Source organism: Epinephelus fuscoguttatus, linkage group LG17 (assembly GCF_011397635.1).
Source record: "Epinephelus fuscoguttatus linkage group LG17, E.fuscoguttatus.final_Chr_v1".
Lineage (NCBI taxonomy): Eukaryota > Metazoa > Chordata > Actinopteri > Perciformes > Serranidae > Epinephelus > Epinephelus fuscoguttatus.
The window spans coordinates 11,443,382-11,564,865 of record NC_064768.1 but is presented as its reverse complement, the minus strand read 5'-3'; the positions used below and the strand labels follow the sequence as shown (position 1 = coordinate 11,564,865).

Here is a 121,484-nt window from a genome sequence, read left to right as displayed (position 1 = left end):
ATGCCCTTAAAAAGGCTATGGCAAGCCCTGCCTGCAACTCTAACAACAGAAAACAAATACTTCAATTTAATCAGCATTTTCCTAGTGAACAAGCAGTGTGGTGCAGAGGGGCTGTGCTCTGCTTTTAAAGGGCTACATTTTAAAAGCTCAATGCCTCTTTAAATTTACCTTATTTTACAGCTGACATAGGTGGCTGCCACTTTGATGACTTGGTCTTAGTGGCATAGCTGATTTTTTTGGACTAATCCCTCACTGAAAAAATGAGAGCTGCTTTAACTATCTGTGTCTGAAAGGTACCACGTCTTCAGAACTAAAAGCTTATTGAATTCCCCACACATCCAGTTTATCATAGGAGTCTCAGACTGTCATGTGAATGTAACAGTTCTTCAATGCCATCTTGTGGTGTGTCACTGATTAAACACACAAGTAACAGTTGAAAGATCTTATAGGATATTTCTAAAGCTGTGACTTGAACCTGTGTGCAAGCTTCTGAAAAACAGAGACGACAGATGGCTAAAAGATGACATGTTTAGTTGAGACTGAAGGTGGGAAACAGCTAAATTACAATGGCATGGATCCTATTTCTATTTAATTTTGGAACTGAAATTAAAACATAACTGAACACCAGTGAAGAACCAAATTTAATCATCTTCTATCCTGTCAGATATAAAATGCTGGATGTATCAAAATCTTCTCAACCTAAATGAAGACAAATTGGAAATAATGCTCTTCGGTTCATCAAAGTCCATCCCTATTTTACACAACCATCTTAGTCTCTTAACTACAAATGTCAACCTGCAGTCAAAAACTTCAGTCAGTATGTTTACATGCACAGTTTAATTCCACTTTTAATCGGAATGAATGGCCATTCCGATTAAAAGTGGTCATGTAAACGGTCATTCCGATTGAAAATTAAATCCTATTAAAAGGGGTGGTTTATTCCGTTTGTCATTCCGAATGAAAGAATTTTGTGTGCATGTATACACTCATTCCTCTTTAAGTTCATTCCGGTCTTTCTGCGCATGCTCGTTTCCTTGCCATTCTGGCGCAATGACGTATATAGCGCGCATAGCAACGGGCTGCATAGCAACAGGCTGAGATAGAGCAGACTTGTTGCACTCACCGGTTTCCATTTGCCACAGCACGGTCTTCCATCTCCCTTCTTCGACCTTCTACCTCCCTTCTCCTCCTCAACAGACGAAGCATTAGCAGAACAAGGTTGTTGTCGTACTGCTGCTTCAAGAATATAAGCAAAACAAGCCCGAAAAATGCACTAAGAACGGCATCGTCAAACATCTTGTTATCCGGAGCGAGGACTATACAATGTTTTCTTCCGGTAAATGTAAACACGTAACATCCACTCCGCCCCCTATCCAATCAGAAACCTTCCCTGCCCCAAACCTTGCGTGGACCTGAACAAAGGCGATTGAACTGATCTCCTGTGTAAACCCTCATTCGGAATGAATATTTCCCATGTAAACTACCTGGAAAGTCTTTAATTCCGAATGATTTCATTCAGATTTATTTCATTCCGAATGAGAAGCTATCATGTAACCGTAGCCAGTGTGATATTTGACAGTGACCTTTTCATTGAAAAACAAATTACAGACGGTGCCAAGTCATGCCTCTATCAATTAAGGAGCATCTCAAAGATCAAGTCTTCTCTCTCTTGGCCTGATCTTGAGGTGATCATCTATGCCTTTGTTTCTTCTCAGTTAGATTACTGCAACTCATTGTATTCAGAGTTGAGCCAAAAAGCTATCTTGTGCCTTCAGCCGTTGCAAAATGCAGCTGCTTTGCTTTTCACACATACTAGAAAGCATGCACTGTTTTATTTTCAACACATTTCATTTGATTATTATGATTGTTACTATCTTATATTGTCTTTGGGTATTCCATTCTTTTATGTTTGTATTATTTCAATTGTTTGATTTTATTTCCCTCAGCACAGTCCTCAGGGCAATTAATTGCCAACATCACTTATATGTTTGATTGTTAGTATTTATCTTTATTTTTGGGGCTCTTCTTTCTTTTATGTCATTTACTTTCTCTTTTTCTTAAATTGCCTAGTTTTATTTGCATAAGTCCTGAAATGCTTTTAACCATGAAAAGGTGGTGGAGGTGGTTCACATTGGTTCAACCATGTAAAGATTTTATGCATGAATCTTTGTAGTTTTCTAACCGGTAGGAAGGTGTTGAAAGGTTTTCTGAGGACAGAAATGTTGGGCAAGGTTTATGGGAAGGGGAGAGGTTGTCTGAGTTGTGTAGGCCTTTATTATATTGCGACTTGTAGTCTGTATAATTATAGTAGATCATAAATCATGACGTAATTGAAGTAAATTAAAGTAGGTGTAAAGTTCAAAGAGATTTTCAGTGAACACTTCCACTGTTATCGTCAAGAGCTGGGACCTGATATGATGTAGAAAAAAAGAGTAATCCTTTGCCATTTTGTTTTAATTATTTGTGTATTTAGTGTCTGTCTCACAACAAGATCCATATTCCAGCTGTTGTGGAGATTTCTATTGCATTACATAACCTTCCTTTTTGGATGAAGTGTGCCCTGTTTCCTAAGATTAACAGAGGCTCTAATTTCCTTACTTCTGCTCCTGAAGGACATATGGATGGATATGGAATCTATCATGACAGCAGCCCCGGACATGGAGAGAACTCTGCTCTGCACTTTGCAGGCGACACCACCATCAGGAGGACGGTGCGCAGAAAACAACCTACTACTAAACTTCAGCGAAGCCAACGAGCTGATCAAAAAACGAGGCAAAGACACACACCCTTGTCTACAACAGTGAACAGTTCCAGTTTTTTAGGAATCTGCATCACTGAAAAACACTGTTTCAGAGCTTGGGTGTTAGCCTAGCCGCTGCTAATGTGTGCTCCCCTTGAGTTATCCGCAGAGGTCTCTTCCTCTCCAAAACACACAGACCAGGTGATTAAAACAGTAAAAACACTACATAAAGCAGTTTCACATTACAGAGGGGCTGATAACTAAGGTGGGTGACGTGAAAATGCCAATGAACCTATCTAGAGCCAGTGTTTGGTTAATCTGTTATGCGCTACTGTGGAAACATGGTGCAACATGGTGACCTCTGTAGACAAGGACCTGCTGTATGTAGATAAACGGTTCATTCCAAGGTAACGAAAACACAACAATTCTTATTTTCTGGTAATGATACTATAAAGAAAACTTATTATATCATATTCAATTTCTGCCAATATATCCCCCTAAATCCTACACACTGGACATTTAACCTCCTGAGACCTCAGCTCCTGTTTGGTATGCATTTTAATGTCTTCTAGCTATCTGGGATCAGTAGAACCTGATAAGTATAAAAAACTAAACATTGTCTTTGAACAGGAAGTAGCTTTGTAGAACAAAAAGATGGCCTCATACTGCATGGGGACGATGAGTTTATCTTAATAGTCACAAGTGTGTAATAAAGTATACAACTGTTCACCTGAACAACTAAATTACAAATAATGCAACAAAACTAAAAATCTTGTGAATTATTCATTTAGAAAACACGGCATGAATTTCCCTCGATCCATACTCCAAGTGAGGAATGTCCTGTTGTCCATCTGTCACACCTGATTGGTCCCAATGTCCTTAAAGGAGACGATTATATAAGTTTGTTACTGTTGCTAAAATTGGTCAAATTGGTTGTCATATCAAACTACAAACATTATTAATCATAAATAAACACTTATTTGGCAGAGATGGCCGCCATCTTGTTTTTACATGGATTAGTTAATGTGATTTTGCTACCAAGAGATAGCACAAAAAGTGTCCACGAACGAGGACAACAGTTCTAAGTAGAGTGAAGTATAAGGTGCAGAAAACCCGAAATGTGATGTCCCCATATGAGGACGTGAGGTCTCAGGAGGTTAAAACATGAAAAATGGTGTTTGAATCTTAACCAGGTAGTCACATTGTTAGCTGCCTCATTATGTCACTTTAATGCCCAGCAGTCAGAGGCCTGAAAAAACATATTTTTTGAGTTACAATCTGCCTTTAAAAACTTACAACATGACCTGAACGTATCCTGAAAGACTTAGAACAGTTGTGTACTTACTAAGTGTGAGTGTGCTAGTTCTTTTAGGGTTAACTCTTGTTTTGCAGTAAGGTTAGGGGCTGTGCATGTAGTTAAGTTATAATTAAGATCTGAGGGTGTGGGATAAGTCACACGCTGAAATGACTGTGATACCTTTAATTAAGATATTTGCATCTTGGAAATGCTCCATGGGTGTAGAGGTACAAGACAACACCTTCCAGTTGAGTTATATGCTGTTTATTTGTTCAGTAAAGTTAGAGAATGCTGCTCACACGCACAGGCTTCAGATCTTTTTAAATTAGCTTATGTATCTCGTGAAAATATTTAATAGAGCACAACGCCTCAGTTTGGCCTCAGCTTACAGGGTGCGGCTTACCAGCTTGTTGTTGTTACCAGCTTTGTGGGTTTTTTAATGGCACTATAATGCTTCCAGAGTTATTCTGTGTTATCTAATGAAACAACAGCTCATTGAACTAAAAAACCCAGGAAGTGAGCAGGAACATTTTGTTATCGGACTCTTCTTTGGTCCAGAGGCTGCACTGCTTTTCATGATGCAGTGAATTAGGGGACAGGGATAGGCAGACAGGATTGAAGGTATATATATACATTGAACACAAATTTACACACATGATTTTTGCGTCCATTTTCTGGACGTATTTTCTGGAGGTTAAAGATTTTTGTATGCACACAGAAGACTCCTTTCTCTCAGATTTTGGTTGTATTTGACAAGATCTGTTAGTGAGTGCCTCCCCTTTTCCAAGATAATCCATCCACCTGACAGGTGTGACATCAAGATGCTGACAGCATCACTACTACACAGGTGTGCCCTAACATGGTCACAATAAAAGGCCACCCTAAAAGATGCAGTTTGATCATACAGCACAATGCCACAGGTGTTGCTAATTTTCAGGGAGCGTTTACAGTACTTGGCATGCTGACTGCAGGAACGTCCACCAGAGCTGTTGCCTGTGAATTGAATGTTCATTTCACAACCATAAGGCGTCTACAGTGCATTTTGCCATTTTCCACCCATCCACCAGATCCACTCAGACTTTCCTTCCTTCCCCCCTCACCTGACTGCCACATCCATCTACACACCTGTTCCCCCTCTCCTCACCAGTCCTGCAGTCACTTGACCTTCCCTGCTCCCTGCATCTCATTCCCTCATCAACTGGCCCAGTGTCATTCCCTGCCACTTTGTCAGAGTTGCCATGTTCTTATATGCTTTTGTTTTGAAGCCACAAGAACCAGTCTACAGCTTGACATATCTGTGCTTTTGTATATCATCAAATGTATTATTTAATCTGGGCAGCTGTCCAAATTAAAGGACCAACTCTTTGGTCAAGAGGCCGCACAGTTTGTTAGCATACGGTGGATACAGGAAACAGGGACAGAACCCTAATGCAGATGCAGCAGGCAGACAGGATCATGTCCATGATATATTGAAGGTATACAGTATACTGTAGTTACAGGCAGACAGGTCCAGTTACTGGGTCTGAGTAGGGCTAGGTTCTAGTTTTAAAAATACTAGAAAATACTGTGAATTTTTATTAAGGAAAGTTAGTGTCAAGCAGGAGCAGCTCACCATTGGCGCCATGTAGACAGACTGATCCGCTATATATATATATATCTATCTAGATAGATAGATAGATATACATTAATATAATATAACATTATATTAAAATATATGTTCTTTATTAATCCCCAAGGGGGAAATTCAATGTTTTCACTCCGTTTGTCATATACATATACACACAGGCCCGAAATACACACACACACACACACACACACACACACACACGCACAAACAGGACATTTTACATGCATTAAACGGAGAGAAGACAGCAGGGCCAGACTGGGAGAATTTTTGAGGCCAGGAGTCACACATTTAAACAAGCCACCCAGCCCGCACACGCACGTTCACGCACACACATACATGCACATGCACACACACAGTTGTACATGTTAGCTGAGGCAAAACAAATATGCACCCCAATATAGGCATAATAGTCACCACAACACTCATTTCAGTGTCACAGGGACACTCCGTAGTTACAGCATTATTCCATTTCACATATGGGTATTCACCATATAACTAATCACCACAATCACACTGAAACTTCTCACCAAAATGTGCCCCTCAGTACAACCGTCACAACATGACTCCTGAAATAATGCTAAGGTATTATGTTATTAAGTGAAAAACGATTATATTATTTTGTCAGCAAACCATTTAGAAGCCAGCTTATATTGCCAGTCAGTATAATATGCCAATACCGTATTCAGTGCAACAGTGAAGAGTAAAAATATAGGCCAACAGCAACTTCAACATATGTGAACTTATTTCAATAACATTCATTGACAAAGTCAAGTCAACTTAGACAGATAAGAGACGTATCCTACCTTAACAGGGCTTCCAACATTTTTCAGGTCATGACCCACCAAATATTTTGAAGTAAAATATGAACTAGATTGTCATTACCATGTAAAAGAGGTAAATAATTAACACCCCTCTATGTCTATTGGCAAATGGTCAATGCAGTATATTCCTTTTTTCAGTCTTCATACATTATCATACCAGGGAACCCTAATGAACCCCAACCTAAATCCAGGGTTGGAATATACAACAGCTTTTATGTTTATGGCTGGGATATAACAATAACGCAACAGACAGCAAAATTCACTTACATTTTATAGAATAAAGCTGTAGTGCCAAGAAGGCTATTATTACAACTACATGAAAGAGCTATTTATGTCAGCTGCTAGCGCCTGGTGTTCATGTGTCTGCAACTTGCTACAGGCTGGTGACTAATAATAATAATGAATAAATAGCATTCTTGTAATGTAATCCCAAGGAATATGCAAATAACTACTACAGTCTGAAGTGCAAAGGTTGAGTAATAATGGATAGTTAAAAAAAATAAAATAAAATGATCCTATGTACATGATGCACTGTAAAATATGACAGTTGAGAGGGCTTTTATTCTGAAATGCTACGTCAGATTGACGTGATGTTTCCTGGGTGACACCCTGAGGTCGTTTTGGAAGCTTGCTTTTACTTTGAAATCAGCCCTTTCTCACTCTTGCCATAATGTGTAGTATATGCGTGCACCACAAAACAACTTGAGGGCTGGCTTGACCAAATGTTTCAAAGTGAGGGCTGGCTTGACCTCAGTAAATAACTCTAGCTTATGTAGCACCAATGACATGCCCTACTGTAGATATTTTTCTGTACCTTCTGCCAACTGCCCTGCACTGGCCTCTCCTTCTGAAGCATCAGCAGGACTGGTACCAACACCACCTCCACCTTTACATAGCAAACATAGAATTATAGTTGTTTTGCATACACTATAGTTTATACTTTATGCAGTATAACAGTGGATTTCTTACTTGATTTGCCCTTGTATTCATATAGGATAATAAAATGTCCAGCGGACTCTACACAGACACACGCGACGCGAGTTGACAAACCCCCTCCTCACCATGCTGGCTGTGTTTACAACGTAGGACTGTTGGGGCGGGTGTAAATCCAAGCAAACCAATCACGTCTTGTCTTTTGACAACTGACAAGTGGTTCAACCTCACACACCTCATCCCTCTCCTCGCATCACTCACTGCGCCGCTGTGATTGCATTGGTCTGGCCTACCTGTTGGGAAAAAAATGACAAGCAGGCCAGCAGGCCAATCACAGGCCTGCTCGCCATTTAACAGGCCAGGCCAGGCCAGGCCAGGCCAGTCCACCGGGAAAACTCCCGGTTTCGCCCGACAGAGTGTACCTTGCTTGGTCAGGCATTTTTAAAGTGACATAATGCATAAGCTGACTTTGTCATTATGAGGTGGAGGTGATGGTGTATCACGGAGACTCCTGCCAAGCTGCAGACAACTAGTATTATTATAGACTAATATTTGAGACCAACAAACAACAAAAGCAGTTGTTTTTTTTTTTTAAAGATAATTTTGGGGGCATTTTTTAGCCTTTATTTGATAGGACAGACAAGTGTGAAAGGGGGAGAGAGTGAGGGAGTGACATGCAGCAAAGGGCCACAGGCTGGAGTCAAACCTGGGCCGCTGCGGCAACAGCCTTGTACATGGGGCACCTGCTCTACCACTAAGCCACGGACGCCCCAACAGTTGTTTTTTAGTGGGTCATTCAGGGGCGTAAATATAGACAGTGCAGGTAGTGTGATTGCACTGGGGCCCCTGGGGTGGAGGGGCCTATAGAGAGAGCGGGCCCTTGCAAGTGTTTCAGATTGCAACCTTGGAAATATAGATAAATGACCAAAAAAAAGAAAGAATATCACTTCACTTCTATCAATTGTTAATTTGAAAACAGTACCATTTACTATATATTTCCTCAAAAAGGCAAACTCATCTGCGTCATAGTTTTCTTTTTTCCTTTTATTTTTTAAATAGTCAGCAGCTGGTTAAAACACAATTATATGCTTTTTTTTAATATAAGCTATAAAATCTTTAAATACACCATAAAAACTTTTTAATTAAATAAGATTAATTTCTTACTGCTATGATGATTGCTGGTTAATATGTATGTGGATCTTGTCCACTGTCAAGTCTCTATTTGTGTCAAGACAATACATGGAAGATAGCAAGCACTGGGGCCCATCATAACTTCCTTACACCACTGCGTCCACCACACATCATCATCATTGGCATGTTTTTGTTTTGTTTTTTCTGCCAGAGTGCCATGAAAAGTGGTTGTTTTTTACTGAGACATTGCTGTGTTTCCTGTGGGATTGTGCCCCCAAAACTGGGTATTTTAAACCAAAAAATGATATTTTCCTAAACGTTTTTTGTACCTTAATAAACCTAACCACATGGTAACCACAGTGTTTAACATACAACCATTGTTTGCAGAAATTTACAGTGCCAACACTCTTTTCTGCCAACTGAGTTGCTGTTAAAAGTGTGGATTTATTTCTTCATTTTTTCTTGATTAATGATTACACACAGTGTTAGATGCAGGTATACAAGGTTGGGAGAATATTTTGAAGTCAGTTCATGTCTTGTAAATCATTGATTTTCCCGTGAAAACATTTAGACGGAGAAAAAAATGCAACAAAATGTTTTAGTACACTATTTACACAATGTGTATTTAAGATATGGAGCTGAATAACTGAACTTCCAAAGATACACACATGAATGTCATTTGCATACAGGCTCACACATCTGCCACTAGAGAGCAGCAACAGCACATCAGAGACACTATGTGTTTCACATGTCTAAAAGCTCTCACTGTACGTTACAGCCACACACAAATGAGTGACACTCACACTGATGCATATCAGTGTCTTAAAAAATCCAAAAAGACATTTCTGGTTTGATGCACTGATTCATCAATATACTACACACAAAAACTGAAGGGGCCTCAGGTTGTTAGTTCCTGCCAAAATAAAATTTTCAGACTTTTTATCATTATGGTATCACAACAAATAAAGGATATGCAAGAGAGAGACTGTGTGTCATTGGAACATGAACAGAGCTTGCTGAGTTACTATAGACTGAATCAACTCCAGCTTCCAGAAAAAGATCACTGCAAACCTGTATGTCAAAGGATTTAAACTTTATTTAAGGCAATAAATGGTTTAGAGGTGAATCACATCTCTGATCTACTCAATTTGAGGCTCAGTGTGAGACTGATGCAGTTAGGGTCTTAGGGCTGCTGTGAAACTGTGCTGACTTAGGGCAACAAAAAAGTTTATCTTGGGTGCGTCGGTCCACCAAGAAAGGACGGCCAGTGCAACTGGGCTGGACAGCCACAAAAGAGGTTCACAGGTTCACAATGCAAAAAAAATGTAAATTTACTTCAGACATCCGTGCACAAACAGAAGGGTGCTCAAAGCGCAAAAAAATCATTAAAAAAGCAGATGAAAACAGCTGAAACATTTGCTGCTGTTTGCTTTCAACTAGTAAGGGAACAAATGTGAAAGGTTGATTCAATAAGTCTATACGTAACTTCTCTCATACACAACATATTTTTAATATAAATACATATGTCTTCCTCTTACCTGTGGTGCCACTCATCAGTCTTAATTAACTTGACTGCTTTGGTGTGAGGCCATAGAGATGTCTGCCTTCTCTCAACAGCAATGTCCAGAAATTTTACTAAAGATAATCCACAGACCTTGTTGTGAGCAGTTTCATGTCACAGCTATTTTCTTTCTTCTGAACTACACCCCCCAACCATATCACAGTGCAGAAGGGACTCTAGAAAGTGTCTTATTCTTAATGTATACACACACACACACACACACACACACACATATATATGTGTGTGTATATATATATAGTATATATATATATAGAGAGAGAGAGAGAGAGAGAGAGAGTTCTCAAGTAATACTTTACACTATATAATTTGGGACATTGTGAGTTCAGAATTAAGTACACTATGTATGTGTGTTGTGTGTTTATTAATAATGTGACTGAACAATTCTCCGCAACAACGAAATGAAATAAATGTTTTTCCTATGTCACTTCAAACACTTCACATCACACCATTGCATCATTTGACCGTAACAACTGTTTCAGCAGTGTGATATTAAAAAAATAATTCAACCCTGCAAGTGGTCATATATCTAAACTGTACCATCAATCATAGTTCATCTGGAAGAAAATCTTACAGTCCTTTATAATTTTGAATTGCTTGTTATGTATTCTCCAAACCCACTGGCGATGGCAATAAGTTCACTGAGGCCAACCCTTGATGCCTGAATCACACACCACTCTGTGTAGTCAGACGGAAATGAAACAATACAATAAGATATATGAGATACACTGTACAATTACGTTTGGAATGTTCCGACGTCGGACAATAGCAGGGTGTTGAACAGCAGAGAGTTCAGTATGTGACACTAAAGAGAATGAATGAAGAATGTTGAAGTGACTCATAAACAACTTAAGATAAAGGAAATTATTTTGTTCTCAAATGTCACGAGGAATCCATATCTCTTTGTATCAAGCTTGCTGAGCAGGGTGTTTTATATCAGTTTACAGACATGTTAAATTAGATGTGCACACTGTTTACATTATGGTTTTAAGGTTCACAATGATCAACTTGTGCACAGTATTGTATTTCTTCCAAAGCATGTTTGCTATTGTACACAATGTATGAACAACATTGCGTACACGCAAAATAATGCCTTAAAGAGGCATTATGTCACAACGGGGTGTTTATTTATAATGGTATATTCGACGAAGCCAACACACATGTTGTCACCATCGACAACTAATTTAAAGCTGGCCCAAACCTCTGACTTCCCTTGAGATTGGGCCAATTCAAACTCTCCTGAGGTTATTTTTTTCTTGACATCCGAAGGCTCCATTTCGCTCGTTAGGCCTAAGCGCAGCAGGTCAAGTGTGATGTGTGCGAAGGGAGGAACTCACATGTGAAACAACAACATTTTGCTTTTCGTTTTTTACAGTTGGGTTTTCAATTGGGTCTGGGCCCAAAACTGCTGCTGGGGTTCGGCCTTTGGTTCAGGCTTGGACAGAAACTGTGCAGTTTCATGTATGGTTGGACTGAAAATTTTGGACCCGGTCAAAGATCTATAAAAAAAGAACAAGACTTTCTCCCATCAGGCTGGTGTTCGTGGGCCGAAATCAACACTGACTACTGACTAACTATAGCATACACTACAGATCAAAATTATTGGTGTGTTAAATTAAGAAGCACTTTCATTAAAAAAGGGCCATTTAAACAAAATATGTTTCATGATTATTATTATTATTAGTAGTAGTAGTAGTAGTAGTAGTAGTAAGTAAGTATTTAATGAGCTTCCAATCCTGCCTTTTAATTGACTTAAGTTTTTATTTACTTCCCATTCATTTACTCAGCTGGTTAATTCAAGCAGATGCCTATCTTTGTCTTCTCATTGTTCTCACTGCATCTATGTGACACATTAATAGAGTGTAACCCTTATTACGTGAATCATAGCTTGATGTACGCATCTCTGTATTAATCAACACATGACTCACATTCGAGTACATATCTGGGTGTGTTTCCATTTTTATTGTTTGTGTTTCTTACAGCTTTTATAATTTTCTGTCAGACGTCAGCTTCTAAAATAGACTTGACTGGAGAACTGAAACAAAATCCTCCAACCTTTAAACCTCTCCTCTATAAGCTGGAGACAGTTGAGGTCTCCTTGAACATTTTTATTTACGCCTTTAAAGGCATTCAAAACTGTACTATGATTTTTTTTTTCACATACTCTACTATGATTTTTTTTTCACATAATATACTATGACTTTTGCAACAGTTTTTTTGACATGCTGTACAATTCGTGTTTTTCAATATACAATACTACGACTACGACAACACTATGACAATAGTATACTAGGAGTTCTTTTTTCAAAACTGTACAAAGACTTTTTTGAGTTTATTTTTGACATAATACCCTGCTATGACTTTTTGTATCATTTTTTTTCCAAAAGAGAAAAGACAAAAAAAAGGTAAACTGAACAAACTCAAAAGGTGCATGAGAGGGACAGGGATGAAGAAAGGAAGGGCAGGGGCGCCACAGAGACTGCTTATGTACAGGGCCCAGAATTTGGTGCTACGCATCTGCTCACAGGTCATCCCTTCCTGGTGAAAGCGGTGTTGTTACAACCATCCCATTATATTGCCTCTTCTCCAGAAAAGGTACTGGCCTGATTTTTGTGAGGGTTATGGGCCAAGGAAGAACCCATTATATTTTGGAGTGGATCAGAAAGAAGATGCGGATGGTGTCTGTGCTTTCCGAGTGCATTTCTAGTTCATTATGCCTTTGTCATTCACTGATAAAGCAATCACCAGGTTCTTGTCAACTCAAAGTTTGGTCATTAGCGGGTGTGGTAATTTATTTGGTTTCGAATTACTGGTAAATGTCAGTTTGACTTAAGGTATGGAAAAGCCACACTGTTATGTGCCATGCCACTCAAGAAAAGCCCAGCCATTACATAATATTCTTTCTTAAGGCATTATGTTCGCACTTTGCATGCTACAAAACCTGCGCGCAACACAAATATGTATATGTATATGTATATGTTGTTGTTACAAAATGCCTTGGTCACAAAACACATGTCAAATGCCAAATGACCAAATTGTTGTTTAGCTGTTGCATTGGATTAAAGTCTCAATAGATCTGAAATTGCAAAACCTCATGTAATAGGTGGAGTGCTCTCAGCCTGAGGATGCTCATTTTATTCCTTAAAAAATTCTGATTGGTGTTAGTCTTTTTATTTTAACATGGCAGAATGGGCCCCTGCCTTGAACTCCAGACTTACGGTTAACTACATATCAGCTGGTAATTTGTTTGATAGCTAATTTATGATGACATTAGCACAATTTGTTTTGTTAATCTGTACTCATATGATGCAAATGTCTAACAAAAAAATAAAGTACTGTATGTCTTTAATCTGATTACCATAAACAACACTTTTTTGGTCATATTGTTAATTCCAGCGTCAAGAATGAACCTTTAAGAAATTGATTTTGTACATGTGTAAAATATGTAAAAACCACATGTACCCTTCATTTATCACAATAAGAGGATGTTCCATGTGATGAATATGCAAATGTTAATGTTTTGTGGACTATAATTATGCATAAAAGTGTCCTGTGTGTATTTTTTGAATTACACTCACCCATCAAAACAGGCACACTTTTTTATAGAGGGCATACCTGCCATTATAAAAGCAGAAATATGTCCCAGAATATGTTTCAAAGTCTGACTCAATGGAACTTAATCCATATTATGCTGTTATTATGTCTGTAGTTTTTGGAAACATGTTTGCTTTGAGTTTCACATTTCTTAAAATGCAAGTGAGGAGTTTTTGTCACTAATTAATGTGACTAATCACTGTGGTAAAAACCATAAGTAGGCTTACTGTCTTGTACACTGTATGTGTTAACCCATTGAAGCCAGAGTATTCATTGTATAAACAGTTTAAAATGATAAAGCTGCTTCTAGCCACAAGTTAAAAAAAATAAAAAATCTAAAGAAAAATCTAAATCTAAAAATTACAATTTTAATTTTTGCAAGAAAACAATAGGAGTCAGTGTTTCAGGTTAAAGAGTGCCATATGCCCTCAGGTGTTATAGGAATACCTGGCTCAGCCTGGTTTCCGTTTTCCTTGTTTGGCTTTTCACCTGCAGCAACCTGCATGTTGGGGGTGTTACCATTTACTGATTTACCAAACATGATCGTGCTTCTGTTGGCATGTTGATGACATCTGGATGCAGACAAAAAACATGATGCTCAGTAGAGTGTTACACGGATAGGAACTGTCAAGGGAAGTGTTCACATTAATCAGAAACATGGATGACGACAGGAGCTTACCCAAGTGAGTAGAGACTTTATTAATTAAAGCTGACATATCTCTATTATTTTATATAACTGTTTTTACCAATATAAATCACTTATTAGTTAATAACTCAAGCCAGGAATCAATTATGAATGTTTTTACTTACTTTATTACCAATATTTAACTTCTTCATTCTGAAAATTACTAAAAGTGTCTGAAGTCATTGTTGTTCCATACGGTGATTAATTAAAAAACACAACAACTCTATTCTGATAATATTATTGCTGGAATGGAAGGAACATTTATCATTAAGCTTAAATCAATCAAGTTTGATTGAACTCTGACAATTTTATCCAAAGCAATTCTGTCTTTTAAACAATTATTTAACCAGTGAGTTTAATGTCTGTGACACATTATGATGTTCAGTTGATATGTGCATATCCAGGTTCACTAGGTTCACTTTATTTGTCATTCTTATGCAGGTACATAAAAACGAAATACTGTTTCGGAAGTTAAAACACTTAAAAGAGAACAGTGCAATGCAATAAATAAATATACCCTAAATAATTTAATAATACTTTAATAAATACAAAGGGCTAAAAGTTAGTTTTAAATTAAGTGCATAGTGGGCAGACAGCCAGTGATTATTGTGCATTCAGCAGTCTAACTGAGGATGCTCACGATGGTCCTGCGGTAGAACACAGTCAGAGCTGTCTTGGAGAGGCCTGTTCTCTTCAGCCTCCGGTTGTGTGAATTGCACCAAGTCATCAGGGTCTCCACCTCATCCCTGTATGCTGATTCATCTCCATTTGTGATGAGGCCCACAACAGTCGTGTCATCAGCAAATTTAATTATGTGGTTGGTGTTATGATTGGCAGTACAGTCATGTGTCAGCAGGGTAAAGAGTAGTGGGCTCAGAACACATCCCTGTGGTGATCCGGTACTCACTGTGATGGTGCTGGATGTCCTGCTGTTGATTTTGACAGTCTGCTTTCTCTCTGTGAGGAAGTCCAGGACCCAGTTGCAGGTGTAAGTGCTCACTCTCAGCAGCTGCAGTTTCAGATGGTATTAAATGCCAAGCTAAAATCAATTAGCAGGATCCTGGCGTAGGTGTTCTTGTCTTCCAGATGAGTGAGGGTGAGGTGGAGCAGGGTGGATATGGCATCCCATGGTCATAGTCATCTTTTTTGACACTAATTGTTATTCAGTGGAAAAGTCACTTTTTTATGCTTCACTTTTTGGCTTTGCTGGATTGGATTGTAGTCAGTGGTTCATGCTATTGAACTGACTAAAGACACATTTATGTTAAAATGTTTTTTGACAGAACAGTTCCTTTATCTACAAACAGAGCGGCATTAAATAAATAAATAAATAAGCAAATAACACAAAAATGTAGCATGCTATACCTTGATGATATCCAAATAAATAAATAAATAAAAAAGTGACATATTTATCAAGCTATAGATATATCTATCTGTACATCTATTGCCCTCTTTCTTTGTTTCAGTATATGTATATATTATATGAGATAAAAAATAACAAATAAAAAAAGCAACTTATGTGTTACCTACCAACATATCTAGTTACGAAACCTGCTTCATACCTCGCTACTTACCCAACAAGTCATTGTCCTTTAAAAGTGCAGAACTAAAGTACTCAGTTGGACGGAGTCTTACATTTTGGTGTGTTCTTTTAAGGAGGCCGTGGGATTCCTGCCGAGAGATCCCCATCATTGAAGATGAACAGACGCCATGGAAAATGATCAAACTATTGAAGTGCATTTCTCTCTGTGTGGTCGCTGTGATTGTGTTTGGGTTGGCTCTGTGTAGCAAGGTTTGTTCTTTGTTCTATTTACTGACCTGCTGTGCACAAAAACACATATTCACTTATACTGACTTGTATAGGGGAAATTATCTGAATTGAATCTTGATTTAGTGGGACGGCAGACAGCAGCCCTCCAAAGCTATCAATATTTTGCTTGGGCCTCCCTGAGTGACTGGCAGAAAATACATGACCCTTCCTCCACCATTTACCTTACCTCCCTTCACCACCTTCACCATAAAAGTTACCCTTTAATGTTTGAAAGTTGAATATGAAATCCTGAAGTTAAAGAAAAGCCTCGGTTTTTCACTCTTGTCATGCATGCTGGTCATGCACACCATTTATTTTTGGCCAAAGTTAAAATGAGACATAGAATAACATGATTTTGATAAGATAAAACTATTTTTACCTCAAATTCCCTTATGTTTTGAATTTTTTTCCTGATGGAAGTGTTCATTGCACATACGGTGTCCAAGGACCATTGGAAATTTGAAAATCCACGGGTTAAGAAGGCATGTTTTCTTTAAAACTTTTCTTCGGTGGTAAAATAAATACAATATATCACCATTTAAAGCTGTATGCCCCTCCCCTTAGCCAAAATTAAAAACCTTAAAAAAAAGTCCTAGTGCTTAAAAAATTATTTGACATGCCTTCCCTTTTTGCACCACCCCTTCCCCCTCATAAGTAACAAACAGTCCCTTATCAAGACTATTAATCTGGTCATCATAAATCCACTGGTGTAAAGTAGTGGTTAAAGTTTCCAGATTATCTCAAATAAAAGTATGTTATTTCACTGTATTGACTCCCTTTTACATTCTATAAAGCACTTATATCTTTCTGTCTTGCCTTGACTTCCTTCTCTGTTTCAGACGTCTTTCCTCCTCCTCATCACTTTGTCCAATGAAGGCACCAAGACCCTCCCAGATGAGCAGAAACCTGTTGCTCTGCTGTGTATTGCCTGTGCTCTCATCGCTTCCAGTGTGCTTCTCTTACTAAAGAGCCTCTGGAAGGCATGTTTCAAAACCTCAAAGCTGCCGGCCAAAAAAACTGCAGCTTTGGTGAGAAAGATTTCTAAACTGCTCTTCTTTTTTTTTTTTTTTGGGGGCAGCTAAAAAGGTATAAGTTTACGATGATGACCCTTTTAATGTAAAACTGAGCTAATGCTTGAGGAGAATATGTGCACCTAGAAAAGCTCAAACAACAAAGTATTTTTCTTCAATATATTCAATGATCTAATTCTGCTTCTTCTTCAGGTTCTGTTCTTCGAGTTCGTGGTGGCTATGGGTGCAGCGATCCTCACCATTGTGGCAATGCCACACTTGGACATTGTGACCAATGTGACAATACTGAGTGGTGTAGCCGTTCTCTCTGCACTCCTACAGGTTATCACTCAATGCACTGCCAAAGAAAGGAACCGCTTCTTGGTGCCATCCATCACTGCCTTCCTCCTCCTTTTGCTCGGATATGTCCTCTTTCTCTTCTTATACATTACGAAGGATCCTACTGATACCAAGATGGCCATTTGGGTGGGTCTGGCTGTTGGCGGGTGCTTCTTGGTGTCTTTCAACTGGTGGGAAAACTACTTGAGACTAATCAGTGAGAATAGCAGCTCTGTTTCACTCAAAGAGCTGTATAGAGACACAAGAAAGTGCCAGAACATTCTGAACATTCTCTCCAGCCTGCTCAGGATCGCGGTGACTGCCTGTGTGGTTGGCGCTTATGTGCCTCTGGCCCAAATGGACTGGGACGTTGTGACCTCCATACCGAGGCGTGAAACAAAAATTATAGCCATTATCATTGGGGTCCAGCTGATCTCTTCTGCACTCTGCCACTGGTTCTCTTTGGCTGCCTGCAAGATGCACGCCCTGCGACGGTCCTTCATCCTCCCTTTGCACCTGGCTTCTCTGGGTGTCATGGTTCTGTTCATCGTCCCCGTTATTGTTTACTATCAAGACTACAGAATAAGTCTGAATGGGACTGAGAGCACCAACTTTACAAACTACTGCAGTGTAGTTGTGGATGGAAGAAACCTAAGCTTGAACGGCAGTGTGTTCCCTGAGCTGGTTTTGGATGTTACACACACCCTGTGCTTCCTGGACATGTCCAGTATAGCTGACATTGGCTTACTGACAGGTAAGAAATGTTTTACAAGTTGTACAGTTTTCATCCACTTGAATTGCATGTATGATAAGTTATAGAGGGTTCAAATTTAGGTCACTATGTCCTTTTCTGGCTTCAAAAATATTGAGAGGATTTAAAGTCCCTTTTCTTTTTTTAAAGAAACATTGCTGACATTAAACATTTACCTATTTTGGTTGCTGCCTTTTCTCTTGTGGCCTAATGGAAAATAAATGGATTAACTAAGAGAATCAGTGGCTAGTGTGACAAGAAAAGTGGACGAAAGTAAATTTCAGCATTTTATTGTACCATAAAACAATGTTTCCTCATGCAATGGTCTGTAACGTTAAGTTACATACTTAAAGCAGAGATATGTAGGTTAGGTTTAGGAAAAGACACATGGCCACAACATACTTTAAAACAACCCAGAGTTAACTTGTTCTGTCACCCATTCACTACCCAACCTGTCTCCTTCTGTGCATTGGTCACATGGTCCCAGCCTTTCCAAATGGGATAAACACAAATTACTGGCTCATGATAGCATGGGATATATACGAATGTTGGTGCATTACTTTTTGTAGGTATATCTACAAACAGTGTATGAGAACAACCTGCATATAAACTCTGACTGTCACAGATTAAATGACTGCCTGAGGATTAGAAAGTATAGTTTTCCTTAAATCTTGTCATCCATCTTTCCTCAGGCTCAGCCGTGTCCTGGTGGCTCGGCCTTGTGTTGGCCACTCTTCACCTCTGGTACCTCAGTCTGTATCGTATCCAGAGGACTCAGAACCTTTTCATCAGGAGGCTGTATGAAGGAGGATTTTTAGAGCAGTCCCTGCTTCTAAACACTCGATTCGACATCCAGACGACTGCAAAACGGAAACAGTAAGTGTGGGTTCTGTGTGTGTGTGTGTGTGTGTGTGTGTGTGTGTGTGTGTAGGGAAGATCAGGAATACCCTACACGTCACATAAAGACAGATGAACAGAAAACATGTCAGAAAAATCCCTCTGAACATACTTAAGTCACTTTTTCATGGTGGAGTTACATAAGTGTCAGGGTTAGGATTGGCTATGTGTTGTTTGGTTGGTGTGAGGTATCAAAAATGCCAATCTTATCTTTTCCAGATTCCAATCACTAGACCCAGTGAAGGTGTTCTTATGTGCAACTATGTGGCATGAAACCTACGATGAGATGATGAAGATCATCATTTCAATATTCCGGTAAGGTAACAGAGACAAGAAATGATCAGTGACTAATGTCTTCCTGGAAAACATGAGCTGTTATTTAGTAAAATATCTCTATTGCAGTGTGACAACCTCCAGTTTGATTGGAATAGAATTCCCATTTGATTCTTTAAGCCTCAATTTAACATCATCACATTAGCTTCACGTGATTTTTGTAACTCTGCAGACTGGATGAATACAGGCCGAAGACTGAAGGAGAAACAAATGATGTGAATTTTGAAGCCCATATCTACTTCGACGATGCCTTCAGAGATGTTCCCGGTAGTCAGGGGCGCCACGTGAACACATACGCAGAGATGCTTGTGGGAATTATCAGAGAAGTCTACGGGTAAAAACTGTGAAACTCAAGCTTGATTTTATGAAAAAATAAAGAAATGAGACATCACAGTAATTAGACTGCAACTGTAATTTTACAGATTGTCATGTTAAATGCAACTTAAGTATGTTTTTTTTTTGTCCTCTGTCACTAGCATCTTCTTAAACATAGATAAAAGCCTCTTCAAAAATCAGCAGCAGATCCCTGATCAGAAGGTCATCAGGACGCCGTACGGAGGGCGTCTGGCGGTCACCATGCCTCATGGAAACAGTTTGGTGGTCCACTTTAAGGACAAGCAACTCATTCGTCACAAGAAGAGATGGTCTCAGGTGGGGGAAAATGATGCAACACAGCGTAAATATTTGTAACATTTAAAGTGTCAAATCATATAAGGTCATTGCCGTTCCTTTACTGCGTCTGCTTGCTGATTACTATTTGATATTTTACAGGTTATGTACTTGTACTCTCTCCTGGGCTGGAAAGTTGGAGCCAAGTATTATAAAAGGTGGACGAAAGGAGAGGACGAGGTTGAGCTGAAAAAAGAGCTTCAGGTGAGATTAGGGAAAACACGTGGATGCACACACATGAACCAGTGCACACATTACATCATCTTACTATATAATGAATGACAAAAACTCTGTCTGTCTGTCTGTCTGTCTGTGTGTGTCTGTTCCACGTTTTTCTCCTCACTGACTTGGTCAATCCATGTGAAATTTGGCACAGTGGTAGAGGGTCATGGGAGGATGCGAATGAAGCAATATTACATCAATTGGCCAAAGGGGGGCGCTATAACAACCGATTGAAATTGCACACTTTGAATGGGTATATCTCATGCCCTGTATGTCGTAGAGACATGAAACTTTGCACAGAGATGCCTCTCCTCATGAGGAACGAATTTGCCTCAAGAACCCATAACTTCTGATTATATAGATTTTCCGCCATTTTGAATTTTTTGAAAAACACTTAAAATCAATCTCTTCCTAGGAAGTTTGACCGATCTGCATGAAAATGGGTGAACATAATCTAGGGACCAATATCTAAAGTTCCCTCTTGGCAAAAGTTGGAAAACTTACTAAAACTGAGCTTCTATAAGGCAATGAATATTGCAGAGGGCGTGGCTCATCACATAAAGGTGTATAACATCTCAAGGGTTTCACCGATCACCACGCAACTTTGTAGGCATATGACCACACATAATCTGAGGGGAACCCTCCATTATTGACCCCATCAAACAAAATGGGGGCGCTAGAGAGATAATTTCTTATCTAGGCCTAACTGCCATATAGATTTTTACTAAACTTGGTAGATATGTAGAACAGGACACCTCAAGGTGACTGGAGAAATTTAACTCTAATTGGCACCTGGGTGGCGCTATAACAACAGAAAAATGCTCTGTGGCCGAATTTTTTTTTTTTTCCTAATTTTTGGTATGGTATGCTGTACATAATCACGGAAGCTGTCAGTGTGTCATTCTGTCAGTCAGTCAGTCAGTCATTCTACCAGTGCGCCCCACTTTTAAGTCAATACAACATATAAACACTTTAACTATCTGTCTTTCAACGTGCTACCTCAACTACTGATGTACAGTTTTAGCCCACTAACTATCCCACTATTGGCAATGGTACTACTGTACTTTCAATAAAGCAATCGTACTATCAAATTCACTAAAACTCTGTCTGAATACATTGCTCTTCTTAATGGGTTCAGTTGACTATTTAATCTGCAATTTCCTATTACCTGTATCCCAAACAAACACCATGTGAAACTGTACGTGGACAACTGTACACTCAATGGGTATGGACTAGTTATTTATTAATATGTGAAAAGTAGCTTAATGCTTCTGTTTGCATCTGCTCCTTCAGAAAGAGAAGCACAACACCTACCTCCTGGCTTTAGATGGTGACACAGATTTCCAGCCGGCTGCTGTGATGCTGCTCATTGATCGTTTGAAACTGTACCCACGTGTTGGGGCAGCGTGTGGCAGGATTCATCCCACTGGATCAGGTTGGTCAAACACTCTAGAAGGAGAGGGATCATTAATAACCAGACCAATCAGCAAACATTTGAAAGAATTTGAGGACCTGAAATGTATTTATGCCAAAAATTGATCTTGGTCAATAGTTGGTATTAGACGGGATGCTATTGTCAACTGCATGTTAGAGGGTTTTATGTTGTTTGGTTTTAAAAGGCAACTACAAAATGTACTTGACAATGTAAAGTTAAAGGAACTCTATACAATATTCAGAGCACTCATTCAGCAGTAAACCATTATATGCTATGTAAAGATATAGGGAGTAAGGATGCCCTGAGCAGAGAATGAAGTCACGCTACCTTTGTTTTTGTTGTAATCTGAGCTTCTCTGTTCTTTGTTATCAATCAGTCTTTGTCACATGGAATTATGCAATTTACAACTCCAGTGAAATGGGATTCTGTCAGCTCCTTTAACTTGTGCACTGTAATTTAGTTATTTTTTGCATCTTCTGACATTGTAGGTTGATGCCTTATATTTGTCCATGTTTTTGGATGGTTCTGGTAATCCATGTTTTCTGGCTTTGGCATAATTTAACTGTTCAGACCTTGACCTGGCTAGCTAGCATTTAGCTAGCTAGAAGTCAAAGGAAGGAGAATTTACAGACAGGTGAGTTGATTTCCGATGAGTGACTTGACCCCCACAGTCCAAGCCAACCACAAAGAGCACCATCAAGACATGCAAAATACTAAAGAAATATGAGCATAAATTTAGCACATATTTAGCAGGGCTGACAGAGAAGCGACTGAAGTGTCTACGCCTACTAATGCCTGTAAACGTATGTGTGGTAGATGGTCGGACTGCACGTGTATGTTGGTGCCTGTAAGTCCCTGTGTGTGTATCCCACAAGCTAGCTCATTGCAGGTGTTCTGCACTGCACTGATTTGGTTGTAACCACTGATAACGGGATGGGGGAATTGTGGAATTCCCAGCCCTGGTTAACACTGATTATGTTCTTAGCATCATTAACTGCTAGCTGCCAGCTCAGCCACGTCCATGTTGAGAGCCATATGCAAACAACCTCTAAATCATAGACCCACTCTGAATATTGTTTACAGCTCCTTCAAAGTAAGAGATGTCCAAAGCTAATTCATGCATTACAATGCCAGACCATGCCACGTGCATCCATGTGTTGCCCCTTTTTGCCAATAAACTGCTGTTATTTGGCTAATGACCAATCTGTCCACAAAGTGATGGGTAGGTATCGCAGCTTTTTTAGCGTTTTTTTTTTTTTTTTTTTTTGGGGTGTATTTTGATCCTCTTTCTACTTTACACTAATTCACTTTAACACATTTTGTAGAAGGCTCTTCAAAACAAAGACCTGTCTTAGATAGATACACAGTAGCAGCTAATGTAGTAACAGCTTTGTATTTCCCTGACAGGTCCCATGGTATGGTACCAGAAGTTTGAATATGCAGTGGGCCACTGGCTCCACAAGGCAGCAGAGCATGTGTTTGGCTGCGTGCTGTGCAGCCCTGGCTGCTTCAGTCTGTTCAGAGCAGCAGCGTTGATGGACGACAATGTGATGAAGAAATACACCATCAAATCCTCAGCGGCTCGACACTACATCCAGTTTGACCAAGGTATCTGAAAAATCCAAGGAGCAGTCAGCTGACTACAACTGGCTGTGCACAAATTATGGATAAAGATAAAAGTCTCACCAAAACCAGAAGTAGTTTACCTGATAAAAACTTTAGTAATGTGGATTTAAATAAAAGTTAATGGTGTTGTGGTAGATTTGACACTGTTGAGCTCTAATGGTCCTTGCAGGTGAGGACCGCTGGCTGTGTACTCTGCTGCTGAAGCAGGGATGGAGAGTGGAGTACAATGCGGCCTCTGATGCCTACACCAACGCCCCAGAGGAGTTCAAAGAATTTTACAACCAGGTAGGAGCCACTCAGATTTGTCAGCAGCTGCACTCTGGTCAGCACATGTTGCCAACATGCGAAAAACGTTAATAAAATTGTTTGTGCAACACTCTTTGGGCCAGATTCAAGTGCCAAACCAGTTTTGGCTTTTAAAGGAACTTTGCTCTATTGTGTACCGTCATAATCACTAAGGAGATAATTACCAGGTGTATGTCAACATGAAAAGGTCAAATACAATTATTTCAGCAACTAGAAGATTAATATTGTCTCAATTATGTAGATGTGAAGTAAGATGTAAAATGAAACTAAAATGGATGTCAGCCATTACTTTGAAAAGATGTCCTTAAATAACACAGCTGGTTAAAGGGGCAAAAAGCGAAATCGTTTCACCGCTAGGTTTGCTGTTGTGCACTGCCTGTAGACCAAAACAAAGTGTGTCATGAGCCACACCTCCCTCTACCTCTGCTCTCCAACTCCATCCCCCCACCCCACCACTCGCCTCGTCTAAACTTAGTTTAGCAGTTAGCAATGTCTTTCACTCACTCTCGGTCTCTGCTGTGTTTAGCTATTCCCCTGCCCACTTCAATGATGATGGTCCCTGTAATAAATGTAATATATTTGCTGAGATGGAGGCAAGGCTCAGTGACTAGAGGAGCTGGTAGAAGCGCTCCATAGCTGTAAGTTACTCCACTAGACGGTGGCATCCGACTTGGCTAGAACCATCGCCGGATCCCGGCTAGTTCTAGCACCGTGGGCTAACACTAACATTCCTACTCTTCTCCGTGAGTGAGAGCGATGTTTTAGCCTGGCTTTATTTTACAATGCTAATTGCAAATGTTAGCTGGGCTGCCGGGCTACTCACCTAACACAACCGTAATGCCTGACCCATTGCTGGGACCAAGCCGCTAATAACTCAAACTCCGGACATTAACCCATGCTGCGATTGTAAAATTAAATTTAATTGAATCAACATAGTGACATGTGCTTAACGTTACTGTAACACTAATTAAAACAGACATTTGACTTTATGTTGTTACCTGTCCAGGAGAAGAAGAGCTAGCTCCAAGTCAAATTGTAGCCCCTTTAGCTCTCGCAGTGCTCTCCACCTTGGAAATGCAAGGCCAATGTTATTTATCCGACAAGTTCTTCGCCAACGACCGTGGTTTGTTTAGAGGTAATGTCGGATCCTGGTCGTCTTCAGGTGGACGTTTCGTTCCGCTCTCCACCATTTCGCTCTGAAAATACGCGCTGCCGTTGCTCACTGGCTGTGCCTTTTATAGGGAGGGAGGGCCAAGGGCTCCAGGAGGAGGGAGGAGGCGGCGATTCACTTGAACGTACATGAACGCGCGGCCGGACAGGCTTGTAAACAATGGGCTGGAGATCAACACAGAGAGAGGGTGTGTGACGTCATGCTATACTCCAGATGAAATTACACCTCTAGTTCTTCACATAGCAATTTTTTAATTCCTTCAATCTAGAAATGATGAATTTCGCTTATTGCCCCTTTAAGTTATTTAAACGACTGCAACAACAAAACATCGCTTTCCACACATTTGAATGAACAAATTAATGTGGGTCCATATCACACCTACATGGCATAAAATGGATTTTGTCTTGTGTTTGTTGTCAGTTTATGTAAAAATAACAGAAATATCAAGAAACATAGCCAGCTTTTTTTATATTTTTGCCCTATCCGTAGTGATTGCAAATATTTTTTTACAGGAAGAGAAATAATAGAAATAGTTTTGGTACTGTGCAAAGGTTAGTTCAGAAAATTAGCTTATTGTGGTTATATACACCTTGACCAAGCAGCAACCCCCGGGCTGAAGCCAACACGAAAGTGCCAAAAACTGCACTCCCTCTAATAGCTATGTGAGGCTGAGCTCTATGTTACAATGCACAACTTTACAGCAGAAATAAAGATGTATACAGCCTAGGGACTGCTTTGTGTGACAGGTGGGTGCTGTCCGTTGACAAGTTGCTACCATGGCATCAAGGGTGGTTTGGTAATGTAATTAAGGCGTGACCCCAGATTCACAGATTAAAGGCGTTGCCGTATCCGTTGCTATTTCAGTTTGTTTTAAGTTCATCAATTTAACTGTTACATTTTGGTCACCTAAAAAAGTCTTGTTCAGTGTTTGGTTGTACTAAAAGATCCTCTAGGGAGTCCAGTTTTTCCAGTAAGTACATTTTGTACAAATATTTTTAATTATGTGTTCACTAGCAAAAATTAGCATTTGCATTATCACTATCACTGTTAACTACAGCTGTAAATGCACCATGCTACCCAAGCTGCTAGCTGAGGTTAGGGTTACCTCCACTCTCTCACCCATATATGGTCACTTCTGGCTCAAAAATCAAAGACGGTGATGGCGGAAATGCCAAACTCAAGCCTTCAGAATTGGAATCTACAAACCAATGGGTTACGTCAAGGCTATGTGGCTACTTGAGCATATTTTTCCCAGGTAGTCTACAAAATGTGATGATTCACTGGCTTCTTTTACCTAACTAGAAACAAGCTGGTTGTTCAACTGAAACTACAGCCAGCTACAAATAACTTGATAATGCCGTCATCTTGTCTGACATTTTTCTATATAAGTCACACTACTGTTGCCATTTTCAGCGTCGGCGATGGGGACCATCCACCATGGCCAACATTGCGGACTTGCTGGGCTCTGCCAACCTGATTTCCAAGAGGAACCCATCCATGTCCAAACCCTACATGTTCTACCAGCTCTTCAACTTGGCGTCGTCTATCCTGGCGCCTTCCACTGTCGTCCTTATTATTGCAGGTCAGGCTTGCTTTAGAGTTATGTCATTTTCTTTCTGCCAAAAAAAAAAAAAAAAAGATGCATTCATTAATGTTCAGAAGTTCATTTGGTTATGAAACAAAGTTAAAATCAAGTCATCATTTAATAACCTACATCTGAATCAATCATTTCAGTGACATTATAATAAATGGAAATTCTAGCATTTATCACTATAGTGATTAAAGGTTAATGCTAATGTATGGATGTGGTTAAGTAGCCTAAATTAGATCATCATAACTTAAAGGGATAGTTCTGATTTTTCAAAGTGGGGTTGTATGAGGTGCTTATGTCCATAGTCAGGGTATTACCTACAGTAGATTGTAGTCATCATGCCCACAGTTTGGGGAAGCAGACAGGAGCACTGACATGGAAGCTAAGCCATGTCAGTACTGTTTTGGACAGGGGTCAGCAACAAAATGTATTTTAGCCAACTAAAAAAATATCAGTTTAAGTGTACACTGTGTTCAGAATATTTTCACTGCTTTACCTTGCCATCAGACAGCCCTTTCTAACAGGGAGCTGAAGTGATTATCTACACTCATACATTCATTTCTGTGGCTGCTTATTCTCTTGAGGGTCGCTGGGGGGGCTGGAGCCTATCCCAGCTGACAGGCGAGAGGCAGGGAACACCCCGGACAGGTTGCCGGACTATTGCAGGGCTATCACATAGAGACAGACAACCATTCACACTCATATTCAGGGCTCCCTCCTGGGATCGAACCACTGATGGCGACAGTGCTAGCCACTACACCACCGTGCCATACACTCTTTTTTAGTGAGTTTACTTTGCAGGACACTGAAGTTGCTGGTTTTCCACTGCCTTGATTTGTGTTATTTTGTGATGAAGCAACATAAGTTATAATAACATAAACAAACTTACTGAATGAGGCAGCGGATGTTCAGCAACTCCCGTGTTCTGTGGGGTAAAATTACTTTTTTTGTCAAAGGACTGAAGTTGATTTTTTTTAGTTGGCCAGAATACATTTTGCTGCTGCCCCTGTCCACAGCATTAAATTACTTTGCTTCCGTGAAGGTACTCCTGCCTGCTTCTACAAATTGGGTGTGTGCCAATCACCGTCTACTCTATGTATATAATAACTATGAATAAGTGTCTCAAACGATCCCTCTTAAAAACAATCTCAACCATCCCTTTAACGGTGTGGTTGTTAAACCTGTTCTTTTGTTTGTCTCTATGAATCATTCAGGTAGTTTGACTGTGCTGCTAGACGTTCACCCCAGTGGTGCTCTGATCATGGCAATCATACCTCCGGCTGTCTTCCTCGGCATCAGCTTCAAGATCAAGTCAGACACTCAGATTCAAATTGCAGCAGTCATGAGCATCCTGTACGCCTTCCTCATGATGATAGCAGCGATTGTCATAATAGGTACATAAACATTCAACTATCAACAAAGCCTGTTCACACTCCTGCCTTCTAAGCCTCATTTTCCATCTGTTTTTCTCCCATCAGGCAACATGGTGCGGGACCAAACCATCATGAATCCAAGCAGTCTCTTCATCATTGCCCTTGCCAGCTTTTACCTCTTTACTGCACTTTTGCATCCTCAGGAGATTGGCCTGGTGATCTATGGCTTGCTTTACATTCTGTGCATCCCCAGCGCCTACCTGCTGCTGGCTATTTACTCCATGGTTAACATGAACAACGTGTCCTGGGGCACCAGGGAGACAGCTCCTGCTGCTGGAGCCGCCAAATCTGCAGCCACCACTCCACAAACCAAAGCCCAAAAAGGTAGATAGTAGTTGTAACCTGAAAAATGATTAGAATATATATTGTGCAAGCATCAACCTTCAAAGCAATAAAACACCCAAATATTATAGCCAGTTATAACTCTTTTCATGTTTGAGTAAACTTTCATACATGTGTAATACCATTAATCATGTCTTTATGAAATTTATTCACCTTGATTTTAGTAGAAAAAGCATCAAATTAAAGTCAGTTCTTGATAAACTGCATACGTTTTAGGGGACTGGTTGATAAGAGTTCTAAAAGGGGCAAAAAAATGACCATTACATGTTTTATTACATCTACTACACAATATTGTTACACAACCATTACATGGTTGCACTGTCAGTACTAAAGGTTTGGACGAAGGCCATTATTTTTTAAAAGCTGCTTCACTGTATGTTTGACTTGAGCTGATACTGACTGTTACTCTTTCAGCCAAAAGCGCCTTTATACGGTTTTTCTCACGGGCCAAATGCTGTAGAAAGCTCTGCTGTAGAGGCAGTGAAGATCAAGAACGCATCCTCAGCCAGGAGAATCTGAGCATGGAGGCAATGGAGCCTGAACCTCAACCCCAGAACACTATTGTGGATGATGTGAGCATGCCTGTGGAGGAACAGAGGTGAGAAAAGTAAAATAAAAGTATGTATATGCAGCATGTTTAGGATACATTTACACTGTCAATTTGCATTGTGCAAATTATATGAACTAACTGGTTTGTTTCTTATATTTCTTGTTTTGTTTAAGGCGAGAGGAGCCTGCATTCACCTGCCCTAACCAAAGTAAGTCCTCGTATGAGGCAATTTAGCAAAAATAAGTTGTAAAAATTGATGAGTCGCATGCGTTCATGTTGTATACTATTTTCCCATCTTCCTCTTTTCTCCAGATTGGGTCGAACAACTGCAGAGTTTGTCTGCTGACATGCGTCTACATGAGGATACCCTCAATGAGGTGCAAATATCTCAATTTATCACTCAGTGTAATTGTCTATTTGAAACTGTAGCCCTTTTAACACAGAGATCGTGCTATATGAAAGCTACAAGGTCCCTTTTTTACACCGCCTTAGCCACCCCGTGAGTGATTTTAAATAGCATGCTGGCATCGTGCAAGCAAATGAGGCATTATGGGCGTGATGTTTACCACAACATCCTCAGCCCCAAGTATGAACTGTATATGTGACATGTGTGTTGACAGTGCTTTATAAATAATAACAATAACATTACATGAAAATAACAATCATTTATTCTCATCCTATGGTCAAAAGATCAGGAGCTTCCAGACCTCATTGTCTCCCCAGTTTGCAGACATTTTTGACAGCTGTTATTCTTCTTTGAGTTAGCTGCTAACTGCTGTTAGCTGCTTTTTAAATCTGCAGAAATACCCTGAACAATTTTGTGTTATGTGTGGGTGACATACATTATACGTTGTCAAAATGTCACACCCCTCCCATCTATTGTCCCGTCCTGCTGGCTGTCCCTTTTACACAGACATTAATTTGGAGCTGTTACCACCTTTGCTGTTGGCTTAAAGGCAAGACAACTCCATCCCTCCCATTCAGTGATTGTACCTTTGATAAAGAACAGCGAGGTGGAATAACAGCACAACATTCCCTCCTTGAAAGGGACTTGTGTCTCTTTACTACCACTGCTAAAGACTGGTATGATCACACATGTCTGTCCATTTGTTAATAAGGTAACAGCCATATTGGCAAGAAATTCATTGCAAAAGTAAGACACCGTTAAAGTTTGTCATCCTGTGATTGTCTGGGCCATATTTAATGTTTTTAATCTAGTGATATTTAATCCAGCACTGCAAACAGGCCAAAGTGGAATGTTGCATTAACATCTTTGCAGGTGGTCAGAACACTCAAGTTTTAAATGTTTATTTCATTTAAAACTTAGCCGGAGGTTGCATGTGGATGCTGGGTAGAGGTGGGGCTGAAAGAGCAAGCAGCAGAACTGATGCAGGGCAGCAGCGGCATTGACAAGGGGAAGGAAGAGCTGGGAAGATTTTGCAGCTTGAATAGACTGCCAAATTGGGAGGCTCTGTTTTGTAGATGACATATATTGAGAGTGATGTATGACGTTTATTGTCCATATTTGATGTTTTTTGGGAAGTAAAAATAATCTTACCTCATGAGGACTTTGGCATGCACCATTAAATACAGAAAGAAACAGCATAATACACACATGAGGTGTAGCACTTTTTAAAATACTTTCTGTATTTCTCTGCAGGAGGAGGCTCAGTTCTTCAGAGAGCTGATGGCCAGATACCTGGAGCCTATTCCTGAGAACAAAAAGAAACAGAAAGAAATGGCTGAGAACCTCAAGGAGCTGAGAAACAAGGTGACTATCAGAGTAATGTTTTGAACTGCATGTTGGTGATATGTTAAGATTATGCTGTTTGGTGTTTTAATGCTATCAAACGAATAACAATATAAAATTAATCTTTTCCCCTTTTTCCATAGATTACCTTCGTCTACTTCATTTGCAACGCCTTCTGGCTCATAGCGACCTTCACTCTCCAGGTCATAGATGCGGCCATCTTCATCCAGGTGCCAGAACTCGACATCAACCTGGAGTTCACCGGAGACTATATCTTCATCGACCCTCTGGGCTTCATGTTCATCCTGGCCTTTGCCTTGCTGGTGGTAGTCCAGTTCTTGGCCATGCTGTACCACAGGTCAGCTGAAATCAAAGGAGTGACTTCTTTTAAGACAGAGGTTGAAGTTTATGATAAATAAAGATCAGTTATTCCTTTCTAACTTTTTTGTTCTGTTCTTTTTTTGTTTGTTTGTTTGTTATATTGTTTCAGAATAAACACCCTGATCCATTATGTGGCCTACCTGGATACAGAGTCTCCGACTGAAAAACAAATACAACAACAGCCACTCATAGAGGTACATACAACAGCTATACTACTATTCCTTCTACTTCTACAGTTACTACTGCTGCTACTGCCATTGATGACTTTAAACTTGATGTATTTAAACAGTATACTTAATGAATGCATTTCAGTATACTGAAAATGTCCCATAATGAAGGAATGAAGGAAATTTTGGGCAAGGCAAAGTGAGATGAAATTTATTGATTACCGAGAGACAGTTGTAATATACCAACAGTATAAAGGCTTCAGCAAATCAGGACCAAACATAAAAATATAATCCAACTTGTTATTGTATCATTTGAAGGAATTATGTTGCTTTAAATACAAGTAAATGCAGGTTGAATCAAGTGCATTTATATGTAACGTATTTCCCTCGCTGAGAACTGTATCACTCACATATCGACTTTTGACTACAGAGTGACACTATGTCCAAAGGAGCTATGAAAGGCACCGTTTTTTTTTTTTTCCTGAATTCCACGACCAGGTTAGTTATGTAGCATTAGTTACCATGGCGATCTAGCCCGGTTAAAAGAGATGCATTTCTGTGACATGGAAAACTCTGGCTTTAGACCAAGCAGCAACCTACGAGGCTGAAAAATAAAGCCAATATGGAAGTGTCAAAAATTGCAGTTCCTCTAATGGCCACTTGGGGCTGGTTTGAGAAGCCAGTCAATTGTTAATGGGTTCGATGACGAATCGCATTGCTGATTTATTGCATCACATGATCTGGATATTGTAACGTGGACCAAGAATAGACTTCACAGATATAAAGTTTGGTGTAGCCATAGCAACGCCCTTTATAAACAACAAGCCTGTCAATTAGTGATGTGATGTTGGCAAACGAGCCGAGTCTTTGAACTGGCTCTTTGAAGTGAACGAGTGAGTGGCTGCACTGTCTTTCTCCCTCACAAACTAGTCTCTCTCAACTTGTTCCGGATCAAATAATCTGAAATTAATGTATACAGAGTAAACTAAAGCAAAAAACAAAGAAATTCTGGTATAAAAAACAGTTTTGGTCTCTTTAGCTAATTTCCCCCCTTCATGACAACTGTACAGGGGGTGCATTACTATATAATTCACCCGTTTATATTTAATCAAGGCTTAAAGCAGGGGTAGACAACCTGCAGCTCTGGAGCCATATGCAGCTCTTTAGCCCCTCTCCAGTGGCTCTCTGTGGCTTTGACTAAAGATATCACATGAAAATGATTTTTTTTGGTAACATTTTCATTTCTATTTAACACTGTTGTAGGCCTAAAGACAGTCTCACTTACTTCTTACTTACTGTAACCTATGCACTAGACTTGTTAAAAAAAAAAGTTTTCACATTTCATCAACTAAAATGTGCATCATACGTCTACAGCCTGTTACTTTTCCTCTACATTTTGCCAGACCTCAACAGTGGTGGCTAGACTCAGAGGAAAAAACAGAATTTGATAGTGCATGTTTGCTTTAACCGCCAATGTTACAGTACCAAATAGTCATAAATAGCCCAATGCAGAGGATTCATCTTATGGTAAAACATATTTTTGTATGCTCATTTTAGATTACTTTAGATTTGATATGCAGTGTTACCAGAAGGCTCAAAAAGTTTTGGACCTCCGGGCAGAATTATATTTGAATTATATTTGGTCAAAGATGGCTCTTTGATAGTAAAGGTTGCTGACTCCTGGCTTAATGTTACACATGATTAAGGGCATGGCTGTTTTGGATGACAGGCTGTCTGCAAGGCCTCACCACTGTCTATGAGTCACCTCCACCCCTCACTCCACCACAGTGCCAAAATGTTCACTTCTGCTTCCAAAAAGACATGACAGCGACGGCCAAAATGCTAGACTCGAAGCCTCAAAATGTGATTCCCCAAACCAATGGGTGGCATCACAGCAGCTATGCCAAAGCCCGAGACTTTGTCAAAAATTTATGTGAAAGTACAGATTTTACAATATTATCAATATTAGATGAAAAAGCAGCATTGAGACCAACCTATAACCTCAGATAAACTCAGGAAAACACATTTCATGCCCAGCAATAAATCGCCAGGTTTCACCAGAAATTCTATAAACACGTTTGGCAACTCATATCCCCTCTGTTTAATAGAGTGGTCAGTCATTTCAAAGCCCTTGGAAAGTGTTGGCGCTGTGATTCAGTCTTAATGTGCATGTTCTGAACATACTGTACAGTCTCTCCTTAATTATATGCATCTCCTGAGTGACAAAGCCAAGTGACCAATTAATGTGTCAGTCACTGATAGGTTCATAAGCTTTAAGTTGACAGCTAAGATTGATGGCAACGTATTCTATTATACCCCACCCTTCTAATACCACGGTTAGACTGGAAAAATTGTTGGCAGGTCATGTGTGCAAAGTTCTAGGTGTGGTAGCATTCATGTGATCATTTGAATTCCTGGCAGGTCAACGATGATGAAGACGAAAGCAGTGATTACCCGATCTTCCAAAGAAACCCTGACGGTGGAACTCTGGTGTAAACAAGGAAGAATTAACCTGTTTTTAGCACTTTGGAACAATAAGTACTGTATCTATGATTTAAAAGAAGCTACATGTAACTTATTTAAATTGTTTTCATTGAGTTGATTGATATTTTTAACAATCCAGTGCCTCTCATAAGAATAATGATAATGATTCCACCAAAACTGTAGAACCAGAACGCCACAACCTCAGTTTGTGTGCATCTTGTGTGTTTGTGTGTAAATCACCATGGCAACATCAAGGTCGTACATTAAATGCTGCTAATGACTGACAGCTAAGGCTCATTATTTTCAGTTTTTAATTAACGAAACATCTGGGTTGGTATTTGATTTGCATATAAAACATAGATGAATAAAGAGAAAGTTGTTTTGATATAAAAGTTGAGAGAACATTGGCCCCTTACAGAAAGAGTCAAAGACTGAAACTGAAAAAAAAAATGAGCCTTACAGGTGACGCAGTGAATCACTGTCACTTTATATGAAGGATGTGACTGATATTTTACATATACATATAAATATCTTTTGCTGTGATGATTCTGCATTGACACTTGATTGTCATTTCGATGCAACATGAAGAATGAAAAAGGACCAACTTTCAGCCCACTCCCAACTCTTAATTAAATACAGGTGCTTTGTCAGTGGACATCACTATCAGACACCAATGCACATAGGCACTCTTTGCGGCAGTATAAAACACACTGGCCAACTGGCAACGACCATAGTATACACAATAAGAAAGTCTGGACTTTCACCCGGAACCCTATTTGTTTGCTGCGTGAAACCAAAAGTCAGTGGAGTAATTTTAATAACAATGTAGTGTGCTAGTATGTGTAGCATGCAGTGATGTATGTCGTGTGACGTTACACGATGTAAGCAACAACTCTACATATTTAATGCCAAGCTATGTCTATTTGCAAATCTCACCAGTGCAGAGGATCAAAAAGGAGAGGCCAGAATTCCTTTTATTGAGGACAGGCAGGTTACAAGCTTGAGGTAACCAACCAGCACTCTGCATTAAGTGGGAAGTAATCAGGTTGTTGGCACCTGGAGAGAAAACAGTGGAGGGCGAGAGAGAGAAAGAAAAACAGGGAGGAAGAAAACACAGCACAAAAATGCCCTTTTCCCCTGTCTGGCATGCAACAGTGTTTTTGTTGCCTAAATTTAAGGAAATATACCAAAAATTAAGTGTTTAACGTACGCTGTAAGTTTTTCCAAAAAAGACTCAGAACAGTACATTGATGCTGGTCAGTGAGATGAACAGCAACAAATATTTAAATTGTGCTTTGATTTGTAACCAATAATGATGGTGTGTGAAGTTATAAATTATATATAATATTTAAAAACTTTTAAATTTAAACTTGATTATTGTCCTTACTTCTCAATAAAGCACTTTGATTAACGTCTCTGATCTCATATTGTCTTGAATATTTAGATATATTATTTTATCATCTACAATTTCAACATGACATTGATAGAAATGTAGTGACATTACTCAAAATATGAATACAGTGAAAAACTAGAAAAGCACTCAGAGACTACAGACCTCCTTCAAGTAAATGATATTCCCTCCCCCTCTGCATCAGATTTTGCAGCCTGCATAACAATTAGGTTATCTGTATAACTATCATTATTAGGTTATATATGCCTTCACCATGGAGACACTGTGGTGTATTTATTTCGTTTTTATTTTGTACCAACACAGAATATAATGTTTTTTTGTATTTTTCACTTTCTTTTTTTCCAACACAGAACATTAATTTCAACTTTAGAATTACGACAATATTTAGCAAGTAGAACGAGATGTGCTTTATGGCCACCAGATGGCGCTATTTTCACCATCTTAATTGCTGCTGAGGCTGTCAGACCATAGACTTTATTTATTATTTTATCCACTTTGCTTCAACCGATCATCACCAAAATATTATCATCTGTTCCTTTTCCCATTATCCACCTTTCCTGAAAATTTCATCAAAATCCGTTCATAACTTTTTGAGTTATTTTGCAGACAAACAAACAAACAGGCAAATGAACAAACAGACAAACAGACCAACGCTCGTGAAAACATAACCTCCTTGGTGGAGGTAAATATATACATATTTTGGACCAGATTAAAAAAAAAAAAAAAAAAAAAAAAAAAAAACTCAAATTTGTTACAGTTGAATTTATTAATTTTTCCTCACATAATATTTAAGATTTTGTTGAAACCTTCAATTTTGATTTTAAAACCTACATTCACACAAGGTAAAAATATGATTACTGTAAAGATTACACATCATCTTTTACTTTGTTACAACTTAGATTTTTTTCATTTAAAAAACAATTAATATTTAAACTGACATCTAAGAATAGTTTTTACTTTGAAATACACACTCTGATTTTGTTACAGTCAAGTTAAAGAACTGATTCACTACAAACTTTAATTTCTATTTACACCTTAATTGGTAGATGCTATTAGTCATTAGCCAAAACGTTACTTAATGTAGATCAAGTTACATTTTTTGAGCTTGAATTTTACGAAAAAAAAAAAAGAAAGAAAGGAAAGTTGCTTTAAAATTTAAAATTAGTTCAGCAGACCAGGGGAGATTGAATAAATATTGTTTAATTTCTTTCTAGGGCAAAACAGAAAAAATAAGTATAATTTGGTATTAATTATGAGGAAAATAAGAATTTCCCAGAATGAAAAGCCAAATGAAAAGCCATATTTAACCTTTACCTGGTTATACTGTGGCAATTATTTGGCATTTTATTATCTAAAAGAAATTTAATATTATAAACTAATGAAACTGTACAAAAAGAAATGTACAGTTGAAATGTATAGATGTATTTTGGAACAGATGGCTTTCACAGATCATCAGATCTTGTCATTTTTAGTCAGACACAAAACACACACTCTCACTTGTCAAGTTGTGTTGGTGCAGCTGGAGATATGGCTGTCAGCAGATTTCAACATGTCTCCTGCCATAAGGCAAAGTTTTACATATTACACACAGATAAACTGAAAATGAAAATAATCAGTAGTTGCAGCCCTAGTTTGTACACAGCCTTGTTCTTTTCTGTTCATGAGCTTGGAATGTTCAACCAGATTTAAAAAAAAACAAACACAAGGTTGAAAAAACAAGGAGGACTTCCTGAACCCTGGCAGCCTGATAAAACCTCTCCTCTGTACGTAGCTCCATTGTTGATCTTTAATTGTTATATTTAAAATGTCACTGAGTTCACTGTAAAGTTGCGTAACAGTCTGTTGGTGTGTGTGTTTACTGTGTAGACCTACAGACAGAATCACTGCCACTGTTTTTGTTACGTAACAAGACATCAGTGTTTTGGCGTTGTTTTGTTTTGTCATAATGAAGATATCTAAAAAAGTGTTTAGCTTTGAGCCAAAGAATGTGAGTATTTTGATTCCAATCCAGATGCAGCTGAACATTTTCTTAATAATTTTGTCATTATACCCCATTTTTAGTGGATGGTGCAGCCTTAGCTAGAGTTGTGCTGTGAGTTGTCTCAAGTTATGTTTGAATTTAGCCATAGATTTGAGGTGTGAATGTCGGTCTGAAAACTGTAATCTACTCCTTCATACATAGGTGGCAGTGTATCTCAAAAGGAGAAGGACTGCCAGACACTGTCAAACATCAGTCTAGTCTGTTATGTCTGTTTTAATGGAAGATGAAAATCAAAAATACCCAAACCAATCCACTGTGGTAAAATAGACAAGGAGGCCTCTGAGACCCTCCTGTGTGATTTAGAAATTATTCTCATGTTTCAACAACTATCAGTGTGTCAACAATGAATGGTTGTGATTATTGTCTTTGCGCTTCCTAGAAAATGAAAATAACTATAATCAAATGTCTCCCCTTCTGTTCATGGGTAATGATGTTAAATAATGGCCAGAAAAGTGTTTCTACAGAACATTATGATGTCACAGTGAAGCTGACCCTTGACCTTTTAGACATAAAGGGCTCTAGTTTCGCAGACCGGGCGAGGCAGGGGCGCAGCGCACCTGCACTTCGCGAACTGGGTGTGGCCAGGCGAATTTTGCAAGTTTGGCACACCGTGTGCCTGGCGCAGCTTCTCCTCTTTCCCACCTCCGTCCCTCCTACCTGCGCAAGTCAGAAAGAGGGAGGAGAGAAGGCGTGGAGTGGGTTTTACACACATCACACCAATCAAATGAGCCCCTCTCCTCACCCTTAAATGCCCCGCACGAAGGCGTAATGAGAGTTTACTCAATTCGCCATGGCAGAAGAGAGCAGCAGCGTCAAACGGCCAAACTTCTCCCAGGAAGAAACTGATGTTTTGGTTCAACAGGTCCAAGCTCGCAGTGTCCGAATATACGGAACTGTGAGCAGCCCTCCACAGGCTGATGATGCAAAGGTAGCCTGGGAGGAGGTCACCACAATTGTAAATCAATGTTGCGTTTCTCTCGTGTGCGCACGCGCTCTCTCTTTCTCTCTCGCAGTCTCGCTCTGTTTCTTTTCTTTTGACTTTTCTAAGATGACAGATGCTGAATATATACTCCCTATCTGATGCTGTGGCTGTTTGTGGTTGGCTGAGAGGGATGTGAACTCATTAGTTTGCTGTGTTAATCAAATCAAGTTGGGTTTCCATTACGCGTGCCAAACGTGCCAAACGGTGCCAATCCCCTTTGATCTGACATCAGATGTGACGGGGCTTACACCTGCTGCACTCCGCCTGCGCTGACAGTAGACCTGGTTTCAGCTGGCGAGCTTCTAGCACACCTTTGGCGAAGCCTTTTGGCACGAAACTGTCACTGCGCCAAGCTGGATCTATCGACACCTCCCCCTGCTGCGCCGCCACACCCATCTCAGCGCACCTCGGTCGGCCATACTACCAAACGCGCACCTTGGGTTGCGCTGCTCGAAACTAGCTCTGCGCGGGGTTTGCCACCCTGCGCCACCCTGCGCCACCCTGCGCTGCGCTGGGAAACTAGAGCCCAAAATGTCCTCACTTTATAATTTTATCCTATGAGACATTTGTTTAACATTTTGTCATAATTAGTGTATGAATTGTTAGGTTATGGCCAAAAACATGTTTTGTAAGGTCATATTGACCTTGACTTTCAACCACCAAATTCTAATTCTAAGAAATTTCCACAAGGTGTTCTTGAAATATTCACAAGAATGAGATGGACATGGTCACAGTGACCTTGACCTTTGACCTATGACCACTCGTCAGTTCATCGTTGTGTCCAACTGGACGTTTTTGTCAAATTTGAGGAAATTCCCTCAAGGTGTTGTTGAGTTATCACATTCACAAGATTGAGACAGACGCAAAGTCACAGTGACTTTAACCTTTGACCACCAAAATCTGATCAGTTCATCGTTAAGTCAAAGTGGATGCGCCAAATTTGAAGAAATATTCCCTCATGGTCTTCTTGAAATACCTTTAGCCCAGTTCACACCAATGACCAATGATTCGGGCGAAACAAAACCGTTTTAGAACGTTGCAGAGAAAAGTTGCAGTGGTGTTAACTGGCCGTCTGAGCTAGACTCAAGCCGGCTGATGGTGTCACCTGCAACACAGCTGGGCTTTATTCACAAAAAATATGACAGACCGGTCACAATGACCTTGACCTTTGACACCCATAATTTAATCAGTTCATCCTTGAGTCCTTGAGTGTTGTGCCAATTTTTAGGAAAATCCCTCAATGTGTTCTTGAGATATTGCATTCAGAAGAATGTGACAGATGGATGGATGGACGGACAGACGGACAAGCCAAGAACATTATAAACTTGAAATATAATGCTTTATTTTTTGTAATATAATGACCTTGCACCTTATGATCTTGGATGACTGAAGCCAACTTTACTTTACATTTCTAACAACTTTAAAAGCTTTTATTTTCACATTACAGTTTTTCTCTATGATCTTAAAGCAGTATTTACAAAGTCATATTATCGTGTCTTAAAGAAATTTACAACAAAACAGTAGGACTGAGCTTAATATCTATTGTTGCAGTGAAATTTAAATCAAAGTGTTAACATTGTGTTCTTCATAACATTCAGTATGATACTGCAGCTACTTTACACAGCAGGACAAAAATACCATAAAACCTAAAGAGCACTGAGTTCAAGATACACAGTCTGATTGCACAGACATGTATCTTAGTGATGTGTCGGTAATATACAGAGCAAGTGCAGGTGTATTTTATGAGCCATTTGCAAAGGACTGATGTTCATTGTGCTGCCTCTTGGTTAAATTTTTATTACTATCTGTATGTATGTTGTCCCATAAAAGCCATAAATGCTCTGCCCACTCCTGTACTTGGCATCCAGGTTCGATCATGAAAGCCCTTTTAGCAAATCTGGTGACAGATAACAAAAACATGAATAGAAACCAAGTGACCGACTGTACAGTTTCAGTCCACCAACCCTTCAGTTTAACCTCTAAACACAACACAAGTTATTGCTGGCTTTCCTTTAAATAGTCTCACTTCCTTCCCCCTTTTCTTTCCTATTCCTCTAGACTCACCACAGTTCCACTTTTAATCTGTGACTTTAATCACATGAATCCCCGCACAACTTTACAGGAAAATGTGAATCTGACCTGCGTGTATCAACATCTGTCACACCAGTGTCTTTACTGTATGGTCAGTAGTTTGGACATATTTCCAAAAGCCTCTTAGAACCTCAGCTCATCTTTTTGATAATTGCATTTTTATCAAATGCACCTACAACAATTTACTGCAGTCTGAGAAAGAAGTAATACAGTGGTCTAAGATACAGTAAAAATGATAGTCTCAGGACTTAAAGGACCATACAAGTGGTTTTTACATGTATTGGCCATTATGTACAAAATTCGCCAACTTCTTTATTTTTGTGAAATGCACATTTTTCTTTTCTTGGATGGGGGCTGCAACAAAATGTATTTTAGCCACCTTTTTAGGTAAATAACAGTTTAAGTGTATGCAACATTGGGAACATTTTCACCCCTTTATCTTGCCATCAGAAATCCCGTCTGCCCAGTCAGGAAGCTGATAAGGGCTTCAGTTCTTGTATCAATGCTCTCATCAAAGCCACAAGATTCCATTAAGAAAATATGAGAGTCGCTGGTCTACCTCTGCAACAATGACTTGGTTAGTTTGTGTTATTGTGTGACTTTGGTAAATCTGAGTTACTCCTTTTAAATGCCAGAGTCACACAATAACACAAAAGTCATATAATGGCTTAACTTTCTTCATCTGAAATCACTGTCTGATGGTAAAGCAGTGAAAATATTCTAAATATTGTGCGAACTTAACAACTCAGGTGATGAAGGTGAAGGTAGAGGCCAACAGTTCTCTACATCTCCCCGTCACTCTGTATTTGTTAAGTATTGCACACTTATGAGCTGTCCAATCATATCCGAGGGATTTGATCTAATCACATGCAGCAAGAGAGGCTCTAACTGGTGTTTCACTGTGACCTTAAAAATGTGAAAAACCCCAGTATAGCCCTTTAATGCTCAAAGATGTGTTCAGGAAACTCTTGGGCAGACTCAGACTTTAGCTACATCCACTGATGTCTGACTCCTTGCTGCCACCACCACAGTACTGTGTTTGGATGCGCTGCTGTCATCCAGAGAGCGTTCATTGGACTGGGTTGTCTGTCCATCCACGTCGTCCGCCAGAGCTCTCCTGTACACCCCTGCCAGACTCTGCCTGAACCGCCCCCTCACGTCCAGCCCCATGCAGAAGTACAACAGCGGGTTCACACAGCTGTTAAAGTATGCAACACCTTTCGCCACAGGGTGCCAGATCTTCACCACGGCGTTCTTACTGTCCACCATCTTCACCAGCAGGAGGCAGTGGTACGGCGCCCAGCACAGAAAGAACGCAACTACTAATGATGCTAATATACGCAGGGGGCGGGACTTCCCCGACAGACGGGTGCGTCGGATGCCAATTCCTGCCAGGATGTAACAAATGAGGATGACCATGAAGGGCAACATGAAGCCACACAGGAAGCGGATGGAGTAGAGAGCCAGTTTGGCACTGTTGTTAATATCCTTCTCCTTCACATCGAATGAGCACTTGCTCAGGTTGTTCTTCAGGTACACTTGGCGGTAGACAAAGTATGGAGTGCTTAAGATGATCGCAGCAATCCAAATGCAGACGGCGATCACCCTCGCGGCCCACAGGGTGCGCCGTCGCTTAGTGAAGACGGGCTGCCAGATGCAGAGCGCTCGGTCCAGACTGATCACAGCCAGCAGGAAGACAGAGCAGAACATGTTGGCGTATTTGAAGAAGCCGTTGAACTTGCAGAGGAAGACGCCAAAGGGCCAGTGGTCGAAAAAGAGCTTCTTAGTGAGGGAGAAGATTCGTGTGAAGCAGAAGATCAGGTCGGCTATCGCCAGATTCACCAGCCACACGTTAGTGACCTTTGGCTGAGCAGAAAGAAGAAGAGAAAAAGAGAGAAAACAAGAAAACGAGGAAAGGGGGGAGAATTACAGGGAAAAGTTTAGTATTTTTAGCTTACATTACAGTTTTTATCATTTATAAAAATAACTTCTTGACATATTTGCTTTAAGAGTAGTAGATGAAATACGTCAACACACCTCAACTCGTCATATACCACCATTTTTCCAGTGGACTTGAACATCAAAACATGATAACTAACTAACTATCCTCCTGCTTTATTTTTGAATGTTCTGGGGTGACGTCAATTAACGCTTGTTACACTCATTGTGTCTTTTCAAATTACACTTCCATTGTCACAGGAAATGTACAGTTTTTGCTCATTATATGGATACAGTCTTTAAAATAAACGTGGGTAAAAGACTTTATTTTTAGGCAACAAAAGCTCATGGTTAGGTTAAAAAAAAACAAGTTTGGCTTAAAATAAACAGTTTGTTATTAATGTCATGTATCATCACGTCACATAAGTCATGTTGACGTAGGATATAGGTCACTACCGTAGCATGTTACACATACTAGTACACTATTTTGTTATTAAAATAACTCCACAGAACTTTGTTCACACGAGAAACAAACAGCGAGCTCCCAGGTGAAAGTCCAGTACTCCCACCCTTTAGAGACTTCTTTATTTATAGTGCAGTAATTGCTGGTGGCATTACAAACTGCTGCCAAAGGTGCCTTTGTGCATCATATCTGACATGGACGTCTACTGACAAAATGGTGGTATTTGAGAAGTTCGGTTGTTGACCACTGCGTCACCATCTGTTGCTGTTCAGTGCATATCATATTGCCATGAAGTAGAATTGTGAATGAGAACAAAACAACCAATCAGAGTCAAAAAGTCTGTAATGCAGCTGTCAATCGCTGCTCCATGAACTGCAGTCAAACTCTTAAGCTAGGCAGCACTGATCAGATATGAAGTAAGATTCTAGTGCTGCATCAGCTCAGCACCAGCCACTGGCAGTGGCAAACTTTGTCAAGACAAAACTCAGTTTCTTCATCGTTCCAGGAGTGAGACCATTGTTTGTAGTTCTTTTACATAACTTAGCTGCACCAGGACAAGATATATACATGCAAAACGATCCCAATTTATCTTGGAGTGCCCCACCTGGCATATTAGGGCTTTTGATAAACGGTATGAGGTCTTAACAGGGTTACTGAAAGCAAGACATGGTGTTTACATGCTCAAACACATAAACTGATTACTCACGATTATAAATAGATTATTCATGTCCATGTTAATGCACTAACTGTAAACTGCATATGTGCAGCCGCAGGATGGAACAGACATAGCAACAGTAGCTAGGAACTTATGAACAGTTTCTACAAAAACTTTTTCCCCAAAACATCTAAAACAGTGTAAGAATACTTTTAGCAGCAGCATACATCTAAAACTTATTTTTTTAATAAACATACTGGATGCTCTGGATATCACAAGTATTGAGTTAGTTTTCAAATGAAGAAATGAACTAGGTCTATTTTTCATTTTGAATATCATACTTTTCAATATCACTTTTCTGCTCCTCTTTTTGTCTTACTGAACTGTTTTTAAAGCAGCACATTAACAGTATTTCTATTGATGGTAATATCTTATGGAGATTAATAAAACAGTAACAGGACAACGAGCACCAGTGCATAATTTCTTTTTTCTAAGAAAATATTTGTAACTCATTAAATCCACCTTGAGCTTGAATCCAGCCACCCAGATCACCACAGAGTTCCCTGTGATGCCAAACACGACAGTCAGTGTGTAGAGGACAATAGAGACCATGTCCATGATGGCGTCAACGTCCACAGTTGTCGCCTGGTCATTCTTGATAGACTTGGGAGGAGGCAGAGTCGTGTTGGAAAACATTGTGAGGCTGTAAAATACAAAAGAAAGTTACCCATCATATAACTCCTGTTTCTATTAGACAGCGAGGAGGAAAACATCACAAGGTGGCTTGAGATATCGACCCGTTCTCGTTCCAATGTTGTGAACACCCATTGTTTTGTCATGCCCCTTGGTGTCTCATAGAGATGCACATGGTGCCCTTTAGTGTCTCTTTGTGGCGCACAAATAAAACACATTGTGATTGTTGTTTAGGCAACAAAACTATTTCGTTAGGTTTTTTTTAAAAAAAAGTGCAGTACACCAAATTCAATGAAATGTGCTCATTTACATCTAGTGCTTCATTTAGAGACAATAAGAGATGGAGAATTTTTTTACTCTCACTTTATGGAACAAAGTGCCGTTTAACAGTTTTCAGTGTGAAGATGTGCAGATCTGCTGTCATTATGTCAATGTGGAGTGCCACCGTTGTGAAGCCAGGACGACACATGGCCATGACTTTGTTGTGCGGTACAGTCAACCCCCTGTCTTGGTGAGGGAGCTAAGCAAGCTGCTTGGCAGTAGTCGTGGACAAGCCGGGTGTATGGTTTGACCATGTCCTGGATGTAGGATGGGCCTGAGCTGTTCACAGCAGGGTAATTTGTGCATGACACAAACTTTTTTTCTGTACATGTAGTGGTAGGAGAGTTTTGAAAGGATTTAGATCAGATTTTTATTCCGAGCATGAACAAAATACGCCAGTTCAGGTTGCTCTCATGCACTGTTTGTGTGTTTTCCTACAAAAAGTAATGCACCAAAATTTGTCAATATCTATGTGGGTAAAGAAAAAAGAAGGAAACGGGAGTGCAAGGTGGGAGGTTGGAGTGGTTAATGGGTCACACAACACAGGATCACTTCCACCAGATCCTTCCCACTGGGAGACAGATGTTCGAAATTTTGTGTAATTAAGTAATTGTCTGAACTGAGCAGGACAGTGCCCAATTGTGTGACTTTTATCAGCTGAAACCACCGATTTACAACTTCTTCTGTCATATACCACAAAACTTATTTTCCAAGTTTGTCCTTGAGTTACATCTGACTCATTTTATTTGAAGTGAATTTAATTTAACACCAGCTCGCAGTACAGTGCTGGTCAGCTTATCCTGCTCTATCAGACAGATCATACAGGATATCCCTGTGTGGTTAAATATTGAATGGCTTCATTGTTTCCTTCTTGTTTTTCTCTCACCATGCAGCACACCAGTGAAAAGACTAAATACAGGTTCATGGTCAACCAAACATGGTCACTATTATAGAAGCAGGTTTAACAGCTCTCGAATGCAGTGTGAGTTTTAGCTACTTCCTCTTTTGCTTTCATGTTAAAATGCCCCACCAAAGAAGTCTTACCACAAACAACAAGCAACCCGTCTCTGAAAGGAGTAAACTTTTCTGATCACAAGCCTTAATCTTCATATGATGCAATAAAAATAGACGCAGACGGTGTGTATGAAGTGTGTGTATGTGGACAAGTCAGATGTACCCAGTTGACTCACTGTGCTTCAGTGTCTGAGAATGTGCCAAGGTGTCTGTATATGTATTTGCGTGTGTGTGTGTGTGTGTGTGTGCTGGCTCTACTTCTACTGCAACTGAAACAACTGAGGAACCTCTTGCATAATTGTTGTCTAGTATCTCAAAGACACTGGCAATAAATTACCACCACAAGAGCTTCTGTAACATCCCAGGTCTGTAATCAGCTGATTTGAGTTCTTACCCAGAGTTAGGTCAAAACATAAACACCACTTTCATCACTGTGTGTCCAATAGACATAGCTTTATATTTTTATCTTTGACATTTTTTTGTGGTTTTGATGTGTTTTAATTATAATATATAGTATTTGTTGCATGTTCAAACCTGTCAGTGGACCTTGTGGTGAGATTGCTTTGTCAAGTGCTGCTTCTAGGGTCAAGAATTTACTTTGAAAGTCATCTTATAAGCCAACATGGACAAGAAGTCCTTCAAGTGCTCAGAAAACAAAAGGAAATCTGAACAATGTACACACTTCTGAGCAAACTTTATCTGCTGATGAATATCATGTAATATTATCAAAAGCTCCATAAAAGCCACAGAATGACTGTTGTGGTGATCAAGCTTGCTTCCTCAAATTAGTACTTCAGCTTAGCACAAACCATGGAAGCAAAGGGAAGAGCCACACTTTAAGGTGCATTCTAACTCTGTCTTCATTCAGCCCAGTCTCCAGAAGAAAATGTTAAGTTTTGCAAACCACACGTGTTATATTTATACATTTCAATCATATATCAACATTTCTGAAGTGACTTAGTATATGAGCTGACCTCAGTGGGAGATGGAGGGCACACCACTGTTCGAGACCAATAAGCAACACAACCAATAACAACACCAGTTGTTTTTGGAGAGTCAGTGCTGCATTTTTAAGGGCCATTTTAGCCACCAAATGTGAGTCTTTTATAGCCATCTGACACTGCATTTCCACTAGGGATACTGATGTTTTTGGGGTGCCAAGTAGCTCACCTGGTAGGGCAGGCGCCCTGTGTGTAAGCACTACATCCTTGCCATAGTGGCCACAAGTTCAATTGCGGCCTGCAGCCCTTTGTTGCATGTCATCCCCTCTCTCTCATCTCATCTCTCATTTGATGTGCTTTCATGCTACCACTGTGCTATCAAAAAAAGAAGCCAAACAAATAATCTTTAAAAAAAATATACCCTTACAGAGACATTGCTGCATTGCATAGACATTGCTATGCATATAAACTGCATAGCAACATGTTGCTATGCAGTTTATCTGTCTTTAAAAATACTTATTTTAGATCTCGTTTTTAGACAGAGGCGCCTCTTATTATAGTTCGTAGTTTATGATGGCTCTGTAGCTTGATTATGCCTTACTCCAATATAGAGGAGGTCCAGATGTTGTAAATTTGTAAAATATGTTATGTAATTTCAGTTGTGTCCACATATTGTCTACATGTGGATTTATATTACTTTGGTATTTAGGTACCTTCTATGTACTTCTTAATGTACCTTGCTATATTTTTCATATGTATTTTCAAATGCATTTGCTTAATATTTTTCTATATATTCTTCTAAGTATTTTTCCAAACTAATTGATACCAATTGACACCAGGTGTGTTAAATCACATGTCTTGTATGGGCGGGTATCTTCTTAAGCTACCAAGTCTCTGTCTACCCATGTAACAACAGTTTGAGAACGAGCCTTGTGCTCGAAACGTCACAGCGCAAATAAAAAAGCCTTCAATGGGAGCTGGCACTTGGTGTGCGGTACACTTTCTCCGTTTTTCATGACTTTTATATACAGTACAGGCCAAAAGTTTGGACACACCTTCTCATTCAATGCATTTTCTTTATTTTCATGACTATTTACATTGTAGATTCTCACTGAAGGCATCAAAACTATGAATGAACACATGTGGAGTTATGTACTTAACAAAAAAAGGTAAAATAACTGAAAACATGTTTTATATTCTAGTTTCTTCAAAATAGCCACCCTTTGCTCTGATTACTGCTTTGCACACTCTTGGCATTCTCTCCATGAGCTTCAAGAGGTAGTCACCTGAAATGGTTTCCACTTCACAGGTGTACCTTATCAGGGTTAATTAGTGGAATTTCTTGCTTTATCAATGGGGTTGGGACCATCAGTTGTGTTGTGCAGAAGTCAGGTTAATACACAGCCGACAGCCCTATTGGACAACTGTTAAAATTCATATTATGGCAAGAACCAATCAGCTAACTAAAGAAAAACGAGTGGCCATCATTACTTTAAGAAATGAAGGTCAGTCAGTCCGAAAAATTGCAAAAACTTTAAATGTGTCCCCAAGTGGAGTCGCAAAAACCATCAAGCACTACAACGAAACTGGCACACATGAGGACCGACCCAGGAAAGGAAGACCAAGAGTCACCTCTGCTTCTGAGGATAAGTTCATCCGAGTCACCAGCCTCAGAAATCGCAAGTTAACAGCAGCTCAGATCAGAGACCAGATGAATGCCACACAGAGTTCTAACAGCAGACCCATCTCTAGAACAACTGTTAAGAGGAGACTGCGCGAATCAGGCCTTCATGGTCAAATAGCTGCTAGGAAACCACTGCTAAGGAGAGGCAACAAGCAGAAGAGATTTGTTTGGGCCAAGAAACACAAGGAATGGACATTAGACCAGTGGAAATCTGTGCTTTGGTCTGATGAGTCCAGATTTGAGATCTTTGGTTCCAACCGCCGTGTCTTTGTGAGACGCAGAAAAGGTGAACAGATGGATTCCACATGCCTGGTTCCCACTGTGAAGCATGGAGGAGGAGGTGTGATGGTGTGGGGGTGTTTTGCTGGTGACACTGTTGGGGATTTATTCAAAATTGAAGGCACACTGAACCAGCATGGCTACCACAGCATCCTGCAGCGACATGCCATCCCATCCAGTTTGCGTTTAGTTGGATGATCATTTATTTTTCAACAGGACAATGACCCCAAACACACCTCCAGGCTGTGTAAGGGCTATTTGACCAAGAAGGAGAGTGATGGAGTGCTGCGGCAGATGACCTGGCCTCCACAGTCACCAGACCTGAACCCAGTCGAGATGGTTTGGGGTGAGCTGGACCGCAGAGTGAAGGCAAAGGGGCCAACAAGTGCTAAACACCTCTGGGAACTCCTTCAAGACTGTTGGAAAACCATTTCAGGTGACTACCTCTTGAAGCTCATGGAGAGAATGCCAAGAGTGTGCAAAGCAGTAATCAGAGCAAAGGGTGGCTATTTTGAAGAAACTAGAATATAAAACATGTTTTCAGTTATTTCACCTTTTTTTGTTAAGTACATAACTCCACATGTGTTCATTCATAGTTTTGATGCCTTCAGTGAGAATCTACAATGTAAATAGTCATGAAAATAAAGAAAACGCATTGAATGAGAAGGTGTGTCCAAACTTTTGGCCTGTACTGTATATGTATCCATCCAGCACCCACTCCAAATGGACCTTGGGATGTGCGTGTTTTTTGACTATTTTTCCTCATGAGGAGAGGCATCTCTGTGCAAAGTTTCATGTCTCTACGACATATGGGTCATGAGATATGCCCATTCAAAGTTTGCAATTTTAATCGGTTGCTATAGCGCCCCCCTTTGGCTAACTGATGTAACATTGCTTCATTCGCATCCTCCCATGAGCCTCTACCACTGTGCCAAATTTCACATGGATTGACCAAGTCAGTGAGGAGAAAAACGTGGAACAGACACACCCATGTAGAGATTTAAGACATGTAGAGATTAAAAATAAATAATTAAACATCATATTTAACATGCTGTAAGCTTACCTAACACACCCTCCAAACTCTGAACAAACCCCAGATGATCCCTGCATGTACAGTGCAACAGGGTTAGATTCACTGGAAGGTGTTTTCTCAACAGATTTGCCGGAATTCAGGATCGATTTTAAGGTTCTTTTATTAGTTTTTAAATGTCTTAACGGTCTTGAGCCTTCTTATTTATCTGACCTGCTTTTACCATACCAACCCTCACGGACCCTGAGGTCCTCTGGCACCGGCCTTTTAACCGTACCACACGTTAGGACTAAAACACACGGGGAGGCGGCATTTCATTATTAGCCTACAGGCTTTAGTTTTGATGCATTTTATGTCTCTGTTTTAGATCATTCTTACCTAGTTACTAACTCAATTTTATGAGCTAGATAGCTTTTTGTTGGGTGGGAGGGTTCGGTTTTCTCTTTTCTTTTTGTTTTCTGTTTGGATCTTTGTTGTTTTTAACCTCTGTGAGGGACTTTGTGTTACTGTTTTATGAAAAGTGCCATATAAATAAAGTTGATTTGATTTGATTTGATTTGAATTAACATGTGGTTAGGGTTAGACACAAAAAAACCTCTTGGTTATGATTAGGAAAAGATAATGTGGCAGGAAATACCGTCAATGTTTCTGTAAAAAAAACAGTTCAGTTATGATAACAATGGTCTCCAGCTTGGCAGCCGTCTGGCCTGGATCTCACATGATCCACCATCTCTTCCAACTCCATATGACGAACTCAGCTCATATACATGTAATCGCAACTCTGTCACTTTAGAAACATTGATACAATACGCATGAAATGTACAAAAGTAATGTAGGCATGGTTTGCAGAACCTTACAATGCCAGCTTTTTTTTTCTGGGGACTTTGCTGGTATTCATATTTATGTACTTTTTAAAACTTTACAGTGACTAACAGATCAAACTACCTCGAGCCAAGTCTCTGAAGGTACAGAGATTAAATGGATGAACTTACATTCACTGGGAAAAGATGATTCAATTTTTAATAATTCAGACAACCATTACCAAAATTCTCTAAAATAATGACAAAAAGCTTAATTAGCTAAATTAATAAAATAAATGTTAGTCAGGTAAAGGTCAGCTGACATCTGCAACTGTGTCATCAGGTTTAGTAGCTGCCGTGTTTCTGCACAGAACTGAATGGCACAAAAGTCCCCACAATGACGTGTGACCTAGAAGCATCTATAACCTCACACCCAACAGTTCATACTGAAATCTTGAGACACATAGTGACATCCAACATGAAAACATCAAGCTGTTGTGGCCAAGACCAACAATACCACAGTGAAGTGTGTTGTGGAGAATGAAGATGGTACTAAAATACTACTGAGATAGAAATTCTGTTAAAGGAGGCTGAGAACAAGCAGATGATACTTCATAAATAAAAATGACCTTACCAGTGGGAGTAAACGCAGTTGAGCTTGAAAGTAAAAGAAAACTGACCAACACAGAACTTGTTTCTGCAGATTACAGAAGGAAGCTGCTGCCCTCAAAGGGGAAACAGAGAAGAAGATGCAGCGACTGCACAGCTTCCTTCAAACTCAGAAGAAGTTAAAGAATTGAAAATAGAAGAACATCCTCTGCACTGTAGCAGCTGGCGCTGTTATTGAGGGTATCAGTGTCACTATCTATTGCCTTATACTGATGAACCCAAGAGACTGTGTGACTAGCAAAAGGTGAGTGCATGACGTGAACTTCCTCTCTCAACCCTGTGCAGTTGTGGCCACTAGTAGCACAATGGAGTAATATTTTTATGAGTGGGTATCCGTTTTGTTTGGGTTCCTGCACACATTTTCTGCCAGTGGTTTTACATTACAGTATTCCACTGATCTACAGGTGCATAAAATGTGTCAGGAAAGATGTACCAGCAAACGAGGGGAAGAACAAGACTGCAAGCAAGTAAACATGGATGTCAACAATGCAAGTTTTAAAATTCAACAAAACATCAGGTTTGGGTTTACAAAACATAAAATGAATTCAACATGTGTTTTATGAGCCACCAGCCAGAAGAAAATGTTACTATTGTACGTTATATTTGCACATGTCATATGACCTGTGACTGTCACTGGGCAACCTGGTCTCTCCTCAAAATCACGAAGTATCAATGCTTGGTCAGTGACCCTCAGCATCAGATACCATCACATCGAGGCTCTCTTTAGCAGCAGTATGAGACACATGGGCTGAGAAAACCCACAAAAAAAAAAAAAAACTCCAGACACCTAGACAAGAAGCGTGCCAAGCTGCAGACCACTATTTAAGACCATCTCACAACAAAACCAGGTGTTTTTTAGCGAGCCATCACTGAAAAGCATTTGTTGTTTTTACAGAGACATTGCTATGTTTCTAGTCAGGATAGTGCTACCAAATGCATACATAAATGCAACATAAATTAGCAATGACCATTACAAGTAAAACTTCACTTAATTAAAAGTATAGAAGTATTAGCATCCAAATGTACTGAAAGTATCAACATTCAAAGTACTCATTTTCCAGACTGACCGTGTCAGTGTTACTTTATTTTACTTATTGATGCATTAATATACAGTAGCTTTACTGTTGGGTAGTTTCATCTATAACTGGGCATCACATTTTATAAACTAATCATATGTTTAAAGATTAATCTAAAAAAGTAGCCAGTAACTATATATGGTTAAATAAATAAGTACAATATTGAATCAAAAATATTTCCATTTGATAAAGAGTATTTGGCTTGAATATTTCTCTCTATGTGAAAATCAAAAATATAATAGCAAAAAAGTTGGAACATGCTGAGACAGAATATAAATGTGTCGCTGTCAAAAAGTCTGGATTTGCAATAAGATGAATTTTCCAGGTTTTAAGCAGCTTAATGTAGAAAAGCAGGGGTAAAGAATAAAACAGTTCTCGCTAAATAGTAGATCAATCCCACATGATAAGTGGTTTCACACGAAAGAATTATTATTCATAAAATTCAGTATGACGTGAGTCACGTGACGCACATCTCTTTTGTTAATCATATACTGGAGCTCTCTGACATTTTTCTAAGTAGTCTAATTCAATCTTGAGTGAGTGATACTGATCAGTTTCAGGTGGGTAAACTGACACAGTTTCTCTTGCAAATCTGATAAAAATACTGCATAACACTAGCTGCAGGTCCAACATCTAAAAACCAGGACATGTGACGTCTACCAGTTTACCAGTGGGAAAGTAAACACTCAACCACAAGCTCGACTTCTCATGAGATGACAAGAAAAGAAACTCTGTGAAGCTCGTTGAGCTCAGCTGACATTTCCTTCACCTTTGATTAGCCACAGGTGTTTCCCAGTCTAGTACCAAATGTGACAGACAAAGGAACACATCTGTAAAAATCTCCACCTCTGTCCCAGATCAGTTCAAACTATTAGCTGTTACCATTAAACCGAGTCCGCATGGCTGCCCTCTGGTTATTGTAGGTGTATACCGTCCACCCTCCCAGATCTTTTTATCCCTCTGATAAGTTCTGAAACACTTATTTTAGGAGATTTTAATCTAGATTGGATGTCCCATGCAGCTGATGATTTGAAAGACATTTGCACAGAATTAAATCTCACGTAAATGATCACAGAGCCAACTTGACCACATATGAAAATTCACAGTCATTCCTCCTTGCTGGATCTCATTCTTACCAATAGGCCACATCATTACACACATAGTTGTGTGTTCCCTATTGATTTTAGCAACCCAGTGGGCTGCATTAGAAATCGTAAAACAAAAAGAACGGGACCACAGTATATCCATAAGAGGTCATTTAAAAACTTTGTTGAACAGGCTTTCTTACATGACCTACATGTCAGTGGCCTCTCTCTTGTAAGTCTTATCCCAGATGCTGACCTGGCACTGCAATGCTTTCTGTCCGTTTTTAACTCCTTAGCAGATAAACATGCACCAGTTAAGAGACTGAGCATTAAAAACAGATGTAACCCTTGGTTTTGAGTTTATTTTACTAGAAATAAAGCTTGGGCGCAGGCTACATCCACTGGTAGTGATGAGAACTGGCAAACTTTCAGACATTTCAGGAACAAATGTGCTGACATGGTTAAAAAGGCTAAATCAACGTACTATTTAAAAAATCTGTCTGACTGTGGTAACAACTCATAAAAATTCTAGAAAGTTGTTAAATCACTTAAGGGCTAGGGTCGTGAATGACAAAATGGAAATTTGTAATGCATTTAATGATCATTTTATCAAATCTGGCTCTCTGTGTGAACAACTTGAACTCAGTAGCATATATGACAAACCAAAGACTCGTGATAATGTCTCTACCCTGCCAGGGAAAGAGAGGGTCTTATTTTCAGGTAATGTTTCTTTCTCATTTAGACCTCTTAACCATTTTGAAGTCTATCGTTCTTTGTGTGATTCCAAGTGCATGAAAAGCTCTTTGGGCGCAAACCAGTTAGACCCCTGTCTTTTAAAGGTTGCTGCCGCCATCATTGCTGTGCCTTTGACGCACATTTTTAATTTAACACTCAGCTCTGGTTCAGTTCCAAAAGTCTGGAGGTCAGCCCTAGTGAAGGGAGGAGACACTAATGATCTAAATAGTTATAGGCCTCTCTCAAAACTATCTTGCCTAGCTAAAGTGTTGGAATCTTTTGTAAATTAACAGCTTTGTATTTTTCTGTCTGCAAATGCTATTTTAAGTCCCTGTTAATCTGGGTTTAGATCCGGCCATAGCACCATTACAGCAGCAACTGTGGTTCTAAATGATATAGCTTTAGCCCTAGATCTTAGGAGGCACTGTGCAGCCTTATTTATAGACTTGTCAAAGGCTTTTGATACTGTTGATCACATACTGCCTCTGCACAAATTGGCCTTGCTGGGTTTTGATGAAGCATCCTCTAAATGATTTCAGGATTGCCTCACTGATAGAACCCAGTGTATAAATGCTGCAGGAGTGAATTCAGAGTTTTTAAGATTAAAAAATGGTGTGCCACAAGGGTCAATTTTAGGTCCATTGTTGTTCACTTTGTATATAAATGATATCTGTGCCTCTGTAGAAAACTGTAAAGCACATTTTTATGCAGATGACACAATTCTTTATGCTTGTGCACCATCGCTAGAGGAAGCTGTATCAAACCTTCAGTGAGCATTTGACTGCATGCAGAAATCCCTAAAAAAAAACTTAGACTGATTTTAAATGAAACCAAAACTAAATTCATGTTATTCCCAAGGTCAAGGAAGTGTGATCTTGATGCCTTTTCCATCCGTTCACTTAATGGCACCATAATTGAACGTGTTACAGATCACAAATACCTTGGCATCTGGCTAGATGACGAGCTTTCATTTAAAACACACGTGGTTGAGCTCACAAAGAAGGTGAGAATTAAACTGGATGTATTGTACAGATTGAGGTCATGTTTCTCTTTAGACAACAGAAGGACAATTATTCAATCAACTGTAACGTCAGTCTTAGATTATGTCAATATTTTTGCATGCAGCTCAATCCACACTGAAATCCCTTGATACAGTCTACCACAGTTGTCTCCGTTTTATTACTGGAGGTGGTTTTAGAGCTCACCACTGTAAGCTGTACCAAAATGTGGGATGGTGTTCACTCACTGATAGAAGTGAGTCTCCTTTTTGTTTGTAAGGCATTGCTTGGAAAGCTACCCTTCTACATCACTTCTCTTTAAAAATCAAATCCATCTCTCATCACACATGAGCACAGGAATTTTTATCCCTCGAAACTCCTCTAATCAGTACAGAGCTCGGTAAATTACCTTTTAGTGTTTTCGCCCCATATAAATGGAACAAGTTTCAAGATGTATTGAAATTGGACAGGTATGTATCGTAGATCATTTCAAGTGTATGCTAGATTATATGGTTGTTTTACAATATGCTTTGGTTAACTGACAGACATTATTTTCTACATATTATTGTTTTTATTGTTAGTATTGTTGTTGTTATGTATCTGTCCTTTATGGCAGACTCTGTTCTTAATTATTTAACTTTTTCATCTTTTTACTGTTTTTTTATTGCTGTTTATAATACTTGATAGACATTGCTGCTACTTTTTTGTTTTATATACGTTTTGTCATCACTTTATTGCAATTATATATTTGTATCCTTCCAGCCCATTGAATGTGAACTCAGGGCATTGCTGTAAAAGAGCTTAATGCTCTGAATAAACAACGGTTGATGACATCCAAAATGTTAAATTGTAATAATGCAATAAAATAATGTGTGTGTCCAAAACTGCAGGAAATAGTTAGATTATTCAGAGCAATGTCCTGTTTTAAATATTATATTAAATATAACATTTTTTTGAAAATAAGATGGTCAAGTTTGGTTCCAACCTGTGTGATTGTCTGACTTGGGGCTTGCATTGGAACAAAAAAGTGTCAGCACTCTGAAGCAGCAGCTGCCGCTCAGACATGGAATATGTAACATTGCTGGCTTCATCTGTAAAGTGATTGCTTTTCGTCCTTCAGACATAGATGGTTTCTATGTTCATGTTCCTTATGGCTTGATTCAGACATGTCAGGACAGCTACAGAACGAGCCACGATGCTTGCGCAATATTTGGCATTTGTGATTATGACAACAAGGAAGAAGACTGTTTTCAGTTCATCTTTCAAGTCTTCTGCACACCATTTACAGGGAAGCAGTCTGTGGCAATAAAAATCTTAGATTTCACACCCTCCAACAATACTCATCGAATACGTAGAAAAAACGAGAACCTCTTGTGGAAGTTAAAATATAGGGATACATTATAACATACATAAAAAATTCTTATATTTCTTTGATTTCTTCCCTGCATCACTGAGGATTTTAAAACATATTTTGGTGTTAAAACCAGGAAACGCTGAACCCCACTTCTTACAATGAATCCACTGGTACAATTTAACGTCATTCAAAAGCAAATTCTGCTGCCTCTTTTACAATGTCCTTAGGTCACTTCATTTACACATGCACTCATATTCCACTGTTATTCCAAATATGACAGTATTCTTAGAAGCATTTTTTGGACATATATACAGTGCATTCACTTGGGTTTTTACCACAGTTTGCGACTCTTGCCTGTCTGCAGACAGCTCTGTGTATTGCCTCAGCCTGTTCTCATTCCGAACACATTAGATACCATTGCTTTGTCAGTGATCTGGGTGTTAGATACAGATGCACAAAGGCACCTTTCGAGGTGGTATAATACACATCAGGTTGACAGAGTTGTTGCCAAATACTGGCGCTATGTCAGTGGACAATATTATCATATTAAACTCATTGTTCCGAAATCCCAGGGCCTTGTTTTTGCTTCTCGAATGCAAAACCAAGATGTTTTTTCTAACCAAATCACGTGCTTTTGTTGCCTGAACCCAACCACATGCTTTTGTTGACATCCCAGTGTAGGTAGCAGCATCCTGGAACCTCAATAGCAGATACAGAAGGACACCTAGTGCCAATATGTAGACGTGAAAGACCACTGACAAAGCAGGAATATTTGACAACTTGGGACGAAAACATGTTGACTGACCCCTACTGCGTCAAGATACAGCACAGAGGCTGCCCCTTGCGCTGTATTAGCAATGCCTGAGGCTTCTGCCCATGCGTCAAAATATGAGAAGTAGGTTGGTTTCACAGATGAAATAAATAAATAAATAAGGAAGTTGGAAAGATAATCCTTGCATCAAAAAGAATTTAGATGACACTAGGAAAATGGATCACCTGAATTTGTTTTCAGGGGCTTCCGTAGCTTACAGCTGCACTCATCAATCTGTTTGTATAGGGTAGGATTAGTTAACTGGCTCTCACACTTCCCGCTTCTGTGAGACAAATTGCTATTAAATCAGTGATAATGCATCATTTCCTGTCAACCACAGAATGTTTCCCATAAAGAACGCATTAATGACTTTATTCGAGCAGATGTGAAAGTTTCAATGAACTGGATAGAGGAACTAGACTGAGTCATCCTTGTTGTTAGCATCAGATTGTAGCAAAGTGGACATTTGGTAATGTGAAGCAGATGTTTGAATATGGCACAGAGTTACAGAGACGAACTGCAGCGTTTGTGAACAGCACTGCTCTTGGCACATGCAGAGGAAGCACAACAAAATACCACAGAAGAAAAACATTTATGAGCCCGCTGCTGCTCATTAAACAGCAGTTCACCACAAACACTGTTTCAATATGAGCCCTGCTCTGTCTCAAACAACCACAAACCTCCAAGCCCTGTGTGAGCTACATCAACCCCTCATGTATAACAGGAGATAAGTAACACTATGGAGAATGTTACATGCCAAAAATGACTGAAGAAAACACAACCAAATTTGAAATAATGACATAAAGACATATCATTATCTCTAAATCAGATTAGTCCAACAAAACACAGCAGCTTCAGTCTAAAAACAGAAGAAATAACTCGAGACCAATAAAGATTTCCTGTTTCAAGTTTGTTTATGGCATCAAAAAGCCACAGACTTCACTCTGAGCTACTTCCAGAAAAACCTTCAGCTACACAGAGCTGCAAACTGCTGTTTGTATTTTCTAGTAATTATTGGCTTGACTTTGGTTGAAAAACAGATGTTTTTAGGGAGTCTGGGTTACATATACCTGTTTTTTTTTTTTTTTAAGAAGCTCTCTGCTACATGATGAAAATAAAATCACCTGAATGCTCCTGACACAGTAACATGTGACCTCCAAATCAACAAATTAGTGCCAATTAAGTTGTAAAGTAGATGACATAAATCTGAGATAGAAACAACAGAGAAGAAGAAAAACGTCTCTCACATCAGCAACAACAGCTTTTTTCTTTGTTTTTTTCTTGCCCGAAATGCAGAAGAGGCCACTGAAAACTACTACAATTAAAGAATCTGAAAAAGAGAAGAACCTTATATTTTCTGCATTTTCTAATAAAGAAAAATACAACAATAAACTTGTATATATCACAAATGCTTTGACATTTCCTTGTCAGTATTTTACATTCCATTTATCTTTTCAGCTAAATGCAGCAGCTCTTCAGTGATGTGTTTGACTTCCTTTAATTATAATTTTAGAAATCGCGCACAGTCCTTTTTAAGTGATTACATGAACTTTAAAAGTGGACTATTGCTGCACACAGTACAAACAAATAACCTTAGTCTGAAAACACATTTGGTGCAAAACTTTTTCCAGCTCAGTCGTCAACGGAAAATGTTGGCATTGTATATGGGGCAGCTGTGGCTCAGAGGTAGAGCGGGGCGTCCACCAATCAGAAGCTTAACGGCTCCTCCTGTCTGCATGTCGAAGTATCCTTGAGCAAGATACTGAACGCCAAATTGCTCCCGATGATGCTTTCATCGGTGTGTGAGTTAAAAACGAGTAGCAGGTGGCACCTTGTATGGTAGCCTTGGCCACCAGTGTATGAATGTGTGTGAATGGGTGAATTTGAGTGGTCGCATGACTAGAAAGGCGCTATACAAATGCAGGTCCATTTATCAAAAAAAATGCAGGTCCTTTTCTCCAAATCACAGATACCTTACATTATATATTTATTCATATTATATCAATGTTTCTAAAGTAATGTTGTATATGTACTGAATATGTCATCAAGAGGTGGAGGGGATGGTGAATGGCGTGACATGTAAGCACCTGCCAAGCTGCAGACCACTGCGCAAAAACCAACAAACAACAAAAATGATTTTTTTGTGACTTTTGTGTGTTTTCAGCAGCTTTTGCTAACAAATGTGAGTGTTTTTAATGACCCCTTGTTGTGTTTCCAGCAGGCTTAGTGCCACAAAAAAATGTTAGTTTTTTTTGCTAATAATGTCGGGTTTCCAACTGGGATAGTGCCACAAATAAAGCATCTGTTTTTTAAGAAGACATCAACAGCTTCTCCAGCCGTGTTTGTACTGCCAAAACCATGTATTTTAAGCCTAGACATGATCTTTTCCTAACCATAACCATAACCACAAAATAACCATTTTGTGCCTAGTCTTACCATATGTTAACCACAGCGCAGTTTAAAGGTAAAGAAACATAACGTTACGTTACTGCTGAAAACATACAAATTCAACCTATCCCTGGTTTGCAGAAATGTACAATAACAACATTTATTTTTTAGTTTGGTTTCTCTTCTCCTACATGCCGCTCTACATTTATTAGTTTCATTTTCTGGGTGGAAAACCAACAATGTTTGATAGCTGTCCCCAACTGAGGAGTCAATAATGACATACAGGATACAAACAGTGGAGTGACCTACGTCACATACGAACAATGGCCCTTTTCCCCTCAAATTACAAAGTATCAAAATGTTGCTGTGACATATTCAGACATAAATGTGACACATTAAGCAACAAAAGTGCTTAAAATTTCTCTAAATGAGACACAAAACACATGTGTGAAATCAGACGATCAGACTCAGAAAATGTCCTGATTTCTTACCTGCAGATGTTTCACTGATACCACAGCTCTGAGATCAGCTGCTTCAGTCTCAGTGGTCAGAGGCAGAAATGAAGACACATCTTCATGAGCTCTGTGTGTTTGTGTGTTTGTGTGTGTTTGTGTTTGTGTGTGTGTGTGTGTGTGTGTGTGTGTGTGTGTGTGTGTGTGTGTGTGGGTGTGTGTGTGCGCATGTGCGTGCCTGCATGCGTGTGTGTGTACATGCAGAGTGAAGTTCCCCTGTATCACTCTTGGTTGTAATGGGTTTATTGCCAAAACACACACACACACATACACCCACACACACACCCACACACACACACACACACACACACACACACACATATCCACATACACAAATAGACCCTTCCTCTTTCTCTCTCTCGTTTTATGTCATGTGTGTCTGGCCTCGTCTTCCTGTCTCACTGCTTCTCTTTTTCTCACACAGTCGCACTCACTTTGTATGTCCTTGCATTTAACACACACACACACACACACACACACACACACACACACACACGCATGTATAAACACACACAGTGGATGACCGTCTTCTGTTAATCAGAAAAGAGTTTATTCAGTGCCCTCGGCCAATCAGATCCCTCTAAACAGGGCCGATGACCTTGTGTTATTACAACTGAAAACTCGAGATAATCCTCATTATTCCACAAGGGAAAAAAATGATCCATCCCCATTGAGTTATACAAACAGTTTTTCCAATGAATTCTCACTGTCATGGACACACACAGACACACACACACAGATGCAAAAATATGTAGTCATTTGTCAGTAAATATGCTTATGTTCCCACAGAATAAGACTTTCCTTTGCTGTTTATGGTAAACAGGGTCACAGAAGGCTTCCAGTAATAGAAAGTAAAAAAGAAAAAAAAAAGAAGAAAGAAGCCACAAAAGAGCAGCTGAGCTGCTGATGTAACTTTGAAGTTAAAATCTTTGAAAAGACAAATAAATGGTTAAAAATAAAGATTTTTGCTCTGTAGATACTTTCAAACTAGTTTTTTAGTCATTTGTTATCCCATTTTCAGCTGGTTGCATTATTCAGCAGAAATGCAGTTAAATTCCTGGAAGTTTCTTTGAAAAACAAATAAAAACAACTCTTACAGTGCACAACATGAAACCCAAATTTCAGCCAGTTTAGGAAACATAAGGAGTCACTGCACCCTCAGTAGGTCATTAACTTTTCTCATTTACATGAAATGAACCACTTCAATGTTTTCTTCCCTCTTACTTTCCTCCGAGAAATGTTTCAGTGCATAACCACTTCCTTCTTTCGTTGTCCCCTCGGCCAATCAGGTCACTCTGAACAGGGCTCACGACCTCCTGATGTTGCAAAAGGTCACGACAGAAATATCCTCATCACACGGAAAGTTATCCAAAAGAAACAAAAACTCCAGGATTTCCACACATACTGACGAGCGCAGAACCCCATGTGTGTATGCTTGGTGCACATTTCCCATTCAGGTATTATTTGTCATAACTTTGCTAAATGATACATTTTGGGTGCATTTTTATATTTATAATATATAGATATGTGAATTATATGAGAGTGTTTGTGTGTTCTCTTGTGCTCCTATATTTGGGAGGACCAACTAGAGTTTTAGACCTTTAGAGTGAGGATATTCTATCACGTCTTCAATAGACTGTTTGAGGGTTAAAATCTGCTCAGACTTAAGTTAAAATCACAGTATTTCTTGATTGCAAGACACCCTTAACCCATTCATGCCCAAAGACTGTATTTAGTATGACAAGAAAAACGCCACAGTATTTGTTCTGATTGGTGTAATGTGTCAAAATCTAAAGTAGACACACTTTGGACAAGTTTCTAACTGTCCAGCTTTGAAAATTGTAGATCACATTAAAGATCATACTTTACCAATGGTTAACGTAAGGATTTAAAAAAAATAAGTAAATTGTTTGTTAGTTTTTCACGCTCCACAAAACTGGGACCCACCTGATTTTCTTTATCACCTTCTTCTCTTGCAAATTTGTTCACACATTTTCAGTGGTTTCACACACTTTTTCACCATTTTTCAAAACAGCTATCACAGATCACAAAGAAAGACCCCAAACTCTGTTGGATTAACCATGTTAAACAAAACTAAACCATCTATTTACAGCTAATAAAGATTACCTGCTTAATACTGAATCTCTAATGAAGCTCAACGTAAGTTCAATCAGGAAGACCATCCTGTGCTCATTCAGTCACAATTTTCCCTCTCCCACTTCCACTGCTTCCTCCAATCAGCTGCCTCTGGGCGTTCACTCTTCCAGCTGTCCTATCGTAATTAGCCACGACCTCCATCAGCTAATCAGGTTGTCACTACGAGATTTAAATCTGTTCTCTCCTCTGCCGCTTTCAGCTGTCATTCTAGGCAGAACCGCCACCCTTCCTCCACCCCGTTCACCCCCAGCCATCATATCCAAGGTCAAAGACAAGCCTGAAGACTCATTCTCTACTCATCCGGATCATCAGCACCCATCCATCTAATCCTCATCTCTTCTTCACTTCCTCTACCACCACCAGCGTCTAGACCCCGGGGGGGTTACCTAATTGGCTACAGATCCATCACCATCCTTAAAGCTCACCATCTCAAAGGGGTCTAATCGCCAAAGACTTTTCACATTTTCACATTTTCATTCTCATGTGCACTTGTTATTAAAAATTTTCTTTTCCATAACTAAAAACGAGTCTCTCCTTATTGAAATGCACCTGTGTAAAACTCGTTTGCTCAACTCTTCAATTAGTAATCAGTCTTAAATCATCTTTACCACCTCCATGTTGCTATTTGCAAGTATGGTATTAAAACTATTAATGTATTTAAGTATTAAAAGTAGGGTTGTCGGGCGGCACGGTGGTGTGGTGGTTAGCACCCTCGCCTCACAGCAAGAGGGTTGCCGGTTCGATCCTGTGCAGAGTTTGCATGTTCTCCCCGTGTCAGCGTGGGTTCTCTCCGGGCACTCCGGCTTCCTCCCACAGTCCGAAGACATGCAGATTGGGGACTAGGTTAATTGATAACTCTAAATTGTCCATAGGTGTGAATGTGAGCGTGAATGGTTGTCTGTCTCTATGTGTCAGCCCTGTGATAGTCTGGCGACCTGTCCAGGGTGTACCCTGCCTCTCGCCCGATGTCAGCTGGGATAGGCTCCAGCCCTCAAGAGGATGAAGCGGTTAGAAGATGAATGAATGAATGAAAGTAGGGTTGTCGAGCGATTAAAAAAATGATTCTAATTACGTGCACTCTGGTTAATTAATCTAAATTAATCTCATACATCATTTTTTGCTGTAAAAGTATTTTAAAAATTTCAGTTCAAATGAATTTTGTCAGATGTGTCGTAAGCTGCTGCTGGATTTTGGACACAGTTGTCCCCCTGTCTTCTACCAGTCGGTTAACATGGGCGCCGAAAGGAAACAGCCTTCTCTTTTTGGCGCTTCGAGGCTATTCGCGGCGCTTCCGCGGGCGTTGTGGCCCTAGCGTAAGACTTGAAGTACTATGATGGTCTGAGAAATCCTTTCTGCACAAATTGCAGCGAACGGTGCTCCTATTAACAGTTCCATCTGAGCGTGTTTTAGACGTAAATGTTCCATTCATTGTGCCAAGCAGGGTTGTCTTGTCTGCCTCCATCACGTGACAAAGCAACTGTGGCATTCAATGACACACCGGGCCAAAGGGCACCACAGAAGGTGATTAAGCAGTGTCAGTTTTTTTCAATGCATCTTTTTTTGTGATTAATCTTTAAAATTAACATGTTATTTTGACAGCCCTAATTAAAAGTATAGACAGTATTTTAACAGGACAGCACAAAAAAAAGTGTTAAAAGTGCAAATGCAGATTGCAGCAGCAAATTATCTTTAGAGAAAAGACATACAGTTCATGATATGATGTGCTCACTTATCTTTTCTGGCACCCACTATAACTATGTAAAGTATCAACAATTTAAGGTTGAAGTGGTTCATACTGATAGCTTTACTTTATATTCTGTTGTCCATTGTCCAGTGATTGATTGAAAGAACACATTATTTAGACTGCAAGTATTTTGCTGACAAAATGTATTATTTTAGCCCAGTGACTTAAAGTAAAGCCTGTGTGTGAGCTGATTTGAAAATGTAACTTCTGAATGGACAAATGTGTTCAAGCAAACAGGAAAAACTGTAAGATTGCTGCACTCTGGTGGCTCAAATATGTGTGTGCAAACACAAAATTCTCCCGCTTTCTCTGCCCTCTGGTGGCGGATAATGAAGTTGTTTCGTTGTGATTCCCCAGACCTTGAAGCCTTGCTATATCTTTTCCTGGGTGCAGAATAGTTGTACTGCTTCAGGTCAGGTTCTGTGAGGTTTAATTAAACTTAAGTAGGTATTTTTCAGAAACTTGAATTTTTTTTTTCAGCTGCATTGTGTTAAGTCTAGGGGAACCTACAGTAGACATAACATGCTGTGACTCCCCACTCCTCCCACAAGAAAAGCCAGTTACACAGCTTTTTAAACAACAAAGAAAGCACTTTATTTGTCTTCAGAGGTGAGCAGTGCCCAATAAAACAAATAAACATATTCCAATGGATCCAATGGAAACTTACCTAGCAAAAAGAAATGTGAAACAAAAGACAATTTTCTAACCTAAATTAATGCCATTTAAAAACAAGACAATAGAACATGGCAATGCCAAACAAAGAGGGGCTTCTCACTCATACTGATAATGCTTAAACTGCTCTATTTGCAGTGCTCAACAAAAGAATACAAGTAAACCCACTAATAATTCTAAAAAATAAACTGTAAAACAAAACTCAGCTTGCCTACTCAAAACTGACCAACTACCTTTCCTAGATGCTGAAGTTATCCAAATATTCACGCTAGTTCACCTAAATCATAAGGTTTTGGGTCTACAGATTGTCATAACAATTTCACAAACACAGACTATGTTCTGGCTCTGTTGGTAGAGGAAGATTGAGAAGGGAGGGAAGAGCTTCTGTCAGCTGATGGTTTAAAAATGCTCTGTCTAGTAGCGGATCAATCCGGTGACAGCAATGTCTTCGGACAGCCCATCAGCACACACCACCTGCCTTGCCACATCCAATCACACTTCACTACATGCATCCACTCTGATTGATTCCTGCACCACATATAGCCTAATGACCTGGGTCATTGCTGATTTGCAATAGAGTCAAATACAGAGTTTTGTTGTTCTCTTCATTTTTGTAGTTTTGTTAGCAGCATGGCAGTGTTGGTCTGTCAGTCAGTCCAGCATTTTGGTCCAGACCAAGGGGTTATTTTTAGGTCTGAAAAGTGAAGCCAATGCAGATGAGACTGAAACCTGCATTCTTTCTGATCGCCAGCAGGGGGCGACTTCACTGCCAAAAGAAATCCAGTTATCATTATCTGATGCATTGTCACGTCCCTCTGCATCTGATGGCGACTCATAGGGTGCCTCTTCACATATCACTGTGACACACAGCTAAAGCACATTGTAATGTGGTTAGTGTTGTGAAACTGTCACAGTTCGGTTTAGGCAATAAAACCACTGGGTTAGGTTGATGTAGATATTTTACATGAGAGACGCCAGTGTGCTATGATTGTACATAAGCTGTGTAATATTACATTTAAATTACAGATTTTTTTTGGTTTCACATGGGACACAAACTGTGTTCTCCTGGGTGAAAGTCCCATTTTGCTATTTATTCAGTTGCTGTCAGCATTAAGTATGATGTAGCTGAAAGCCCGGTGCATCTCACAAAGACTTTAAAAGTGCCCTCTACATTAGTATCACATGTTGAGGGGTGTCACAAAGTGTCGTTATTTGACGACCTGCAAATGAGAACAGGCTGTTTTATCCAATACTTTTCTTTATGACCACAATCCTGCAAAACTTGGCTATCCATGTTTTGCATCATCTTCAGCTTGACTTTGTGTTTAGTTGCCAAATATTTGCATGCTAACCTGCTAAACGAACAAAGGTCATGAACGATATACCCGTTAAAACATCAACATGCCAGGAGTGTTATTGTGAGCATTTTAGCACTCTTAAGCTAGCATTTAGCTCAGCGGGCTATAACTTTATAAATACATATTTACAGTGTTTTTAAAAAAAAAACAAAAACAAAAAAAAAAAAAACACTTATAGATAAAATAGATTTCGAACATTTTAAAATCTTTTCCTTTGTGAAAGTTTGGCCTCGCCAATATGCCTCCTCCTGACGACTTTACACCAGTGGGATACTTTACAGTGTTAAACCTCAAAGTTTAAAGTAAGATCAACTGTCTCCCTGCGGATATCTCAAATTCGGGTAAACCTATGCTTTAAAGAAAAAAGCATATGAAAGAAAAAAGCTTAGATATGCAGACTTAGGAGCAGAAGCTGAGCAGCGAGGATGGAAGACTAGGATTTGTCCAGTGGAAGTGGGGTGTAGGGGATTCATAGCAAGATCAGCTGTCTCACTCCTGGGGGAACTCGGAGTGCAGGGACAGAGTTTGAGGAAGACAGTGAGGGAAATGTCAGATGAAGCAATTAAATGCAGCCAGTTTATCTATTACAGAAGAAATAATGTCAGCTGGGGGCCAGCAGGGGGAACTACTAAGCAGGGCACATAACTCCTTGAGATCAGGTGGAGAGATCCACTTCCTGTCAGGAGAAATCCAGGAAGAGGAAGTATTTAAGTGTGGGAGTGGCCTATTGGAATCCATTTTGTTTGAGGCCATGCGGCAAGGTGAGTGTGCTTGCTGATCCTGTAAGTCCAGTTAGCTCCTTTAACTTTAGCTTATATTGTAGTTATGCTATGTAGTGTGTGAAATAGAGTGTGGTGTGACAGGAACGCTAGTATCAGCATTGCTTCTGCCTGGAGCTCGCATGTATGGAGCCTGGGTTTGGTTGAAGATGGCAGTGCTGTTTGGGCTGAGAAAGCCATGCGTAAGTAAGGAGGAAATCCAGGAAGAGGAAGGTTATTTAAGTGTGGGAGTGGCCTATCTGAATCCATTTTGTTTGAGACCATGCTGCAAAGTGAGTGTGTTTGCTGATCCTGTGAGTTCATTTATCTCCTTTAACTTTAGCTTACATTGTAGTTATGGTATGTAGCGTGTGAAATAGAGTATGGTGAATGTGCTAGTAAAGGTAGTATCAGCATTGCTTCTGCCTGGAGCTCGCATAAACGGAGCCTGGGTTTGATTGAAGGTGGCAGTGCTGTTTGGGCTGAGATCACTGTCTAGCCTCCTGGAGGTGTCATTGTTGTGAGGGCTCGTCTTGGGGAGGTAGACTGTACAGCCTAACCCGGCGGGGGAGTGTGATAGCCCAACAAGGCTTTCTTCCCTGGGTCTACCTCCTCTGTGGTAGTATAGGTAAGGTAAAGGAGGTTGTTCGGTTAGTGTGGGGAGCAGTGAGACCTGGCATTAGGGGAGTGTCTCTGGGACGCCAGAGATCACTGTCTAGCCTCCTGGAGGTGTCGTGGGACCAACTAGACGAAACACCGGTGAAAGGAGGTTCCCACCTGATGACCCCAAAGACATGTTAGTTATCACTGCTCACTGGTCTGTATAGTTAAGCCTTGCCATAATAGCTTGTCGTAGGGCTTAGGAGGTTATTCACTGAGTGCTGATCCCTTTTTTTTTTTTTAATTTATTTATTTATTTATTTATTTTTAGAGCACAAACTTCTTGTGTTTATTTGAATGAATAAAAAAATATTTCCATGCACACTTGCTGTCTGATACACTAATGAAAGAAACACAATTTCTGTAACACTTTACACACCGTTGGGATTTCGCCACACACACACAAAAAAAAGCAAAGGCTCAGTAAAACTTCCTAACTTCCTTTTTTTTCAAATATTTATTCCTCTTTCACTGTATGAACACATTCTGTGTTTGGACTTTGCACTTACTGCTCCGCATCATTTGACAGGTAAAGATACAGTATATGTGTTATCTAAAATCAGAGAAATGTTTTTGTGAGAGGAAAAAGTGTAAATTAGGTTTTCCTAAATAACTTGTTTAACTTCAGTAATTTCTTATTAATAAACTTTAATGTCTGGTGAGTTGTATATATCGGAATGTTTTGTTTAGTGGCAGTTTTAAATCACTTTACTTCACTGCTTCATGCTTGCTTTGGCTTTGTTTTAAGTACTATAATTAAAGACAACATCCACAAAATGTCATAAAAAGATTTTATTTGCCATTCAGAATTTAACATTTTAAACCATTGTCTGGGTAAATTAATAATTTGTTTGTTTTTGTTTTTGTTTTTACATTAAAGCAGAAATATTTTTGTCTTTTTCTTGTTCTCCCTCACTTGTTTTTTTTCTTCTTTTGTTTTTTGTTTTTGTTTTTTTAATTTTCAATCATTCATGTTGGATTTAAACTTTTCACCTCATCCAGTTAAGATGGGTGTTGGTCTGGCAGCTGTCACTCTGCTCATCGCTCTGATGCAAGGTCAGTAGTTCCCTGATTGCGCAGGTAATTGGTATTTCAAGAAGTGGAAGTCTATGTTATACGTTTTTTTTTTTTTTTTTGCCCACCCAAATGAAAGTTCCGTCTTTATCTGGGAAAGTTCAGTATGAGAATGAAGCTGAATGAATGTGAAGGACAAAGATGGTGGTAAGGAATACTGCAGTGAATTATATATCACAATAAATCTGTGTTTTAAAGGGGACCTGTTATCCTTTTCCTGATTTTCATATAATGTTCATATTAAATGTGGTGAAAATTGCTTTTGTAACAAGCTTACGTCAGCTTGTGATGGATTTCTTGATATGGTCATCTGGTCCAGGCATGCTATTGCATGTTAGTGTCTACATTACATACACTGCTACATGAAGCTACATGCTAACATCAGGGGAACATAAAATCTTGGTTGCCAATGTGTCGAATCACATTCCTACATGTCCTACATGTCCAGTTGTGAAGATATTAGATTAGAAGCCTTAATTGGTGATTTTTAATGGTAAAAAGTTCCACTCTATGTTGGTAAAGTTGATTTCTGGGGTGTGATGTTGTTGCAGAGACAAAATACATAAGGTAAAAGGGGCGAGGAACAGAACTCTTTCCTGCAGCTGTCCCTCTCTGTCCTAAGCCCCATGTGTTGGGTCTAAATTGTGTAACAGCAGCAACAGCAAGTTTGCAGTTCCAATGGGGAGTTAGGTCCCCCAGAGCTGGAGTTAGCAGACTTACCTATCAGCAACATTTTCTCTCCATCTCTAAAACATGATGGACATACTGACACACGTTTGGTTTGTTTATTGTTAGACTTTCTTTAGACTTTCTTTCAGATAAATGTTTCTTCTTTTTTTATTATTTCTTTGCCATGTAGGTAGTTGTTGTCAATGCTGATAGAGCAACTTTTCTCTTACAGTACGTCCAAAGGTTACTATGGAATTGTTTTCCAATGACACCAAAATTAAACTGTCTATCCCAGCTTTAAAGAGACAGGCACTAAAGAGAGCATTTCAGACAGAGGGTGAATACAGGTGCTCCAGCACAGACAGTATGAGGAAAATGAAGAGATTTTTTTTTAACATTAAAGCATGTTAACATGTTCTACTAACCCATAATACAGGAATGAGCCTTGAAAAAAACATAATAGGCCCCCTTCAAAGTCTTGCATTTTTCTCCTACAGGTGTATCTTGTAAAACCTGGGATGTGACGCTGCCCCAAAGTATCTCAGGCATCAGTGACTCCTGTGTCATAGTCCCTTGTCTTTTCACGCTCCCCATCAATGAGGAACCAAACATTGTAAACTGCTCTGGTGGTGTTTGGAGGAGAGGAAGCATTTCTGGTCCTATTGTCTTCTCTGCAGACAATCCTTACAATAATATTTTACAAGTAAGTTGCTCTTTAATTCAACTAGTGACAAAACTGATTGACATCATGACTTTTACCTGCACAGCAGCACATTCATACAAAATAAAGCTGGAAAATATCTTACTTTGAGGAGCCCTGGACGCAGCATGAAAACAGACATATTTCTAGCAAAATCATTAACTTTAATTACTTTATTTGTACGAATTGTGCAACAAGCCATCACATGTAAATTAGTGAGCTTTAGAGGGGCTGGTAGGTGTATTTATTTACTTTGGACAGAACCAGGCGAGCTGTTAACTTCTGCTTCCAGTTCCATGCTAAGCTGGAGTTCCTGACTGGATACTTTACACACAGACATAAAAGTGGTGTATATCCTCTCATCTAACTATGTGTAAGAATAAGTCTCATCTCGTCTCGTCATCCTCCGCTTATCCGGGTCCGGGTCGTGGGGGCAGCAGCCTCAGCAAAGAAGCCCAGACAGTCCTCTCCCCAGCCACTTCCGTGAGCTCTTCCGTGGGAACCCCAAGGCGTTCCCAGACCAGCCAAGTGATGTAGTCCCTCCAGCGTGTCTTGGGGCAGCCCCGAGGTCTCCTCCCGGTTGGGCAAGCCCCGAAACACCTCCCAAGTGAGGCGTCCAGAAGGTACCTTACCAGATGCCCGAACCACCTCAACTGGCTCCTCTCGATGTGGAGGAGCAGCGACTCTACTCCGAGTCCCTCCCAGATGTCCGAGCTCCTCACCCTATCCCTAAGGCTGTGCCCAGCCACCCTGCGGAGGAAACTCATTTCGGCCGCTTGTACTCGCAATCTCGTTCTTTCGGTCACTACCCAGAGCTCGTGACCATAGGTGAGGGTTGGAACGTAGATCAACTGGTAAATCAAGACCTTCGTTTTTTGGCTAAGCTCCCTCTTCACCACAACAGACCGGTTAAGCGCCTGCATCACTGCTGACGCCGCCCCAATTCGCCTGTCAATCTCCTGCTCCATCCTACCCTCACTCGTGAACAAGATCCCGAGATACTTAAACTCCTCCACCTGAGGAAGGATCTGCCACCCGACCTGGAGTGGGCAATCCACCGTTTTCCAGCTGAGGACCATGGCCTCAGACTTGGAGGTGCTGATTCTCATCCCAGCCGCTTCACACTCGGCTGCGAACCGTCCCAGCAAGAGCTGGAGGTCACTGTTCGATGGAGCTAGGAGGACCACGTCATCTGCAAAAAGCAGGGACGACATCCTCCCGTCACCGAACCTGACACCCTCCACCACTCAGCTGCGCCTAGTATGGCATTATATTTGTGTCATAAGTCGCGTGAGCGGATAACACATCTGCACGCGCGCAGATCTCTCTCTCGTGTAAATTATTTTGTGTCACGCACGCAGATTTCAACTGCTGCGTGCACTTGTTTGATCTTCGCGCACATATTCAGCAACAGAGTGAAGCAGAGGCAGGTGCGAGCGAGTAAAAAACAGCAGCGACACACACAACAACACTGTGCAGGTGCTTTGCGCACGCTGGCTCGCTCCTGCTCTTGTTCTCTCTCTCCCCTGTGCTCGCTCGCAGTGGAGTTCTGCTCGCTCGAAGCAAGGACTTTTGACACTTTGGGGGCGGAGACCAAGGCTGACCCTGGCCCTCTTATGATTGGTCATTTTCCAGCCCCCCACGTTGGTGCCTTTTTGGTTTTCTGCTGATGACAGCTTCCGTCACAGACAGGAAGCTCAGTGGGTTTTTTTTGGTTTGTTTAGCTAACTAGCCTGGTAAGAAGCTAGACGTTGACTATGAGGGAGAAAAACACACATGGAACTTACTATGGGTTGGGGAACTGCAATAGGCTACGTACTTCCATGGGAAATACGGGCTAGAGTGATGCACCACCAAAGTGATTTATTAGTTCTCATCTATTAAAGGTAGAGTCTGGAGTTTTGTTCGTTGCAGTTTGTAAACCAAACATTCAAACTGGGCCCCTCTTCTCTGGCTCAACTGTGTAGCATCCTGCCCCAGACAGCAGCAACAGCAGTTGTTAGGACCGTAAAGGAAAGGAATTACAGTCCGAGTGAAGCGCTGGAGCCATGGGCCGATACCCGGCCGTCACCGGCAACGGGAGCCTCCCGCGTGTGTTAGCGGCGGATGCTAACCGCTACCGCTAGCCAAAGTTAGCATCGAGCTAGCTCACCACAACGGCCCTCATACTTGTTACCAGTCGAGGCTTTAGTTGTCGGTGACGGCCAGGTATCCGCCCGTGGCTCAAGCGCTTCACTCGAACTGTATTTCTTTTACTTTGTGGTTCTGCTGCTGTGAGAGAGACGTGCTAGCACCATGTGTGTTTTTCTCCCTCATAGTCAGCGTGTAGCTTCTTACCAGGCTAGTTAACTAAACAAACCAAAAAAAACCCACTGAGCTTCCTGTCTGTGACGGAAGCTGTCATCAGCAGAAAACCGAAAAGGCACCAACGTGGGGGGCTGGAAAATGACCAATCATAAGAGGGCCAGGGTCAGCCTTGGTCTCCGCCCCCAAAGTGTCAAAAGTCCTTGCTTCGAGCGAGCAGAACTCCACCGCGAGCAAGCACATGGGAGAGAGAGAACGAGAGCAGGAGCGAGCCAGCGCGCGCAAAGCAGCTGCACAGTGTTGTTGTGTGTGTCGCTGCTGTTTTTTACTCGCTCGCACCTGCCTCTGCTTCACTCTGTTGCTGAATATGTGCGTGAAGATCAAACAAGTGCGCGCGGCAGTTGAAATCTGCGTGCGTGACACGAAATAATTTACACGAGAGAGAGATCTGCTTATGGCACAAATATAATGCCATACCTAGAAATTCTGTCCATAAAAGTTATGAACAGAACCAGTGACAAAGGGCAGCCCTGGCGGAGTCCAACCCTCACTGGGAACAGGTCCGACGTACTGCCGGCCACGCAAACCAGATTCATGCTCCTTCGGTACAGGGACTGGATGGCCCTTAGCAAGGGGCCACCAACCCCATACTCCCGGAGCACCCCCACAGGATGCCCCTGGGGACACGGTCATAAGCCTTCTCCAAATCCACAAAACACACGTGGACTGGTTGGGCAAACTCCCATGCCCCCTCCAGCACCCTGGCGAGGGTAAAGAGCTGGTCCACGGATCCGCGTCGGAGACGAAAACCACATTGCTCCTCCTCAATCTGAGGTTCAACTATCGACCAGACCCTCTTCTCCAGCACCCTGGAGTAGACTGCTGCTGCTGCGCTCCGCTTGGCCCGCCAGTACCCGTCAGCTGCTTCCGGAGACCCACAGACCAACCATGCCCTGTAGGCCTCCTTCTTCAGCCTGACGGCCACCGCGGCCGCCTCGACAATGGCAGAGCGGAACAAGGCCCATCGACTCAATGTCCCCCTCCGCCCTCGGGACGTGGTCGAAGCTCTCCCGGAGGTGGGAGTTGAAGATCATCTGGACAGGTTCTTCAGCCAGGCATTCCCAGCAGACCCTCACTGTTCGTTTGGGCCTGCCAGGTCTGCGCGGCGTCTTCCCCCGCCATCTGATCCAACTCACCACCAGGTGGTGATTAGTTGACAGCTCTGCTCCTCTCTTCACCCGAGTGTCCAGAACATATGGCCGCAGGTCAAATGATATGACTACAAAGTCAATCATTGACCTGTGACCTAGGCTGTCCTGGTGCCACGTGCACCGATGGACATCCTCATGTTTGAACATGGTGTTAGTTATGGCCAAACTGCGACCCGCACAGAAGTCCAGTAACTGAACACCACTCGGGTTCAGATCGGGCAGGCTGTTCCTCCCAATCACACCCCTCCAGGTCCCGCTGTCATTGCCCACATGAGCATTGAAGTCCCCCAGCAGAACAATGGAGTCCCCGGTCGGGGCACTGTCCAGCACCCATCCCAGGGACTCCAAAAAGGGTGGGTACTCTGAACTGTTGTTCGGCGCATAAGCACAGACAACAGTCAGGACCCATTCCCCAACCCGAAGGCGCAGGGAAGCAAAACTTTCGTCTCCCGGGGTAAACCCCAACGTACAGGCAGAGAGTCTGGGGGCTATCAGAAAGCAACTCCAGCGAAGGAGAGAGTCCAACTCCTCTCAAGGACTTGGGTTCCAGAGCCGGAACTATGTGTCAAGGTGAGGCCGACTATATCTAGCCGGTAGTGCTCAACCTCTTCCACAAGCTCTGGCTCCTTCCCTGCCAGAGAGGTGACATTCCATGTCCCAAGAGCCGACTTCTGTAGCTGAGGATCGGACCGCCAAGGCCCCCGCCTTGATCTGCTGCTGTAAGAATAAGTGTATTCCCCAAATTGTTGAACTATGTGTAAGATTTAGGGAGATTTTCTCCAGGCTCCTTCAATGTTTCTGCATTCTGCATCTGCAAAGGTCTCCTCCTCTCCAAAATAAATGGACCAGGTGATTAAAACTGGTAAAAAAAAACACCGAATAAAGCAGTTTCATGTTACAGAGCAGCATTTCTCTGATGCTGCTCGCTCGCCTATTTTCTCTACTAACTTAAGATCCAGACATTCCAAAGGTTTTAACACAGAGCTGAATTCTCCACAGTGGTCTCTTTCTCTCCATATCAATGGACCTGGCGATTTGAGTTTCATGGTAAAAAAATAAGCATTTATCCAACAGTCTTGTCACGGAGGAGCCTGGTCTCTTTCCAAAGTTGTCGAAATCCAGCGCTTGGGCAGTGACTTGCAGTGTCAGAAACCAATGAACAAAGGCGTTCTTTAATGTCGGCATGATTCGCGGCCGATTGCCGTTATAGTTTAATGGTGCCTGGCGGTGTCGGAGGGGAACGCGACAGGACAAGGACGAAAGTTAAAGTGGCAAAAGTCCGACTGGGTCGGGTGGGAGGGGTGGTTCATGGGTCCAACAAACACTGACTTTCACCTGAGAGATAGTGTTTGCGTCCCGCAAACCCAAACCCTGTTCTTTTTTCCTAAACCTAACCACGTGCTTTTGTTGCCTGAACCCAACCATTTGTGTTTGTTGTTGAAGAAAAACAACGTCAGTTCCCGGTGTTGTACCAGCGTAGTGCGTTTTCTTTGAAAGACACTGTATGCTAACATTAAATTTCCTGTGAAAACTGAAGTGTATTTTGAAACAATTTTGTTATAATGCATGTAACAGACAGAACAGGGTCTCGTCAACATCAACAACCAACGCACCCAGGGTACCTCGCACGTGGTATGTGGACGGGGAAAGCAAAGCAAGAAAACATAAATATGTGACAAAGTCGGAGTGAGAATGTGTTGGTGGGGCTTCTAACTATGGTGGCCAGCATGAAAATGTGAATGACCTCATAGCCACTGTTTGGTTTGTCCATTCTGGGCTATTTTTCTTTAGACGGCTCATTCTAAGGGAATTAAAACATGACGACTCTTTATAGGTGATTATACACTAAAGAAAACATACTTTTTATATTTCATTTCTGCCAGTATATCCTCTAAATCCTACACAGGACTGTTAAGCAGTATTGATGTGTATAAAAAGAACAAGATTTTGTAAGATATCAGAAGATGAGTGTGACGAGCAGTTACACTTATCTTTTGGTAGTTTAGTTCTGTGTGACTGTCCATTATTCTAAATTGTTTTTAAAAAGAAGTTTTAAAAACATTTGTACTTATAAGGGGCATATGGTCGGAGACTTGCCGAAGAAGAACTGCACTACAGTGTTCCACAATTTCCCAAAGAACTTCAGCGACATGTACTTCTTCAGGCTGGAATGTAAAAACCACGTCAAGTACACTTTCGGCGAGGGAGTCAACATTAACGTCCATCCAGGTATGAATGGATGAAGTTATCAAAGGCACTGGAAAATGGTCGTTCTGTCTCAAATTCAAAGGTGCAAATATTTAACTGGAAGTTATTAATCACTGAGTCTTAGACTTCTACTGTGAGACTTTTGAGTGTTTGGTGACAGAAAAGTTTAATAGCTTGTTTGGCTGCTCAGATAATGCTTGCTTTGGATGAGGAGAGTGACGTTATGCATTTGAAGAATAGACTGTGTAGCAAGTAGCGACCATGACAACATCCACTGGTTTGTGGTGCACTGCCTCTTTTTTTGTGGAGCATTTAGCAGCTGAAGAGACAAATATTACATTCAGGAGCTAATGATCAAAATCAGAGCTAAAGAGAGTAGAAATATTAGGCTTAGCTTCATCAGCCCACCAGAAACGTGTGTCTGCTTGATATGTTAAAGCCTGTATCTTTTCCTCGACAGAGCTGCCTCCTCCTGAGCTGACCTCTGTCAGTCAGGTGTCAGAGGGAGCCCAGGTGAGGCTCCAGTGTTCAGTCCCAGTGCCTTGCTCTGTCCTGCCCCCCTCCATCACCTGGCTTCCCCGAGACAACTCCAGGCAAGAGCAGACACAAATGCAACAGGTAATGGATCACTTACTCATTCATTCATACATTCATACAGGGACACACATTTGTAAGGATCAAAACCAACAATGTGGGAGTTGCAGTTTGTTTCAGGATATGACACATTTGTTGGTGCATTTGAATCCAGATACAGATTAACAATAAAACAAACTACAGTGCGTGTTCGTGGTAATGACGGAACATGTCACTCAGTACAGCAGTGTGGTTCATTGGTGTTTTAAATAGTTTTTTGGAAAACAATGAAACTCAGACCATCCTGACAGCTCAGCTGGGGAAAGGTTCAGTAATAAACTGATTTTTAAATCCTTTATTTGTCTCTCCTATAAAAATATGTTTGTCTGCATGAGAAAAATGGCACAGAAATAAAAAAATATGTAACATATATCAGGTTTTGGATACACACACCATACTTGTTCAAGCAGTTAATCAAAAGTTGGATTTGTTCACAATAAGAAAAATTGTCATGCTAACCTTATTTCTTGAATATAAATCTAAGATATCTGTAATTTACTTAAAGCGAAACTTTGACATTTTCCCTTGTTTTTGAAGCGCATTCTCACTCCAACCTTGTCACATATCAACGTTTGCTCATTGACTTTCCATGTCAACACGTCGTGCAAGGTACCCTGGGTGCATTGGTTGTTGACGTTCTGGGACGCCGTGTCAAGTTCTGGCTGTTACATGCATTGTCTTCCTTTAAGATACACTTCCATTTTCACAGGAAATTTACCGTCTACATACAGTCTCTGTCAAAATAAACGCACTACGTCAGTACAACACCACAAACTGACTTTTTTTTTCCTTTAACAACAAAAGCACAGGGTTAGGTTTAGGAAAAAAAGGACAGGATTTGGCTTTATAATGTTACGGGGACACTAACATGGGCCTCCTGGATGAAAGTCGGTGTTTGTTGGACCCCTCCAGTCTGTTTCTCTGCCGCAGCTGCAGCAGTCTTTCTCAGTATTGGGACGGTTTGAAAAATTCCCACGAGTCACTTAGACACAAAAAACATGACAATAGGGTCCGGGTTGAAAACACTCCACTCTTTACTTTAAGTATTGTCATTTTATGCTACTCTTTACTTCTGCTCGACTGCATTTAGGGAGGAAACAGCGCATTTCTTTTAAGTTTAGAACATTGATTTTACAGCTATAGTCACAAGTTACTTTAAAGAACAAGAGTATACATACAAAACATATGACTACATTATGAAATATAATGCATTGTTATAGATTAGGCTACCCAACTTTATACATAGTAGTTAAAAGCAGCTCCACTGATGTCTTACATGACTTTTAATTTTATATTATTAATAGAGCTTAACATCATTTTGTTTTCACATCTGAAATACATTTTATTGATGATACATTTATTTAAAGGTAAACTATACAGGATTGTAAATGTTTGTAGATATGCTGACCAGCAAAAGTGAAAGTAAAAGCAAACCCTAAATTAACATATTTGCATTTTTTTTCCAAGCGCTGTGTCTCTAGGATGTCTGCTGCTTATTGTCTGGCACCGGGTCACTACCTTTTTAAAAAGCCCCGATCTCACCTGATTGGTGTGGGGTTACATGCACGTAAATGTCTTGACCACAGAAAAAGAGGGAAAAAAAGAGAAATTACAGGCAGAGGGCAGACTCTCTGCAAAAACAATACACAACCACACTCTGTGAGTGAGTCAAAAGTCATGAGGAGAAATTTCTTTTGTATAACTCTATACACTGTTTTAAGGAAAAACCTGCGTAGTGTATCTTTAAGTTTGGCATGTCAGACATCTACTTCTAATGCAGACAAATAATCTGAATACATCTTCCTCCACTGTTCACTAATTCATTTGTATCTCAGTTTTCATCAGTTTTTTAATAGATTCAAGTGTACTTAGATGAATTTCTTCACTGTGTTATATAACAGATTATTCTTCATTTATATTACTTATTTATTTTGTATTATTTATGTTTGTATTAGTATTCAAAAGGATATAAACTTTCCAGAGTTTTATTTCAAGTACATTCAGTAATCTAGATGTTTTCCTCTCTCTTTGTGTGGGCTGACAGACGACCATGACGTCCACACTGACCTTCATTGCCACAGCCGACAATCACAACCAGAGCATCTCCTGTTCTGTCACGTACCCACTGACAAAAGGGGGCAGCAGCCCGCCGTCTGCATCCACTCAAAGGCTCAACATCCTGTGTGAGACACTCAGTGTTTGTCTGCATGTGTTTCAGTGACGACAGTAACTCCTTGAAAATGTCATCAGCAGTAACAGTAAAAGGCAAAGAGAGTTCAACACACGTCTTCATTCTTTGCTGATAATTCACTCTGCGTGGTCATTTTATAAAAAAAGCCATTTGATACTTATGGAAAGTTGACAGTGTTTCCATGTAGATGATGAAGAGTAGTATCATGATAACTCACTTTGTAGAATTGCAGACTTAAAGATTTTACTGATCCATTGGAGGAAATGTAAATGTTAAAAGCAGAAGAAACAGACCAGTAGGGGAGAATGGGGTTGGTTGTCACATGCTTTCATTTGAACTCTTCAAAACCTGTATGCTTAATAGATTCCCTTTAAATGTGTAATGAAAGTCTCAAGAGTCAGATAGGGATGGAGTGACTTTACACTCCCTAAGCTTATTCTGTTTAAAAGATATGGACTCTCCAACATGTTTTGAGCACTTGTGACAATCATCCCCATCGTAGGGCTGGTTGTCACAGTCTTTGCAATTGGTTGTCCCTGTGTTTTTTAATGGGGAAAGATTAAAATGGAAGCAATCTTAAAAATAAATTTAAAAAGATAAACTTCATTGAAGTTTTTCATTGAAATGCAACAACTGAACCAGCTCATGCACTGGGAGAGCAGGAATAAGCAGGAAAAAAATAATCCTTATAAATACCTTTTTCATCGTTATACAACATTATAACCCGTTCAGACCCCAAATATGTTCCACACACACATAAAAAGCATTGTGATAGTAGGTTTCTCCTGTAAATGCACTCATAAATTACTAAAACATTTTTTTCCATCCATTAAGTGATGCTTTAAAACACATTACATATATATGGTGCATTGGATTCATCATCACGACTCAAAATATCCTTAATTTCTCAAGTATCTCCAGAAAACAGTGTGCTGAAACCCTCTTGAAATGAATACTGTGCTTTATACACTGATTATATCATTAGAAAATTTATAAAGAATGGTATTTCTCTATTTAAACAGTATTTCCCTATTCATTTTGGAATGACATTCACATCTCCTGTTTATTCCAATGGACATATTTAAAAAAAAAAAAAAAAAAAAAAAATCCCAAGTAAAGGCTGTAAATCTCTCATATGTTTTTTTTTTTTTATAAGTAATATCACATCTCGTGGTTATTTAAAAGACAATTTAAACACAAGTTATGCACTTTAAAAATTTGATTTATAGGCTGAAACATGCCTTGCACTTCTTTCTTGCCTCATGGTCAACCATGCTTGTTAAAAAGAGGTGTGACTACTGCAGTTCACTGTTGATGATGTGAAACACTGATTGTTTTATAGACATTTCATCTGTGCACTTGTGTGGAGTCAGATGACAGAAATGATAGATCTAGACATCCAAATTAAGTTATAGCCACTGGATGGATATAAACAATCTGGAAGAGAATGTGAAGCGTCCCCAACTTGGATTTTTTACCAAGCTAACAACCACATATTCATAATTTTTAATGGTAATAATTGTTTTATTCTACCCATTGTGTAATAGCATAGAGGAGAAATAGAAAAGAGCTGGATATTTAGATTTTGGCATGGAAAACTCTACAAGTCTTGTTACCATACTGTAAAGTGTCTTACGGTGCATTCGTTTTGTAGTCAGAGGTCGGAAGTTGGAAGTGGGAATGACGTCACCCCCGAGTTGACAACAGTTTTTGCATTCTAGTTGACAACGGTTGATACGTTGGAAAAAACATGGACGTTACCGTTCTACCCTTGGGCTAGCCGTAGCCACTGTTAGCAATATCAGTTGATACCAACGCTCTATGTGGTATTTTGCACATAACAGACAGCGTAGCAACATGCCTACGGATAAAAATTGAACAGTACTATGGGTATGGCTGACCCAATGTAAAACAAATAAGATCAAATTGCTATTAACAGTACTTTAGCAGAGTGTTTACTCACTATGTATGTGACCGGCAGCCATCTTGAATTCTTAAGTCGGGGTTGATGCGGTTGCTACGTGTTTCCGAGTTGGAAATCCGATCTCAGGGTGCATTCAAGTTTAAACTTCCGACTGGGAACTGGGAAATTCTGACCTCCGAGTACAAAACGAACGCACCATTACTCCTGAGATGACCCTTTATGTGAGCTCTGAACCCAATCCTGAAAAACAACATTTTTTAACAGCGCCCTCTAGGGAGCGAGATCAAATGTGAGACAACCAACCCCATTCTCCCCTATTGTACATAGGTGTACTTTTGAGGTACTTAACTTTCTTACTGGGTAAATTATTATTATGTTACTTTGTGCATCTGCTACACTTCAACCTAAAGGGAATATTGTATACTTTATACATTTATTGGACACAAAAAAGTAAACTGTTACTTTCCAGGTTAAGATTTTACATACAATATACTATAGGAAGAGCTTAAGAAATACAACACATTGGCTTGTTTTGTAGAGCACTAAAGCCGTGTCGACACATTTCAGATGTTTATTGCTGTCAGCAGTTCCACCAGTGTGACTTCCCCTCTAAACTTCTCAGATGGTTTCGTTTTAATAACTGTTTGAGGCTTAAAGAGGCCAAATCATCCAATATTTTACACGCACACACACACACACACACGCACACACACACACACACACAAAAATAAGCTAAGACGTCCCCATTTATGCAGCAGAACCTTGTTTTCCCTTTTTCCTCTCCCTAGCCTTAGGCTGGAGACCACTGGACTAAGCTACCTAACTGTACTGTACCTAACACATTCTCACTCCAACCTTGTCACATATCGACGCATGGTCATGGACTTTCCATGTCAACATATGACATGCAAAGTACCCTGGGTGCATTTGTTGTTCAAGTTCTGGGACGCTGTGCCAACTGCCTGTTACATGCATTGTCTCTCTTCAAAATACACACGTTTTGACAGGAAATGTACAGTTTGCATACAGTCTCTTTCAAAATATACGTACTGCATCGGTACAACACCGCAAATTTACATTTCCTTCCTTCACCAACCACTTGATTAACTTACGTTGTTGTCTGGCCACATTTTCCCCTGACGCCACCAGGCACTGTTGCCCAATAAGGGCAACCGGCTGCATATCATACTGACGTGAAAGGATGGCTTTTTTTGTCAGTATCTGACGCCAGAAGTCACTGCCCAAACGCCAGTATTTAACAACTTTGCAGTGTGACATTACAAAGCAGTGTTTCTCCAAGGCTGTTCAGCATGTCGATGATGGGCCTCTAGTCCAGCCTAGGTGATTCAAATTGGTGGGAACACTGAGTAGAGCAGTTGCAAGTTAAAAATACTGTGTTTCTGACTCTCGTCACAGAGAGGCTGCTAACTACGGTGGCTGACATGGAAACTCAAATGGCCGTATCTAGCGTCAGTGTTTGGTATGTCTGTTTTAGGTTACTGTAGAAACATGGCAGTGCAACATGGGGATCTCCGTAGACGAGGATCTGCTCCCTATGTAGATATAAACAGCTCATTCTAAGGTAACAAAAACATTTGATCTGAATACTTCTTCCTTCAATTCTGTTCATTTATCAAACTATTCTATAATAACTGTTATTTTTCATGAAATGATGGACACATTTATCCCTTCAGCTTTTTGAAATTATGCAAATCAAACCATTTGACTAGGGAAAGTCAGTCTCAGGCAAAAAAAGAAAAAACCTTCTTCAAATATATGATGGGGTCAATAACAGAAGTTTGGGACCCACTTCTTTAGACCACATGAATTATGCAAATGTTTGTACTAAAATGTAAGTGGGGGAGACAATGACAGAAAGCTTTTTAAAGAGGAAACACTGTTACTCGTGTATCAACAGAAGTTAACAGAATTTGGTTGTTTTGTCCTAAAACTTCCGAATACCACCCAGATACTGATGATTGATTGATTCATTAACCCACTGACTCCTTTGACAAGTTCTTCTTCTCTTCCTCCTTCTTCCTTCCTACTGACACTGATTTATTGCCCATTAAGTTGCTAAACGTGTCAGACACAGTACAAAGTAGTTTGGGAATACAGTCAACTTGTTCCAACATGACTGCTACTTGACCTGAAGGGGATTTTTGTTTCTTTTGCGCAGACAGAAGTTTTTCTTTAACCAGTCAGTGCCTGAAGAGCTGAACTTGTCTTAACTTGGTGTTAACGGAAATAATGAACCACTTAAGTGTATGTGAAGGCATGACACAAGGTGCCTTTGTTAGTGTACAGTGGTAATGTGTTTGTGTTGTGGTGGAAGAAGTACTTTTTTTTTTACTCATTCATGGACACCTATTAAGTAGTTCCAGTGAAAATATGTGCTCTCTGTCTATATTTATGCGTTGGCTATGTGTTATCAGCATGTATCTGAGTAACCATAGCAACAGGGATGCAGTCAAAGCCTCTGTTTACATTTTATTGCAGCATCTTAACAAGCTAACATCTAATAACAATGAGTGAGTTCAACATCTAGTTCTTTAGCTCCTTATTTGCGTATTTAATAAGACAAAGGAAGAAAAATATACAATTACATCAGAAAACGACAGGTGGGACGAAAAACCATTGAAAGCTTGTAAAAGGAACTCAATATTGTAATTAAAGACAGCTGTATATGCTAACCACCATCTACAAACAGACATGAATATTTTTAAAATATCTACATGAAAAAATCCAAACAACTAATACTTGAGATTTTAAAAAAAAAAGACTAAAGAAGAAGGAAAAAAAAAAACATTTTCCCAACAAGATATACTAGAGATGTTTTTTTTTATTTAATTAAAGGAGCAATAAGTGAAATTCATCATTTTTAGATTGAAGGAATTAAAAAATTGCTATGTGAAGAACTAGAGGTGTAATTTCATTTGGAGTATAGCATGACCTCACACACCCTCTCTCTGTGTTGATCTCCAGCCCATTGTTTACAAGCCGGTCCGGCTGTGCATTCATGTACGTTTATGTTAGCCATTCCCCTGCCTACTTCAATGGTGATGGTCCCTGTAATAAATGCAATATATTTGCTGAAATGGAGGCGAGGCTCAGTGACTAAAAGAGCTGGTAGAAGCGCTCCATAGCTGCAAGCTACTCCAGTAGCCGTAGTAGCTCTAGTGCTAACTCTGGGAGCTAACGCTAACATTCCTCTCTTCTCTGTGACTCCGCCAGGCTCCATGCTAGAGCTTGCCAGAGCCAAGAAGCAGGCTCCCGGAACGTTAGCATGGCAGCCGACTGGTGCTAACGCTAACGTCCCCATGCTTCTCGGCTCCAACTCACTGAGCCTGGCGGAGAAGCGTGGGGACGTTAGCACTAATGGGCTGCCATGCTGACGTTTCAACTCTTCTCCGTCAGACCGTGAGCCCGGCTCCCGGCTCAGTTGGAGTTGGAGTGTTAGTGTGGTAGCCGAGTAGTGCTAACGCTAACAGGAAAGCAGGGAAATAGCTAAATGCAGCAGAGACCGAGAGTGAGTGAAAGTGGAGCCTATCTCAGCTGACACTGGGCAAGATGTGGGGTACACCCTGGACAGGTCACCAGACTATTGCAGGGCTAACTTATAGAGACAGACAACCATTCACACTCACATTCACAGCTACGGGCAATTTAGAGTCACCAGTTAACCTGCATGTCTTTGGACTGTGGGAGGAAGCTGAAGTACCTAGAGAAAACCCACACTGACTTGAGGAGAACATGCAAACTCTGCACAGAAGGGCTCCCTCCTTGGGTTAAAATCAGGGACCCTCTTGCTGTGAGGCGACAATGCTAACCCCTGCACCACCATGCCGCCTCATATCATTTACTTTTACTGTTAGTCGCAATAGCAAAACATTAGCTATCTGGCTATCTTAGCAAGTCATATCTACAGTTCGTCCTATTTACTGTGGTAGTGAACAACATTTTCATTGAACCTTATGGGATGGTAATGATTGATACAGGTATTAGTCAAACCCTCAGGTGTTACCACGGAAACTTGTAGCTCGTGAAAAATTTTAAAAAGATTTTGATTGTGAAACATGAAAATATAAATGAACGGCCTTTACTTTTCTATTCTGGCAAGTGACCATGGTATAAGTGGGACGATGCCCTTCAAGGTGTACATGATCAGGAATTCATGGACATCATGGAATTCATGGCACCCATTGGACACCTGCCCATTGCCCATTCATTTCTGATAATGGACACCTCTCCCTTACTTAAAGGTCTAGTGTGTAGAAATGAAAAAATATTGTGAATGTTAGGCCTATATTCCATTCCTGCCCCTAAATGCTACACATTCGACCTTTACAGTACACAGTCAAAACTGTGAGGACAGTACTAGAAGTACTTTTCTCAATGTAATTTGGAGGATCCACATAGCCTGCCTTATATTTTTTTGCATCACTTTGTCAACAGATGCTCCTAGAGACACCGTAGCAACACTCAACACACCTGTTCCTGTTTCTGAGGGCCGTACTGTGATGTTTAGATGTCAGAGTGATGCCAACCCCCCTGTGAGCCTCTACACCTGGCACAGATCCGACAATGGAAACGTAACAGAAAATCTACTATTTTATTTCGTTTTTATTGTATTTGTATAGCTACTTACTTTTAATGTGTGTGTGTGTGTGTGTGTGTGTGATCTTTCAGGAACATTTTATTTCATTTTCAAACACTGGTCAAAAGTGTGTGGACAATACTTTACGGTTAATCTTCTGTGTTTTTAGTCTGGAGCTATTTGTCACGGTTTAAGCTTGGCCCCTTAGCACCAATGAGGAGGGTCTCAGCATTCAATGATATTTTACGCAACATCATACTCCATAAAAAAATGTTTTTCCCAGTTTGATGTGGAAGAAGTCGTGACTGAGCCCTGACCTCAACTCCATCCAGCAACTTTGGGATGAAATGGAACGCCAACTGCGAGCCAAACTTCATCGTCCAATGTTCTTGTGGCTGAATTAAAAAATGTTCCTGCAGACCAATAAAAGTAATCTGGTAGATAATTATCTGGAGCCCAGAAGAGTGGAAGTTGTTAAAACATAAGACTAATATCCACAGTTTTGGAATGCAATGGTAAAAAATTTATTGGGGCAATATTCAGGTGTCCACATACTTTTGGCCACTTTTGGATCACAAGTTTTGATTTCTTGCAACACTGGAAGCTGGCTATACGTACTGTAAGGATATGCTTATACTAAAGAAATGTAAGCACGCCTTATTAGTGTGCAATATGGAGGAAAAAAAATAATAACTGCACCTCAGTTCTAAACATTCATGTGCTATCACAACACACTTCTCCTACTGGATTAACACATGTAACACCACAGAGTCATCTCGTGTTTTTTCTCTAAAAAATTGGCCTAACTTTATCTTTTAACTGGAACACTGATCTCCTCATTACAGCTGACTAAGAAGGCTGAGGGAGAAATGCTGGTCCTGCAGGTCAGCCAGGAGGACAGTGGGGTGTATCTGTGTGAAGCTCAGAGTCAGAGGGGCTCTCAGAGGTCCAGACCTGTGTTTTTGGAGGTCAGCGCTAACACAGGTAAACTGGAAGACACAATATATACGAATGCCAAAATGCTTCATCGTGCTAGTGCTCTTACTCTGGGGGTGGGACACCAGAAGACCCACAATACGATACTTTAACATGACTTAGGTCACAGTACAATATTACTGCGATATGCTGAGTATTGCGATAAAATACATTGCGATTTAGTACCGTTTTTTCCAACTGCAAATTATTTCCCCAAAGGAAAACTTTGTCAAAAAAAATGTTGGGACGGAGTCACATACCTGGGTTCCAGTGTTTTTAGCGTGTAATAAAAGCCTTCACTTTTAACAATGCTGTATGTACGCAGATCTTTGCCTATGAAGTAGGTGATGGTCTGTGTTATTTTCTTAGTTCTCTCAGAGTTGGATGGTAGTTTTGTCAAGCTAAGTGTGTCCAGTGTTTTTTGATTTTTTGGCAGAGCGTGTTTAGTGTTCTATCTCTGGATGGTAGAGGGTGAGTCCTCATGTTTGTAGTATTCCAAGAGGATTTTATTCACATATGACACTCATGTATCCGAGTCCTCCTTTCCTTCCATGTTAAAAAATCCAAAATAAGTCCAGACGTTTGATTTATAATGCCAATGGCGCATTTGTGATTTCTTTCTCTGGTGCCTCTATCTACTACTGACCTCAACAAGAAAAAAAAAACCTCAGCAACATCTAGTGGACTGATAATTCAATTGATTTTAGTCTTCTAGTACCAAAAGTTGTATTAAGATGTGTATTTGCAAATATGAATAATGTCTATGATTAGAGATGAGTACTTGGCGTCCGTGTATAGATACAATATTGCAATTCAAAATATCGCGATACTATACCGTATCAATTTTTTCCACCACTCCTATCTTACTCCATTCCTCTTTACATGTGCTGCCTTGTAACTGTGCTGCAGGTCGTGACTTATGAGTTGGAGCAGTCAGTGAATCTTATGAACACTGATTCATAAATGACAGTTTCTGAGACAGCCTCTGCTGCCAGTTCTTGTGCGTTTAACTGTGTGCGTCAAAACTGTGTTTTCGTTTGTTTACATTCTTTGTGTCATGTAAGGTTTTTTAGTTTTGTATATGTGCAGTTCTTGTAAATAACAGATGACATAACTTCACAATATGTTACATAAAGCTAGAAAGTACAGTTACTAAGTAAAGTGAAGCAATGTGAAGTAAAGGAAAGCAAAGTGAATGGTTGTGAATAAGAAATGAATACGAAAATGTATCTGTGAGTGCCAGTGTTTTGTTTTTTTATCCTGGCCACAACCATTCACCTGATACATTATATAAGAACTGGAGCTGTGCGTGCTGCTATTTTTCTCCATTGCAGTTTTGGATCTATGATTCAGAGTCTGAGCCTGCATTGGCTGCACAAGGCTCTGATCATGGAGGCTAGCAGCTAACAACACTAACAGCACAAGCAGTGCTAACAACAGCAACGGTGCTAACAGGGCTAAGTGTTACCCGGGGGGAACAGGAGGGTGGACGCTACGCTTCTGTGATGTTGCAGTTATCAGCAGGGACCACCATATGAGCACAGTGTAGAGCAGCAGTGATTCGCTCACCAGATACACACACACAAGAACTAACATGCAGTCACACGCTTGCATGTCCAAACCATCCAACTTGTCAAATACCAACGCTTTGTCAATTAACTTTCATGTCTACATATGATGTGCTCGGTATCTTCCTGCATCTGTTGTTGATGTTTGACGCAGTTTCAATTCACGCTTGTTACATGCATTGTGTTTCAGTTTCAGTTTCTGCTCATTCGATGCATACAGTTCTTTTCAAAATAAACTTTCAGTGCTGGTAAAACATCTCATATTTGCGTTTAATTCCTGTAGCAACAAATCATGTGGTCAGGTTTTGGAAAAAAACATCATACCTCAGCTCAACATTAACACAGGAAGTGAAACAGCAGGCTCCCGGATAAAAGTGCGGGGTTTGTTGGATCCATCCACCACCACTCCCTGCTGTCCTACAGGAACCGTCCAGCTCCTCATGCTAAGTTGTTACCAGCGGTGTTACAAACCGCCGCCAGCGGGTGTGTGTCATGATGCTGCAAAAGGTGCCTCAGTATCTTATATGGACATCCACTGACATAGCGCCGGTATTTGACAACTTCAGTCGGCGGCTGCTGGGGCAACAACTGCCGCCACCTAGTGCATATTATACTACCATGAAAGGTACCTTTGTACGTAACCATCTAACACCCAGATCACTGACATAGAGGTGGTATTTGAGGAGTTTGGAATGAGAACGTGCTGGATTAAGTAACTACATTCTCTACTCAGGAGGCCATCAGTCCACCGTGTCTTTACATTAATAGTTTGATGCTATAATAATGCTCTGAATATTATATACAGTTAGAAGTTAGAAAAAGGGGGCCCTGATTGCAAAATAATTCAGTAAGATTGAAGGTATTTTTCATCTGACATCACAAGGTGGAAAAAACAACAATAAGTAACTCGTACTGGTTATTTCAGCTTATAAAAGTTAACCTTTTTATTTAAATCTGTTAAATAATTGTCCCTTGTTATGTTGTATTTTATTTCTGTTTTTCAGGTGGCAGCGAGTGTGTTGTTTTACTTCCCTACATTATGTGTGGAGTGTTGTTAGCCCTCTACATCCTGACTGTTGTTGTGGATGTGTACAAGTATCGGAGGTAAGAATAGTTTGTGTGTAATGCAATGATACCATCAACATCTCCCCTTCATGCCTAAAGTTATTGCTTTGGAGGTTTAACTTTTTATTCCTGGAGTTTTCTTTGTGTCAGTGCTTTGCCTACAAACATCTTTGCTAGTAATTTAACATTCCTTCTCTGTTTGTTTTCTTTTTTCCTTTCAAGTATTTGCAGGAGGCTGAAGGTAAGTGGAAATTCTTGTTTGACAGACAGCCAGACAAGAGACGTGAGAAACGTTCCCCTGTTCAGCACTAATACAGCAGATCTGATAAGGAGTTTTGACATCCTCTGCATGTCACGGTCTAGTCACAGTCTGGTCTCGCTGACATCCTTGGTCCTCTCTGTTTGACTGGAGGCAGGAAGTCGGGGTGACTAATCTCTAAACATGTGATACATCATTTTTCCTTTTAAAAAGTGAGTGTCTTCCCTGAAGCGTTCTGAAAATAAACAATCTGGGTCTAATTGATTTTCAAAATATACAAGTGTAAAAGTAAAATGTCTTAAAAGGCAAATAAAATGACAGCTGGGATAAACAGATTTCCTGATAAGAGAGGGTGATTAAATCTTGCTGCCTAAAACTCAACTTTTTCTGAAGATGTCTAATCTTTTCTTCACACACTTGCAAAGAATAAATGCTATTTTTAACATGGACGTTCATTTGTGACGTCTCGGAACAGTTTACCTGGTAATCACTACACAACACCTAAGCTGATTTTGGGTCTGATTCCCCCCCTCCTGATAATCGTCAGCAAAGAACCGATTTTTTGATGGTTCTAAAGATCGCCTTGCCAAATTGTCCTGTGGTGTGAGATCCAACAAACACCTACTTTCATCCGAGAGAGCGGTGTTCACGTTCTGTAAGATTCTAAAGCCAAACCCTGTGTTTTTTTCCCCTAAACCTTACCACGTGTTTTTGTTGCCTAAACCTAACCACATGCTTTTGTACCGGAGACCCAGCCATGTGTGTTTGTTGTTGAAGGGAAAAAAAAAAAAAAAGTCAATTCACAGTTTTGTACCAACGTAGTGCGTTTCTTAGACTGTATGTAAACATTAAATTTCCTGTGAAAACAAAGTGTATCTTGAAAGAAGAGAACTTGATACAGCGTCCCAGAATGTCAACATCCAACGCACCCAGGGTACCTTGCACGTCATATGTGGACGTGGAAAATCCATGACCAAAAACGTAAATATGTGACAAGGTCAAAGTGAGAATATGTTGTAATTAGGGGCGTCTAACGGTGGGCCATATATTGAATATACATGATGTATCATTGCTTGTTCCACAAACCATATATAAAAAGACTACAGCCACCTGCATGAGACTTGCTTCAGCATTTCAGTTCCTTCACTCTCTCCTGTGGCTGTCTCCCTCCCACAGACACACATAAAGAAAGACTCACAAACATGACACGTCTCACATACACTCTTCCGCCCATTCAAACAACTTTCTCCCAAGTGATATTGTGTGGGCAGGGCGAAGCGTGTTTCTCATCTGCAGGGCTCCAGATCACTAACATTACTATTTAGTCTCATTTTGCAAATGACTGCAAGTAGCAGATATTATTAATAAATGTACTAGAGAGCGGTTGGTTAAAGATAGCGTGAGCAGAGGAAGCAAGTGTCTTTGTACCTGCAGGGCTCAACACCGTGACTATTTAGTCACATTTTGTGACCATGGAGCACCAGTGCAACTTGCAATACTATTAATATATGAATATGAATATGTGTTTCGAGCTCACAGTATGAAAATCCTCAAATTTTAACGGTGCAGCAGCCACAGTTTAACTTTGTGGTAATTGCTAAAATCTGACTGTTGACCAGAAGCTTCAAGTATCATGGCAAAAACATCAACACTTCTGGCCTGTCATGAGCCCAGTACTTCAAAATAAAAGCACCAGTGGTTCCACTTTGATTCATTTAATTATAACAGTACTTTATTCATTACTATTAAACAGTATTTGTTGAACTTAATCATGACTAACAACTTCATTTAACCTTATTGTAACTGTAGTTCATTTATAATTTTGTATTTTAGCAGTCTACAGTACTTTAGAGGAGATTTCAAAATATCGCGATATGTATTGTGTATCACAATATAGCCTAACAATATTGTGATATTACTTACGTATCGCCCAGCCCTAGGGAAGCTCATGGACAACCAAGGATCATCTGTGGCCCCGGTGTCTCCACGACTGTATCCCTATTTCTTCCTGTTTTTTGGGTGAATTTTCTCTAAAAAGTAGTACAAAAACTCACAGACTCACAAACTTCTCCCTGGCCACCGTCCACCATGTTTGCTTTCTCCCAAGTCATATTTGATTGTGAGTGATTTACATTTTTGTGAGTCAGGACTTTGATTGATTGTGAATAGGATCTGTTAGTGTGAGGTGTGTTGTTTTGGCCAAATCGTTGCACTCCGCACACTATAGGAAGAAAACTGTTAAATGTATCCTTCCATGTCTTTATGTGTGGGGTCTCTCACTTGTTTCAAATCAGATGTTGAAAGTTAGTGTTGGTCAGCCCCAAGGTCAGACTGTACCAGCACTGAGGTCAGTTTTACTTATTGCACCACCACTGTAAATGATTTACGTAGAACAACATAATCACTGTTAAACTGTCCTTTTACTTCCTCCTTTCAAAGCCTCTCTGCAACATTACATAGAGTAGTGAAACTCAGTCGTGTTATCTAATATTGCTCTCACATCCTGAAACTACTGAGAACATGCTCAATTAAAAAGTCCACTTTTTTCTCTTTTAATTTTCTCAGCAGATTGAGCTGAAGGGGGAACACACCTACGTTGATCTGAGGACCTGCAGTGTCGCCTCTGACTATGACCAACTCCAGGTACCTGCATAAATATAAAACGAATGACAAGATATTGAAATAACTGTTGTCCATGTGTACCCATAATGGGTTACATGTGAAAAGTAGGGAAGAGGTATTAAAGGGTGATGTAGCAGATATTTATCTGTGTTGATGTTCAGACATGTTGGGGCATGTTCTAACAAGTGTGAACATGCTCCATTCACAAACCTCTGTGTAAGCTTGTGTAAAAGAGACAAAGTTTAAGTTTACTCAAGGCCAAAATTACGCAAAAGTCAAAAGCAGGCAGGCGGAGGAGAAGACAGTGGATTTAAGTGGGCTGGTGTGTGTGTTACTGGGCTAATGGGGAAGTGAGAACAAGTGTCAATGTGTGTATTTCATCATTCTTATGTGTCTCCTGGCTTCCCTCACCCTCCCTCCCTCACTCCTTCCTGTTACGGGTGTCTTCCCGCCCACGGGAGAAGCAAGTGAAGGAGCGAAAGCTGCCAAATGAGACATCCTTGGTTCCGTCAGTCTTAACGTCAGTTACATATGATGTGCTGCACAGCTGTATCACCTGTCAAACCAACTGGAACAAATATCCATAGAATCCCTTATTTAAGAAGAATTTAAAAACTTAAAACATTGCCCTCCCTCATACATAGAGAGATAGGAACACGTGAAATAAGCAATTAGCTGACAACTAATATGATGAGCTATGTAATAAATTAAAAACATATTAAATGCCATTAAATATCCTTTGAAAAAAAAGCTGTTTCGTTTTTAAAATTTTATTTACTTGTTTTGGAGGTATTTAGGCTCTTATAAATACATTCAACAGTATATAGTTTTATGTAATTATCTGTGTTGCTGTGCCAATGCTATACTTATTTTTTTTTATCTTCTTTATTTTTTAATCCCAACAAGTCTCGACAGCCTAAAACGATGCCCTCTGCCGACGTTCCCAACTATGAAAACCCCATCGCCCTACAAGCCATTTTAAGAAATCAACCTCCGTCAAAACGAAAATGAAGAATGAGTGAAAGTCTTCCTTAAAGTGGTCCAGAGAAATATATCAACGCTTCAGATTTTAATATATCTAGATTTTGCATCCAAAAATGTCAAATGTCTCTACTTCATGTGCTTTATCTACTTGCAATCTTTAAAGCTGTGTCGAGTTCTATAAGTGTGAATGAGAAGTCTCTGCCACTGAGTTTAAGATGGACATCTAAGGGAAAAATAAAGACTTTTAAGAAGTTAAAGGCTCCTTAATTTTTTTTAATTACAATAGCTTTCTCTACTCTTGACAAACAATATGTTCAGATCATTGGTAATGTGCTGAAGCTTGAAGTTTTACATTCTGATACATTCAAAGGGATTTACCAAAATCAAGAGAGGCTGTATTGTGAAGGCTAAAAATACTGCAGGTTAAGAGGTTAAAACCAGAGAGGGATGGCGAGCTTTGCTGATGTTAACAGCACAGCCTCATTTTCCACACAACTTCTGTCAGTCTGCTTCAAAGGATTTTCTGTACGACACACAAAAAGGCGATGTCATTTCTGCCTCATTGATTTCCACTCTGATCTCTTTGATCTGCAGAGTGACACATAATCTTTGGTCATTTACTGGCTCACAGAACACGCAGGCTTATGATGTGAAGTAGACAGTAGATAAATGTTGCCGTTACATGTTTCTACAAACCACAAATACATGACATTTGTATGTTATTATGTAGCCAATATGTTGAAACTTTACATTTCTTTACATTTCAACAATGCTCTGGTTAACCTGTGGTTAGGTTGAGGCTTAGGTTTCAGTAGTTTTGGCTAGGGTTGGGCTGAAAACACTCACTTTTTGTGGCACATTCTCATCAGGAAACACGGTGATGTCATGTTAAAAAAACAACAACCGCTTTTCGTGACACTATCCCCAGTGGAAATAGTGAAAGCTTTTCTTTTTTATTGCTCTCAGAACATTAGTTCGCAGCTGCTTGGTGGACATCTTACCTACATGTCACGCCAGAGTCTCCTCCACCTCCAGGTGACAAAGTCAGCTCATATACTACATCAGTTTAGAAATGCTTATATGATATGTCAGACATAGAAATGCAGAACTGTACAATGAATATTTTCTGTTGGCGACTGGGCTGTTAAAGAAATCAACATGATGCCAAGTTGCAAACCACATTTCGAGATCAACAAACAACAAACCAGTTGTGTTTTGTGAGTCATTTCCATGTTTTAAACGGCTTTGTAGCCACCAAACGTTGGTGTTTTTAGTGACCTGTCACTGTGTTTCCACAAGGGATAGTGCCACAAGAATTAGTTGTTTTTTAGAAAGACATCGCTGCATTTCCAGTATGTTTTTAGCGACCAAATGTGAGGTTTCTTAGCAACCCAACACTGTGTTTCCACATGGGACAGTGCCACAATAAGTGATTGCTTTTTAACAAGTCACCACTGTGTTTCTAGCAGATTTTTATCCACCAAATGTGGGTGTTTTTCACCACTGCTTGCTGTGTGTCCCACTGGGATGGTGCCACAAGAAGTGATTATTTTTTAGCAAGTTATCACTGCGTTTCCAGCGTGTTTTAACCCACCAAACATGGGCTTTTTAGCGACCCAACACTGTGTTCCCACCAGGAATAGTACACGAAGTGCGGTTATTTTTTAACAAGTCACCACTGTGTTTCCAGCTGCATTTTAACCACCAAATGTGGGTGTTTTTTAGTGACTCCACAGTGTTTTCAGCAGGGACAGTGCCACGAAAAGTGGTTGTTTTTTAGCAAGATATCGCTGCGTTTCCTGCGGCTTTTTAGTAAGCCGCCGCTGTGTTTCCGTCGGGAATAGTGCCACAAAAAGTGATTGATTTTTAGCAAGTCATCCTTTCATTTCAGCGTGTTTTTAGCCACCGAACATGTTTGGGGTTTTTTAGCAACCCCACACTGTGTGAGCCCCCGCTGTGTTTCCATCAGGACTAGTGTCATGAAATGTGATTGTTTTTTTAACAAGTTATCACTGGGTTTTCAGCTGCTTTTTAGCCACCAGATGTGGGTGTTTTATTTTTATTTTGTTTTATTTAATCTTTATTTAATCAGGCAGTCTCATTGAGATCAAGATCTCTTTTTCAAGAGTGACCTGAGAACAAAGCAACATCCATAACGACAAAAACACACAGACACAAGCAGGAACAACACAACAAGGAATTAATAAAAAACAATTACATGAATCATGAAAAACATCGGATAGAGAAACTTTAAAAACTCCAAGAGGAACAAGAGATTCAAGTTTGAGGGTCGATTTTAACTCGTTCCATTTAAAAGGTGCATAGTACCTGAAATCAGATCTACCAACATTTGTGCGCATGCAGGGGATATCTAATGTTAGGTAGTTACTGGATTGTGTACTGTAGTTAATGGATTTAAAATAGAGAAGAGATGTGAGGTAGTTTGGTAGCTTTAACAGTAGAGCTTTAAAAATAAATAACATGAGATGGATATTTCTTCTTGTCTGTAAGGAAGTCCATCCAACTGTGATACAGAGAACAATGATGAGTACGAAATGCGTCATTTGTGATAAACCATAATGCACTGTGATACACAGGGTTTAACTGCTCAAGTGTTGATGGAGCAGCATGACAATACAGAATGTCACCATAGTCCAGAACAGACATGAAGGTTGACTGCACAATAGTATTACGGCAGGAAAGAAGACAGACAGCCTTTAATTCTATACAGGAAGCCTAGTTTGGTTTTTAATTTTTGAGTCAACTGTTATGAGTCTTGAATGTTAGTCAACTGTCAAGTGTAATTCCAAGATGTTTGTAGGACTCAACCTGAGTAATACGGCTGCCATTTAAAGTTTTGATGGCAGGATATTCCGAGTCACTGGTGGAGGTAGAGAATACCATGAACTTGGTCTTTTCTGCATTTAAAACTAGTCTGTGATTAATGAGTGATTGTTGAAAATCATCAAAGGCAGACTGTAGATGACTCAGAGCCTGGGCTGGAGTGGAGCCCGAAGCATATAAAATAGTATCATCAGCAAAAAAATGGACGTTGAAGTATTGATTAGGAATAACCATATTATTTATGTATAACGTGAACAACAATGGACCGAGGATAGACCCCTGTGGCAACCCGTTTCTGATGACTAGTTGGCTTGACTGGGTACCATCAGCGACCACAGCAGTGTTTTTAGTAGCGTCTTTGCTCTGTGTAGGCTACTGCTGAAATGGTATCACAAAAAGTGTTTGTTTTTTAGCTAGACATAGTTGCGTTCCCTTCTGAGATTATACTGATAGATCTGGGAATTTCAAGTCAAAATATTATCTTTTCCTAATCATAACCCAGTGTTTGTGCCTAAATATAGCCACAACTTAACCACAACACTGCTACATAACAGTGTACAAATGTAACATAACCATGGTTTGCAGAAACATACAATATTTATTCTGGCAGTTAGGTTCATTATATTCATGGGTCACTGTGATGCTTGCCAAATGCACAGGTGTTACTTTCATTTCTACTTTTCCTGACTTAAATGTTGTTATGTAATTAGTTTTTCTGAACTTTGGTGTTGATTTGGAACATTGCAAAAATAACTTCTATCTAAATATTTCGTCTATATTTAATTATGTATCCCAATATATATTGTTATATCTTTTTTTTCAGGCTCTGTTTTTTTCACACCAGCCTGTTTGCTTCTTTTAAGCCCAGATTTGTTTGTTTCTGTGGTAACAGGTGACAGTCAGGCATGACAAAACACATTTGTAGCAGCATCCATCACCTGCCACATGTTGCTCCTGGCATCCTTTGACAGCAACTTTATGAGCTATTTTTTACATCAATCCCCAGATGTGTGTCCAAGACCATAATAACCCATCAACAACCCGTCAACAAAGATAACAGATGAGCCAAATCTGTAACTTTTTGAGCCAGTGTGTTAACAGGCAGACGCAGACAGCAGGTGAAAACATAACATACTTTGGTCTTGGTTGGAAAAAGTAACAGCTATATAGCATAACTGTCCATATATGATGATATAAACCCCCTGGAACAGAACCCAGAATGAGATCAGAGTCATATCGGGGTCTCAGACAGAACGCCAAACTCCCACATCCCCAAGAAATTCCACAGGAAGCATGTTGGTTCCTTCAGTGTTTGCTTTGATTTCACGCTTCAGTTATTGTCTATGGGGAGATCTGTTGTCTGGCTGTTACGCTGAATTCCTGCCTAATGTGGCTAAATTGGTGGCAGTTTATTGTGTGGCAAAGTTTGATCCCTAAAAATAGAGCCACAGAGTCCAAGGGCCACATACCAAAACGTGTCTTTTCATGCCATTGCTGAAGGTTTTAGTTCAGGTGTTGGCTTACATCATGTCATGTGTTAATGACCTTATTTTTCTGCTCCGTTGTTGCCAGTAAAAACTGTAATAATTAACACCAGCAATTTTTTTTTCAAACTGTCTGTGAGCTTGTATCAGAGTTAGTGAGCCAAAAAAAAAGGAAAAACCTGCATCCGTCAGTCATTTACATGCTGCCTCCCCCGCTCGCCCATTCACTGCTGCATTCCTCACATTCCTCCATTCAACAGAGGTCAGAAAAGACAGAGAGAAAAAAACGATAAAAAAAAGTAGAAGATATCCGGAACGTGGGTGGCTGGGGAAATGATCAGCAGGCCTGTGAAAACCACTATTGAGGACAAGTCCCCTCTAAACCCCTCCTAACACACACATACACACAGCCTCTCCATTACCCCATATGGCATTATGTTTGATGACAAAAGGAGGGCGAGCGAGTCAGCCCTGCAGCCGTTATGACGTATGTTTCCATGCATCACTTTCACTGGCACAAAGTTCAGCATTTGATGCCAAACACCATCTGTGATCTAGTGACAGTAATATATACATTTAGAAGAAAGAGGGGGTTGGGGAGGTTTGAGGATTTGAGGATGCAGCTCTCATGTATCAAGTACTCTGTATCGTAGTGGGCGGGTATTTAACTATCACAAACATTTCATAAGAAGCAGGAAACTAGTAGCTTCTTGGAAACTCTGCAACGTCATTCCTCAGATGCAATTTGAACTCACTGACGATGCAGCTTTGACTCAAGCCAGAGCACCAAACGTTCACTGTACAAAGTGAGTAACGTAATGATGCTGCAATTTTGTTTTTTTTTCGCTGACACTTTCACCCGCAGTGACTTAACAGTCTGAGTAAGTTGTGACTTGTTAAACTGAAGTTGAACCTGCTCATACTCTGCCCTGTTCCGGAAAATTTCCATTCAGACAATAAATTTTCCAGTGGCAAAAGAAATACAGGAAAAAATACCACCTGGATTAAAAATTTTATCAGCATTACAAGGAAACGTTTAAACTGTTGACTGACATAGTGCAAATGCATTTTCTGTAGTTTTCCTACCCAGCCTCTTCTCATTCACTGTTAGTACTTTTACCTATAAAAAGTAACACACTGCAATTCAATAACCTGAGCTAGGAGGCTGTGATAATGTGACCTATGCACTGCAGACTATCGGGAGCAAAGGAGGGAGTCAGGTGACAGTATAAAGAGCGTCCCTGTTTAAAAAAAGGTTGGAGTAAAGAATGAAGGGGCGCAGCACCAAATTCTGACCTGATATCGTCGCTTGGTCATGGACTTTCCATGTCTACATTTGACGTGCAAGGTAGCCTGTGTGCATCTGCAGTTGGTGTTCTGGGACTCCCCATCAACTGCCTTCAACATTGTGTCTTTTCAGAATACACCTTGGTTTTCAAAGGAAATGCATCACATGGGTACAACACAAACTGACATTTTTTTCCTTCTACAACAAACACACATGGTTATGTTTAGCCAGCACACACACGCTGGTGAGTTTAGGCAACAGAAGCATGTGGTTAGGTCTGGAAAAAAATAACAGGATTTAGCCTTACATCCATGCAGGAAGCCAACACTAGCTTCCAGGGTGAAAGTCAGTGGTTGTTGGACTCATCCACCAGCCCTACTCAGACTTTTCAGACTAAAACATTTTACTTTTAAAGAGTGAGAATGATCTCAGAGAGCCTCCACTATTTTTTAAACAAAGTTCAGACCCCCCTGCAACTGGGGCCCTGTGTAATCACCCCCACCCCCCCCACCCCACCCCCACCACCACCACCACCACAATACCGCTGAGTGAATGGATTAAACAAGCACAGGACTTCAACCCAGGAGTCTGGGGTTTGTGTCCTGTGTGAAACCAAAGGTCATCATTAGTTATTTCAAGTTATGTACTAACATCATTTCATCACACAATGTATCCTCATACAACATTTTGCATCTCTAATAACTTAGCACCTGACAAATATAATTATGTACTTAATGTAAAGTTACCTTAAAATAACTAAAAGTTTATTTGGTTTCACACGGTGCTGAGCATCAGTCCACTGGGAGAAAGTCCTGTGTTGTTTGGCCCATCCACTACAATAACCTTCCTTATTACACAAACTTTTGGTCTTTATGCTACTTCTGTCTTACTTCCATGAACTCACTGGTCTCATGTTTTCAGCCCTCCCTATTACTTGGGATATACACAAATGACTGGCTCATGATTACATGTGATATGTATGTATTGTGGTGCATTACTTTTTGTAGGTGCATGTCAACAGCCTGCGTCATGTCACATTGTCACATTATGTATGGCTGACTTCCAGGTAGGCGGAGCTAATAAAAACCCAAGGAGAGGTGTGTCCGAAATAATGAGAGGAATGTGTGCACCAAATTTCATGAATATCAGAGCAACTTTGCTTCAACTGAGACTCTCCATTTCTTTGGAGGCACTATGGAACCTGCCGACTACGCCTGAGCCCAATACTGCAGAGCTTTACAAGTTTCACCAGTTTTGATGTTTGTGCCAATTTTTGTAAAATTTATGCATCATAAGCCCTTTTCTATACAAAAACAATAGGTCCCTGCAAGGCGGTTAAATAGAAGAGAGGTTTCAGAGTAATAGTGCATTTTTGGGGAACACGCATAGACAGTAAAATCTGGTCTGTAGTTACCGAAAGGCTTGATAGCTGGTGCACTATCATCTGAAGCATCTGAAATCAGTCTTGAGTCAGAATATATTTTACACCAAAAATATAACAATTCTTCAATCATCAAAAAGGCCCTCGATAGAAGACCATATACAACTGTGCATTTGGATGAGCACAACCAAGAACGCTAGAAGCTCCAGTTACATTGGGCATGTGTCACACCCCATAGCTCCCATGGGGACAAAGACCGTGTCCCAGTCTTCACTGAATAGCCTTGGGTCCCTGGCACGTGCTCAGATCCTAACGATATGTGAAAAAGTGCCAAACAAGAACAGACCCCACAGACTCTCTCTCCAGTTTCTTAAAAGAAGTTTAAAATCCCCTCAGGGGCACGCAGTGGGCAGCTTCAGTTCCTGCTGTAGAGTGTTCCAGATTGAGGAGGCAGAGTAAGGGAAGGCCTTTTTACCAAATTCTGTATGGACTAAGGGGATGGAGAGAGTGATGACGCTCTGGGAACTATGACAGCACTGTTTATGTGACAGTAAAATAAATAAAATCTTCTGCAATAGTTTAATGGCACGCAACTGGAGAATTAGCTCCAGCTGTTTATCTGGATGTGTCCAACTTATTCACATAAGAGAAATGGAATCAAACCAGTTTTCTGATCATTTGGTTAAACTTTGCTACCATTCGGATAAATCCACTTCTGTGGAGTTTACAGAGATCACAGTTTCTGGATTGGAAAAAAAATGATGCCAATTCACAAAGTCTAGACAGCAATTACTTTTCTTCCTAAATGTATCTGGCAAAGCAATAAATGTAGTAATGGATAAACATATACTCAGCTGCCAGTTTATTATGTTTATTGGCAGGCTGTTTAGCTGTTAAATCAACACATTATCACTCCAACCTGTCAAATACTGGCGGTTAGTCAGTGGCCCACCACATCAACAAAGGTTTAGAAAAAAACATCGTGGTTTGGCTTTAAATAATTAGGGTTAATACATTACTACTGTGGTATGTTACACATACTAGCGCACTATGTTATCATTAAAATAACCTGTTTGACTTTTGGTTTCACGGAGTAAAGAACAAACAGCGGGCTCCTGGGTGAGGGTCCAAAGTTTGTTTGTTCCATCCACCTCCACGTCCACCCAGCCCATAGAGACTTTCTCACTCTTTATACTACAGTAGTGTCCAGGGCTGTCAACAAATGCTGACGGGTGTTTGATGAATTGGGAGTGAGACCAGGTTGATTAAATGAGAGTCTCTGGTCTGGACAGTGGGCGGTGCTTAGTTTTTGGCTCAACTGTTTCCAACTTGGCAGTTAGGTCACAGACTTTCTCATTTTACAGCAAAACAGCACACTAAAATATGTTTCTGATATACCACTGCTCAGGGCATATTATACCTCTGCAAAGAGTGTCTTTATGTGTGGGTGTCTGAAGCCAAGATCCACAGACAAAGCAGCGGTATTTGATGAGTTTTGTTCAGAAACAGCCACCACCTGGTTGTATCATAATGCCCCCAAAAGGTGCCTCTTTACATTGTTGTCTGATGCTAAAATTATTGGCAAAGCAGCGGTATTTGATGAGTTGGGAGTGAGAATGGGCTGTAAATGCATACAGTGGGCTTTTTTTTAAGTAAACTTAGAATTGTTTGTTTAGGTTTACTTCCTTAGGTTTATGCAACAAAAGCATGTGGTTGGTTTAGAAGAAAAAAAAATCAGGGTTTGGCTTAAAATAAGTAGGGTTGTTACTAATGTAATGTCATGTCACGTGACATCCACTATCTAAAATACGTTACTACGTTTTTATTGAAATGACCCCACTGACTTTTGGTTTTACACAGGAGATGGACAGTTGGCTCCCAGGTAAAAGTCAAGTGTTTGTTCTGTCCACCTGCCCTCCCATCCCCCAACAGAGATTTTCTAGCACTTTATATTATGCTAGTTGCCGGTGGCAACTTAATTTTCTAGGTTTACTGCCTGTTTAGTCAACAAAAGAACATGGTTATGTTTGGAAAAAACATAATAGTTTGGTTTCAAATATTTATGTTTCTTACTAACATAATATAATGTCACGTGACATATGTCACTAGCATAGTATGCTAAACATATTAGCACACTATGCTGTTATTACAACATCGTTGATTGTTGGGAGTGACACTGGGTTTGTTAAATGAGAATTTTTGGCTCTGTTTCCAACACGGTGGCGCAGACTTTCATTTTACAGGTAAACAGTGCACTAAAATATGTTTCTAAAAAACATCTGAGGCAAGAAATAGGAAATGCAGTAACAGAATCTTGACAGGTATTTGATCAGCGCTGCCAAGTTTGACAGTTTGATCACAGTATATGAAGCAGTGATTGAAATGATTGACAGCTGCGCTATACACTCCTTGGCTCTGATTGGTTGTTTTCATTCATGTGCGGCAATTTAGGAAAGATTAAGAGATATTCAGTGGACTATAGCGGTGAGGACTGCAGACTGCAACCAGCTGAAACTTCTCCTGGTTAAAATTTCACTGTCCAGTGGGTTTCTAACAGGGGCTGAATTATTCAGGTCTCCATGTCTCCAAAACAAACAGTCCAGCTTCATGTCATGAATCAATGTTTTTTCTACGTTGTTTGGCCTTGTCGCAGGCGGGCTGCTCGCCCAACGCCACCTTTTTCTTTGATAACTTAATACGTGCTCTTCCTATTTCTGATCTAGATGTTCAGGAGGTTTTTACCAGGGGTTGAATTATCTGCAGAGGTGTCCTCCTCTCCAAAACAAACACACCCAGTGATTTAAACCGGTAAAAACACGAAATAAAGCATGGGCAACTAACCTAGCACCTGCTCACCTATGCCCACCTTTTTTCTCGGATAACTTAAGATCCAGATGTTCAAGAGGTTTTTACCATGTGCCAAATAATATTTTACTCTCTAAACAAATGGACCTGGTGATTTAACCCAGTAAAAACACTGAATAAAGCAGATCCACATCATTTTCTTTTCTCCCCACTGCTGCTTGTCATAGAGGGGCATCTAACTATGGTGGCCCTCATGAAAACCCAAAAATGCAAATGGCTATAGAGCCAGTGTTTAATTTGTTTGTTCTCAGCTATAGTAGAAACATGACAATGCAAATGGCAGACTCCATCGACGAGGACCTGCTCACTATGTAGATATAAACAGCTCATTTTAAGGTATAACAAAAACAACCACTCTTATCTTTCATATGATTATAAACTAAAGAAAACATACTATTATGTTATGTTCCATTTTTGCCACCATATCCACCACAATCCTACGCACCGGGCTTTTAGGACTAATAACCTGATAGAGTTGGAGGAAACTTCCAGGTGGAAGTGGAACTTTGTTTTAAACCAGCAAACCTCACACACCGCAAGAACCAACATGTTTAAACCTGCAATAACCAGTTTTCCCTATCTTATAGCTCTGTTTCTCTTCTCACTTTCTCTGCAAATAGCTGCCTGATATGGTCAAAAATGACACTATGAGAGCAATGAGAGTGAACCAGAACAGTGACGTGGGCTGACAGCTAAACAATGAGCTCAAAATCATTACAAAGCTCAATAAAGCCGAGAGGAGCTGCAGATTCAGCTGATCATTCTCTGCAGCTTCATCACTCCGAGCGACATTGTCATTTGATACGTTGTTAGAATAAAAATTTTGATTATAGCTGCTTTAAGTCATCCACAATCCAACTAAAACAGACATATGACTGAAACAGAAAGTTTCACTTATCGTGTTACAGGTATGACTTTCACTGAGGGGAACTGACGTGATCCTGAAGATGCATCACATAAAAACCAGAATTTCACAAGTATAACCTCAATTTCCTGAGAATAAAGATTAATAATTAATGCAGTTGGCACAAATATTGTTGAGCCAGGAAAGAACATTTCTTTGAAAATTACTTTACTTTGAAACTCTAGAAATTCCACAAGAGCAAATACGCAGTAAAGGTGTCAGAAACGGAAGAGAGTGATGTTATTAAACCACATTTACAACTTGTAGAGTTTTAGTTCCTGTTATCCAGGCCATTTGTTTTTATTAATTTCATTCCTGGCAGGAAGCCACACTGGGAGCTGCCCAGTATGACCACAGACTTGTAACTGGTGGAGCAGCTGGGGTTCAAGAGCACATTCACTGTGGTTGAGCGTACTTCTCCCGACTGTGACATGAGGAAGGATGTCTTTGTTTACTTTAGTTTATCATCTTTCCAGCATTTATCATTAATGGGCTGTGCTGTCGTCATTTCATCCGCACGCTTCACGCTTCCCTCTTTCCTTCAGTTTCATCATTTTGTGTTTCCTCTCAAAAAACGTACAGAAACAGAAATTTGGAAATGACATAAGAGTGGTCTTAGAGTCCAAAACTCAATTTGTCAAATGAATGAATTATCTCTTCTTCTTCTCGTCACTCTCTGCCTTGTTAGGTTTTAATTTTATTCACTTTCTGACGTCTAATTTGATTTAATGTGTGAACAAGAGACAAAAAAAGTTAAACAAAAGAAGAAAGTGAGGTGATGACATCAGGATGCAGAGGGAGGGAGGGGGGCAGAGGGAGAATTGCTCAATTTGGTATTTTCTGATTCTGCTGCTTCATTTTATTTATGATAGACTTCATTCAGAATCACTTCAGCAAACAAAGAAATTTGAAGCCTTTTCAGATGAGAGGGGTGAGAGGAGAGGAGAGGAGGGGAGGGGAGGGGAGGAGAGGGGGGGGTTAGGCTGTCCAGCGTGGGCGTTGATGCTCGAATGGCGACGATGGCTGATGACTCAGGTGATGTGTCATGCTGCTATGCTATAAAAGGGAACTTTTACATTTTGTCCACACAAACACACACACACACTTACAGTACACACATTGGACTCAGGAGGAGGTTTGTTTACTACAGCAGCAGCAGAAAAGATGAAATGTAAGTTTGTTTGTGATTCTTTTTAGAGGGCGAGTGTCTGTGTGTGTTTGTGTGGAGGAGGGGGGCTTCAGTGCACGTGGTCTTTACTTTTACTTTTAGCCTGAGTGAGTTTGAGTGAGAGTTTGTGAGTGAGACAATGAATGAATGAATGAATGAAGTTAGGAGCTCTGTGACCTTTTGTGGCTGAAACACAGTGTTAGCAGCAGTTTAAAAAAGTTCAAATGTGATTGAGCTTTATTGAAAGTATACAAAGTCTTTGGTGTGAGGCTGGGCTGTGATTGGCTGGTTGTGTGTGTGTGTCTCTCTCTGCGTCCATGTGTGTGTTTTGGGGGGTTTCCCTGAGCAGTTTGAACTTGTCAACATCATGATTGAGTCCAGCTGCATCACACTTATTGTACTTACTGCTTAAGTGTTCAGCTTTATTGTTGCATTTGTTTCATTTTAAAAATTAATGATCATGTAATTCCAGAAACAAGTAGTGTCATACCAGCTCACGCATTCCCAACTCATCAAATGCCACCATTTTGTTAGGGAATCTAGGCGTCACTCACCAACACGCAGAGGCACCCTTTACGCCACCGACAACTATTGTATTATAAAGAGTGAGAAAGGCCGTATGGATGGGTCAAACAAACTCCAGACTTTCACCCATGAGCCCGCTGTTCTTTTCCCATGTGAAACCAAAAGTCTGTGCAGTTTTTTTAATAACAATGTGTGATAGTATGTGTAGCATGCTATGCTAGTGACATATGTCACAAGGCGTCACATAATGTAAAACAAACCATGATATTTTCCTCTAAACCTAACCACGCGCTTTTGTTGCTTAAACCTAATGAGATAAACCTAAGTACGAGGTGTTTTACCTATGCTGCAAGTTGAATTTTAAAAGGACTGTCTATATGTAACAAGCAAAAACTGTACTTTTCCAGTGAAAAGGGACTTGTATTTTGAATGTCCCAATGCATGTAACAAGTGTAAATTGACACACTGTCCTTGAACATCCAAACTTGATGTAGGAGAGTTCCTAGCATGTCATATTTTGATGCGTAGATGACCAAGCAGTGATATTTGACAAGTTGGGATGAGAAAGTGCCAGTCATGCCGGGACTGCATAGTATTTCTGATAGTAACTGTGTCAGATAGGAGCTCACAGTGTCATAAAATCTTGCTGTGACTTGGCTGAGACCCCGACCAATCAGAGCGTCATGATTTGCGTGATGTGCGTGATGATTAGATAGTAGCAGGGAGTGACAAGTGATGATTGGTTGTGTGTGTGTTAACACGGTTTTATGAATGAAAGTGAAGCTGGAATCATTTGTGTTTTACTGGGCAGTAAAGGTGGTCTTCTGTCACACCCTCACTGTGGTGTCTGACTCTGACATTGCATAACAAGTGAAAGACAACTAGTTGATTACTAACTAATTACTAAAACCTGCTGACTCGTAACAACAACAGCAGCCATTAAACACTAAGTATGTGTGTGTGTCTGAGAGAGGTGAAATCATGAGTCAGGTTGGCAGACAATGATGTCATCATGCACATCATCAGTCATGTAATGTAATTTGCACACTCACTGTATGAGGATGGATCATGGATGTATCAGAGTCAGTGCTGATGACAGTTCACCCCAGTGGCCAGCTGCGGTACTGCAGCTGACAGGACATCTCCACTTCCTGGTTGATGTCACACTGCCTGTGTCAATTTTGATGATGTAAGAGGAAACTGCGATATGTGCAACTGTATGCAGCAGTTACACAGACACAGTTTGGAAGGTCATAGTTCTTTAAGCAGATGTTTCATATCTGTTATTGTTATTAATGACTATTTCCTGAAACAGATCCTTCATACTATGAAGCTGTTGGTGGATAAAGAAACAGCTTGTAGATACACAGCAAAGCACATCATTCATACACTGTGTTGTCTGAAAATAATACCTAGGAACTAAACAATTAGCCGTTTTGAAAAAGACAATGGTTTCATAGTTTCAGTTCTCTCTCAGCACTTTGGACAGGGAGTCTTCATGACAGTGCATGCAGCCTGCTGCAGTTATTATCAGATTATAGGCTATATAATCACTGTTCTTGCCAACATACCAAAACATGACCCGATCATCTAATATGAGGATTCACAGATGTCTTTTCTCTAGTTGTTGCCAGAGAAAATTACAAAAACAAATAAAAAAAAAGTCTTTATACTTCCTTTGCATTTTTACACAGAACCAAACAACTATGGCATCATGCCGCTCCAGTGTGTGATTATAGACAGCATGCTGGCATCATAGAATCAAAAGAAGTGTGACGGGCATGACATGTACCTAACACAACAGTGTTGGCCTCTATTATGGCATAAAACATTTGCATCAGCAGCGCTTTATAAACAATAACAATGGCAAAACATGACAATAACAATCATCTACCTTCTCTGTTCTATGGTGGCTGATCTCATCTTCTGCTCAAAGGGTAAGGAGCTTCTGATTCTCATTGTTCCTCCAATTTGCGGACATTTACAGCTGCTGCTAACTGCTACTTTCTAAATCTCCCACAGTGAGTCATATGCATAACATGTTGTCAAAATGTCATTCCCATCCTGCCCATGAACCCATCCTGCTGGTCGTCCTGTTTATACACACACCATTTCAGTGCTTTTTCTTCCTCCCGTGGCAGCTTTAAGACAAGACCTCTCTGTCCCCCCATTCCATGATCGTACCCTATACATCATGGTGAGGCGGCATAATGGCTCAATATTCCCATTCTCAGTGGCATTTAGGCCAGATCTTTTCCTAACCATAACCAGGTGGTTTCTGTGCCTAAAGCTAACCACACATTTATCACAGCATTGTTGACAAACATAACATATTCATAGTTTACAGAAATGTACATGGTGAACATTGTTTTGAGCAACTGGGTTGTCTAACTATGGGGAGTGCGTATGTTTGGAGAAAGAGGACTTCCGAGCATTTGCTGTTTGTTTTTGAGATAATGGGCTGTCGGAGAAATGGGCTTTTGGTCTCATGGGGCATTTTGGAATAACATGGTTTGGGATTTTAAATAAATTTCAAATAAAATTCTCTGTACTACAATGTAAAGATTTGGACCTATATTCATCAACTACCCTTCTAAATACCCATATACATCCATTTTCAGCTGAAAAAAGTTGTTTTGGGTTGTTGTTTTATTCTTTAAAAAACATGTTTCTTCACCTCAGTGATGCTCATTTAAAAGTCAAACATCACACACGTAGTCTGTCAGTTCTTTGAAAGTGAACACTTTGTGGGTTTATTCGTTGGTTTCGGAGGAAGTTGATAGGGCACTTCCTGCCAGATGCCATTCACATCCTGTCAGAAGTTCACCAGAAGTTCTTTAGAGTAAAACAGCCTGGCTGAGGAAATGAGGCGTTCACTGTGTCAGACATAAAACACAGGCAACTCCAGTGTTTCTGCGCTGTATCTTGACTGACACGAACTGGAACGGAAACTGTGGAAGTGTGTGAGACGCTGCATGCGTGTGTTGATGTTTCGTGTGTGAGTGAGCGTGCGCTGATGAAATGACCTGCTAAATACATCAAAAGACGGCCAATTCACTCTGCTTCTTAAGCAGTTCTGCGCTGAGCTGTAATGCTGTCACAGCTGTTTGCTCGGCCAAGTACATGACTGTACACTACACTGCCAGGGGATGTTTTCCTACTATGACAGAGGGTTTTTGCTGATGTTTTCTTCAGTAAATTTCCAATAGCCTTGTGAAGCTAATCCAAATTTCTTGTTTGTGCTGACTGAAAATGACCTGATCTGACCTCTTCTCGGGTTGTGCAATAACTGATACTCAGTGGGCTGTTTTGGCAGAGAGCTGAAAGTGAACATCTGTTTGTTGTCATTCAGGGTTAGAATGGGATTATAAGTACATGTTCAGTCTTTAAACGCTGCTCCTCTTTGGAGGCCGTTTTTCATGTTTTCATGACAGAATCCAGGAGAAGTGGTAGGTCTCATTTCCAGGTGTTACCTGAAATCACCACAACTGTCTGCTGTGAAATGCTGTCAAACAGACTAGACTTTGTCAATTTTAGCTGGAGGTCAATGTCTGACTCACAGTGAGACATATATGATACAATATTTATTTTTGTCTGTGTAGACAAGACAGTGCCATCTTTCAGGTCTAGGAATGAGATCCAGACATGCTTTTTAATTCATGAAAGATTAATTTGCAGCTGTTTACGTTTCCTGTTTCCCTGCTGAGTTAATGCTGGAACAGGCTGCAGCTGCAATGACACTGACCCGGAATAAACAAGTAAAAAAAAACACATTTATGTCACAATCCTGAAGATTTTTATAAAACTGTACCCAGTTTTATTTTATTTATTTCTATTTGTCAGAATTTTTTTTTTTTTCAGCAAAAGCCATTCAATATATCCACATCCTGTGATTACTTTTTTGTATATTAGTTTTCATAATAAGTGACGGGGTCCGCCATTCCCACACTGGCTTAAAATTAGTTTAACATCACAAGAGATTCCCAGAAAAAGATGCATTTGTGTAATCCAGCGTTGCTTTTTGTAATTTTATCTGAATGATAACAGCCTCACTGTTTCCTGTTTACACTCCATTAAACTGTGTCAGAGCTGCAGTTAAGTTACTGCTAATGTAAACAGAAGATTTTTCTAGTGTTGATAGTTCCCATAAAAGGCACTCAGCTGGTAAAGTGAGTTTTTTAAACAGCCAGTAGACATGCCTTTAACTTTAATCACAATGAATTTTTCATGTTTGTATTTCATTTTACTTAATTATCCTTAATTTAACCAGGGAGGTCCCACTGAGATACTAGATCACTTCATCCAGGAAGTCCTGTTATTCCAGCTTCCATCCTCCATACATCTACGTCAAAGTTAAAATTGATTCAGTGTAAGCACACACTTAAAACCAGACATTTCTGATAATCAAATAGTGTCAATTATAAACTTTTTCATGTAGCTATTTTAAGGCACAATTAGAAACATTTTATAGGTCATCAAAACAAAATCAACAACTGTATCAAACAGATAAATCTGCATGAAAACTTCCAAAGTTAACTGTATCTTTTGTACCAGGAACAGTGTCTTTCACTGGACCTGATTTTCCCCACAGTGACATTTGACCTTACAGTTACTGCACTTAGTGTCTGAGTGATAGTAAAAGTGTTTAAAGTGCACTGTGTCAGACACTCATGACAAAGTGGATGTTTTCCCTCTAAAGAGTGCAGCCTGAGGCGTCTGTCGGGTGACATCATCACATAGATTAATCTGAGTCAGACTGCTCCGCCAGCTCCCCTCTCCTTTTCCAACAGGAGGCCCAGAGCAGGCTGGGAAAAAAAAAAACCCACAGCATACCTCTCATTCCTTCACCCTGATCTAACACTAAGGCACAGTTCATTTCTTTGTTGCTCAGGGTTATGGGATTTCTGAAGTTGCATAAAGCAGTGGAGAGATTTACAGACATGAACCTTCTTGATTGAAGTTTTATTTCCTTGAATGGAGATCATCACTGATTAAGATAGCTTAAGAGACCAAGACAAAACAAAGCACAGAGGATTTGTGGGGATTATTCATCCTCAGATTGACTGAAAGAGCTGACAGCTTGGTGATTCTTTTCCACGCATTTATTATACACAGGGTGAGGTATTCAAACAACAGAGGCCCATTTATTCATAAGAGCTTACAAAGAAAACATTGGTGCTTCCACATTCTTGCCAATACTGGAAAAGGGCAGCTTTACAAAACAAGAGAGGAAAAAAAGCAAGAAATTGGGGGAAATATTATTTAAGATGAGTGAAATTATCTGCCAACAAAACAAGAACGTTTCACCTGCCAGTATTTTTTCAAACAAGTAAAAATTTCAAATCTCTAAGAACTCACAGATATCTTAAAATTAGTGTGGCCAGATGAAAAACAAGTGCATCTGTCTGGATACAAAGAATAGATTTAAGAATTACTTTCTCAGTAAGTAGGAAATGATAGAAAATAGCTAATGCCAGTGCCCTGTTAGTGCCACTGAAGTTTGAGGACTTCAAGACAGTTGTAATTAAGTTTAACTATATGAATACAGCTTAAATTATCAAAGTGTTTTTGTCAACAATAGGTCAAATGATTATGAAATGTGAATAGTGTTGCTCTTAGTGATAACCATATGCAGAATCATCAGTGGAATCTGAAGTACCCCACAGTTTTACAGGGCCGTTGAGCGTCACTCTGCTCATTGTTTCGGTTTTACAGCCTGCAACTTCTGCTACATTAACCTCAGCAGCAGCTGGAAACTGTTTTCAGTGAAAAAGCTTTAAAACCAATCAGACAGACAAACAGTTAGCAACAAGCTAATAGGTGAACATAGTGCAGCATTTGCAGCTTAAGTGCCAAATATTATCTAAGGAGGTGGTGGAGACCAAAACGGAGCTCAAAATAGAGTGGAAAATACTTATCAGATGGTAAGAAACACGATTATAAACCCATCCATTCATCCTGGACTTTCTCGGCAGAGTTGGTTTGGGATGGGAAACGAGAACTGGATTCAGTTGAGAACTGGTACCAAATTGTCCGATGCCCTGGAATACTAAACCTCCGAGCTTATCATTTCCCTTTATCAATACTAGCATGTTTCAAGCAAACTTGCAGCAAGGAGGAGTCACAGTGGAGAGGAAGAGACTTTTCAAAGCATGGGTTCATTTCGTTTGTAATGATTGTAAAATGATCATTTCAATTAAGGGTGGAAACACCAGTAATATGCTGAAACATATGTCTACAAAAAAGGGCTTAAGTTTCAGGAGGGCTATGTACTTGACATTCTATATGCCAACGCTTCCCAACTGAGCAGCATGTCCAGTACTAAGCATAAAGATTTTTTTTTTTTTTGATTAGGAAAATCTACATGAGAATGCATTCAGTAATTTTTTTTTTTATTTCAACTACACTATGTGCAGAAATCAGACAGAAATAATACAACAGTTGTATTGACACTGATAAACTATGTAGTCATCTTCCCCACACAGAAAATTGATCAGGAATAACGCAATCAATAAAGGCTCAAGCAGATAAACAGAATTGATAATGACATGTTGTTATAATCAAAGTCTTATTAATTCCCATCCTTAGACTTGATGTAAAAACATTAGCTGTAGATCATTTTGAGCCGTTTGAAGACGCAACTAATGCCAATGTTTTTTTCTGATAAGATTATTCCACAGGACTGCAGACATCTTTCATTTGTGTCCCAGAAATACAAACGATCAGTCTGCAGAAATCTGTTTCTTTCCTACTCTAACACCCACACACATTCAGCCACTGATAATGCAGTAACAGTAATTCAGTGCCTGACCTATTTAGGTCATTAAGCCTTTATTCTCACCGCAAATCTTTCATCTCAAAACTGCTGCTCATATTGGAATTTTAAATGTGTGGATAACAGAATGCAACACACTGAGATGACTGTGATTCTGACATGAAAGACATTTTATTTAGGAAATCGAAATATTTCGGCTTCACTTTTGGGGAGCTGTGATGTCATCCATCTTTATATAAAGTCTGTGTTTCAGGACACGTTCAAGCAGTCACTCACAAACTCTCCATCACTGAACAGCTTACTATGCCTACATTTTTGTGAGCTATCATATCTGTCATTGGCTGTTGACATTCTGGGACGCCTTGTCAAGTTCCGCCTGTTACATGCATTGTCTTTCAAAGTAGACTTCCATTTTCCCAGAAAGTTTACCGTTTCAATACAGTCTCTTAGAAGCCAGGTATTGTATTAAATGCAAAATATTGAAATTAAAAGTGTTGAAATGGACTAGATAATTTATTATAATGCTGCATTTCATGTCACATTCAGGGACTGCACATGATGTTTCTGATGGCTACCGCTGGCCTGCAGGGTGCACTTTGAGCACCTATGATTTAGGTTATATGAACTTTTGAATTCTGGATAAATATCAGCTTTCTTGTCTTGGTTTCACCTCATTGTTTTAAATGTTCTCCTTTAAATAACCACTACTCAGGCAGGTGTCTTAGATTATATTTAAAACCAACCCGATTTCCCTGCTGTTATAGCAGATACAGATTCACAAAAACAGGATACAGCTGCCCTCATATTAATCTTGTGCATGTCTTCTAGATTTAGGTTGGAAATAAATACTTGTTTCCGTGCAACTTTGTGGTTTTCTGACTGACTCACACACACCCGCACCAGATCAGTGAGGGGGGAAAACGTGTGAGCTGCTACACTCCCCGCTGCAAAGCAAATGCAGCCCAGCGGCCACCTGTTGTGACCGTCTGTGTAGTTGTGAGTGCAGCTGTAAACACAGTGAGCAACTACTGCTGAATGTTGTTCTGCTGTGTCAGCCTCTGGTGAAATAATGAGGTGCTACAAGCTGAATGGCCGGCAAATGTTTTCAAATGCAGACTGTTTACCATTAGCACTAATTATGCAGAGGAAAAACCCTCAGAACTACAGTGGCCAAGAAAGGTCAAGAAAGATATGAAAATAGACAAAACACAGAAACATGCCACTAACAGTCTTTTATACATTTTTTCTTGTCTTTTCAGTGATTCATGACTCCACCTCTTGTCTCCTCCACCTGCTGCTATTGGCTGAGCTGTTTGTCCATTCATCATCTCGTCCCACCCACAGTTCTCCACTCTGTGGCATGTTCAGGTCAATGATCCATCAGGTGGACAAGCTGACGAGTTTACCGAAAAAACTCCACGACTTGGTAAGATTTTACTGCATGCTGCCAGGATGAGCTGTATGATCAATATTTAAATCTCTTCTCTAGCCAAGTTGCTAGAAGAAAATGTTGGCATATGTTACATTTGTACATTTCATACATATATATATGAGCTGACTTTGTCATTGGGAGGTGGAGGGGATGGTGGGTGGTGTGGCACCAAGGTGAGACACCTGCCGAGGCGCAGGCTCAGGTTCAAGACTAACAAATAACAAGGTTTTTTAGTGAGTAATTGCTACGTTTCCAGAAGCTGCTTAGCCACCAAACATGGGTGATATTTAGTGATCCATTGCTTTTTCTTTCTAACCCTGAACATGATCTTTTCCCAACTGTAACCAAGTGGTTTTCATGCCAAAACCTCGCATTAACCACAGTGTTATTGAAACTTAAAGAAAAGGGACGTTTCAATGTATCTGCTACATAATAATGTACAAATGTAATATCATATCAGTGGTTTGCATAAACATACATTGCCAACATTTATTCTAGGCTGGGTTGGTTTGTTCATCTGAATTACAGATTAAAGGTGGAACTTTATCACCTGTGTGTCGTTAAATGTGTTTAAAATTGTACTTATATCTTGGAAATATTTTGTTTTTAAAGCAATCTTCGTTTCTCATCAACAGACAGATGATGATGATCTCTTTGAGGGTGTGGAAAACAGATTGGACAGTCTTCCTAAAATGCAGCACACTGCGGCCCATTTTAACTCACTGAAGGTAAGCCTTCTTACAGTGGAGAGGCTGTGTATGTCAGAGGAGAATTTAAATCAAGGGTACATTTATATTTCCTCTCTAACTGTCTGTTTAATGTCTCCACAGGTGAATGAGTCACTCTCCCAGCTGTTCGAGTTCAGTCAGTCCTTCAGGCTGCATGTTGAATGGTTGAAAACAGCCAAAGAAAACTTCAGTTTGTCCTCCCAGTCAGCAGAGGACGCCAGCTCTCACCTCCTGCAGCTGTCCAACCTTGTTAATGCATCTCTGTCACAGGTGAGGACGCCAGTATGGATTTCTGCATTTACATGGATTATTTGGACAATGATTTTACTTAATACATTTATTTTAAAATTAATAGAGAAAGTGTCATACATTATATTTATTCAAGTTCAGGTCACAACCAGTGATTTCAAAAAAAGAAAAACAGTCATTTGCAAATGTAAAGTTAACTTAGGAAATGGACGATCTTTTGATTTTTTTTTTTTTTTTAACTTTGCATGTCAGACAGAAAATGAAAACATTGAAAATGACATGAAATAGCTGAACTAGAAATAAGCAAAATTTAGGATCAAAATTAAATGAAAAGGGAAAACCTTCTGGCAGAACACTAAATTGTGAAAAGCCTGAGATATAAATGCAGACTCTTGCAAATTAGGCCAAAACTTTAAATTTAGCAAGCACCATCTATAGTTAAAAACATAAAGTAGGTCAATTTGAATTCGAATTTCTCATTTAGTTCAAGTGGTTCAAGCTATGCAGTTAAAGATAAATTAATCTGATTTATATGACGTCTGAGCTGCTGCCTTAACCTCTAAACTTTAGTTATTCTTTCTGTCCTCAGATGGAAGAAGAGGTTCCTCAGTCTCCATCCCCCTCCCTCCCTGTCGCCTCCACGGCCTTCGATGTGCTCCAGTACTCTGTAGAGATCTCCAAACGCTTACAAGTGTTTTGTGACTGGTCAAAGAGAATTTTGTTGCTTCTCCAGAGACTGTCTCACTGCCCTAGACATTAAGCCTCCATCTTCAGCACCCAAGCGACTGCAAACGACTTCCCACAAAACCACTGTAAATGTTATGGTTTCTACCCAGAGAGGAATGATAGACAAGGCAACATAAGTTAGATGCTCCACCACTTTGGTTCAGACTGAAATATCTCAACAGCTTTTGAATGTATTACCATCAAGTTTGGTGCAGATATTCATGGAGCCCAGTGGATACATTTGCATGACTTTAGTGATCCCTTGACTTTTCTTGTAGCACCTCCCACAAGTCAAAGTTTTCACATTTCTGGTGAAATATTTCAACAAATGACAGGCTGATTGCTGTGAAACTTGGTAAAGACATTCATGTTGCCTTCAGGATGACTTGTAAAAACTTTGGTGATCCTCTGGTTTTTTATCTGGCACCACCACCAGGTCAAAATTTAAATGAGTTTCGTACTGTTTTGTGCTACTTTAGCATGGTAACATGCCATACTAGAATGGTAAACATGGTAAACATCTGCTTAGCCTCAGTATGTTAGCATTGTCATTGTGGCCGAGCTGATGTTAGCATCAAACAAATAAAATTAATAGGAATTTCAGAAGTCAGTTAAAACGAGATGTTGAGTTCTAGATGAATCTATTCAGCTGTAAAACAGAATGTAAGTCTATCGCACGTTCTTCTATGTCACATTTTACACGTAGCCTTTAAAAATGTGCCGTACTGATGCACTGTGCAGAGGCACTGCCTCCTGTGACCTTTACTCCCTTTGAGACTGTTTACATCCACAGTGCCTGCTAAGTGTCGATCTACTCAATGAGCTAAATGACAAGAAAATGTTGTGGAACAATTAATATTTTTCTACTGTTGTTTTGTTTTTGTTTGTTTTTTAACCTATTTAGGATGCTATTTATGAGCTTTTTATAATATAGTGTGAGATGCAGGCATCTCAAATTTTTTTTCTATGGGTTATCTATTATGTAATATTTAATAATAATAATAATAATAATAATGTATTGTCATACTGTAGTGACTTTAATTGTACTATTTATATATTTTATATGTTTTGTTTTTGTAATTTTTACATGAAGTCGTTAATAAAATGTTAGACATGAAACAGATTTCTGACTGCTCCGTGTTGATGATGTACTGCACAGCATGATATAATCACACTTTACACTGCAGCATCAGTGCCTACATTTATATGCACGCTAATATTTCACTTATTCTGTCCTTCTGTATGTATGTCTGGCGTGCACACAGACAGATAGCTATACAGTTGGTCTTAGAGTCTTGAATGATGACTCAGGCAAAAAAGTAAAGTTGACCTCTCTTTACTTGCATGTCTTTAGACATCATGTTTCTTTCAGTACAGACTTTTTATGAAACTGAAATGGCAGCAAAATACACACTGACGGGCCACTTCATTAGGTACACCTTGCTAGTAATGGGTTGGATCCGCTTTTGTAATCAGGACTGCCTGAATTCTTCATGGCACTGAAATTTTTCTCAGAGATTTTGGTCCATATTGACATGATAGCATCACCCAGTTGCTGCAGATTTGTCGGCTGCACATTCATGATGTGAATCTGCTGTTCCACTACATCCCAAGGGTGCTCTATTGGACTGAGATCTGGTGACTGTGGAGGCCATTGGAGTACAATGAACTCATTGTCATGTTAAAAAAAACAGTTTGACATGATTTGAGCTTTATGACATGGACAACAGTGTACCCACTAATGGGTACACTGTTGTCATAAAGGGATGAACATGGTCAGCAACAATACTCAGGTAGGCTTATACAATGCTCAATTGACCTATGGCTAAGCCACGCCCCCCTCCACTCACTCGGACAAAATATCAACATTCAGTGACCGGCGCTATGGCAGGTGTCAGAGTACACGACTTTTCGCAGGAAGCAATTGATGACATAGACATACTAATAAAGCCTGGTTCAACTTTGTTCATCTCTTTTGTCACTCTAAGTCAGAAAATAGTCTACATACAAAAATAATAGAGAAATCAATTTTCACCATGTATTTAGGAATAAAATCAGGCTGTGAATGATTTGTGAGCAAGCTTTTGGAAACTGGAAATTTTGGTGCATCAAAGTGTCACTGAAGTTAAGGTTTTTGGCTCAGAATATGAGAAAAGGATAACAGCCTTTTTACCATCTTTGCTAAGAGTGTCTCTTCGTTAGTTTGGTGCTACGGTATTTACATTGAATCATTCAGCATAACGTTTGCCAACCTTTGTTATCTCTGCGATTACAGTTAACTTAATGAAGCTAAGCTCCAGAAGTTAATGTTAGCTTAACTAGAGCCCTTTGGACAACAGCTAACAATGATGTACGATCCCCAAAGTACAAAACTAGAACAAAATAGGCAAATTAACTCCCAGCAAACAAGGTGACATGATGAACAACGCAGCTAGGAGCTAACGTTAGGCTAATTTTAGCTAATGTTAGCTAGATTTGTTAAAGATAACTTTATATTTCTTTCCAGCAAAGTGACATGTTGCCTCAAACACAATGTTGACTTACCTTAAAACAGATGTAGACATCATTGTTAATCTTATTCACGTTGAGTTGATGTTATAGTCTAACGTTACCACACAACTTTATCCAAAGGAGACACTTTTCTCAGTTGAGACGTGGTTTAGGAAAGGGTAAAAAAAATACACCCCGTCGCCCAGCCTCTCAGGATACCCTGTGTCGGAGTTGCATGTACCCCATGCACACCCTTACACTATTTTTAAACTTCAAATCTCAGAAAAAGCTCATAAAACCGAACAAAACTGACTTTCTGTAATGCATTTCAATGGATGTCCAGGCAAAGAATGTCCGAGTGTATGGAACTGTCTATACCTACTGTGACTACTGTGGCTCATCGTGTTTGAGGGCTGGGCTTAGCCATAGGTCAGTTGGTACTAATGGGCCCAAAGTGTGTCAAGGAAATATCCCCCACACCATTACACCACCACAAGCCTGAAGTGCTGATAAAGGGTAGGATAGATCCAAGCTTTCATGTTGTTTACACCAAATTCTGACCCTACTATCTGAGTGTCGCAGCAGAAATCAAGACTCATCAGACCAGGCAACGTTTCTCCAATCTTCTATTGTCCAGTTTTAGTGAGCCCATGCAAATTGTAGCCTCAGTTTCCAGTTGTGAGCTGACAGGAGTGTCACCCGGTGTGGTCTCCTGCTGCTGTAGCCCATCTGCTTCGAGGTTGGATGTGTTGTTCATTCAGAGATGGTTTTCTTCATACCTTGTTTGTAATGAGTGGTTATTTGAGCTACTGTTGCCTTTCTATTATATTGAACCAGTCTAGTCATTCTCCCCTGACCTCTGGCATCAACAAGGCATTTTCACCGAGAGAACTGCTGTTCACTGGATATTTTCTCGTTTTCAGACCATCTTCTGTAAACCCTAGAGATGGTTGTGTGTGAAAATCCCAGTAGATCAGCAGTTTCTGAAATACTCAGACCAGCCCGTCTGGCACCAGCAACCATACCACGTTCAAAGTCACTTAAATCACCTCGGTTTGAACTTCAGCAGGTCATCTTTATTATGTCTACATGGCTAATGGTGCGTTCGTTTTGTACTCGGAAGTCGGAAGTGGGAATGGCGTCACCTCCGAGTTGACAACAGTTTTTGCATTCTAGTTGAGAATGGTGGACAAGTCGGAAAAAAACATGGACGCCCACAAGAAAGCCTTTGTTGCTCTTGCACTTTTGCAGTATAGACAGCTTCAAAACCATCAAACACTCCAAATGATGAACACCACAGATGAGGCTGACCTAATGTAAAACGAATAAGATAAAACTGCTATAAACAGTACTTTAGCAGAGTGTTTACTCACTATGTATGTGACTGGCAGCCATCTTGAATTCGTAAGTCGGGGTTGATGCGGTTGCTCCGAGTTTCCAAGTTGGAAATTGGATTTCAGGGTGCATTCGAGTTTAAACTTCCCACTGGGATCTGGGAATTTCTGACCTCCGACTACAAAACAAACGCACCAGATATGCATCAAGCTGCTGTCACATGATTGGCTGATTAGCTATTTGCATTAACAAGCAGTTGAGCAGGTGTACTTAATAAAGTGGCCAGTGAGGGTATTTACACAAAGCATTACGGAGCAATCATCAACATGTAAAGCTTAGTAGGAACATTGTCTTTTTCGGAATAAGGGCAAAAACTAGAATCTTTTGTGCATGTACGTAGTCAGTGACGGTGTGAATAATCTTATTGGTTGAATTTAACATCAGAGGGCCAGGCCAAAAAACACAGTTTATTTTTTTAATGTAGTTAAATCGGAAACTTGGATTAACTCTGATTAATATACGAATAATTTCTTTATTTTTCCTTCCTATTTTAAGGACTCCTCTGATGTAAACAGGAAAATTAAAGTGTTTGGCTCCCAGCATGTTCTCTGAGGGCCTTTTTTTTACAGAAAACATTTCGACTTCTCATAGCAGCAGCACAGGTGTTACTAATCACATTTACGGTCTTTGTTGTATTTAAGTGTCCCAGTAGTCTTAGTCATGACAGTGAGGATAACCACCATAAGGCCCCTGTAACTGAAGTGGAATTTTGCCATCATTAATTCCATCATTAACACCTTTGCTTTTCCTGCTGTGAGAAAATTTCTTTTAAAAGCATTTAGTAGGGCCACATTGTAAGTGCTTCCCATTCTACTTGTTTTAAAAAAGCAGTTACTTAAAAAAAAGCCATCAAAAATTGGTTTTAATCCAACACGTCTTGCTAACTTTGTCTTTATTCTCCCTGTATTCAGAGCCAAGTGGTGCTTTCAGGAGATCATAAGGAAATAATGAACTCGTAAAATAAAGCATTAGTGACTACTTTTTTGCCTGCAGAGCAGCTCTGACGCCAACAAACGATACAGTCTCACCAAAACTTCACATCTGCTGCATCAATGCAAACACTCATAAAGCACTGAGGTTAAAAGCTACCACACGGGGCTGAGTGACACACGGGGGGAATGTACAGACCACTGCTGTTCAGCTGTGAACTGTATATGAGTGACCCAAAGTAGCACTCAGTGACTTGCATAATGTCAGCGTGATGACATGTGGCCACAGACAGATGATCTAACACACAGACAGACTTTGTGCTGTAACTAACGCCGGCCTCCAGGGAAAGTCTGAGCGATCCTGCAGTTGTACGGAGTGCGGTCACTGGTAGCAGCTGAGAGCCTGATCCACAACCCACAGGGGATCTGGGTGTTAGAGGGAAATTCTTTGACTGGAAATAGAGGGAGGGAGAAGAAAAGAAAGAAATACACATGTTTTGTTTGTAGACAAATAGAGTGACAGGTGATTATTTGTTGACAGACAGATCAACAACTTCATATTGTCTGGATGTCATAACAGGACAGAGGGAACAACACGCACATGTTTCCTCTCATGATTTTGATTAAACATTTTATGTTGTTCTTCCTCCTGCTGCCAGAGGACACTGTTCACTGCAGGTCCCAAGCATCAGTGCATACTCTACGAACAGAAAGGGAGTGAAGACAAAAATGAAAAAGAACTTTTCAACCTCAATATCTGCCACAAAGAGTTAAAATCCGTTAGATGCGGTGAAACCACTTTTACTCATTAACCTTATGAACCACCTTTCACTTCCTCCATTTGTTTGCGTTCAAGTGAGTAATTATGACAGGAGCAAAGAAGGAAGTTAGGTGATGGTGCAATAGAGTGACAAAGTCCGTGAGGTTGGGGTGGGTAGATGAATGAGTCAATAAAACACCAGGCTTTCACCATGAGACCACCATTTCCTATCGCCCATCAAGTTTGGTTTCTTTTAACCTCGATCGTTTCCAAACCTTAACCAATTAAGTTATTATTGTAACCATGGTGACAAAGTTCTCCTAACCTTGATGTGGTAGGGTAGTCATTTCAACCTATGAAGCACATGTTTCCAATGCCTCATCAAAGCACTTGTTTTTAACCCAAACCTTAAGGGAGTAGTGCAAATGATTTAGTGGCATCTAGTAGCTTTGATTGCAGATTGCAACAAGCTGAAACATCTCCTGGTTAGAATTCCATCCATTGGTCATTGTTCAGGCGGTTGTCACGAGAGCCAAATTATCTGCAGAGGTCTCCTTCTCCGAAAGTCAAAGTACATGGGCTGTTTGAATGGTTTTTGAGTTGGGTTTTTTGAGTAGATGCCTGAGTTAAGGTCTGTGGTTAACACAAACTTGTTCTGTGGCATTAATACATCAGTTAATACCCCACTTGTGAATTCTGAAGCTTTTAAGTATTCAAAAACACCATTAACAAGTGACTCGTTGTTGTGGCAACAGTAAGTTATTCCTCATATTTTGTCTAACATAGTTTTTTTTACCTCTGCCATTTGCATTTTAAGCTTCAAAAATCATAAAAGTGGTTATTTGTGAAGATTATCTTGCCGAACAAAACTTGTAAGAGTCATGACCTTTTGTTTGCCACAGAGCTAATTTTATGAAATAAACCAAAATCCAGTCGAAAAATCCAGTTGGCTTTTTGTTGAGGAAACCAGGGTGATGCTAACTTCCAGGTCTGCCTACAAATTTCCTGCAGCTCTCTATTGGAGCTTGGGCATGACTGTAACAGGCAATAGCAGCACTTTCTACTGTGAAAAATGACCAACAAAAGCTTCTAACACAAACAAACATGTTTCAGCAGGAAAATGATCCAAAACCATGGAGAAATTAACATCGGCAACATGTTTCCCTGCTGTTAGCATGTAGTTTCATTTAGCAGTGTACTTACAGCTGGGGAATGACTGTTAATAAGAGAGTATAGCAGCACTTTCTATGGTGGAAAATCACCAATAGAAGCTTCTAAACCAAAATCCTCACAACCAGACATACTCCAGCAGGAATACGATCTGAAATTGGGGAGAAATCAACAACATCGGCAATCAAAGATACATTTCCCTAACGATATTTCCTCGACACAATGGTTATGCTCTGCAGTCAATGCAAAGACACATGAACCTTAATCAAACCGGTCACAAAGACAAAAGTACAAGAACATGCATGAACACACACACATACACACACACACACACACTCACTCATTCACACATGTAGTCAAGCACATAATCACACACTGGTTCAACGGTCTTTC

General features: G+C 40.1%; 4 protein-coding genes across 4 annotated transcripts; 3 read left to right on the top strand and 1 right to left on the bottom strand.

The window, feature by feature from the left end:
- The first annotated feature begins 18,739 nt into the window (after nucleotides 1–18,739).
- Nucleotides 18,740–34,991, top strand: LOC125904447 (chitin synthase chs-1-like). Its single transcript, XM_049601842.1, has 18 exons — nucleotides 18,740–19,193; nucleotides 19,434–19,529; nucleotides 19,720–19,881; nucleotides 20,024–20,198; nucleotides 20,319–20,420; nucleotides 21,732–21,873; nucleotides 23,281–23,481; nucleotides 23,669–23,784; nucleotides 26,390–26,558; nucleotides 27,782–27,961; nucleotides 28,046–28,324; nucleotides 28,757–28,940; nucleotides 29,066–29,100; nucleotides 29,205–29,269; nucleotides 30,553–30,663; nucleotides 30,786–31,000; nucleotides 31,133–31,217; nucleotides 33,612–34,991. The coding sequence occupies exons 2-18, from the start codon at nucleotides 19,477–19,479 to the stop codon at nucleotides 33,684–33,686; spliced, it is 2,349 nt and encodes a 782-aa protein (XP_049457799.1). The 5' UTR covers nucleotides 18,740–19,193; nucleotides 19,434–19,476; the 3' UTR covers nucleotides 33,687–34,991.
- A 4,450-nt stretch (nucleotides 34,992–39,441) lies between these two features.
- On the bottom strand, nucleotides 39,442–59,750 carry LOC125904452 (C3a anaphylatoxin chemotactic receptor-like). Its single transcript, XM_049601849.1, has 3 exons — nucleotides 59,625–59,750; nucleotides 43,778–43,958; nucleotides 39,442–42,065 (listed from the first exon to the last, which is right to left on the bottom strand). Exons 2-3 carry the CDS (start codon nucleotides 43,949–43,951, stop codon nucleotides 41,178–41,180), a joined length of 1,062 nt encoding a protein of 353 aa, XP_049457806.1. The 5' UTR covers nucleotides 43,952–43,958; nucleotides 59,625–59,750; the 3' UTR covers nucleotides 39,442–41,177.
- Nucleotides 59,751–67,476: 7,726 nt separating this feature from the next.
- Nucleotides 67,477–92,235, top strand: si:ch211-171h4.5 (myelin-associated glycoprotein). Its single transcript, XM_049601844.1, has 12 exons — nucleotides 67,477–67,523; nucleotides 67,997–68,050; nucleotides 69,235–69,440; nucleotides 75,028–75,181; nucleotides 75,621–75,778; nucleotides 77,838–77,976; nucleotides 84,364–84,500; nucleotides 85,351–85,489; nucleotides 88,053–88,152; nucleotides 88,336–88,354; nucleotides 90,938–91,015; nucleotides 91,901–92,235. The coding sequence occupies exons 2-12, from the start codon at nucleotides 68,002–68,004 to the stop codon at nucleotides 92,003–92,005; spliced, it is 1,284 nt and encodes a 427-aa protein (XP_049457801.1). The 5' UTR covers nucleotides 67,477–67,523; nucleotides 67,997–68,001; the 3' UTR covers nucleotides 92,006–92,235.
- Nucleotides 92,236–103,846: 11,611 nt separating this feature from the next.
- Nucleotides 103,847–115,356, top strand: LOC125904455 (uncharacterized). Its single transcript, XM_049601852.1, has 5 exons — nucleotides 103,847–103,915; nucleotides 112,472–112,638; nucleotides 113,280–113,372; nucleotides 113,475–113,642; nucleotides 114,211–115,356. The coding sequence occupies exons 1-5, from the start codon at nucleotides 103,909–103,911 to the stop codon at nucleotides 114,379–114,381; spliced, it is 606 nt and encodes a 201-aa protein (XP_049457809.1). The 5' UTR covers nucleotides 103,847–103,908; the 3' UTR covers nucleotides 114,382–115,356.
- The last annotated feature ends 6,128 nt before the right edge of the window (nucleotides 115,357–121,484 follow it).

What these genes read in the sequence shown, in the direction of transcription:
- si:ch211-171h4.5 (XM_049601844.1), top strand. Translation starts at nt 68,002, where the DNA reads ATGGGTGTTGGTCTGGCAGCTGTCACTCTGCTCATCGCTCTGATGCAA. An exon ending in CTTACAATAATATTTTACAA is followed by an intron (nt 69,441 to 75,027) that starts GTAAGTTGCTCT and finishes TGTACTTATAAG; the next exon opens with GGGCATATGGTCGGAGACTT. An exon ending in TCAAAGGCTCAACATCCTGT is followed by an intron (nt 77,977 to 84,363) that starts GTGAGACACTCA and finishes CTTTGTCAACAG; the next exon opens with ATGCTCCTAGAGACACCGTA.
- LOC125904447 (XM_049601842.1), top strand. Translation starts at nt 19,477, where the DNA reads ATGTGGCATGAAACCTACGATGAGATGATGAAGATCATCATTTCAATA. An exon ending in ACAAGAAGAGATGGTCTCAG is followed by an intron (nt 20,199 to 20,318) that starts GTGGGGGAAAAT and finishes GATATTTTACAG; the next exon opens with GTTATGTACTTGTACTCTCT. An exon ending in ACAAACCAAAGCCCAAAAAG is followed by an intron (nt 28,325 to 28,756) that starts GTAGATAGTAGT and finishes TTACTCTTTCAG; the next exon opens with CCAAAAGCGCCTTTATACGG.
- LOC125904452 (XM_049601849.1), bottom strand. Translation starts at nt 43,951, where the DNA reads ATGTTTTCCAACACGACTCTGCCTCCTCCCAAGTCTATCAAGAATGAC. An exon ending in TGGCTGGATTCAAGCTCAAG is followed by an intron (nt 42,066 to 43,777) that starts GTGGATTTAATG and finishes CTTTCTGCTCAG; the next exon opens with CCAAAGGTCACTAACGTGTG.
- LOC125904455 (XM_049601852.1), top strand. An exon ending in CGAAAAAACTCCACGACTTG is followed by an intron (nt 112,639 to 113,279) that starts GTAAGATTTTAC and finishes TCTCATCAACAG; the next exon opens with ACAGATGATGATGATCTCTT. An exon ending in CCCATTTTAACTCACTGAAG is followed by an intron (nt 113,373 to 113,474) that starts GTAAGCCTTCTT and finishes ATGTCTCCACAG; the next exon opens with GTGAATGAGTCACTCTCCCA.